This window comes from Peromyscus leucopus, chromosome 2 (genome assembly GCF_004664715.2).
Source record: "Peromyscus leucopus breed LL Stock chromosome 2, UCI_PerLeu_2.1, whole genome shotgun sequence".
NCBI lineage: Eukaryota > Metazoa > Chordata > Mammalia > Rodentia > Cricetidae > Peromyscus > Peromyscus leucopus.
Window position 1 is genome coordinate 115,752,148 of NC_051064.1, and position 144,179 is coordinate 115,896,326.

General features: G+C 37.5%; 2 protein-coding genes and 1 long non-coding RNA gene across 4 annotated transcripts; 2 read left to right on the forward strand and 1 right to left on the reverse strand.

Annotated features, from left to right (window-relative positions):
• The first annotated feature begins 30,044 nt into the window (after nucleotides 1-30,044).
• LOC114707444 (putative selection and upkeep of intraepithelial T-cells protein 1 homolog) lies at nucleotides 30,045-44,426 on the forward strand. The gene is made up of 5 exons (XM_028890181.2): nucleotides 30,045-30,122; nucleotides 35,375-35,722; nucleotides 36,176-36,457; nucleotides 39,643-39,750; nucleotides 44,392-44,426. Exons 1-5 carry the CDS (start codon nucleotides 30,089-30,091, stop codon nucleotides 44,424-44,426), a joined length of 807 nt encoding a protein of 268 aa, XP_028746014.2. The 5' UTR covers nucleotides 30,045-30,088.
• Nucleotides 44,427-44,801: 375 nt separating this feature from the next.
• On the forward strand, nucleotides 44,802-52,200 carry LOC119087438. The gene is made up of 3 exons (XR_005090889.1): nucleotides 44,802-44,996; nucleotides 48,460-48,570; nucleotides 51,889-52,200. It is a non-coding gene; the product is annotated as an uncharacterized LOC119087438 (long non-coding RNA).
• A 7,202-nt stretch (nucleotides 52,201-59,402) lies between these two features.
• LOC114707452 (selection and upkeep of intraepithelial T-cells protein 10-like) lies at nucleotides 59,403-116,055 on the reverse strand. 2 transcript variants are annotated; one of them, XM_037202828.1, is made up of 8 exons: nucleotides 115,892-116,055; nucleotides 99,902-99,982; nucleotides 96,874-97,149; nucleotides 93,325-93,471; nucleotides 85,680-85,781; nucleotides 82,038-82,160; nucleotides 80,714-80,811; nucleotides 59,403-59,708 (listed from the first exon to the last, which is right to left on the reverse strand). In XM_037202828.1, the coding sequence occupies exons 1-8, from the start codon at nucleotides 115,962-115,964 to the stop codon at nucleotides 59,559-59,561; spliced, it is 1,050 nt and encodes a 349-aa protein (XP_037058723.1). In that variant the 5' UTR covers nucleotides 115,965-116,055; the 3' UTR covers nucleotides 59,403-59,558. The 2 variants fall into 2 exon arrangements, with proteins under 2 accessions (XP_037058723.1, XP_028746018.2); XM_028890185.2 differs by having other exon boundaries at nucleotides 80,714-80,814.
• Between the last annotated feature and the right edge of the window lie 28,124 nt (nucleotides 116,056-144,179).

The window sequence follows — 144,179 nt, forward strand, 5'->3', positions numbered from 1 at the left end:
GACATTCTGCAGGACACTTGTTGAAGTGACTAAGAAACTCTAAAAGATGAATGGCCCAACATTGCAGAGGAAGTTTGGATGACTGTTCAGACAGGCAACTGTCTCTATCATTCCTGATTTTTGGAAGTTGCTTACAATGCTCTTTATGTTTACTTAGGTAATATTATATCCTTCTTGGGTCTTCGATGTAGTTGAAGACCATATAGTTATAATTATAATTTTCCTTGGTTATGATAAAAGATAAATTAGATATGAAATTTTATATTCAGAGAAATAAGATACATGATAGAACATTGTCTTTAATTTTGCCAAATACAAATAGACCAGATATTATAACTGTAATTCCTGCTTGATAATTGTTCTATTATATGTAATTTTACTATGTTAAAGTTAAAACTTTCTTTTTGATTAGACAGAAAAGTGGAAATGCTTTGGGTTAATGCTCTTGTACACTGATTTGATAAAACACCAACTGGCTAGTAGCCAGGTAGGAAGTATAAGTGGGGAAAGCAGATTAGGAGAATGATAGGAAGAGGAAGGGCAGAGTGAGGTGTGTATTAGAGTATACAAAATATTATAAATTTATTTTATTTATTTATTTATTTATTTATTTATTTATTGTGTACTCTAATAAATTTATTAGAGTACACAATATTTTGGCGAACACAATACCACCACATTTCCTCTCTTTTTGTCTAAAATTTAAAAAGCTTATAACTAATACAAGAAAAACTATCTAATAAGTATATACAATATATACAGTCAAAAATTACATTAATGATGTCTAGTCCATTAACATTTGACAGATTCAGATAAAAACTCCATTATATATATTAACAATGTCCAGTCCAGTAACATCTGAAAAACTCAGACCAAAAAATTTTCATTACTTATCTTATTTAAAACAAGTAGTTCCTTTTAAAAAGTAGATTCCATAATCTCCCTTTTTATCTTATCATATCCATATTCTCTTTTTTCTTACCAGCTAGACACAGAGGAAGCAAGATGACAAGGCAGAACTGAGAAAAAGTACCAAGCTATGTGGCTAAACAAAAATAAGAATTAGGGGTTAAATTAAGTGTAAGAGCTAGTCAGTATTAAGCCTGAGCTAGTGGCTAAGCAGTTATAATTAATATAAGCTTCTGAGTGATAATTTTACAAGCAGCTTTGGGGCCGTGGAACTGGGAAGGACAGGAGAAAAACTTATGGCTACATTAGTGTCTTCATAAGATCTCCAGAATGTTCTGAATTTCAAAGTCTCCGTTGAGAAGTTGGGTATTATTTTGATGGGTCTGCCTTTATATATTATTTGGCCTTTTTCCTTTGCAGTTTCTAATATTTTGTATTTATTGTGTATGTTTAGGGCTTGATTATTACATGATGAGGAGACTTTTTGGTGGGTCCAGTCTATTTGGTCTACTATAAGCTTTTTGTATGTTCATAGCCTTTTTCTTCTTTAGGGTGGGAAAATCTTCATCTATGATTTTGTTGAACATATTTTCTGTGCCTTTGAGCTGATATTCTTCTCATTCTTCTATCTATATTATTCTTAGGTTTGGTCTTCTCATGGTGTCCCATATCTCCTGGACTTTTTATGTTATGACTTTGTTAGTTTTAATGTTTTCTTTGACTGATGAAGCTATTTCTTCTATCATATTTTCAATGACAGGGATACTTTCTTCCATCTCTTCTATTATGTTGATTATGTTTGCATCTGTAGTTCCTGTTTGTTTGCTTAGATTTTCTACTTCCAGCATTCCCTCAATTTGTGTCTTCTTTATTGACTCTATTTCAGTTTTCAAGTTTTGAACTGTTTCCTTCACCTGTTTGATTGCTTTTTCTTGGTTTTCTTGACTTTCTTTAAGGGATTTATTGATTTCCTCCAATTTTTGTTTGTCTTTTTCTCTATTTCTTTATGGGAGTTTTTTTCATTTCCTCTTTGAAGGCCCCTATCATCTTCATAAACACATTTTTAAGGTCATTTTATTGCTTCTTCTACATTGGGATGCTCAGGTCTTGCTATTGTAGAACCACTAGGTTCTGGTGATATCATATTGTTCTATATGTTGTTGAATATATTCTTGCACTGGCATCTACTAATCTCTTCATCCAGCTGTTGTAGAATGACTAGGTTCTGGTGGTGTCATATTGTTCTTTATTTGTTGAATGTATTTTTGCACTGGCATCTACTCATCTCTTCATCCAATCAGTGCAAGTGGTGTCTGTGTCTCAGGAAGCTATTCTTGGTCAAATCAGCACTGTAGGAGTCTCTGTCTCAGGAAGCCACTGAGGTCTCAGGAGATGAGTAAGTTTGGGGTATAGAGTGGGGCTTGTAGACTACAGGGTCCAATGGAGGCAGTGGGCAGGCCTGCCTGAAGGAGTCTTGCCTGCTTACCTGAAACTGGGACTGTAATAGGTGAGGGTAGGGATACTTGTGCTCCTGGGCCTAGGGAATAGAGGCTGGGGTAACTGGCTGGGAGAATAGTCACTCAACTCCTAGTCCAATTGGAGCTGGCAAAGTTTGTGTCTCAGGGAGGAGCTGAGGTTCCAGGGAATCAGTGGGTTTGGGGAACGACAGAGTGGGGCTTGTAGATTACAGGGTCTGATGGAGGGGTGCTGTGGGATGTTCTGTATGTCCTGTGGGAGCCCATTCTTGGTTTCCTCGTGGCTTTACCCAGCAGGTCCGAATAGAGGATGATTAGGACCATGGGCCTGAATGCGGGTGTCTGAGATGATCTGCACTTGGTTGTGCTGTGGGATGGTCTGTATGTCAAGCTGCTCTGATTGGTCAATGAATAAAACCTGATTGGCTGTGGCTAGGCAGGAAGTATAGGCAGGACTAACAGAGAGGAGAAATAAAAGAACAGGAAGGCAGGAGTCACTGCCTGCAGCAGCCATTAGGACAAGGAAGATGTAAAGTACCAGTAAGCCATGAGCCATGTGACAAGGTATAGATTTATAGAAATGGACTAATTTAAGATATAAGAACAGTTAGCAAGAAGCCTGCCACGGCCATACAGTTTGTAAGCAATATAAGTCTCTGTGTTTACTTGGTTGGGTCTGAGCAACTGTGGGACTGGTGGGAGACAAAGATTTGTCCTGACTATGGGCAAGGCAGGAAAACTCCAGCTACAGAGGGGTGGTCAGGCATGCCTGCAGGAGTTTTGCCTGCTGCCCTACAACTGGGGCCACAATGGGTGGCATGGGGGACACAGGTTGAACTAGCTCTTAAGATCTCCCTCACCCACTACCTTCTGATATGCCTCTAGCTACTAGTTTTACTAGATCAAAACCAGAGTATGTCTCAATTTTTTTCCAACCATAGCTTTAATATATCCCTGTGAGCTGAATAATTATGGACAGTCCCTATTTGTGTTCTTCTATATCCTTTAGTGGGGAATAAGCTGGCATTGCATTTTTATTGAATTTTTGTTAGATTCATGCCAGGATCAGGAATATTCCTTGTGTTCTATTTTAAGCTCAAATTTAGTCCTCTCTGCCTAAAATCAAGTGTGAGACTGTCTTAATCATATTGGACTTATGCTTTGAGTGATGCCTTTAACACTCCAAATACAGTTTGTTTTGTTGTTGTTGTTGTTGTTGACTTACTTTAAGAAGAATTCTTATTTGTATCTAACAGCAATTCTTCATTTACTTACTGAAGTAATAGTGTCCACTTCTTTCTCCCACTATAGTAATAGTTGTCCCATAAAGGAAAGATCTTCTAGTTGTTTTGCCCCTCTTACAGAGGAGACTTCTGTTCATTTCCATAGAACATTTTTTGAAGTTTCTCACCCTGTCTCTATCCATTTTCATGGATTCTCAGTGTGAGTCACAATAAAATTTCTACAACAGAATGTAAGCTTTCTTTGTATTTTTCTAGGGATTTATTCACTAAGATAACACACACTTGGTTTTATCTAGTTGAATGGGGCTAGAGAGATGGGTCAGAAGTTAAGTGCACTGACTGATCTCCCAGAGGACCTGAGTTCTATTCCTAGCACCCACATCTAGCTCACAACCATCTGTAACTCCACAATCTTGGGATTCAACACTCTCTTCTAGCATCTGAGTGCACTGTGCACATGTGGTGCCTAGATGTGTATGCAGGCCAAATATCCATGTACAAAATAAAATAAAATAAAATAAAATAAAATATTTAAATTTTAGCTGAAGCCTTCATACAAGTTTGTGTGGTGACGCTTACTCTTTGAATGCTCTGCCCCAGAGAATGTCATGATTTTGTCTCAACTATTTAGAATCTTAAGTCTTTTTCCCTAAAAAGCTGCAAAAATCAAGAAAAATTATGATTTTGTTGAATATCCAGCTTCTATTTGTTTTTAATTTTGGGATGACACTTCAAACTTTATGAAAAAAATTAATAATCTTTAACATTGTCTGAGGATGGGTGGGTATTTAAAGTTTGTATAAGATTATATTAAAAATCAATTAGGATTATTCTTAAGTGAGCTACAGACTTTCAAAGTGATATGATCATTGCACTCTAATTAGAACAGGGTTTTCTTATCTCTGATTCTAATTAGAATCTGACTGATTATCAGAATAATGAGAAACTCAGTCAAAGTATTCTCATTAATCTATTCAACACATAGGGATAACAAGGCATGAAGCTATCTCTTGTTTACAACATTAAGGAAGTTTTTTACCAGAATTCTCACATACATAAATACAGAACAAGAAAAATCATGTAGCATTAGATCTAGTAAATTTAGATTTGATTTCTAACATTCAAATTAGTAAAGATATCGTTATTATGCATTTTTATTATTCTTCCTACTAAAAAAAAATCTCAAAAATTTTCAAGGCAAATTATCTATAGATGGAACACTCTCAATATAAGTTGCACAATACAATGCCCTAGAGGCCTTTTACAGATTAGGATGGCACACCCTATGCCACTGTAGTTCTCAAGTTCTCCAGATGAATTTTAAAAGAGGAGGGCCACTAATAAAGTCAGATATACAACCATGCCAAAAGAACAAGATTAACTGGTCAGGTTGGGAAAGGACTATGAGGCATAAACATTTCATAAGAAAAGCAATCTTAATCATTTTGAAACCTTTTGTTATTTTCTTAGAGAAAACGTCTTCTAACAGTGCCCAGTGATAGGTCCAAAGCCCCCAACCAAAATGACAGTGCCAGTGATATTGTTGTAAACAGAAGGATTATTGAGAAGTAAACAGAAGGATTTTTAACATGTAAAGAAGCCTAAAAGAAGGTTTCTATTTACCACAAAAGCACATCTCCTAAAGAAGTTTCCTTTTTTGCCAGGAACAACCCTTAATCATCCAGGAACCTTTAGTTGTTTTATTTTTATTTTTTTACACTTTGGAGACCTACCACCCAGCTCCCAAATATATACATGAAGACTTATTCTTATTTATGAATACCTGGCCTTAGTTTGGCTTGTTTCTGACCAGCTTTACTAAGCTAAATTATCCCATTTCTCTTTATATTTTGTGTTGGTTATGTTGGTTATGCTGCGGCACTGCCCCTCGTGGCTGGTTGGTGCCCTCAGTGGCCATGCCGGTGGAGGAATGTGCTGATTAAAAGAATCATAGTCATGGTTACCTTTTCAGAGCTTTATTGGGGGGAGGGGAGAGAGAGAGACAGACAGACAGAGACAGAGAGACACAGAAGGGGAGAGGGAGGGAGGGGGGCGACGGGAGGAAGGAGTGGAGAGGAGAGGGGACAGAGAGCCCACAGAAGGCCCACCCGCTTTTTAGGCTGGGAAGTCGGCGAAGGCTGATGATGTAATTAAGGACGTAATTAAGGACCAAATCCTTACATTTTGCCTCTTGACAATTTACCTTTATATATCAAATATATCAATGTTTCATTCTTACTCCATGACTGACTGCATGGCTAAGTGCCTGGCCCCTGGCTTCCTCCTCTCCTTCTCCTTTTCTTGCTCTTCCTTCTTCTTTAGATCTCTTTTCCTAGATTTCTTTTACTCTCTCTGCCTACCAGTCCCACCTGTTTCTCTCTCCTGCCTAGCTAATGGCCATTCAGCTTCTTATTAGACCATCAGGTGTTTTAGACAGGCAAAGTAACACAGCTTTATAGAATTAAACAAATGTACCATTGAAGAATTCAAGACATCTTCGCATCATTAAACAAATATTCCACAGCATAAATCAATGTAACAAATCTTAAGCTAATATTACACATTTCCTCCACTTGTCTAAATAAAATGAAAGATTTAACTTTAACATAGTCAAACTATGTATAGCAAAAGCAGTTTCAAGTAAGTATTACATTTACAATATTCAGTCCATTTGTATTTAGCAAATTCAGAGAAAATACTCTATTATCTATATTACCTTAGTGAATTCAAACTTTTACATCTAATTTACTTTTTATCATAACTAAGGAAACTATAACTCTAACTATTTAGTCTTTGACTCCATCAAAGACCCCAGAAGGATCTAATAATACCTAACAACAGAGATATATGGTTGCCTGTACTGTAACCCAAAGTTCCTCTGCAAAGTTGGGGCATCCATCTTCAGCCTATAGGCCAAGAAAATCTGGTAGACTTTACTGTGAAGCAGGAAATTTGAATGACTATCCCACCTTGCATTGGCTGCCAGGAGCAGATGTGTCTCATTGTCATGAAAATCTTAGGTTATTAAAAATCTTAAATACTATATTTTCTAGGTCCTTGATGTGTTTGAAAATTATCTGTCTAAAATATACCTGTTTAACTTTGAAAGCATACCTAATGTGACTACAAATTAGATTACTATAAGTTAACTACTAACCTCATTTCTTAATTCTACATTGCATCTTTAAATGAGTTACATAAGCATAGTACCCCAAACAAGAATAGAAACATTTATGCAGTTTAATAAAAATAAAAATAACTTTAAATTTGTATCAATATACCAAAATCCATGCAATGCAAAATATCTGAGATTAATAGTTGCCTTTTTATCCTATATTCCTGTATTCTCCTAAATGACAACAAATGTCCATAATTCAACAAATAACCAACAACCACCCATCCACTTCTTGGAAATGTGGGTGTCATTTTCTCTAGGGTGCTTCCTGCTGTCTATGGGCATAGGCATCTTAGGGTCCCTGAGAAAACTGAGATAATGGCCAAGTCCTGTGAAGACCAGCTGTAACCTTTGTTGATACATACATATGTATTAACTGTCATAATACAAGACTCAGGAGGTTCTCCCCTAATCAATTCTGATCTGCATTAGCCTGGATGGAATCCACAGCCTCTTTTTTCCTGTGGAAACAAAAGCAAAACCTTTTCTCTAAAGCAATGCATTTATTAGTTCCATTTTAAAGTTAAAGCATCCTTAAAATATCTAAGCTGGTTTATTTCATCAGTCCCTCTTTCAATCCCATGTCTCTAAATAGCTGTCATTTGCTTATCTTCCAGTTGCTTATCTTCCAGTATATATACACACATATGCTTTTAAAATTGTCCTTTTCATAAGGGTCAATAAGGTCCCACAGACTTCCCAACATTATAGACTGTAGCCAATGCTATTGGTTATCCTTTAGAGCTTGACAGTAATCCCTATTGCTGAAGACATCTTGTATTTGTGGCATAGAACATGGGAAAATCTAACTGATATACAACTAGAAGTTTTATCCCTACCAGCTAGCATTCATAGGGTTGAAAGGTCCTCTACATGCTACCAGAAGAGAAGAATAATCTTCGATTTCATCCAGCTATGAACTCTGTGAACTATAATAGCTGTGGTGGTTTGAATATGAATGGCCCTTACAGGCTCACATATTTGAATGCTTAGTCACCAGGAAGTGGAACTGTTTGAAATAATTGGAGATTAGGAGATATGGCCTTGTTGGAGGAAGTGTATCATGGGGTTAGGCTTTGAGTTTTCAAAAGCCCATGCCAAGCCCAGTGTCTCTTCTCTGCCTGCACGGACAGGAGTGACAGATTGATAGCTCTTTCTTGAATCCGTTACTTTTCCAGCAACATGCTTGCCATGCCTTCTGCCATGTTCCCCACCATGATGACAATGGACTAAACCTCTGAAACTGTAAGCAAGCCCCTAATTAAATGCTTTCCTTTATAAGTGTTGCCTTGGGCATGGTGTCTCTTTATAGCAGTAGAACAGTGACTAAGACAATGACCTTCCTGCAAGTTATGCATATTTAATGTAACGGGAAAAATCAACTATTTTTAATAGATTTAAAGCCAATTTGATGAGATTGAACCCATATATGAATTGTCAGTGAGGTCAAAAACTTAAAGATACATAGGTCAAGAGCCTTAGAGTAAAGCCTACTATTATTTATCTGCTAAATGAAAAAGAAACAAAATGACTCCTCTTGGCATATAGATCAGCGCAAAGCTTAACCTTTGTCAGAGTAACTTCTTGCAATAGATAGTAATTAACACAGAAAACACAAACTGGTCAACATGCAGAGAATAAGCAATTTTGGAATACTCAGCCCTAAAAGAGATATCTATCATACCTCCCTCATCATTGCTCAGGAATCTATGCAGAAAAGGAGAAAAGAAGACTGTAAGAGACAGAAAGGATAGGTGACTTCAAAGAAACAGAGTTTTCTAGGCAAAGCAGGGCAGAAGTACATATGAAGTCACAGAGACTCTTATGTATGTGTAAATCCTGCACAAACTCAAACCAGACAAAATTCCAGCATGAAAGAGTGGGCATGAAATTCCACCCAAACACAAGAATATATTAGCAATAGATAGCTGCAGGGAGAGGGTAAGTCAGTTTTCTTTAGTGGAATGACACTAAGTACATCAAACATACTCCAGGGCAGGCCTTGAACCAAGGCTTAGTCAGTCAACACAAACTGGACTCTGTTTTTGCTTTGTTTTCCTTTTTTCAACAAGAGAGCATCAAGTTGGGTGGGAGAAAGGAAAATATGAGTTGATCAGGAGGAGTTGAGGGAGGGGAATGAATATGAGCAAAATACAGTATATGCAGTTCTCAAAGACTAAATAAAAATGTAATTTTAAAAAGATTTTTAAAAAATTAAAAAGAAGAAAAAAGCACTGAGTACCAGCATTCACTCAACTTTGCTTGATGACTTTGATCACAATGTGACCAGCAGGATACCTCCACACCATGATGCACTTTATTTGGAACTGTAAGCCAAAATAAATCATTTCTTCCAGATGGCTTTGGTTGGGTATTTGGTCACATCAACCTGAATAATAACTAATACATGCATATTAGGTAAAGATACTACATTTGTTTACACAAAAGTATATACATATGCACATATCATCACTAACATATATATGAAGTTTATAGTTATAATTATATATGTATATATAAAGACATTCATTTTCTTATACTTACATATAAGTGAATATACATGTATAAATATATGTGATTATTTTTATAAATATATTCAAATGTGTACATAATTATTTTTAAAAGTGCATTTATAAAATTACATGCAATAAATCCTCACTCTCTTAAGTTTCTTCTTATCAGATATTTTGTCAGAGCAATGAGAAAAGTAACTATTACAGTATATATACACACATATGCTTTTAAAATTGTCCTTTTCATAAGTTTATCCTTTTACTTTCAGCAGTTCATCTCTTATTATGGCTCCCCAACCTCTACCCTGTACCAGCCATCTTAAACTATCAGATGTGTTCTGGATCCTTCACATTTTATTCTTATTTCAAGGTCAGATTTTTCTGTTACCCTGGAAAAATTGCTGGGCTCCTTTGCTTCATGGGATAACTGGTTATTTTGTTTCAAGAATCTTGCTGGCCATTGTGTGCTCTCTGAAAGTTGAATTGAGAGTCTTTTGCTTGTACTTTCATAAATTGAGTCTTCTGCCATGCCAAATAAATTAATCATATTTTTTTGGGGCAGTACTCAGTGCATGACAGGTATGAGTCAGATTTTGTTTTGCTCCTTCACTGGGTGACAGAAGCTTTGTTAGTGCTTAAGCAATATGAAGTGAAAGCTGCACAAAGGTTTCACTTGTCTGTTGATGAAACCAGCCCACTAGAAATTTCTCTGCAAAAGAGAACAAATTTTCAGGTGGGCAGGATCATACAGCCAGAATTTGAGAAAAGAAGAAGCTTGATGGTCAGCTTTACCTAGGATTTGACTCTGGATCATCTTTCCCTGGATACAGAAAAACACCTGACCATTATCAGAAACCCAGATGACTCAACTGAGTTTGTCTGTTGGAATAGTGGAGAGCTGACTTGCAACCATCAGTTTCAAGTAAGTATCAGAGCTTACAAAGGTTGTGTACCTAGTAGTCTACTCATGAAAGGTCTCTTCTATCATTTTCTGTTGCCTGTGCCTCTGGAAAATTCTTATTAATAGCTAGTTCTTACATCATAAATAAACCCATTTCTATGAATCTATGCATTGCCATGAGGCCGGTGCCTTACCAGTACTTTCACTTCTTGCTTCTTGAGCAACTTGGCTTTTCTTTGACTGTGCATTCTCCCTGTATCTCTGCTTGGATTTCCTTCCTGGCTATATCTTGCCTTGCTATAGACCAAAACAGCTTCTTTATTAAACAATGGTAATAAAATATATTCACAGTATATAGAAAGACATCCCATAGCACAGGCTTATTTAATTCAACAATTTTTTCTATTATCCAATGTCTCTTTACAGCTCTCATTCCTTTTTCACTGGAATTAAAAAACTTTAAAGTTAATAAAGCATTGTGAAATATATCTCATCTCTGTGGTTGTTTATTACACCTTTCTGTTTATTAAGCATATATTTTAAAGTACAATTAGAACTTTCTATAACTAGTTGTCGTGTAGGATTCTGTGATATACCTATAAAATATTTTATATTGTAATATGCAAAAAACTGTTTCATTTTACTAGAGACATATGCTGGAGCATTGTCAGTCTTAATTTGTACAGGTACCCCCATGATGTCCATATCTTCTAATAAATATGTGATTACAGAATTAGCCTTTGCTGGACTAAAGCAGTTGTCAGTTGAAATCCTGAATGAGTATCTATGGTATAATGCACATACTTTAATTTTTCAAATTCTGCAAAATGAAACACATCCATTTGTCAAATTCATTTCTTTGTGTACCCTTTGGGTTGCTTCCTTCAGGTAGTGGAGTTTGGTTAGAGAAAGGACAAGTAGGATATTTGCTTATAATTTCCTTAGCTTGTTGCCAGGTGATAGAAAAATCTTTCTTCAAACCCTTGATACTAACATGGTGTTTCTTATAAAATTCTGATGCTTCTAGCACATTTCCTACCAAATAGCTCATCAATTTCACCATTACCTTGTGTTAGAGGGCCTGGTAGCCCCATATGGGATCTGATATATGTTATATATAAGGGATGATTTCTATTTCTGATTATTTCTTGTAATTGAATAAGCAATAAAGTTAATTATGAATCATCTGAAATAATTTCAGTGGTTTCAATATGTAAAACAACTCTTTCTGCATATTAAGAGTCTAACTATTTTAAGAGGTTCTGGAAATCTAATAATACAATGAGAATAGCATAAAATTCTGATTTTTAACTGAATTATAAGAGCTTTGAGCCACTTTACTTATTTTTACTGACTTATAACCTGCCTTTCCTGATTTATTTGCATTAGTATAGACTCTAGGGACGCTAGAAATTAGTGTTCTCTGTGTGATGTGAAGAAGGATCTAATTAGTTCTCTTTATAAACTCAAGTCTCTTTCTTTGGGGATATATTTGCTAATCTTTCCCCCAACCAAAAAAAACCACTGAAAGCTCTTTGCAATGTTTATTTTCCATCCAAAATGAGGCAATTTCAGCATTAATAAAAGGTACCACAATTTCTGCTTGGTCTATTCTTGCTAATTGATGAAGTCACAAATTTCTTTAAGAATCACTCCAGAAACATTTTCTATATAGGTCTTTAATTTTTTACTTTGTTTGTATGGTAAAAATATCCATTCTAAGATCTCATATTTTCTCTCCATAAGAATTTCTGTGGTCGAATTTATAGAATGTAAAATAATCAGAATACCATCAAGCTCTGGATCTAAATGATCTATATGTACATCTTGTGATTTCTTTTCTACCAAAGCCAGTTCTCTCCCAGCCACAACTGATAATTCTCATGGTCTATTTAAGTCCTTATCACCTTGAAAGGTTTGAAATAAATTGCTTCATTCTTGAGTTGTTAATCCAGTTGTGGGACATAGTTATCAAATATTTCCCAGCAGTTTTTTTGTTGTTGTTTTTGTTTTTGTTCTTGTTTTTTGAGACAGGGTTTCTCTGTGTAGCTTTGAGCCTTTCCTGGAACTCACTTGGTAGCCCAGGCTGGCCTCAAACTCACAGAGATCCACCTGCCTCTGCCTCCTGAGTGCTGGGATTAAAGGCGTGCGCCACCACCTCCCGGCTTCCCCGCAGTTTTGAAAATCATTAAAAGTTCATAATTAATCTCTCCTGAATGGTACATTCTGTGGCTGAATTTTTGTAAACCTCTCTTATATCCCAGGCAATTAATAGAATTTCCTCTTTGTGTTTTCTTCCAGAGCAATTTGTAATCCCCAGAAAGGTAAAATTTTCTTTACCTCTTCAAACATTTTTTCCTAAGATATTTGAGTCTGAATAAGCTAGTAAGATATCATTCATACAATGGTAAATTATGTATTTAGGAAACTGATTATGAATTATTAACAATGGCTGCTATACAAACTATTGATAGAGGGTGGGACTGTTTAAGATCCCTTATAGAAGAACTTTTCACTGATACCTTTTTACAGACTCAGAATTATTTTAAGTAGGCACTGTAAAGGCAATGTTTTATCCATCCTCTTCTTGCAAAAGCAAAGTTAAAAAATCCAGTCTTTTAAATCAATCACTATAATAAACCATCATTTAGATAATAAAGAAGGCAATGGAATTCCAGGTTCTAAAGAGAATTTTGGCTGAATCACCTTATTTATGGTTCTTAAATCTGTTAACTTTTTCCATTTTTCAGATATATTTTAAATGACAAATATAGGAGAATTTCAAAGGCTGGTTGATTCTTCAATGTGTTAAACGTCTAACTGCTCCTGTACCAGCTGTTCTAGTGCCTGTAATTTTTTTATGTCAACGGCCATTTTCCCACCAACACAGGTTTTTCTATTAACCACATTGTAAAAGTAGGGTTGTTGATACCCTTGAAAGAACACCAGCTGTTGTGCCCTGCTTATGTACAATCTGAATGGTCTGTCACTGTTCTTGATAATACTTTTTAATATTTCTCTCATAATTATTATTTATTTTATGGTTTATTTCTGAGACTGGAGGAATGTTAATATGTGGTTTTTATTACTGCAACAAATCACATTCCCATAAATTCATTGCCATGTTAGCCACATGTGTTTTTAATTTTCCTATCTGTACCTCTGTCCCTATACAGTCCATCAGTCTTGCACTTTGTTTTACCTGAGATAAAATTCCAGTCCCAAGAAGCTGAAACATTTGCCTCCTAAAGAGACCAATCTTGATGCCAAGATTTTGGTGAAAGCATTATTACATCTTTACCTTACCAAACCCTTAATTTCAATGCCATTTGTTTCTATTTTTAGTTTTTGTCACTGATCATTTATAGAAGTTTGCCTAAATACCTGTTTTCTGGTCTCTCCTGAACTTTTTGTTGTAGCTATAGAAGTTTTTATGTCTTTCGTCATAACCAGAGCTGTGTGGTTTTTAACAACATGTATTAAGTCTTTTAATTGATCTGTGGATGAGTTTCTCCAATGCTTACTGAGAATGATTGAGCCAAATTTGATATTAGAGCCTGTGCGAGGCCCCTCAGGATGTTTCCTGATGGCAAAGGGTTACCTTGCCTGTCCCTTATTGATCTGCTTTCATTAGTCCAATGCCAACCTTTGGCATGCCTTCTGTTTACTAGAGAAGGCTGGGTCTTTCTGTTTGAATTATCTCTAGAAAAAAAGTTATTTCTAAGGACATCTTGCCTACACTCCCTTTTCAAATGACCTTATTTACCATTAAATCATCTGACATTCTCTTTTTCTTAAATTTCTAGAAATTACTTCTACCCAAGCAGCATCATAAGTGTGATATACAATATCAGGCATATTTCTAACTTATTCATCTATTGGTGCCAATCATGCCTTTAAAGAACTAATCACCCTTTTGCATTCTGAATTAACATTTTCAAAAGCCAAAGATTCGATTAATATTTGTCTAACTTCTGGATAGACAGCTGAAATCAATATTTGTAAAAATTAATCAGTGAAGCCACGTAGTGGTGGTGCACACCTTTAATCCCAGCACTCGGAAGGTGGAGCCAGGTGGACCTCTGTGATTTTGAAGCCAGCCTGGTCTACAGAGTGAGATCCAGGACAGTCACCAAAACTACACAGAGAAACCCTGTCTCGAAAAACCAATAGATAGATAGATAGATAGATAGATAGATAGATAGATAGATAGATAGACAGATACATACATACATACATACATACATACATACATACATATATACATACATAAATATCAGTGAAGACTTCTATGGGGCCTTGCATAGTTTTCGTAAAGGATTTAAACCTCTATCCTGATTCTTTAACCTGTCCCAAGCATTGAAAGCTGCTAAACAACATAGCACCCAAGTATGGTCACAAAATCTATACTGTCTTTTCAAGTCAGCATACTGACCCTCATTGAATAGCTAATCTTGGGAAATTTCCATACCTTGAGCCTTACCTCATTGTTCTATGACCCTAGGTCCCTTTTTCCAACATGTTCTCCATTGTTACTGAGGGCCAGGTTCCAACATAGTTGTAGTTGAATCTTTCTAGTCTTAGAGTATAATTCTATCGAGTTGCCCAAGAATTTAACATCTGCTTCACACAGGATGAATGCATAGCATATGAAACAACTATCTCTTTAAATCTCTTCAAATCAAAAACTTCTACAGGATTCCAGCCAACTTCTGCATAGCCTTGGAGGTGCATATCATCTGTTAGTTGTTCTTGAATGGTAAATGGATAAACTGAGGTTGGTTATCTAATAATCTTTGGCTGCTCCTCTTCAATTTCATAATTCAGTGGTTCAGCACATTGTGCTCTAAATTCCTCTGTGTCTGAATATTTTTCCTATTTTCATTAGTAGGTCTTTCTAAGGCTTGTATCTTATCTGTCAAATTTTTATTATTTTTATTGAAAAGCCTTAATAAGGCTTGTATATTATCAGTAATAAGTCTTTCTAAAGCTTATATCTTATCAATATCATATTTGACAGCTATTAAACCACTTTGTTAAGAATAAAATAGGAATTACCAAACTAATAGTAATTACAATCAGTATTATGTCAATCCTAGCTAAGTGGTTTATTGTAGGATATTTGTACACTGTGTGAATATGTATTGCTGTGATTGGTGTAATAAAAAGCTGAACAGCCAATAGCTAGGCAGGAGGTATAATGGAGACTTTAGGGTGGAGAGAAAGAGAGAACTCTGGGAAGAAGGCAAAGTCACCAACCAGACACAGAGGAAGCAGCATGAACAGTATGGAGAGATGAGGTAATGAGCCATGAGACAAAATGTAGATTAAAATAAATGGGTTTATTTAAGTTATAAGAGCTGGGGTGACAAGTATAAGCTAAGATGAAGCTTTCACAATTAATAATAAGTCTCTGTGTCATTATTTGTGAGCTGGTGGTCCAAAGGAAAGTCCAATTGTAGTCATTTATCACGGTTTTTTTTTCCATTTGCAAGCCATACATAGTAGCACTATTGAGGGTCCTAACTCCCTGCATTGTGATATTTCTCATTCTTAATGTGGCAAACATTTTTCTCTTTTATTTTTAACCCTAATTGCCCCTTTAAGAATTCCCAGGTATCTCACCAGATCTGCTAAAGATGACAGAAAAGGAGGAACTGTGTGCGGGTAACCAGCTGTGTCTGTTCCGGAGGGAAAGGTATCCTTACTTGTTGGGAAGTCAGGCTAAACCTGCAAGTGTGAAGGGAAGGTATCATGGATACCTATAACTGTAACGAGAAAAGTGTCCTGACTTATCAGGATGTCAGGATATATCTGAAGCTGGGGTCTGATGGAGGATGTTCTCCCCACAGGATGTGGCAATCCTGATGCTCTCTGAGAGAGAACTGCTACAGATGAGCTCTGCTCTGCTCCCAAGGTAGTTTCCCAGCAGATGTATCCATTTCTTCTCTGCTCCGGCCCAAGTTGTTACTTCTGCTTTACTCTGGTAAGCAGAACTCCCTGCAGAAATGTAGCAACCCATTCCAACTCCAGTGAAGTTGTTACTTCTGCTCTGCTCCCTTAAGGGAACTTCCCAGCAGACATTCTGCTCCATGCCAGCAAGAGAAGATCTTCACCCAAAACTCTTTCAAGAAATTTATTTGGGAAGGAGGAATCCAGGAGAGTGGCTGCTTCTGCCAGAGTGGAGAGGGACAGTTGCCAAGTGTACAGGCAGAGGGGATTATACAGGGCTTCTTATGGGTAGACTTTTTCCAGGGGGAAGATTTTCAGGGAGATAATTGATCAGATTTCTTCTATCTCCTTGAGCTTGGATAAGCTCAGAATGGAATGGCTATATTTCTTGCTCAGGGACTGGTTGTTTTCTGCTCAGGGATTGGTTGGTTTTCATGCTCAAGGATTGGTTGGTTTCATGTTCAGTTGGTCAGAGGCAGATTTGGCTCTGGTTTCAGTGCCAAAGTGTATTTCTTTCACTGGCCCTTTTTAGCCTTTTGGGTCTAGTTTCAGGGCCAGGGTATATTTCTTTCACTGGCTCTGATTCCAGTACCAAAGTCTGGTTTCTGGGTCAGGGTATATTTCTTTGGTCATGCTTTCAGGGCCAGGGTATGTTTCTTTCACAGGCTCTTGTTTCAGGGCCACGGTGGGTTTTTTTGGCTGGCCCTTTTACCCTACAGGTGGCCGAGCTTGTCTGTTAGCTCTACCCTCTGACTTAAGGTAAACTTTATTGTCAGTCTCAGGTGTGTCAGAGTGTGATCAAAATATCCCACAATAAATCAAATTTTGATTAAAACTTTATATAAAGGATTTTTTAAAACTAAATCATAATTACAGTTTCCTCTCTCCCTGTTCCACCTTCTAATCCCTGCTTTGTCCCACCTCTTACTTCTTCTCAAATTCATGACGTGTGTGTGTGTGTGTGTGTGTGTGTGTGTGTGTGTGTGTGTGTGAATAGATATAAAAATATGATCCGTTGAGCTCATTCCCAAAGAAGACTAATTCTTTTCTCGGTAGTCATTAGTTACCTGTAGTTCTCTGTCTAGAGGTGGGGTCTTGTGAGATTTCCCCTTCCATGACAGCATGTCTATTAGTGTTGTCATTGCTCTGGTCTTGCTTAGGTAGTCATATTGTCGTGGGTTCAATGGTATAGCTTCTCTATCGTTTCTAGGAGACACAATTTTACAACAACAAATCCTCTGGCTCTTACAATCTTCCCACCCTGTGTTCTACAACGTACATTGATCCTTGTGTACAGAGATTGTGTCGTAGATGTATCCCATGATCAGTTGTTCTATGTATTTTGACCAGTTGTGGTTTACTGTATTGGTTTCCCTAGGCAATAAAGAAAAGATTCTCTGATGAATGGTGAGTGCTACACTTATTTCTACAGTTAGGAATTATGTTGGTCTAGTAAATTGGCAGTGGTAATTTCTCCTCTAAGATCCATAACTGCACTAGCCCTGGGCAATTGGCTCCATTTCCAGTACCAGGTATGATATTCCTCTTGGTGTGTGGGTCAGAAATCCAATTAGAGAGCTGTTGATTGCTGCTAAGATATGAATACTGCTATTGCACATTTTGAAATATTTTTCCATGCTGGTCATGATTATAATCCACTGATATCATGGCTGGATGGGAATATTGATTGTTTTCTCCTTTGGCACCTTGCATGGCATCTTCTGCCACTCTCAAAGGTAGTCCTCAGGGAGGAGGCTTTCAAGTTGGACCCAGCTCAAATCTTCTGAATCACATGTTCATAAGTACACAATATCTTCAGCAATAGGGACTTTCCTTCACTTCTGGGAGACAACCGTGGGAAACAGCAGTAGCCTGTATTGTTTTGGGAGTCTCCTAGGTTCCCCCTGACTAACAACTCAAAATGAGGTTTCTCAACCCTGGTGCTGGGGTTTTCTTAGCTGCCCAATGGCTCTCTGGGAAAGCATTGTCAATTCATGTGGCATATCTTCATTAAAATATAGATATACATACACAAATATATTGTTTGTAATTTTTAGGTAAATATAAAGTAGTATAATTCCTCAAGGCTTTTTCAAATATCTTTATTGTTATTAATTCTTTCTCCCCATTCTTCTTTATTGACCACTCTCTCCCCTATTTTAAATGCCCATCCCCATATCCCCATTTTCCCATTTTCCCCTTCATATCACTTGTGTACTTCTATTCCCCTTCCACGCTCATTTTTTCCTGGTTTTTGTTACTCAAGGATATATACTTACATCTAAAGACTTGCAGCTAGGAACCACACATGATTGAGTGCATGTGGCATTTGTCTTTCTGTGTCTGTATAACCTCCCTCGGTATAATACTTTCTAGTTCCATCCATCTACTTGAAAGTCATGATTTAACTTTTCTTTACATCTGAATAACATTCTGTAGTGTATATACACCATATTTTCATTATCCATTAATAGGTTGAAGGACATTGAGATTGTTTCCATTTCCTAGATATTGTGAATAGGGTGGAAATGAATATTGCCTGTGCTATACATTGTCAAGTTCTTTGAGCATATGCCAACGACTGGTAAAGCTTGGTCATATGTTAGATTTATTTTTAGTTTTTTTATATTTTTTTTATTTTACAGTTCCATTCTGTTCTACATATCAGCCATGGGTTCCCCTATTCTCCCCCTCCCACCCCCTCCCCTTACCCCCAGCCTTCCCTCTTCCAGGACAAGTCTTCCCCCGAGGACTGCGATCAACCTGGTAGACTCAGTCCAGGGAGGTCCAGTCCCTTCCTCCCAGACTGAGCCAAGTGTCCCTGCATAAGCTCCAGGTTTCAAACAGCCAACTCATGCAATGAGCACAGGACTTGGTCCCACTGCCTAGTTGCCTCCCAAACTGATCAAGCCAATCAACTGTCTCATCTATTCAGAGGACCTGTGTAGCTGGAGGGCTTCTCTCCAGGTTCCCCAAGCCCCGCAGTCCCACAATCCACTTATAAAATAATCACTCAGACGCTTATATCACTTATAAACTGTATGGCCGTGGCAGGCTTCTTGCTAACTGTTCTTTTATCTTAAATTAACCCATTTCTATAAATCTATACCTTGCCACGTGGCTGGTGGCTTACCAGAGTCTCTACATGCTGCTTCTCCTGGCGGTGGCTGCAGTGTCTCTCCCCTTGCCTTCTGCTTCCCAGAATTCTCCTCTCTCCTTGTCCCACCTACCTCCTGCCTGGTCATTGGCCATCAGTGTTTTATTTATATAGAGTGATATCCACAGCACTTCCCCTTTCTTCTTTTTTTAAAAAGGAAGGTTTTAACTTTAACATGGTAAAATTACATATAACAAAACAATTACCGAGCAAGAATTATAGTTACAATATTAAAGAAGATGTCTTATCTATCTTATATTTGTGAGTTTAAGGTTTTATAGCTAACTTATCTTTTATCACAACTGAGGAAATTACGACTATCTAGTCTTCAACCACATCAAAGACCTGAGAAGGAACATAATGGTACCTGAGAAATGGTAGATGGATGCAAGCAACTTTCGGGAATCTTGCAAGAGTAGACCAAGACAGCTGGCAGCCTGGACAGTCACCTAATGTTTCTCAGCATTGTTGGTGCATTCAAATTGGCTACAGGCCTAGAGTATCTGACAGACCATTTTTAGAAGCAGGAATTTTAAGAGACCATCTTACCCTGTCTTGGCAGAGTACAGTAGTCACTTTCCTTGTGTCCCGCTTGTCCAGAAAGGACAGCATTGCATTTGTACTGTCAGCCATCAAGGCAAGGGCAATTCTTTGCCCAGTAGGCCATTTTGTGCCAAAAAGACAAACTTCCAAATGGAAATGTCTTAGAAGCCCAACATTCTCTCGGGATCAATTGGTGCAGCCAGGAGCAATTGTGTCTCACGTCAACAGAATTCTAAGTTATTTAAATGCCATATTCTCCAGGTCTATGAAGTGTTTGAAGATTACCTATCTATCTGAAATATATCTATGTATACCTAGAAGACTTAACTAACATGGCTACAGATATGATTATCATAGATGACTAATTATTAATCTATTTTTTAATTATCCATTACAATTTTAAATGAGTTATATAAACACAATACCTCAAACAAGAATAGAAACATATATATATATATATATATATATATATATATATATATATATATATATACAGTATAACAAAATCAACCTCAAGTCTGTATCAATGAACCAAAATCTATACCAATGTAAAACATTTTAAGCATAAACTAAAATCTATACCAATGTAAAACATTTTAAACAAGTTGTTCTTTAAAAGTAGGTTCATTAATCTACCCTTTTATCTTATCATCTCCATATCCTCCTATATATCATATCCCCTTTTCTTTTTCAGAAAGAGATCACATTTATAATCAACCTGTTTTAAATAAAAATATTGGTTTTTCTCTGTCCCACACCAGAGGGCTCTTCTGATTTGGGACACAAGAATCACTTAACCATTTTTTTTTTTAAAGCAATATGTCTGGGTTTAGAGGGGAGTGAGCCAATTCCACCTCTAAAGCCAGTTTGGTATATTTGGGAATTTGGGCGTAGCATCTCTTACTACTTCCTGCTGGAGGGGGGCGCTGTATCTTATGGGGACGCAAAGAAAATTTTAGACCTATGGGGTAGTCCGTGAGGCTGTATTGTGTGAACCAGTTGCCTTGAAACCGCTCTGGATGTTGGATCATCTGGGCCATGGTGTCATCGGAGTCCTTTCAGGGGTCTTGACTGGTGAAACCTGATGTATCTTAATCTGGAACAAGTCCACAGCCTCTGGCTTTCTGTGAAAACAAAAGCAGAACCTCTTTTCCAAAGTAACATATCCTTATATCCAAATTTTGAAGTCAAGGTACCTTTAAAATATACATTTTGGCATAACTCAACAGCTTTTGTAATCAAATGTTTTTGTTTAGTTATGAATATCAAAGAGAACATAATCCAGATTCTCTGTGTGGTAGCCATCTTTATGTGGCTTATGTTTTATATTACCTTGAGCCTTGAGCCTATTGCTTTAAACTGCACCATTGTAAGCCTGAAACGGCGCTGTGGCTGCTGGCTCCGCCCACTTCAGCTTCCCAACATGGCAGTGGTACGTTTTCCGCCAGCTCTGGGAGTCATCAAGTCTCAGAATTAGTGGGTCTAAGCTTTTATCAAAGCAGCATGTAGCCCAGAAACCTTTTTTTAAAAAAATACTAGTAAAGACTAAATCTACTACGCAGCATAATGTGCCTCTGGCAGACTCCTCATTCCCGCCATACTGCCGGTCAAACCACTCGCCAGGAACCCGCCAGTGTTCAAACCTGCATTTTGCGGCGTCTAGCTGCTCATATGAGACAAGAAGCAGGAACCTGGTTTTGGCTCTGTTTAGAATTGGTTATTAAATATTCTCAGGTTTAAGGTGGAAACTTGAGCCGTTGGGCGCCATTTGTAGCTGGAGGGCTTCTCTCTAGGTTCCCCAAGCCCCGCAGTCCCACAATCCACTTATAAAATAATCACTCAGACGCTTATATCACTTATAAACTGTATGGCCGTGGCAGGCTTCTTGCTAACTGTTCTTTTATCTTAAATTAACCCATTTCTATAAATCTATACCTTGCCACGTGGCTGGTGGCTTACCAGAGTCTCTACATGCTGCTTCTCCTGGCGGTGGCTGCAGTGTCTCTCCCCTTGCCTTCTGCTTCCCAGAATTCTCCTCTCTCCTTGTCCCACCTACCTCCTGCCTGGTCATTGGCCATCAGTGTTTTATTTATATAGAGTGATATCCACAGCAGACCTGATCCAGCTGGGGGCCCCTCAGCCTTTGGTTCATAGTTCATGTGTTTCCATTCATTTGGCTATTTTTTTCAATAATTGAGTAAAACTGAAATTTATTATAAGCCACAGTCGTCCTAGGGACCTCCATGCTATATATATAGCCTCTATGGTTCTATGGGTTGTGGTCTGATTGTTCTTTATTTTATATCTAGAATCCACCTATGAGTGAGTACATACCATAACTGTCTTTCTGGGTTTGGGTTACCTCACTCAGGATGATTTTTTCTAGTTCCATCCATTAGTTTTTTAAGAATTCTCCACACTGATTTCCAGACTGCACCAGTTTTCAGTTCCACCAAGAGTGAATGAGGGTTCCAGTTTCCTCACCAGCATTTGTTATAGCTTATTTTCTTGATCTTAGCTACTCTAACTGGTGTGAGATGAAATCTCAAAGCTGTTTCAATTTGCATTTCCCTAATTTCTAAAGAGGAACACTCTTTGAGGCACATCTTACCCATTTTGATTTTTCTTTTGAAAACTCTCTCTTCAGATATAGAGCCTGCTTTTCAGTTGGATTGTTTCTTGACTCTTGTTTTTTTCAGTTCTTTAAACATTCAGAGTATTAGTCCTCCGAAAGATATATAGTTAGCAAAGATTCTCTCCTACTATGTAAGTTTCCCCTTGACTTGAGTGATTGCTCCCTTAGCTGTACAGAAGAGTTTTAGTTTTCTGAGTTCCCACTTGTTAATTGTTGGCCTTAATTACTTGGCAAACAGAGTCCTATTTAGAAAGCCCTTTCCTACACCTACATCTTGTATGATGCTGACCATGTTGTCTTTGGACAGTTTCAGCATTCCAGGTTTCAAATTGTGGTCACTGATCTTCTGGATTTAATTTTGATGGAAAGTGGTACATATGAATACTCATTCTTTTACTTGAGGACATCCAGTTTTCTCAGCACCATTTGTTAGAGATGCTATCATTCCTCAAGTATATAATTTTGGCAACTTTGTCAATTACCAGTTGGCTACAGTTAGGTGTATTTATGTTGGTGTCTTCTTTTGTGTTTCTATAAGTTGTGTGTGTGTGTGTGTGTGTGTGTGTGCCAGTATCATACTGTTTTTATTGCAATACCTCTATAATCTATTTAGAAATTTCAAGTGATAATCTCTCCAGTATTGTTGGTTTTTTCCAAGATTGCTTTGGCTATCATTGGTATTTTGTGGTTCCATACAAATTGTAGGATATTTCTATGAAAAAACTCATGAGAATTTTAGTTGGGATTGTGTTAAATCTACCAACTTCTTTTAGTATAATGGTCATTTTCATAATATTAAATCTACCAATCTATGAGTGTGGGAGGTCTTTTCATTTTCTGATGTCTTCCTTAATCTCTTTCCTCAGAAATCTTCAAATAGCTCTGTATTTCCTTGGTTACATTTATTCCAGGATATTGTTTTGAGGTGATTGTAAATGAGTGTGCTTATGATCTCTTTCCTAGCATGCTTGTTATTTGTATATAGGAAGGCTAATTTTTGTAAGTTGATTTTTGTATCCTGCCACTTTGTTGAATTTTGAGAAGTTTTCTGGTAGAATTCTGGGTGCCTCTTACATATAATATCATATAATCTGCAAATAGGGATAATTTGACTTCTCCTTTACTATTTGTATCCCCTCAATTTCCTCCTCTTGCCATATTGTTTCAAGCACTATATTAGAAAGGAATGGGGATAGTGAGCAGCCCTGTCTCATTTTTGCTTTCAATGGGATTGCTTTAAGTTTTCTCCTTTTAGATTCATGTTGGTTGTGTATGGTGATAATTCGTTTGTTTTAACAATTTAATCTTCCCTAGAGATCAGAGTGCAGAGCTGAGTCACTAGTTAGTCATAGAGGTCAGGCAGTGGTGGCACACACCTTTAATCCCAGCACTCAGGAGGCAGAAGCAGATCTCTGTGAGTTCAAGGCCACCATGGGCTATAAAAGATTGATCCAATCTAAAAGAGAAACAGAGCCAGGCAGTGTGGAACACATGCCTTTAATCCCAGCACTAGGGAGGTTGAGACCAGAAGTGATATGGTTGGGCAGAGAAAGAAATATAAGTTAGAAGGAGACAGGAACCCAGGCCCTTTCAGACTGAACATTCGGTACAGGAAAGAAGTCTAGCTGGCTGCTCTGCTTCTCTGATATCTGACTCTGGGTTTTTATCAAGACCAATTAGGACTCATGCTGCAGCTGTGGCTTTGTCATATATAGCCCTTATCATTTTAAGATATGTTTCTTCTAGTCCTACTTTTTCTAAAGCTTTTATCATGAAATCATGTTAGATTTTGTCAAAGCCTTTTTATGTATTCATTAAGATGATGACATGACTCCTGTCTTCTGCACATGTAAGTTGCTGTGTAAATAGCTCTATATGCTGTTAAAGTGTTGCTCTGATTGGTTAATAGATAAAGTGCTAATTGCCCAGTAGCCAGGCAGGAAGTATAGGTGGGATAAAGAGAGAAGAGGATTCTGGGAACAGGAAGGCTGAGTATTGGTGAAATTATTGAGGCCACTCCACGTAGTTAAAAGGGAGGTTTATTTTGTGGGGTAAATTACAAATGATTGGATAGTTTACAGAGTCTGGGAAAGGCATGGTGCAGTCCAGCGGTGTTCTCTGGAGAACTCTGCTTGGTCTACCTCCAGCAACCAGGGTCCAGGAACTAAGAGAGCGTGTGCATCTGGAACCCGGGTCTTCAGCATCCTCTCTCAGCCCCACCTTGTAGGCGTGACCGTTACCGAAGACACAATGGGGGTTGGAGCTTCCAGGTCAAAGCTGGAATGGCTACCCACTACAACTGAGTCAGGAGTTGCCAGCCAAACACAGAGGAAGCAAGATGTAAAGATACCAGTAAGCAATGAGCCACATGGTAAAGTATAGATTTATAGAAATGGGTTAATTTAAGATGTAAGATCTGGGTAGCAAGAAGCCTGAGCCATTAGGCCATACAGTTTTAATTAATACAAGCCTCTATGTGTTTATTTGGGTCTGAGAGGCTGCGGGCCTGGTCGGGACTAGAGACAACTCCAGCTACAGTAAGTCAATAAGTGTACTGACAAAAGTAAAATTTTAATGTTATATTCTAAAAGCCATTTTTGTTTTTTAAAATAATTTGTGGTTCTGTTGCTTTATAAGCATTCATATTATTGTGCAACTATCACTCTCATCCATATCCAGTCATTTTTCACCCTCCTGAGCTGAAACTCTGTTCATTATATACTATACTATTTTGTTTGCATTGGTACCTGCCCTCCATAGGTTCTGGATTTATTTCCTTAGTTCATTCATCTATGTATTTGAGTTCTCTATGTGGTCATTCATCTTTCTCACAAATAGGACACTGAAATTTTTCTCTGCCATTTCAGCCTTCTTAGTTACTTTTATTTCCACTGTCCAGGAGTTGTGAGGTTGTGAATATGTCACGTTGAGTTGTTTAATATTCTTTGTTGTATTTTAAACATATGTTGAGGTGGATATATCTTCATTTTTAATTTTCACCTTTCCCGTGCTCTTTTTATTGTTTGATTTGTTTTCTATGAACCCTCCCATAGGGCTCTATCTTAGTTAGGATTTCTATTTCTGTGAAGAGACACTGGGACCATGAACACTCTTATAAAGGAACACATTTAATTAGGGCTTGCTTATAATTCAGAGGTTTATTCCATTATTGTCATATCAGGAAACACAGTGCAGTGCAGGCAGACATGGTACTAGAGAAGGAACTGAGAGTTGTACATCTTGATATGCAGGCAGCAGAAGTGACTGTGACACACTAGCCAGGCTTGAGCTTCTGAGACCTCAAAGCCTACCTCCTAGTGACCCACCTCCTCTAATAAGGCCACACATCTTCCAAAAGGCCATATCTCCTAATAGTGCCAATCCCTATGGGCCTATAGAGGCCATTTTTATTCAAACCACTACATTCCAGTTCCTGGCTCCCAAAGGCTCATAGCCTTATCATAATGCAAAATGTATTAGTCCAACTTCAAAAGTCACCATAGTCTACAACAGTCTCAAACTTGTTTAAATGTCGAAGTCTGAAGACTCTACAGAGACTCATGGCAATCTCCCAAGTGTAAATCTTCATAAAATCAAAATGAAAAGTAGATCACATACTTCCAACATACAATGGCAAAGGATGTATATTACTGTTCCAAAATGGAGCATAATGAGGAAATACTGGACCAAAGCAAGACAGAAAGCCAGCTGGGCAAACTTCAAACTCTGCATCTTTATGTCTGATATCAAAGCACTCTTCAGCTTTCCAACTCCATACAGATTTGTTGATTATAACACACTTCTTTCTCTTGGGCTGGCTCTGCTCCCTGTTAGAAGCTCTTCTTGACAGGTATCCCAAAGCTCTGACTTCTCCACCATTTTGGGGTCTCCAAGGTAAACCAGACTTCATCTTAACAGCTTTACACAATGACATCTCTAGACCTCCATGCAGGGATACCACTGTCACACATCTGGCCTCAGTGGTTTTCCTTGATGGTGGAAGGAGAGTTTATTACCCTGTTCTTCTATCCTTGATTCTAAAGTCAGAACCATGTTGCCAAATCTGCCAAGTTTTACTGCTTGCTGGGGCTGGAACATGTCCCACTCATTCAATTACATCTTCACCAGCTTTCTGTTTTCAATGGTTTCCTTCACTACTTAAGCTTGGCTATCCTGAAACATTCTCCACAGACCAGGCTGGCCTCAAACTCAGAGATCCAACAGCCTCTGCCTCTGGAGTGCTGGGATTAAAGGTATGTACCACCACACCTAACTCTAAGCTTTTCCTTAATTCCTTTTCACAAGTTGGAAACTTAGGTGAGTGGGATCTTCCTCTGAGGATATAACTCCTTTTATTACATTTCTTAATCTGTTTATCTCCTTAAACACAAGGCTTAGCTCCATTCCATTTCCTGGTTTTTGTTTTCTCCTAAGCTTGCTCCTTTTAATTATAAATCTTTATAAACATAAACATTGGTAACCACATGACAGTGTCTATGGTTTTGAGACTGCTTTGAGATTTTTGTCTTCCCATGGAATTCCAAATCACTTCACTTTAGCATCAGTCAGACTCTTTGGACAAGGGCACAAGGCAGTGACATTTTTCACCAAAATACCACAAGAACTATCTCTAGGCAACATACTAAAATTATTCTCCTCTGAAACCTCTTAAGCAAGCCCCCTACAGTTAAAATCATTCTCAGCACCATTGTCTTCCATGATTGTACAAGTATAGTCCATTAAGCAATACTTGAAGCATTCCACTGCTTTCCTAACCCAAAGTACCAAAGTTCAAATTCCTCTAAACAAAAAAACATAGTCAGGCCTATGACAGCAATATCCCAATCCCTGGTACTAATTCCTGTCTTAGTTACTGTTTCTATTTCTGTGAAGAAACAAAACTATGACCACAGCAGCTCTTATAGAGGAAAAACATTTAATTGGGGTGGTTTACATTTTCAGAGGTTTAGTCCATTATCATCATAGTGCAACATGATGAAGTGCAGGTAGACATGATGCAGTGGAAGTAGCTGAGTGTCCTACATCTTGATTTGCAGGCAACAGGAAGTGGTCTGAGACAGTCGGTGTGGCTTGAGCATATGTGAGACTTCAAAGCCCACCTCCATAGTGACATACTTCCTCCAACAAGGCCATACTTCCTCCAACAAAGCCTCACCTCCTAATTATGCCATTCTCTGTGAACTAATAGGGAACAATTACATTCAAACTACCACACTTTGCTAATGCAAATAATGCAAAACTCTTCACTTTAGCCTCAGGCAGACATTTTGGGCAAGGACAAAAAGTAGCCACATTCTTTGTCAAAGTATCACAAGAACAGTCTCTAGGTCACATACGGAAATTCTTTTCCTCTGAACTCTCTTAAGCCAGGTCCCCACAGTTCAAATCACCTTCAGCACCACTGTCATCCATGGTTCTACTAATATAGCCATTAATCCCCACTTACAGCATTCAGCTGTTTTTCAAATGCAAAGTCCACACCTCCAAACAAAAGCATGGTCAGTCCTATCAGAGCAATTCCTCGGTCCCTTGTACCAACTTCTGTCTTAGTTATGATGTCTATTGCTATGAAGAGACACCATGACCATGGCAACACTTATAAAGGAAAACATTTTGTTGGGGATAGCTTATAATTCAGAGGTTTAAGAGCATTATCATCATGATGGGAAGCATGGTGACATGAAGACAAACTTGGTACTGTAAAAGCAGCTGAATCTTGATCTGCAAGCAGCAGAAGTGACCATGACATGTTAGCCAGGCTTGAGTTTCTGAGCCCTTGAAGCCCACCCCCTAGTGGAACACCTCCTCCCAAAAGGCCATATGTTTTTCAACCAGGCCATACCTCCTACAGTGCCACTCCCTATGAGCCTATGGGAGCCATTTTTATTCAAACAACCACTAATTCTAATAATAAATACAATGATGAAGAAAATATCTCCTGTAGCTGAAAAACCTGAAGTGATAGAGTTCTCATAACTTGCCTAGGCTTTTCAGCTAAATGGTAAAGCCAGGATTTCAACTTACGTGGCATTAATATGGGATCCTGAGTTAGCTACAATGCATGCTATCACTTATTCTCTTTATAGTTTGCCCATCTTAAGATTTATGTTAATACAGCATATGAAGGCTTTATTAATTTCCCTCTGCTTCACTCCTTAGTATTACTATGTTTTCCTCAACTTACCATTGCTCAATAGCAATTCTACATTTGGCATCTGATAAATGTCTTTATTGCCTTTATGATTTTTAAGAAATACAGGTCATTATTCACAATGTAGATATACCATTTTAGTAATGTGAGAACCTAGGTAAGTCCAGGATTACTACTAAATTTGTCTGTTTAAACAAGGTATTATAGTATTTTTATATTGTTGCTACTATTTAACTCTTTGTTTTTCTATAATACCAGTACTTGGTAAGTGTCTCTTGGAGTACAGAAATAGGAAAGTCCTACATCTGTTTCCAGAGCTACATATCAAGTAGAACTTTTTAAATAATCCTTTGTATTTATCTGAAAAATATAACTTCATCTTCCCTTGACCTTGAACTTTAGAGTAAGGACCACAAATATGTTTGTGGTGGTTTAAATAAGCATGCCCCCATAGACTCACGTGTTTGAATGCTTGAACCATAGGGAGTGGCATTATTAGGAGGTGTGCCCTTGTTGGAGTACATGTGGCCTTGTTGGGGGAAGTGTGTCACTGTGGGGTGCACTTTGAGGTCTCAGATGCTCAAGCCAGGCCTAGTGTGGCTAGACTTCCACTGCCTGCAGATGAAGATGTAGAAATCTCAGCTCCCTCTCCAAAACCTTCTGCCTGCATGTCACCATGTTTCCCACTACAACAATAATTGACTAGACCTTTGAAACTGTAAACCAGGCCTAATTAAATGTTTTCCTTTATAAGAGTTGCTGTGGTCATGGTGTCTCTTCACAGCAACTGAAACTCTAACAAGTTAGGCAATGTCTCAATTAACAGAAAAATTAATGGGGTTCTTAAAGTGTCATAGAAGAAAGTTATTTCCTCTATATAAAATGATTAATTACTTTCTACCATAAATTAAGATAAATATGACTTTACTTTTTTCTGTGTAGCAATTAATAAATATATCAAATGATTCCATTAGTTTTGGAAATCTGGACATGTTCCCCATTTCCATCAACTTTGGGGAAGAAAGCAGGCTCATGGAGTTTTCAAAAACAAAACAAACAGAAAATAATATCCATTCAAGCCTTGGAGAAGACAATCCTGTAAAAATAAATAAATTTCTGGGAAGATATAGTCATTTTATTGAGCCTTCTTATCATAAGTGTCATATTTGCTAATAAAATTTCAGAATGCTAAATAACACAAAGAAAATGATTCTCCTGACATGAATTTGTTGTTTACCTGGGATTAAAAGGTGATGACAGCCACAGCTGGAAGACAGTGCTTTAGGCAGTTGAGGATTTATCTGATTTCTGCAACTTCTTTCTCATGTTTTCACTGGTTATGAATTTGCTTTCTTTTTGCAGGTGTGATGGATGATGGAAAACCACTTGTTTACAGACTCAGTATTGTTGCCATGTGCCTCCTTCATATGGTAACATTGAGGGCAGGTATGAATTTCTCACTTTCCCTCATGAACTTTGTCCATAAAAAGTTTGCAAAGAAAGAAAATGTCAATGGCTCTGTTGCCAACTTGAGGAAATCTAGAATTATCTGGGCAACAAGCATCTGGGCACACCCATAGGAGACCATATTAAATAGGTAAACTGAGATAGGAAGACCCATCAACTGTGGATGGCTCAATTCCCCAGGATGAGACCCTGGACTGTATGAAAAGAAGAAAGTGGTCTGAGTACAAGTAGTCACTCCTCTCTACTTGCTTGTGAATACAATGCAAAAGCCAGCATGTGGATCAATGGAATAGACTATAAAGATAAATTCTCACAAATAAAGACAAGTGACTTTTTACAAGATGGAGGAAAAAATGGCCTTTCAACAAATGGTGCTGAGAAAACCAATATACATGTGTAAGATGTTAAAACTATAGCCCATCCTGGTCATGTATAAAACCAGTTCAATATATAGAAAGATTTTAATTTAAAATCTTAATTTCTGAAACAGAGGGAAAATATGAGAAAACATTTTAAGATATACACATAGGAAAGGACTTTCTGAATAGAACTCCAAACATTCAAAAAATAATGCCAAAAACAGAAAAATGGGATTGTATGATATTAAAATATCTCTGTACAGGAAAGAAAGCAGATATTTGAATGAATGACATACAGTATAAGAGAAAAATATTTATTAACACTACCTCTGACAGAGGACTAATATGTAGAATATATAAAGAACTCATAAAACTAAATACCAAAAAATCCAACAATCTGATCAATAAACAGTCTAGTTAAATAAAGAGTTCTTAAAGATGAAGTACAAGCAACAAATAAACATGAAAAAAGTTTGACATGATTAATTATCAGAGAAAATAAAATTACATTATGATTTCATCTACCATGGTTAGAATGACAATCATTAAGAAAATAAATGAATGTTGGCAAGTGTGCTGAAAGAAGTGTGTTGTACACTATTGGTCACAATCTGGATTAGTTTAGCCACCACTGATATCAATATGTAGGATCCAAAACAAGCAAAACAAAACAAAACTAAAGTTCATCATATTATCCAGCTATACCACCCTTGGTTATTTACTGAAGGATTCTAAGCCAACATACCACACTGTTACTTGTACATACATGTTTATTGCACCATAACCCACAGTAGCTATGGAGTGAACCTTTGTATCCATCAATAGAGAAATACATGAGTAAAATAATATTCAACTCTATAGTAGAACAAAATTTCACTTGAAAGAAAGTGGATTCAATACATTAATGCAGATTAATACATTAAGCAAATTAGTTAGACAAAGAAAGACAAATACTGCATGTCTTCTTTAATTTGTGAGTCCTGTATTTTAGATAAATGCATAAAAGTGTGCTTGTGTATATAGCATGAAAGTAGGAGTCAAACTAATGGATTAAAGATGACAGCAGGAAAAGGAGAAGAGAAAGGAAAGTATTAATGGCCTGTTGGGGGCGTGGGACTTATCGAAAGTATATTATACACTTAAAAGAAAATGTCCCTAAGATACCACCACCCACCACCTATATGTAATGGATGTATACAAATTAAAAAAAAAAAAAACAAAAACAAAAACAAAAAAACAAAAAAAAAAACAGAAATGAAACTACCATACAGTGATTTTTAAAGTGAGCTGCTGATGCCTTTTGCAAGTCTATGGCCCTGACACTCCCTATTTTGCTATGGAGTGGTTCCACTTAGATATATAAGAGCGCTGCCAATCTTGAGAGTTCCATGTCTACCATCCTTTTCTAAATGATGGTCCTCTGTGTCTCTGCAAAGTCTTTCTCTGTGGCTTCCTACTTTGCAACCCTGAAATGGTTACTCAAATAGAAGGCTGTTGTGTGCTACTGCCACCTGGTGGTTTTAGGTTGTTCCAGCTATCAGATCCTGAAATTCTTAAACTCAGAAATCCTCATGGCTGCACCTGGTGTCATACAGAATTTCACCACTCTTGAAATGTCATATGATCCACCTACTCCTCTCTTTTCTCTCCCCTTAAGAACCCCATCAACCATCTTTTGTACTCTACAGCTTTGCTTTTTCTAGAAGGCCACACACTTGAAACCATACAAGCTTTAATAATAGACAATATTCCATTGTATAAATGTGCCACATTTTGTTTGTTCAGAATGTTGAACAAACATTCTGTTGAAGAATATTCAAATTCATCCAAATTTGAACAAGTATTAGTAGTGATGCTATAAACATTTTGCATGGACCTATTTTTCAAATCCTTTATATCATATCTAGGCATATGAAGTATGGAGGCTCAATACTATGGTAAGTCTATGGTTAATTTGGTTAAAAAAAGAGAAAGAGAGAGAGAAAAAGAGAAAGAGAGGGAGAAGGGGAAGGAAGGAAGGACGAAGATGTGTCTCTGCTCTTCCTCAACTGCATAAGGCACCTTCTGATTGGTTTAATAAAAAGCTGAACAGCCAATAGCCAGGCAGGAGAGAATTGGTGGAACTTACAGGCAGAGATAGGAACTCTGGGAAAAAAATCTGAGATGTGGGAGATTCACCAGCTAGACAGAGTTAGAGGTAAGGTGCTGAGGAGAGGTAACAAGCCATGTGGCAGAACATAGATTAATATAAATGGGTTAATTTAAGTTTTAAGAGCTATTTGAGAAGGCCAAGCTTTCATGATTAATTAAAAGTCTCCATGCCATTATTCGACAGCTAGTGATATAAAGAAAGAGCCTCTATACAGGTGTGTTAACATCCATTAGAACAAGGGTAGCCTTTGAGGGACTGCATCCATGAGGGAATCTTACTCTTCTTCCTGTACCAGCCATCAGATGCCAATAGCTTCTCAGCTAGAGGTGGGATCTCCTCCATTCATCTTGGGATTTGGGTAAGCTTAAACTTGTGCATGCAGCCACAGCTACTGTGAATTTATGTGTGTGAAAGTTTAAACCAGACAGAATTGTCTTTTCTCCACAGACCCCAGAAGTCATCCTTGTCACAAGCAAAATTTCCCTAAGTATTTGCATCTCTAAACTGTCCCATTGAGATCTCTTCTTATGGACTAATTTGAGATTATAAGAACATTCATTGAATATATGCAGTGAATTTTAAAATCTTGTAGAGATATGCTAAACACAGTGGGGTGGGGGATTAAAGAAGAAATTTCTCTAAAAAGTTCATTGATATGCCGTGTGTGTGTATGTTTCTTCACATTGATGCATTGATATGTGGTTTTGCCATATGGTTTAAAATTTCCAGTGCACCTTTGAGAAGGTTTCTTTCTTTCTTTCCTTTAAGATTTTTATAAACTCAAATATGTGTTAAGCCAAGTACTGGTCAACTGTAAGAAAATCTAGAATAGCATTTGAAAGTTTTGACTCTAAACTCCACATGATCATCTGCAGTGGTCTAGTTATATTCAAAGGAAAAACAAAACAAATAACTTGTCTTAGCATGAGGACATTTGGAAGAGTAGGTTTTAGTACTTTATTCTGTCTTTCTGGTAAAACTAAAAAGAAATAAAATAGAGTTCCATAATAAAAAAAATAGAGGATAAAGGAAACAAAAAATTTAAATTTTTTGTATATACATACTATATTTACATCACTTCCACCACTCCCTCTTCCCATCCAGCTTCTCCCACACACACAATCCTTCTCAAACCCACAGCTTATTCTATATTACACACACACACACACACACACACACACACACACACACACACACACCCTACCGAGTCCATTTAGTGTTGCTCATAGGTATGAGTATTTAAGACTGACCACTTGTGAATGAATAATTTATGAGGGGGCTGATTCATGGAGAAGACTGATTCTCCTCTTTCTTGGCCACCATTAATTGCTGTACTTCTTCATCTAAGGGTGATTGAAACCTAGTGAAATTTCCCCCTCCCACATCAGCATGTCAACCTGTGTTGACAGGGCCTGTTTAAATGACCACATTGTTGAGGCTTCATGGGTGCAGCTGCCTTCTCATATGGGAAATATTATCTCACACAGGTGAATCCTGGTTCTCTGGTTCCTACAGTTATACCACCTATTTTCTGTGATGTTCCTTAATCTGCTATTTTGTAGATATATTAGTTGCGGCTGTGCACCCCACAGTTAATTGTTCTCTGCATTTTGACAAATTGAGAATTTCTGTAGTCATTTCCACATGCTTCAAAAAGAAGTTTTGTTTTTTCATACAATATATTTTGATCATATTATTTCCCCTCTCCCTACTCCTCCCAAATCCCCATACATCCTTTACCTGCCTACATCATTCTCTTGTTCCCCCGCCCCTTCTTCTCTCTCTCTCTAAAAAGTCAAGCAGAGATGGCTCAGTTAGTAAAATTCTTGCCACAAAAAGAAGTTTTTGGTAATGGGGAAAGCTACATTTATATGTAGATATGAGGATATATCTTAGAATGCAGTTAGAAATTACATTAGTTTAGGAGAATGGCAGTAATAGGTTCTTGAAGACAAATTTAAACATGCAATGAATAAAAGTGTTTCAAATTAAAGAAAGTTAAGAGTAATCCAAGAAGCTTAAGCATAAAAGCAAATATATACAACAGCTCATTACAATTAACTGGATCAGGCCCTCTGGATAAGTGAGACAGTCGATTAGAACTGTTTGGGAGGCCCCCAGGCAGTGGGATGGGTACCTGTCCTTAGTGCATGAGCTGGGCTTTTGGAGCTTGGGACCTATGCTGGGACACCTTGCTCACTCTGGGTGATGGGAGGAGGGGACTGGACCTGCCTCAACTGAATCTACCAGCCTGAACTGAATGCCCTTGCCCTGGAGGAAATGGGAAGGGGGGGGAGGTTGGGGCTGGGGGCAGGAGGATGGAGGATAGGGCAATCCGTGTCTGATATGTAAAATTAAATTAAATTATAAAATTAAAAAATAATAATAATAACTAAAAATAATAAATAAAAAAGAATAATGAATAGTAGAATCATTCAGAGAAAGAATGAAATAGAATGAAAAAAAGAGACAACTACTGGGCTGATAGCAATTATCTTAGGAAGCCATTTAGCAACAATGGAAATTATACACATTTCATAAGGGGAATATTTTGGTGAGCCACCATTGAACTCATGTAAAATTAAGATTTTTTTCTTAACAGTATGCTGGGGGAAAAATGACCCACAGTAAAAATGTGTTTGTGTGTTTTGAGGAAGGGGTGACTTAGTGGGTTTCCTTGATTAAGGCATTCACATTTTGGTTCTTGTTTCTCTTCCCAGAACGATTTACAGTGACTGGATTAGAGAAGCCAGTCTTGGCTCCATTTGGTGCAGTACTTGAGCTCAGTTGTCAGCTGTCTCCACCACAAAATGCCCAGCACATGGAGATCCGCTGGTTCAGGACCCACTATACACAACCTATTAACCTATACGAGGATGGCAAAGACCTGTTTGGGAAAATTATCCCCAAGTATGTGGAGAGAACAGAGCTCCTGAAAGATGCCATTGGAGAAGGGAAAGTGACCCTCAGGATCTTTAATGTCAATCCTGATGATGACGGGCACTACCACTGCATCTTCAAAGATGGCAAGTTCTATGAAGAGCACATCACAGAAGTCAAGGTCATAGGTAAGCATGGATTCCTCTGAAACTAATACAGTGATTCACATATAAGAAAAATGTCCACTTATAAATTCTAAAAAGAATTGAATCTTGCATGGTTTTGTTGCTTTTTATAATCTAAAACTTAACTCAGTTGTTTTGATTTATTAAACAGTAAATATTTTACTGAAAGAAAAACTAAATGAAACAAAGAGGCCTTTCATCACCAGACTTATTTAGAACATTAAGTCTGCTTAATAGTATAATAGATGCTAATTGTGTGTTATGTCTTCTCCAACTTTCCATCTGGTGCCATCTCTTTTAATTGATTTACTATGTCAGATAGATCCCCATAGAGTTTTGACTATCCTTATATGTACAGACAGTGGAGTTAATATAGAGGAGGAGTGGTTTTCTTTTTGTGGTCTTTTCTTCTTTCCATCCACTATACACTACTAATTTCCCCTTGTTTATAACCAGCTGGGAGCTCCCGGGTTCAGATTCTTGTTCATCCTCCTACTACCAAAGGTGTGATAGTGGAATGTCACTCCAGAGGTTGGTTCCCACAACCTCACTTGGAATGGAGAGACAGCAGAGGAGGGGTCATTCCAGCTGCATCAAAATCCCATTCACGGAATGAAGACAAATTGTTTGATATGAAGATGACACTTCTCCTTAGAGACAGCTCCCTCAGGAATGTCACTTGTTGCATTTGGAACCGTCTAACAGGCCAAGAGGAAAGCACAAGCATTGTTCTACCAGGTGAAATTCGTGTATTCACTCTTGAAATAAGTTTTATATAATTTATACTTGACACAAAACTCATGTGCCTTTTTCACTTGGCTACGGGCCATTACTTTCCCTTCATTTTATTCATCATCTCATCTGTTTTCTGATTGATTCCCTTTGCTAGATTCATTTCTTTCATCATTTTCCTAATACTGGAAATTTTTGTACATAAGATGCTGTTTTGTTTTGTTTTTCCTAGAGTAAAGTGTTGTTTAATGTTTGGCTAAATTGCTACTCATTTCTTAAAATGTTTTATCAACATTATTCATTGTAAAGAATAGAAAAAGCTGAGAAATCCTTAAGAAAATACTCAACATCCTTAGCCACCAAGTAAATGTATACTATAACTTTAAGATCTCATCCCAGTCAGAATGCTAAGGTTAAAAAAAAAGAATGACAAATGCTAGCAAGGGTATGGGAAAAGGGTTGCTTAATTACTGGTAGTAGGAATGGACCTGGTAAAGCAACTATGGAAATCAGTGGAGAGATTCCTCAAGACCTAAAACTAGATTTACCCAATGATCCACTCATGGGCATATACCCTCAATACTCTACGTCTTATTATAGAGATACTTCATTGCCCATATTCATTGCTGTTATCTACAATAATAGCTAGGAATGGAAACAACCAAGATTTCTATCAAGTGATAAATGGATATTGAAAATATAGTGCATTTACACAATGAAACATTCAGCTATTAATAAAAATGAAACAAAGCTGCTTTTGTTACTAAGGTTCTATAGTAAAATTTGAGGTCATATACTGTAATACATTGAGCATATACAACCAACCACAAATCCTGATGTGAAGAAAAAGCCACACTTAATGGTGATGGTGGGAATGTAAACTGTTCTAACCACTATGGGAATAGTGGTTGAGGTTTTAAAAAAGCTGCAATAGGTTGCTAGAGTGATGGATCAGTGGTTAAGAGCACTTGTTGCTCCAGAAAGGGACCCATATTCAGTTCCTAGCATCCACATTGTACCTCACAACTATCTTTAACTCCTTTTCCAAGGATTCTGGTATCCTCTTCTTACCTTCAGGAGTACCACACATGCACATGGTTCATATACATACATGTAAGCAAAGCACTCATAAAATTAAATAAATAAGTCTTTTTAAAAGTCATTTAAAAACTCTGCAAATAGAAATATCATATATGATTTATAATCCAGATGTACCATTTATACATACACAACAAAGGACTCTAGAAGTACTCACACATCTATGTTTATTCCATCATTTATCATAATAGCCAAGCTGTAAACACATAAGTCTGTAAGCAAATGTGGCATGTAATTTTATTCAGCCATAAAGAAGAATGAAGCTGCATCATTTGCTGGAAAATGTGTGCAGTTAGTGATAACATAAAGTGGAATAAGGCCAATTCAGAAGGACAAATATCACGTTTGCTGTCATTTGTGGACACACACACACACACACACACACACACACACACACACATACACACAAAAGCAGAAAGGAGGATAGGGAAAGGACTAAGACTATTGAAAGGAATGGTGAGAAAAAAAGGAAGAGAAGGGAAATAAAAAGCATGTGATTATGAAATTGTCAAATTATGAAACCTGAATCTATGAATGCCAAGAACATATACCAATTTTAAAAAGAAATTAAATACATAAATATATTGTGCACATACATCTGTTACTGATGGAAGTATTACGGCAACTCCATGTAGTTAAAAGGGAGGTTTATTTGGGGGTTTTACTTACAACTAGTAAAGGAATAAGTTACAGAGTCTGGGAGAGGTGAAGTACGGCCCAGCAGTGTTCTCTGGAGAACTCTGCTTGGTCTACCATCCAACATCCAGGATTAACAGGAACCAATATAGCTGGCACATCCAGATCTTGGGTCTTAAGGGCTCCAGTCTTGGCCCGCCTTAGGGGCAGGCCATAGGTAGGCGTGACAGTTACCAGAAACCTCAGTGGGGGTAGTTCTTCCAGGTCAAAGCTGGAACAGCTACCCACTACAATCTGTAACAGTTATATCTTCTTGATTCACAGTTCCCTTTATCAATATATAATAAAATATATTTTAATAGCGATAAAGAGGTGTTCTTAATGCTCATAAGTTTTGCTTGAATCTCCCTGGTCAAATATAAGCATCCATGCTGTCTTAGCTTTCTATGACTGTGATAAACACCATGACCAAAAGCAACTTGGGATGAAAGTTTGATTTGGCTTACACTTCCAGTTCACAGTCCATCAATAAGGGAAGTCAGGACAAGTAGGAATAGAGGCAGGAATCATATAGGAAACCTGATCACTGGATTGATCTTCATGGCTTGATCAGTTTGTCTTCTTTTTTCTTTCTTTCTTTTTTCTTTCTTTCTTCTTTCTTTCTTTCTTTCTTCATTTCTTTTTTGAGATAGGGTTTCTCTGTGTAGCCCTATCTGTCCTGGAACTCACTCCATAGACCAGACTGTCCTCTACTCACAGAAATCCACCTGCCTCTGCTTCTGCCTCTGCTTCCTGAGTGCTGGGCAGATATTTTTTTTCTTTATTCAAACCAGGACTAGCTGCCCAGAGTTGGCACTGCCTAAAAGTGGGACGGGTCCTCCCACATCAATCATTTTCTCTCTCCAGCATCAATCATTAAGAAAAGGTCCCAGAGATAGGCCCATGGGCCGATCTGATGAAGGCAATTCCTCAAACAATATTCTTCCTTCCAAGATCAGTGTAGTTGATGTCAAACTGACACAAAACTAACTAGCACACTTGCCTTTTTATTGCTTCTACTCTCTGGGTCCGTAGTTTTACCATCATTCAGTAAGAATATTTGGCATTGCATGTGCCCTAACAGTTTAGACAGAACTGAAGCACTGATTTGGAACTGGCAGAAACCTGTGTTTCTTGACAGGGGAGATGACAAATTGGCTTTTCATCTTCTGTTACAGTCAGGGAGTTCATGAGACAGAAATGGTGGAAAGAGTGGCCTTTATTCTTTGCACCAACCACATACTAATTTACACCTATGCTACTTTTCACACAGTTCGTATCAGCCTCTCTAAAACTGGCCTAAAGTTACCATCAAGGGTGGTAGAAATGGAGAAAGAAGAATTGGATATGCCATGCCACTCCTAATTGGGTTGGTCCAAACATTTCTAGGTGGTAAAATTTGTGGCTTTCTATTTCAGTCGAAATGTTTTCTTGGAATTTTATTTGGACGATGATTGTGGCTGTGATTCTGACTATGATGGCACTCTTCATAATAATACCCAGTATTAAACTACATATTCTAGAAGGTAAGTACATTTTCAGGATGGAAGAAGCAAAGTGGGAGAGGGAGAGGGACCTTATACTGCCTTACACTTCATCTGGAAGCCTGTCTGCAAGGATATTATTATGGGTCATACATTAGACATGTAACTTTATCCACAAAAGTCTCTCTCTTGCTGATGGAGCTGCTGGCATTGTTCTTTGTGAAAGCCTTGCTTTGTTTGCATTAGTCAAAATGAAAGTTCCTTTTCCTGAGGTGATAAATAAAAAAAAATTGGAAAGCTTCTTAACATCTAACATTTGTACACCCCTCTCTCAGCTTCAAGGATCCAATAGGCTCATTGTGGCCAGAAAGTAAAGTTCTAAACTGCACATTGCAGTAATGACTGCATAGTATCCATTCAGTGTAATACCAGGAAAACTGAGCCTACTGGGAGAGGTATACCAAGTTGGACTATCAGAAGGTTTAATTTCCTAGGAGGAAAAAGGCATTCCTTTTTAACATTGCTATATTGGGAGGAAGTGAACTTGAAGGGTCACAAGAAAAACTAAAAGACAAATATATATCTGTTCAGGTTTTAAGGGTGTGCTAATTTTAATAACCTTGAACTAACAGATTCCATCATATGAAACTCTATCTTTCCAGTACGTATTCAAGGCCATTGAAAATTCTTCCATGTGCAGCTTAGTTGTTGGGTAAGGATTTGGGTATCAGAACTTATGTGTTTCTCTCTTATTCTTGACTCCCCCTTTCATTCCCAGCTGAACTCCTTGCCTGAGTTCTATTATCTGAATTAAAACAGGTGCCGTTCTCAAAAACTGCATCTAAACCACACAGCAGAAAGCCCCAGACTCACTACATTTATTCTTGTTTATTGCTCTTTTGCAAAAGTAAACTCATATTTACCTTGTTCACTTCTTGTTACAACCTAGTTTGTTTGTTTGTTTGTTTGTTTGTTTTATAAGAAGTGGATCTTTGTTGCTGTTTCTCTTTATCGCTGAATCATTGAATGCATTTCCTTCTTCAGACTCTCAGATCCTTCCTGAGAGACTTGTAGTTAGAGATTTTTCTAAGTAGAACTTTGTCACCCAAATCCCCTCCAATTATTAAGTCTTTATCTATGGTGCACTTTGAGTTGGTAACATTTTACTCATCTTGTCTTCAAAGTACTTCTATGTTGCTGGAGGGCTTCTCTCCAGGTTCCACCAAGCCCTGCAGTCCCACAATCCACGTATAAAATAATCGCTCAGACGCTTATATTACTTATAAACTGTATGGCCGTGACAGGCTTCTTGCTAACTGTTCTTATATCTTAAATTAACTCATTTCTATAAATCTATACCTTGCCATGTGGTTCATGGCTTACCGGCATCTTTACATGCTGCTTGTCTTGGTGGTGGCTGGCAGTGTCTCTACCTCCTTCTTCCTGTTTCCCCAATTCTCCTCTCTCCTTGTCCCGCCTATACTTCCTGCCTGGTCACTGGCCATCAGTGTTTTATTTATATAGAGTGATATCCACAGCACTTCTAGATCATTCTAAAAGAAGCAGAGTTGATCTTATAGTAGGAATTATCATATCATCTTAAGATGCTAGCACTTACTGAGGCTTTGCTACTGGCAAACCTTATTTGAAAAGTCTTATAGTTAGTAAGGCTCATAACATGTGTTGTATATATTTAATTAAATAAGTAAATACTTATCTATTCAAATTATGTAAAAATTTTATATTTGCTCATATTAAATATTAAAATAGCAAGATTAAATATTGAACCTAAATCACATAGACACTAGTGGTAGGAGAAAAGACAATACAAGCCACACAAATACTCATATCTTATGCTATACCTATTAAGTTTGACTGTGCCTATAATTCCCTAGCAGAGGAATGAATAATACTTAAGGTAGAAAATACATTATGGAGCACTTTCATGGAGAGAAGACACAGCCAAATTCTTCCACTATGTTATGCACTAAAAAATATTTTAAAGGTCCTTTCATCAATAAAAATTCTTCTTTATTTAAATTTACCTTTGACAAGATACTAGATTATATATTGTAATTTTTGGACATTTTCACTCTCTCATTAACTCTTTTAATATCCCTCACAATCCTACAGATTATCTTCTTCACAGGAAATACCCCAGCTACTTTTATGTTACTTGTTTGTTTTGTTTTATTGGGTTTTGTAATCCATTAACTTTAACTGTATGAGAGGTTATTTACTGAAGCATGGGAAACTTAACAGTTGCTACATCACTGAAGAAAATAATTTACCCTTCTCTGGCAACTACCAACTGACAGTAGCTCCTGGGGGGAGGGGCGAGGTCTCATAAATCCCTCATACATCAGTGATAGAATAAATAAATACAAGTCCACCTTGCACAGGAAAACACAGCTGCAATGAGTTCATAAACATAACAGCCATACTATGTCTAAAAATCATAATCTGGTCTTCTGCCATAATCATAAACCTGCTTCTGCCATGCTTCTTGAAACCTGGGTGGGATTGTAGGTATTCTATTTATGGCTGAGCATCCAACAGTCACTTATTATCCACACTTTAACAAGTTATGAGTCTCTACATTAACCATCACCCACTGCAAACAGAATTCTCTTTCTCTAACCAAGGATGAGATCAACACTACCCTATGAGTTTAAATACAAATATTACTTTGACAATATCCACATTTACAAAAACTACAGTAGTATGTTCCCAACTTGGGTCTGTGAATTTCCAAATCTTGGGCTTTTGGTCAGGTTTACATTACCAAGCCTGAGTTCCTTCCTGTGGAACAGACCAGAATCCAATCAGAAAGTAGTTGGTTGCCACCATAAGAGTCATGCCACTATTTCACTGGTGACCCCAACCTACCTGGAAGGCTGGTATTGTAGCCCATAGGATTCTCAGGTAAGTAAGACCACCAATGGCTTTTCCCTCCCAGCAGCCTGAAAAGCAATTTCCATCACTAGGAAAGCTATCCAATGTTTAAGAAGCTTCCAGATCAATTTCAGCTTGCTTTCTCTGTGTCTTGCAATGAAAATGCGTGGTATCCTCAGTAGTGGTGTCTTATTATTATTATTATTGGTGAAGAACCAAGAGCAATGGCTATAAGCATGTATAATTTTGAGGAGTTCTGGGACCTCCCTAACCAGCAACACATAGGGAGATATCCCATATGGGCATAAGGATTTTAATTTAATAACCTATGGACTGTGGGAACAGCATTATTTATCTATGAAGAATACCTTCATTCAAACTATATAAATATATTTACCAGTCATTTATATACTTCTTTTGAGAACTGTCTATTCAATCCCACAATTTACTTTTTAAAAATTTTAGACATTTTATTTATATTATATGCATGAGTATTTTGCCTGCATGGATGTATGTGCACCATGTACATACCTGGTGGCCATGGAGGTCAGGAGAGGATATCAGATCCCCTTTGGAACTAGAGTGACAGGTAGTTGTGGTTGACTATATAGGTGCTAGGAACCAACCCTGGCTCCTCTGCAGGAGTCACAAATGTTCTTAACAACTGAGTCATTTCTCCATAACCCATTTTTACTAGATTGTTAGTTTTCTTGGTGTTTGTGGGTTTTTTGTTATTTATGTATTCCAAATACTAGTTTTCTGTCAGGTTTATAGATGGTGAAGACTTTCTCCCATTCTCTAGGCTGCCTCTTCATATGATTGAAAGGTTTCTTTGCTATACAGAAGCTTTTTAATTTCCTAGGTCCATTTGTTGATTGATTATATTCTGAGTGGCTAATGTAATGAAGAGACAGAGTTAAAATATGCTGTCAGACCACATAAAACAACCTTATCTTTCAATAAGATGAGACACCGAGACAATGCAAAGCACACTATATTGTGTTTTTAGGAGAAGAAAAAACAAACAAAAATAATAAAGTACTAAAAATGGGAAAGAGAAAAAAATTAATATTGACAAGAGCAGAGCAGAACAAGGCTGAGAAGTCCTGCTCAAAGGACCCTGATGTATTAAACAAAAACAAGCAGAATCTGAAAATTGATTGACCTGATGCTGGCTTTCATCCAGACTTGCTCATGGTCTTTCCCCACTGCTGGGAATTCCTCTGCTATGGGCAGTCCTATTCTCATTGCTGCCTCTTTATTTGGTTGATTGGATTACTAACACTTTCCTAGGACTATGTTCAGAATGCTTCATAGGTAGAATTTCAGATCTGGTCACACCTGTGCAAATTTCTTCTGAATTCAATTGTGAACATTAGCCTCATCTTTATGCTATGGTTCTTGCCAATGTCCTTAACTTTGCATGGAATCTGTGTAAAGATTTCCTCTCACCAGGTTTTCAGCTTAATGAATACTACTCAGGGCTGATTTATGGTTTGTTTGTTTGTTTTTATAATTTCATGGTGTTCTGTTTATGGGTTTTAGTGTATAGTTCTATATCAATTAGACTAGTTCACCTAGGGCCATGAGCTACTGAGCTACCATGATAAACAAAAGTCTTTTTGAAGTGGCTTCTTACTTCTGCTTTATTGATTGTCAGTGGCAAGCATCCTGTGCCAAGTGGAGAACGTTTTCTCACTTCTCTGTTGCTGTTGTCTCCATGGGTGTGGCCTTATTGTCCAAATGTATCCAGCACCCTTCAGATCGCAGTTTTTCTGTTTTCCCCAGATTATCTCCTGGAAAGCCTGGCTGACTGTGCCTGAATGGCATCAATCATCTAAAGTCCTCCTGATTAAATTCTTATATCCAAAGAGCATAGAGTCTCAAGCAGTTCAGACGTCATCAGAATTAATCTATTCCCAGCATCTTTCAGGCACTGATAAAATGACAATGACAATCATGAGCATTATATCCTGATATCTAATTACCCCACTGATTGATGGGTGAGAGAAAGACCAACATCTGTCTTTTCTAAATATGTTTGTCCTCAACCTCAGACCATTCCCATCCTAAAATCAGCTGGGTTTTTTTGCTTTGTTTTTGTTTTTGTTTCTTTTGTTTGTTTGTTTTTGTTCTTGTGTCCAACAGTTCTCTGATCTTTTACTTTTTGCCTTAGCACTGTTTGAAATGCAGAGAGATGACATTAAAATGTAGACCTTACCCTTTTCTGTTAATTCAATGATTCTACCAACAAATAACCAGTGATTTTAACACCTTTTCTTTAGGTCACCCCTGCATATATAGATCTCCTTTGCTTGTGGCCTTGATGATAACCATTATTTCTATTGTTATACTCATATTACTCATCTTCTGTTTGTACAGAAAAAATAGAGGTATGTGATGTAAAGAAGATGCTATATTTCTATAAAATTTCTATAAATCTCTCTTTTTCCAAATACTCAGTCACAGCTTAGCCAATAGGGAGTGTTATCAGTTTGCATTTCAGGAACAATAAGCTTTGGAACATACAGTGTTTGGATTCCAGCCTCTGGGATTTTATGGGTTTAAAGATATAAAGTGATGATATATCTGCTCCTAAACAGTTTTCTTCAGTTTGGTAATGTTATTTTTTACATTATCACTTAATCAGTTAATTCACTTATCTTTAAGTGAATTAACTTATCCTCTAGCCATATCTTTAGGCTAGAGGAGATAATAATCAGATAGACCTTACACATCTTAAGTGACAGATTTCTTGCAATTGATGTCCAAAAGATGACCTGCTTCTCAAAATTATCCACACCACAGAATTTTTTCCTCAATTTTATGATGGATATAAACATCCGCAATGCATTCTTCTTCTCTTTGAGAAAAAAATTGAAATGGTAATTGTGAAAGTTCAGGGTTAACTGAATGTAGCATATTTAAAATGTGCCCTCTACTTTACCTTTAATCTACAAGATAAAGTAATTAATTAAAATAAGTACAACTATGAATTAAAATTCACAATGCAGAATTCTTAAATTAGAAGACTTTTTATATTGATTAGTTGGATGGAAGACACAAATGGCCTTAAGTTGAAAGAAAGGATTTTGAAATTATCCTACACTATGGTCTGCTATGTCCACACATAGGCAGACATTTAAGACATCATGATAAACTAGTTAGTCATAAAAAGACAAATGCTCTCCCATTCCATTTGTATCAGGCACTTCTAGGAGTGAACACCATGCAGGCCTAAAATAGAGTTATGACTTCTGGAGTTGCAAGTAGGGGAAATTGTTTGATGAATTAAAATTTCAGCTTGGAAGATAAAAAAGCCATTCGGGAAATTGATGGTACTAGTGGTTACACAAAAGTGTAAACACATTCACTATTCAAATGGGGAAATTAAAAATAACTAGCACAATAAAAAGTATGCATATTCATTTTACCATAATAACAAAAAAATTAGAGTTAATATCATTTAAAAACATTAAAAGAAGTTATTGAATGCTAGAAAAGATTTTCAGAACAAATATTAACAAATGATTTAAATGTGAAACATTTCTTTCATTTTTCATAAGAAAGCTAATATTAAGCACCTGATATCTTTTCTACTATTTTTGTGAAAGAATTGTGTATTTATATTAATGGAACACGGCCCTGAGAGGTTGTAGTGCATGTTTCACACTAACATTATGCATAATGCTACTGTGACCATAAGAATACAAGTATTTCTTCCAGACTCTGATTTTAATTCTTCAAACGTGTACACTAAAAAGAGGAACTTCAGCATCCTATAATACCTCTATTTGCACGTGTTTAATGGTTCTTAACCTATTTATGTATCAGATGTCCAAATGAACAGTAGCTCATTATAGGGTTTTTTTTCCTGGTGATATTGGGCATTTTTGTGTGCATATTGTCCATTCATATATCTTTTTTGAAGAAATGTTTATTCAAGTCATTTGCTCATAATTAGTTAGTGTTGATTGGTTTGACTGGTGAGTTTCAGAAATTCTGTTTTATCAATAGCTATTAATCCTTGTTACCCATTCCATAGGTTGCCTTTTTATTTTGTCAGTTATGCCTTTAGATACACAATTTAAAAGAATACAGTCCGGTTTTTCTCCTGTTTCTTTTGTTGTCTATGTCCTTGATGTTAAATCCAAGAAATCAATGCCAAAATAAATGCAAAATGTTCCCCCTATGTTTGCCTCCAAGTCTTATAATAATCAAACCATTTGGGCACTGTGTTATGTATGGACATGTATGGGTATTCAATTTTCCTGCACTGTTTCTTGAAAATATTTTTCATTACTTGTTGAAAGATATTAATACCCTTAAAAATTATTTTTGTTCTGTGATATATAGGTTCTCTGAGCCATTCATCTGGACCCTATGTCTATCTTCATGTCAGTATCACATACTTTTGTGTGATGAAGAGAGAAAAAAGGGTAGCAGCTTCCATCCATTGTGATCATTTCAATGGGGAGGTGGTACGAGTTTTTTTTAACAGAAGGTCATGAGTCTGTCTGTTTGTACCTCTGTGATAAGAAGTGGTCAGAGCACACATTCTTATATTTGTAGGGCAGAATCAAATCATATGTCAACATACATTTTATAAATAATTTTCCATTCTTTGGAAGCTGTTGAATTTTCATAACAATTAGTCTTGAAGAGAAAAAAACCTATTTTATTCAAATTAAATATACACAACATAAAATTTACCATCTTAATAATTTTAACATTATCTTTCCATGACATTTAGTATATTTTTATTTCTGCTCAAACATCATCACTATCTATTTTTCAAAATACTTTGGTCTCCCCAAACCTTTAGTAACTCCCTGATAGTAACTATGCCTACCTCCAGTCCCTGGAAACTACCATCCTATTTTCTGCCTGTATACTCTTAATTAGACTAAGTGATTTATATAGGTGGACTCTTATAATAGTTGTATTTTTGGAACTAATTTCTTTAATTCAATATGATGATTTCAAAAGTTTATTCATGATATAACCTGTTGCAGAATTTCTTTCCTACACAAGTTTGAAAAAAAAAACCACTGTATTGATATTAGACATTTTGCTTATCCATGCATCCAGTGACGGGCACTTGTGATACCTATATTTTTTAGGTGCTACATATAATGCTACTATGAACATAGACATACAAATATCTATTCTAGATCCCACTTTCAACTCTTTGGTGGATTTATTAATTATTAATTATTAAAAATGTAAAATTTGAATCTTCTGAATACTTTTATTTTGAGTAACTATCATGCCATTAGATATCTTAATAACTACAGTTAATTTAGGAAAGTAGTTTCTAATCAGCATAATTATGTAGTACTGAAACAAGTACCCCTATTATGTTGACTATGAAGATCTGAAAATGTTTTCTACTTCACCTAGGAAATACACTTTTAATGGCTGTTTATGCTATACATTAGCATACTACTTTTGAAACATGTAAGATATCAAGTTCAGAGAGTCTATTTATCCTAAGAGCACTCTATTTCACCATACCCCTTAGAAAGAAACCCTGGATCCTTGAGGCCTCTCATCACTTCATAAAGGAGATAAAGGTGTAATATATACACATGAGTCCTTTAGAGCATGTGTCATGCTCCTTTGAATAGGACAATGTATATCTGTTTTCTCACAGCTTCTTCCAAGCTTATGCCAAACGTACTCATTTTTAGATTCATCCATATGACCCAAACTATTACTTCCCCAACCTCATATATCCAGAAATATGGAACAATTGGAAGCAGAAAGGTGAATCTATCAGAAATCTTAATGAAGCCTTCCTTTCCATGCTTTGAATACCCTAATTTTTGTATCTTTGCCCAATCTTTGTTTCAGATGCACAATTAGACTTGGATGGTATGTGGCTGAATGACATGACTATGATCCTGAGCATGCTGATGGTGTTCGTGGTCATGCTCATTACTTTTATTTTCTTCATACTAAGAGGTAAACCGTATGGGGAAGGTGGAAACTCAAATGATGGATGTGCAGACATCCAGAAAGTTGACTTTCTGTTCCTTGTGTTTTAATACCTGGGTTAAGAAAGAAAACAGTTATCTAAAGACTTCTAACACATAACCTTCTTGGGATTCCTAGAGCCTCTATTGGCACCAGTGTTAATACTTTCAATGTCAATGACAGCCTCAGATCTGACTGCACCTTCTGACAACTGTCCTAGTCAACATGGGAAGCCCACTATGTTTCATCTAGAAATTCTCTAAAGCTTCTAAATACTGGCCTATTTGCCATATTTATATAATTTCTCCATATTTGATTTCAAAGTTTGAGCTACTCTACCAGAAGCACATATGTATTCACAGGAGTTTCAACTAGAAATACTTCTGAATCTTTATTCAATGGAATATCACTGAAGCATCTGCTAGCATTGTACTCAAGGTTAAAAGTTCTTGTTTTGTTTAACAAATGTAAATTCCATGTGAAAAAAATGAAGGGATTATAGAGTAGTAACCCAGGAAAGAAAATTTAATGCTTGGTTATTATACTTTACCAATATTCTATAATCTGACAAACCTTAAGACCTATCTAAAACTGTTTATGATAAACCCAATATATACCTTTTTATTAACAGTACATTTTCTCCCTAACATACAAATTTCTGGTGAGTTACTATGGACAATCTATTTTATTTTACTTTATGTGTATGGGTGTTTTGCATACATGTATGTCTATATATGATGTGTATATAGATAGTGTCCACAGGGGCTAGAAGAGGGCACTGTATTCCCTAAGATTATAGTTATAGTTGGCTGCATGCTGTCATGAAGGTGCTAAGAATCTAACTCAGATCCTCTAGAAAAGCAACCAGTGCTCCTAACCATTGAGCAATCTCTCCAGACTGGTGATTTTTTTCTTAAGCAAAACAGTATATAACCTAGACTCAGAAAAGAACAGTGTATATTGCGCCTTCATCAGTGTACTTTCTCTTGGCTTTCCCTAGACCTTCTATTGAAAACTGCTAAGTATCGAGTGATTCTGTAAGACAAACCCATACACAAGCACCTATCAAGCTTTTATTCACTTACTGCAGTAGTTAACAAGAGCCAAGAGAAAAATTGTGTCTAGCTTCACACTGTTGCAATTTTGTTATGGAACAATACTTGAGAAATGATCAGATGAAATGAGGCTCAAGTTAGGGAAATTATCTCATCACCCAAAGTTCTGTCAGTTTATGGAGTAAAAAGGAACAAGGACACAGGGAAGGCATAGGATTAGAAATGCACTGATTCTGCTTGTAGAAGAACACTATAGTTGGAGGCTCCCTCACATTAAAAAATACAGCAGAAGTAATGGGATCTTTCAGATTACTAGCTGAGGCACTAAAGAAAGAGGTCCCAAAAGGAGGCTCTTGAACCAGATACGCAAAGGAACATTGCTGCCTGAGCATCTGAACTTTTTTACTCAAGATAGGTTAAGGCAATATCTTTACATCAAGAATGGCATGGAGAGTATAACTTTCCCAACATATGGGCAAAACCTTTGGAATTTCCTGATGGGACATAAACGTCACATCTAGAATACTGGTCAGAATCCAGACTTCTCTCATCTCATCACAGTGTTTGTATCTTGCTTGATACTTGTGCTATCTGTGCTTAGTTTCTGCCACCACGAAAAACAACCTAGTAATTTTTTACAGTCATCAGGATGGGTTAATTATAGATAAAAAGTAGTTCAGTGCCTGAGCAAATATTTTTTAGTGCAAGTGCCATTTACCTGTTAACCTGACGGTATTAACAACAGGGTTGAAGGCAGAAAGTATTACTGTCTCTCAGTGAAGCAAACATGAACTCTCCTTTCAGCTACATGGAACTGAAGATTGCTTATTGCTATTGCTTCTCTGTGTCCCATGAAGAAAAACCACAGAGCTGATTCAGCTGTTTAAATATTTTATTAATTTATATTTTTCATTTTCCTAAAACTCTGTGAAAATAATGTTAACTGATTTGACCAACAGATTACACAATGTATCAAAGAACAAACCATTCTACTTGTCACCAAATGTGCTCTGTTATGTCTCATATTATGAATTTCATCCCATGCCTAGTTTGTCCATACTTCGCACAATGACATGCTTTATCCCACTTGAGTTCATTCTTTTTGTTATTGCTAGACTTTGAAGTTCTTCATTTGACATTTCAACTATTTCAGTATATTTTCACCTTATGATTAGGCAGTTGACACTGAAATGTCACCTTTTTTTCTATTTCTTGTGTTACTCTGTTATGACTTGCATATCTGTTGGATAGCTCTCACCATTTACTTCAGGATTTTCTTACGAGGGGCTTCTCTTGAAGGCTCAATCCCTAGTATCACTCAGTGAGGAGAAAAAAATTCCTGTAACAACAACAATGGCCAAACTAAACCAAATAAAGGGAATACAATATGTATTTAACTATGTTTAAATCAACTACTGAATCACCAGTGATCACGGAAAATAAAATACAAAGACATATAAAGGAAGCAATAAACCTCTCCCTTGAGATGCTGCTTGTCTGTAACTCTCCAAGATCTGGAGAATAATGCAATGGATTTCTTCTCCAATTCTAAGGCATTACACAGATTCACTGTCAAATTAAATGTCCCCACTGGAATTAAGACTTTGAGAAAGGTTGGCTTGGTTTGTGAGTTTGATTGGCAGTTTTGATTGGCATATATCCCCAGGAATGTATGACTTAACCTGTGGGTGTGGCTTTGTCTTTCACTGATGTAAGAGAGTTGAGTCTAGAGTTTTGGACTATTTCTTGTTTCCTCTCTTTTTTTTTTTTTGGATTCCCTTTTTTGTGTCTCTGTGCTTTTCCTCTGTCCTATCAACTCTTTATTTATTCCTCCTCTTTTTCTTCAGAACATCCTGGCATTTCTTATTTATAAGGTCATTCATAGATAACTTAAAATCCATCATTTTATTCAGAAGTCAAAAAATACCTTTTATTACAATTACAGTCCATATTTCAGTTATAAAGATGCTCTGTGTAGAGTAATTTTGTCTATCTCCTGGGGTGATTTATTCCTTGAAAGATTCCTCCCAGCAGACTTTATACTCTCATTAATTTAAACTGGATAATTCAAGTTAACCAATTTGTAAATTAATGTTTTTCTTCATAATGCTTTTCAAAAGTATCACAGCATCTCAAAGGAAATTAATATATTCTCAATAGTGTTTCCATCTCAACTAAACCTCTTGCCTTTAGTAAGAGGTGAAATCACAATAACCAAGAAATTGTATTTCTTTAACTGTCCATCTTACAGGAGCACAGAACCACACACAGCACCAAGGATAGAGAATCTACAGTGCAACTATGTGCTGTTTTATCACAGAAGAAAATAACTATGTGATCACAGAATTTTGAATATGACCAAGTATTTGACATTATGGGTGTGAAGATGTATCTGGCTATTCAAGTTCAAATATTTGTGGCTCCTGTGAACAGTAACCTTCTAAAAGCTGTAAATAAATCAGAGCAGGTGGTAGAGTAATAACAAGGATAAAAACCAATAATCCACATGGTGGAAATGGTAATAATTTTAAGAAAATAAAAGGAATTTTTATTAACAGTTAAATGTTGCATTTGTGTTTAATTACCCTAAGTAATCATAAATATTTGTAGTGATTAAGCATCTTAATTCATGGATCATAATTATTAAGCTGAAAAAAGGCACATACTATATGTTCTCACTTATTTCTGAAAATTTGCCGCCAATCTGATAGAATAGAATGAATTAATAGTCACGGGAGATAGGGAAGATCCTGGAGAGGATTTATGAACAAAGGCATAATGGAATGTCTCAAGATATAAAGTAAAATTACTTCTGGTTCTTCTAGAACATAGTAGAGTAGCTACATTAAAAAAAAAAACTATGACAGTTCAAAAAATTTCTAGATACTATTCAAATACCCCAACACATCCAAATGATGAAAGATTGGAGGATAGAGGTGCTTATTACCCTGAGTCAATTATTAGAATTTGAATTTTACATTGAATGGTTTGGCATATGATGTCTCCTAAAAGCTGCTGCAGTACAGGATTGCTCCTTGTCTTGTGGTTTTAGGGTGTGGTAGAAATATCAGGTGGTGGAGCCTAGATGAAGGAAATAGATCACTGAAGGAATTGTCATATGTGCTATGCATTTACCACTGACCTCTGCATCTTCCTTCTCTTCCTCTTTTCCTCTTCCTTCTTTGTTTTCCTCCTCCTTCTTTCTTTCTCTATCTCCCTCACTCACTCTATACCTTTCTCTCTCTCCCTAGGCAGGATGTGAAAACCCTCACCTCACCCAAACAACACATCCAGACAACAATGATTTAAACTCTCTGAAATTATTATTGTCGAGGGAACCAGCCCTCAGCAGGTCAGGTACTGAAGGGGAGGTGTGGAGTCAAGGAACTGTGGACAAAATGCAGAGACACACATGGGAACTTTATCTGAGGATCAAACCTTAGATGTTCATTTTATTTTTCATTTTCTGCTGCTCCTTCTGTTCTTTCTCCATTCTGTTCTTCTACCCCATTGTTTTCCTTCTTCTTCCCAGTTGTTTCCCTCCTCCATCTTCCCTGATGTCCTCCTCCTCCATCTTCCCTGATGTCTCCTCCTCCATCTTTCCCGATGTTCTCCTTCAACTTCTCTTATTTTTTCTTATCCCTTTTATACCTCCTAAGACAAAAATTTCTACACAAGAAAAGATTACCTCTCAACCACAAGTTATGTATTTTCCAGAAACAAATTGAAATCACATTATGATCACAAGTTACGTGGGTTTTTTTAGAAGCCCATAAGTAGTTAAGTATTTTTCTTTGTATTAATTTTCCCACCATAAAATTTTCACCCCAAAGCAATGATTCTTTTATAAATTGATTAAAAAAAATTTAAGAAAGTGAAGGATATTTCAGCCAGTTACTTTGTACTGACAGGCAGCTGTTTGTGATTACAAAGAAAGGATCAATCATTTTATTATTTATCTCAAAAAGTAATCTTACAAGAGATCTTAAAAGAATCCCAAGTCTAAACTTTTAAATATACAAACAATCAGTTATTTCTACTTTAGATCCTCAGAGTACACATCCACTCACCAACATTTTTTATTAAATCACACCAGGAAGCCAAGGGTAAAAATGGCTACAAGAAATTAATCATCATCTTTGGTCACCAACCCATCTTTAGCAAGAAAGGCACATCAGCTAGTAATAACTAGGCTGCCTTTGTTCTTGTTCCTTGATCTCAAAGAATTACTTGTTCAATAATTAACAATGTGCCTTCCGAACTTTAAATTGTTCCCTAAGATTGTCTACATCAAAGCCATTAACAAAGACATCTTAACCTAACTTTACTAATAATCTACATCTCTACATTCTTTCAAGGGGTGGTGGTTGAATCAATCTGCTCAAGCAGCAATGCTTAGAAAAAGTCAATCACTATTATTGTGAATACCAGTGACACTGCCCTGTGAGGGGCTAGAAACCCCCTTAGAGTTTTCATCCAACTCATAGAGTGCTGTGGGATGATCTGTATGTCCTGTGGGAGCCCTTCTTGGGTTCTTTGTGGCATTACCCAGCAGGTCTGTATAGAGGATGATTAGGACCATGGGCCTGAGTGCAGGTGTTTGAGATGGTCTGCACTTGGCTGTGCTGGGGGATGGTCTGTATGTCAAGTTGTTCTGATTGATCAATAAATAAAACCTGATCGGCTGTGGCTAGGCAGGAAGGATAGGCGGGACTAACAGAGAGGAGAAATAAAAGGACAGGAAGGCAGAAGGACTGGCAGCCAGATGCCACCAGCACAAGAAGCATGTGAAGATGCTGGTAAGCCACGAGCCACGTGGCAAGGTATAGATTTGTAGAAATGGGTTACTTAAAGATATAAGAACAGTTAACAAGAAGCCTGCCACAGCCATACAGTTTGTAAGCAATATAAGTCTCTGTGTTTACTTGGTTGGGTCTGAGCGGCTGTGGGACTGGCGGGTGACAAAGATTTGTCCTGACTGTGGGCAAGGCGGAAAACTCTAGCAACAATAGATTGTGAGAAATGTGGTGACCTCAAGGACAACAAGCAGAGGTATGCTCAATAACAGCATGAGATCCTCACAAAACTAGTCTTCTGTGCTCTGTCTCTCCAAGGCTCACCCTACATGGTTATGCTAACTGCTGGGCTGTTTTCCATGAGTTCCAAAGCTGCTTTCTGTTCCTCTAGCATGGCCCTCAACAATGTATAAAAAGTATTTCTCCTTTAACTTGATTAACTTGGGTATTTTTTTACAGTGATGAAAAGCCCACTAACCGAAAATTTAAACAGAAAAGCAAGATCATTGTTGTGTCAACAATGTCTATGAGTTGTGTGGCATTCTTTGGACGTGATTTGTGAGTACAACCTGGAAAAGTTTGGAGGTACAGGTTCAAGAATCTTTAAAACATTTCTAGGGTGATTCAGGTGGGACATTGGAATAAAAGAACAAATTCTTATTGCAATGGTGGTAGTAAAACTTGCTCAAATGGACAAGAGAGAATTCATGTTACATCCTGACAAAGAATTTGTTGACATTTTATCAATTGACTACTGGTGAACTAATTACTTTTGCAGAGGAAATGTCACCGCAGCATTTAGCTATAGTAGGGATAGATACCTGGTTTGTTTTTGTTTTTGTTTTTTGTATTTGGTTTTGGTTTTAGTTTTTTTTGTCATTTACAAGTATAACTGTGAACACGAAGCAGAGCAATAGTTTTGAGAAATTGCCATTTGTCCAAAAAGGAAAAGGAACCTGTAAAGTTTTGGCCAAAGAAACCATGACCCTGAAGATGTAGGGGTCATTAGACAATGGGGAATTGCCTTGAATGAATCTCAATAAATGGCCAGATCCCACACATCACAAGCTGAGGTTATTAACTTTTGGAAGTTTTTAAAAGCCTGTGAACACAGGGTCACCAAGAGAAACATCCTTACACTCTTTATTCCAGGCACACAGAGACAACTGCAGCCATGGTCCAAGAGGATGTACTAATCATTTGAGCTGGCAACATTCTTTGGTGTCATACATATGATGCTGTTCGGGGCACGGTTACATTAAGTTTTTCTGGGGAGATATGAACATCTATTCACACTATATTGAGCACTAGGAACAGGTCAAATAAACATTCCACCAAAGTCCAACTTGGTGAGCCACTGAGATTATTGGGCTTACTTGGGGAATGTCAGTGATGGGCTACACACAGGAGTATGAGTAGTTCCTAAACAGCTTCATCATAGCAAATTATTTCCATCATTAATGACAACCTCATAAGCATTTCATCAAGTAGCTGCTGTTCAGTTAACTTTCCCCTTCTTATATATTCTAGAATCTTCCAAGATTATTTGTAGCAAGGGTGTGGTAGGAAAGAAGGAGTCATGGCTACAATCTAAGTCTCAGACCCTCCTCTTCCTGCTTCAACAACATCATTACCAGTACCACAGATTTTGTTACCTCTGTATTATCCTGATGGGATCTCTCAGTTTCCTGACACAGCCACCTGCTGTCATACGTCTCTCTCTCTAGCCATCAGGGACCCCATCTACCCCTGAAACCATAGTCAAAGACAAACTTTCTTTGACAAGTCAATTTTATGTGGCATTTTATCACAGCAACCAAAAGTAATTAATAAAGGTGTGGATTAGCAAAGAATGGGGTGTTGCTAAGAAGGATCCTATCCTGCTGGGTTTTGGAGAAAATGTAGATGACTTTGGAACTTTGGACTAGAAAATCAGTCAAAGTCTATACAAATAACTTAACAGGTCATTCTACTAGGAGCCTGGAAGACAGTGCTGAGAATAGTGTGGACTAGATAGACCCAGCTCAAGAGCTTCCAAGGGAAATAAAATCTCTGTAAACAACTGGACCAAAAGTCATTCAAAGGATATTTTGGCAAAAAAAAAATCTGGCTATCTTCTGTCTGCATATTGCCAATTTGCTGAACTTAAAAGTAATGGACTCATTTCGTTGGTGTAGGAAAGTTTAAGAGTATATAATTTTAGAAAATTGTCTCTCCCTCTCCCAAAAGCTAACAATTGCCAATAACTCTAAAGCTAGGGATGAAATTTCATGTTCAATTTATATTACTTGCTGTGGTTTGGTCTGGTTTAGGCTTGCATAAGTCTTTTGCATGCTGTTACAATTATTGTGAGCTAATGTATAGCTTCTCCATTGTATCAGAATATACTGCTCCCTTATACGTGAAGCCTTAGTCCTTAGGTTATTTTGGTAGATAAGACTTATAGATTTATACTCACCTATGCCTGTCATCTCTATAGTTACGTTGGTTAGGTTATCCAGATTTACAGATACATAGGTCAGATGGAAAGGTAATCTTCAAACACTTCATAGATCTAGAGAATATGGTATTTAAATAACTTAGAATTCTGTTGATGTGAGAGACACAATTGCTCCTGGCTGCACCAATTTGATGCCGAGAGAATGTTGGGCTTCTAAGACATTTCCATTTGGAAGTTTGTCTTTTGGGCACAAAATGTCCTACTGGGCAAAGAACTGCCCTTGCCTTGACGGCTGACAGTACAAATGCAATGCTGTCCTTTCTGGACAAGCGGGACACAAGGAAAGCGACCACTGTACTCTGCCAAGACAGGGTAAGATGGTCTTTCATAATTCCTGCTTCTGAAAATGGTCTGTCAGATACTCTAGGTAGGCCTGTAGCCAATTTGAATGCACCAACAATGCTGAAAAACATTAAGTGACTGTCCAGGCTGCCAGCTGTCTTGGTCTACTTTTGCAAGATTCCTGAAAGTTGCTTGCATCCATCTACCATTTCTCAGGTACCATTATGTTCCTTCTCAGGTCTTTGATGGGATTGAAGACTAACAGTTTTTGAGAGTTACAACTTAGTATATATAATATCTTAGATAGAACATATTAAGTATTAGATTCAGGTTCTTTAGGATAGGACACCTTTTGGAATGATCTTTATAACATGCCATTTACCTATGCTCTATACTTCTCTGGATTTTAGTATGTGTTTCTTGCTTGATATTGTTTGCATTGGTTGTAGTTCCATCTTATCTAGGTCATTATCCCTCATTATTCCTGGATAATATTCGATAACCATTCCTTTGTATATAGTCTTATATTAGTTTAGAACCTTCTTATTTAGACAAAAAGGGGGAGATGTAGTGGGTAGCCATTCCAGCTTGGATCTGGAAGTTCCAACCCCCATTGAGACTCTGGAAACTATCACGCCTACGAGGCGGGGCCAGGGGAGGTGCCTGGAGACCTGAGATCTGGATGGGCGAGCGCTCTCTCGGTGCCGGGACCCTGAACGGTGGAGGTGGACCAAGCAGAGCTCCACAGAACACTGTTGGACTGAGATACACCTTCCCCAGACCCTGCGACCTACTTTTCCCTTTTTGTAAGTTACACACTAAATAAATCTTCCTTTTAACTAAGTGGAGTGGCCTTAATAATTTCACCAATAATTCATCTTGTGGATTGGAACTTAAATCCAATGAAAAAGTGGTTGGTTGATCTTTTGATGTCTGTGCCACTATTACAGCAGCAGGCTGGCAGGGTTCACAGCTGTGTATAATTTATGATTACTTTTATCCCCTGGTAGCATACATAGTACCTTCCTGAACTATGAAAGCTAGCTAATATTGATGGAGCTTTCAGATATGAGCTGGATAAATGGCTTGGTCTTTAAAGACTAAGGCTTACCTTCAGTGATTTCTTTTTCTATTTCTTTACATTGAAACTATTTTTATCATTGTTTAAGAATATATTCTAAAAAATCCAAACACCCATTTTTTTGTTGTTGTTGTTTAGTTTCAGCATCATCTTGAAAAACCAGATATTTGGGTCCATTTATACTTCTGATCAGTGTATTTTGAGGATTTTTTTCACTTTTAATCATGTTTGTCTGTGACTGTGTGTGGGTATGTACACAAGAGTACATATGCGAAACTTAAGCTTAGAAAGTGTTTTTGGATTCTCTGGAATTGGAGTTACATGTGACTATAAGCCATCTAATAAGGGTACTGGGATCCAAACTCTGGTCCTCTGGAAGAGCAACAAATACTCTTAATCACTGAGCCATCTCTCCAGCCACTCTCACTGATATATTTTAATTCTTTCAGGAAATATTTAGACTTTTTTAATTCATTTTATGTTTATTAGTTTCTATAAGTGTAGATATTCTCATACCCAGGAGTTATTATTCACAATACTATTATATTTATTTTGATACTACTATATGAAAATTGCAAAGATAATACATAGGTGATATATTTTTAGAATTTTTGAAAACTAGAAAAATATTTCATCTTGCTGCTAAACTTTGGCTTTACACAAAAGTGTATTATTTGGTTTAAAATACATTTCCCTAAAGTTTTGTATTATTGTTTTCACTGCCTTAGTCATCCTTTCTTGAAAAGTGAAATCCTATGTTCACATTTGAAGAATATTTGTCAAAGAATCATTTTAAACAAATCCATATTGATTCAGTCCTTACTGAGTTTAAGATGTGGAGGAGAGTATGAATCACAGGCCACATGGACACTCATTGGCATCTATATATAAAGCTCAAAATAAAAATGTCATTTTTTTGCCCTGAAAATACATATACAAACAAAAACAGTCTTAGCATGTTGTATTTATATATCTGTGCATACATATACATATATGTGTGTGTTTAACAAAAATAATCAAAGAAAAAGAGACTATCATTTTGATGGGGCATGGGAAGGCTTTGAAGGAGGTTATCTTAAAGGAACTAGAGAAGAAAGAGAAGGGAGAAGCAATGAATTCGTATTTTAATTTAAATTTTTTTTTAAAAAATCTACACTTTTTAGACAGAACAAAATTTGATCAAAGAACCTTTCAATTGTATATTTTGCAGATATAAATTTTATAGTTCAAATCAGAATCCTTTTCTCTCTTTCTTTACTGTCTCAGGTTCCCCAGTTGAGACTGCAATCCAATTTTAAGGGCTGAAGAGGATTGAAGATCTCCTCTCCACAACTTCCTTGGGGCTGATGGAAGATCTCTTCTACAATACTTCCTTGGAGCTGGACCATTTCCTCTCTGCAATCTCTGAGGAACTGAGCAAATACATAGATATTTTAGTTTGAGAGGGACCTGCTAAATTCCATGTTCATGGAAGGTTGTGGGGTCATCTGATAGTATTATGTGACATATCAAAACACATACACTGTATCATTTAGCAACTTGTTATTTACAATCTTCATATTAATGTTAAAAACAAGGTCTTCTTCTACCATAAGGTACTCAAGAACCACAGTGTTAGGAAGTCATTAGACTTAAGGCAGAATCTGACAATGTAAATCATGGCAGATGATGACATTTTTGTCTCAGTTGTTAGGTGCTTATACACAGAACTATTTTAATAAAGGCATGGAATCCCCTTGTGTTGTTGTGATAATATCAGGGTCTCTCAGATTCCTTAAGATGGCTGTCCTCAACATCTTAACTTTTGAGTTTAGTAATGAGATCTCTGGAACTGTTGTCTTTATAGATTATTTAAAGCAGAAGAGACTAGAACAGTTCATTTTTATAAAGGAACATGAACTGTAAAGTCTCTCTTTATTATATTTTATTTGGTCTTCTCTCACACAATACATCCTGACTATAGTTTTCCCTCCCCTCTCTCCTCCCATTTCCCTCCACCACCTCTCCTCTCCCACAGATCCACTCCTCCTCTGTTTCAGAAAAGAGCAGGCCTCACAGGGATATCAGATAAATGTGGCATAACAAGGTGAAATAAAACTAGGCACATACCCTCATATCAAGGCTGGACAAGGCAACCCAGTAGGAGGGAAAAAATGCGAAGAGCAGGTGAAAGAGTCAGAAATATCCCCTCTCCCACCATTAGGAGTCCCACAAAAATGCCAAGCTAACAACCATGACATTTGCAGAGGATCTCACACAGACCCATGCAGGCTCTGCAATTACCACTTCATTCTCTGTGAGCCCCTATGAGCCCCACTTAGTAGATTCTGTGGGTCATGTTCTTGTGGTGTCCTTGATCCCTCTGGCTCTTATAATTCTCATCTATCTCCACCCCCACTTTCTGTGGGATTCCCCAAACTCTAAGGGGAAAGACCTGAGGAATATCTCCAATTTGGGCTTTCACTCTACCTAATGTTTGGCTATGGGTCTCTGTATCTGATCCCATAAGCTGTCAGAGGATGCCTCTCTGGTGACAGTTGGGCTAGGCACTGATCTATGAGTTTAACAGAATTAGGAATCATTTTGTTGATTTTTTTTTCTATCTTAGGTCTCTGGGTTGTCTAGTCTCCAGTTCCTGGTCATCTAAACAATGTCAGGCATGGGCTCCCTCTCCTGGTGTGGGCCTCAAATTAGACCAGTCATTGAATGGCCACTCCCATAAGTTCTGCCCCTCTGTTGCTCCAGCATTCCTCACAGGTAGGATAGATTGTAGGTCAAAGGTTTTGTGTCTGAGTTGGTCCAGTCCCACCACTGGAAGACTTACTTGCCTGGTTAGAGAAGATGGCCAGTCCATGATCTGTATCCTCCATTACTAGGAGTCCTTGATACGGTCACTCTCATAGAATCCTGGGAGTTTCTAGTAAGCTAGGTTTCCACATGACCCCCAAACACTAATTCCACTTGTCCTTCCCAGTGCTATTTCCCTCCATCCCTCTACTTAACTGTCCCCTTCTGTTCCTATTGTCACTTGCCCCCAGAACACTCACAAAAATCTATTCAATTTCCCCTTCCCATGGAGATCCATGTGTCCTCCTTAGAGCCCTCCTTAATACTTAGTCTTCCTGGGTCTGTGGAATTGTACCATGATTATCATTTACTTAACAGCTAATATCCCCTTATAAGTGAGTACACACTATGTTCATCTTTCTGGGTCTGTGTTACCTCACTCAGAATGATTTTTTCCTAGATCCATCCATTTGCATGCAAATTTCATGATGTCATTTTTTTAACAGCTGAGTAATACTCCCCTGTATAAGTGTACCATAGTTCCTTTATTCATTCTTTGGATGAGGGACATATAGATTGTTTCCAGTTTCAGATTATTATGAATAAAGTCACTACAAAGTTAGCTGAGCAAATGTCTTTGTGGTAGGATGGAGCATCCTTCAGGTATATGTCCAGTAGTGGTATAGCTGGGTCTTAAGGTAGGTCAATTCCCAGTTTTCTGTGGAACTGCCATATGGATTTCCATAGTGGTTGTATAAGTTTGCAATCCCACCAGCATTGGAAGGGGGTTCCCCTTGCTCCATATCCTCTTCAGCTAGAGCTGTTGCTTGTGCTCTTGATCTTAGCCATTCTGACAGGCATAAGATGTAATTTCAGAGTTGTCTTGATTTGCATTTCCCTGATGGCTAAGGATAGTGAACATTTCTTTAACTGTTTCTCAGCAATTTGAGATTTCTTTATTGAGAATTCTCTGTTTAGCTCTGTATACCATTTTTATTGGATTATTTGGTTTGTTGATGTCTAGTTTATTTAGTTTTTTATATAATTTGGATATTAGTTCCCTGTTAGATGTATAGTTGATGAAAATCTTTTCCTGTTTCATAGGCTATCATTTTGTTCTATTGACAGTGTCCTTTGCCTTACAGAAGCTTTTCAGTTTCATGAGATTCCATTTATTAATTGTTGACCTTAGTGCCTGTGCTATTCATTTTCTGTTCAGGAAGCTGTCTCCTGTGACAATGTGTTCAAGTCTATTCCCCACTTTCTCTTCTATCAGGTTCAGTATATCTGATTTTATGTTGAGGTCTTTGATCCACTTGGATTTGAGTTTTGTGTAGGGTGATAAGTATGGATCTATTTACATTCTTCTACATGCAGGCATCCAGTTAGACTAACACTACTTGTAGATGCTTTCTTTTTTCCATTGTGCACTTTTGGCTTCCTTGTCAAATATGAGGCATCCATAGGTGTGTGAAGTTATGTCTAGGTCTTCAGTTAAATTCCATTAATCACCTTTCTGTTTTTATGCCAATGCCATGTGGGTTTTATTTCTCTTGCTCTGTAGTACAGTAGAAATCAGGACTGGTGACATCCCTAGAATTTCTTTTACTGATTTTGATCCTACTGATCCTTGAACATGGGAGATCTTTATATCTTTTGATATCCTCTTCAATTTTTTTCTTCAATCAAAAACTTGAAGTTTTTTATCATACAAATCTTTTGCTTGCTTAGTTAGTGTTACCTCAGAATAATTTATATTATTCGAGGATATTGTGAGGATATTGTTTCTCTGACTTCTTCCTCACTCCATTTGTTATTTGTATGTAAGAGGGCTACTGGTTATTATTTTTTAGAGTTAATCTTGTATCCAGCCACTTTGCTAAAGGTGTAGTGACTTTATCAGCTGTAGCAGTTCCCTGCTAGAATTTTGGGGATTGTTTATGTATAATAACATATCATTTGTGAATAGCAATGGTTTGACTTCTTTCTTTCTTTGTGTCCTCTTGATCTCCTTCAGCTTTCTTACCACTTTAACTAGAATTTCAAGAACTCTATTGAGTAGATATGGAAAGAATGGACATCCTTGTTGTATTTCTGATTTTAGTGAAATTTCTTTGTGCTTCTCTCCATTTAATTTGATGTTGGCTCTTGGCTTGCTGTACATTGCATTTTTATGTTGAGGTATGTTTCTTGTATCCCTGATCTCTACAAGAGTTTACATCTATGCCTCAAATGCAAGCATACCCACCCTTGTAAAAGAAACATTACTAAAATTTAAATTACCCATTGACCCTCACACATTGATAGTAAGAGACTTTAGTACCCCGTGCTCACCAATGAACAGGTCATCTAGACAAAACTCAATCTGGAGCTAACAGATGTTATAAACCAAATGGATATAACAGATATCTACAGAACATTTTCCCCAAACACAAAAGAATATACCTTTTTTTCAGTGCCTCTCCAAACTTTCTCCAAAATTGACCATATACTCAGTCACCAAACAAATTTCTACTAGAAACATCTACTAGAAAATTTGAAATAATAATCTGCATCCTATCAGACTGCCATGGATTGAAGCTGGACTACAACAACAGAAAGCCTACACACTCATGGAAACTGATAAACTCTCTACTAAATGAAAAGTGAGTCAGGACAGAAATAAAGAAATTAAAGACTTTCTAGAATTCAATGAAAATGAATATACAACATAGCAAAGCTTATGGGACACAATGAAAATAGTGCTAAGAGGAAAGTTTATACCACTAAGTGGTACATTAAAAAGAAATTTTGTGAGATATCATATTAACAAATTAACAGCACACCTGAGAGCTCTAGATAAAAAAGAAGTAGGCATACCTAAGAGGAGTAGATGCCAGGAAATAACTAAGGAAACTGAGGGCTGAAAACTATAAGATATAAACAAAGAGAACAATACAAAGAATAAGTGAAACAAAGAATTGGTTCTGTGAGAAAAATCAGCAAGACAGACAAATCTTTATCCAAACTAACTAAAAGACACAGAGATGATATCCAAATTTATAAAATCAGAAACAATAAAGGGACATAAAAACAGATTCTGAATAAATCCAAATAATCATTAGGTTATACTTTAAAAACCTGTATTCCACAAAACTGGAAAGCCTTAAAAGCAGTGGATTTCTTGATAGATGCCACTTACCAAAGTTAAATCAAGGACAGATAAACACTTTAAACAGACCTATAACCCCTAAGAATATAAAAGAAGTCATTAAAAGTCTCCCAATAGCTCAAGGCTTTAGGCCCAAGGGCACAACCTGTACCACCATACCACCACCCATTGCAGCCCCAATTACTGGCCAGTAGGCAGGACTCCTGCAGGCAGGCTTGACTACCACTTCCCCATTAGAACCTGTAACTTAAAAGCCTCACTCTACCTCCTCAAAACCTCCCATCCTCGAGACCGAAGCCTCTCCCTGAGACACAGACTCCACCAGCTCCAATTGACAAAGAATTTTGATTGGACCAAGAGTGTCAATTGGATCAAGAGAGGTTCCCTAAGACACAGACACCATTAACACCAACTGGAGGAAGAGATGGATAAATGCCAGTGCAAGAATATATCCAATAGCATAAAGAGCAATATAGCACCACCAGAACCTAGTGGGTCTACATCAGCAAGACCTGAACTTCCCAATGTAGAAGAAGCAGAGGAAAATGACCTTAAAATGACTTTAAGAAGATGATAGAGGTCTTTAAAGAGGAAATGAAAAATCCCCTTAAAGAAACTGAGGAAAAGACAAACAAAAACCTGGAAGAAATCAATAAATCCTTTAAAGAAAGTCAAGAAAAACAAGAAAAAGCAATCAAACAGATGAAGGAAACAGTTCAAGACTTGAAAACTGAAATAGAGGCAATAAAGAAGACACAAATGGATGGAATACTGGAAATGGAAAGCCTGAGTAAATGAACAGGAACTCCACATGCAGGCATAACCAATAGAATGCAAGAGATGGAGGAGAGAATCTCCAGTATTAAAGGTACAATAGAGGAAATAGATTCATCAAAGAAAACATTAAAGACTAAAAAATCATAACACAAAACATCCAGGATATCTGGGGCACCATAAAAAAGCAAACCTAAGTATAACAGGGATAGAAGAAAGAGAAGAATACCAGCTCAAAGGCACACAAAATATATTCAACAAAATCATATAAGAAAACTTTTCCAACCTAAAGAAGGAAATATCTATGAAGATACAAGAAGCTTACAGAACACCAAATAGACTGGACCAAAATAAACTCTCCTTGCCACATAATAATCAAACAACTAAACATACAGAATAAAGAAAAAATACTAAGAAGTACAAAGGAAAAAGGTCAAGTAACATAAAGGCTGACCCATCAGAATAACTCCTGACTTCTCAATGGAGATTCTGAAAGACAGAAGGTTCTGAAAAGACATATGAAGACACTAAGAGACCATAGATGCCAGTCCAGCATATTATACCCAGTAAAATTCTCAATTGCCATAGATAGAGTAAATAAAATATTCCGTGATAAAACCAGATTTAAACTGCTGTGGATATTGCTATGTATAAATAAAATGCTGATTGGCCAGTAGCCAGGCAAGAAGTATAGGCGGGACAAGCAGAGAAGAGAATTCTTGGAACAGGAAAGCTGAGTCAGGACACACTGCCAGCTGCCGCCATGAGTACCAACATGTAAGATACTGGTAAGCCACGAGCCATGTGGCAAAGTATAGATTTATAGAAATGGGTTTATTTAAGATGTAAGAACTAGATAGCTAGAAGCCTGAGCCATTAGGCCAAACAGTTTAAATAATATAGGAGTCTTTGTGTGTTTTATAAGTGGGCTGCAGGACTGCTGGGTTTTGGAGGGACCTGGAGAGAAACTCTCCAGTTACAGTCCACAAAGCCAGCACAACAGAAAGCACTAGAAGGAAAAATCCAACCTAAGTAAGTTAGATGCACCCATGAAAATACAGGGAATAGATAATCCCACACCAATACATCCCAAAGAAGGGAAACACACAACACTACCACCAAAAAATAACAGGAATTCACAATTACTGGGCATTAATATCCCTTCGTATCAATGGACTCATTTCGCCTATAAAAAGACACAGACTAACAGAATGGATACGAAAACAGGATCCATCCTTCCGCTGCATACAAGAAACACACCTAAGCCTAAAAGACAGACACCAACTCAGAGTAAAGGGCTGGCAAAAGTCTTTCCAGTCAAATGGGCTTAATAAGCAAGCTGGTGTAGCTATTCTAATATCTAACAAAATAGACTTCCAACTAAAATTAATCAAAAGAGATCGAAAAGGACATTACTTATTCTTCACAGGAAAAATCCATGAAGACAAAGTCTCAATTCTGAACGTTTATGCCCCCAAATACAATGGCAACCACATATGTAAAAGAAACATTACTAAAGGTTAAATCAATATCAAACCAACACTAATAGTAGGAGACTTCAACATCCTACTCTCACCAGTGAACAGGGGTGGTTGACATATTGTGCACCCCAATAAACTTATCTGATGGTCAGAGAACAGAACAGCCACTATATTAAACATAGTTTTAGGCAGTGGTAGCACACACCTTTAATCCTAGCATTCAGGAGGCAGAGATCTGCCTGGATCTCTATGAGTTCAAAGCCACACTAGAAACAGTCAGGCATGGTAACACACGCCTTTAATCCCAGAAAGTGATGTCAGGAAGCAGAAAGGTATAAAGGTGTGAGGACCAGGAACTAGAGCCTTTTTTTTAGCTTTTAGCTTTTAGCAGCAGTTCATCTGAGATCTATTCTGATGAGGATTCAGAGACTTTCAGTCTGAGGGAAAAAGATCGGCTGAGGAATTGGCAAGGTGAGGTTGGATGTGGCTTGTTCTGTTTCTCTGACCTTTCAGTGTTCACCCCAATACCTGGCTCTGGTGATTTCATTTATAAGACCATTTAACATTTCATCTTACAAACAGGGCTGTCAGACAGTAACTAAACTTAACAGAATATAAGGGAATAGTCATTATGATTCAAATGGACTTCATACACATCTACAGAACATTCCACCGAGAAACAAGAGAATATACCTTCTCAGCACCCCATAGAACCTTTTCCAAAGCAAATCACAACAAATACAAAAAAAATGGAATAACCTCTTATGGTGGTATTTTATTTGTACTGAAATGTGATTTTAATTGTATGTTAATAAATAAAGTTCCCCGGGAGTCAGAGCTATTAGAGCCATAGCAAGAGCATGGTGGTGGTGGTGCACACGTTTAATCCCAGCACTTTGTAGGCAGAGCTAGGTAGATCTCTGTGTGTTCAAGGATATAGCCAACATTGGAGACACACACCTTTAATCTCAATACCATAGAAGACCTGGAGGACTGTACATACAGGCAGTGATGAGGTAGTCATGTGTTTGGGTTTACAACCAATGAGAAGGCAGAACAAAAAGTTTATATAAAGACAAACAGACAGGAAGTTGCTCTCTTTTGGAGAGGTCTCTTGGCTAAAGAGGCTAGCTTCAGAGTAAGGCTCTTAGCTCTGATCTCTTGGCTTTCTTCTTTGCGTTGGTTCTGTGTTTCTTATTTAATAAGATGGTTGGTTACATCTACATTTGGCACCCAGCATGATAAGAATCCACTAAAAACCGCTTGACTTGGCTTGGTGGCAGGTCCGGTTTCCCTCTGGGCAGCCAGCTCCCAAGCCCGGGAGGTTGGCTTGGCCTCAGGCTGGACTAACCATGAGCTACTTGCTTAAAGCCAGTGCTACAAACAACTCAGGCCTGACCTGCCAAACAGGGCCCCTGCCCGTAAAGCCAATGTATGTGGTTGGAACTTAAGGAATCCAGAGCCAAGCCTTGACTCGGCTCAAGAGGAAACACGTGGCTGGATTTAAGCTTTAGTGGGCTACGCTTTCTTGCGTTCTCTCTCTCTCTCTCTCTCTCTCTCTCTCTCTCTCTCTCTCTCTCTCTCTGGATTCACACCTCGGACACTAGGTGGCTGTTTTGAAATTCACTCGGATTTCTACTGTTCTACACAGACTTGGTAAGTCACTTAACATATCAGATATTTTAAAGGAAACTTTTTAAAAGAGAACTTTTTTCCACATTTAAAAAAATCAGTTTTATGTTTACATTAGAAGAAAATTGGGCTTTGTTTGAAATTTTAGGCAGTCAGACAATGGAACAACTATATGAGAAGATTAATGTTGATGGAATTATGCAGTTTATTGCCATGCTTATCCTCATTTTACTATTTACAAAGATAGTCTATTTAAGTGCCAGGATGATAGCTTTAGAAAAACTTGTTAAACTTGTAAAAATTCAGACAGAAGAAATTAACAGTGAAATTGTTTCAAGATTAGATCATAAGGTTACAGAAAGAAAGCCTGTTTTCTAACAGTCACCCTTAATTTATCCTGTAACTGTACAGCAGTTGCCTAATCAAATGACTACACAAAATATTTGGGCTCCAATTGAAATGTTGGATTTATGAAGGTTTAAGGAGGCAATAGTATCTTATGGCATGCATTCCCTGTATGTAAAACAAATGGTAAATTCTTGGTCAACATACAATAGGTTTACACCACAGGACTGGCATGAGCTGGCACAGGCTGTTCTAGAACCCAGTCAAAGGCTTCAGTGGCTAACTTGGTTCAAGGATTAAGCTAAAAACATAGAAAAACAATGGAGGGATAAAGAAATAAAAGTTTGCCAGGATCAGCTGATTGGAGAAGGCCAATATGCTTCAGTACAAACACAATGTTTATATGATGTCCAAACCCTAATTTTATTTTGAATGGCAGCCTTGAATGCATGGGACAGAGTTGAGGAACCAGGAAAAAAAAACAGAGTCATTTACAAAGATTATACAAGGCCCAAAAGAAACTTTCACAGATTTTTTTACAAAGACTGGATTCAGCAGTAAAGAGAATGGTCCCAGATTCAGAAGCGAGTCAGAAAATAATTGAATCTTTGGCCTTTGAGAATGCGAATGCAGCATGCAAAAGAATAATCAGGCCATTAAAGGCAAGATATGCACCTTTGGAAGATTGGATTAGAGACACGGTTAATATTGAGGCTCATGACCATGATGATATATCATGTGGGTAGGAGAAGCAATTTCAAAAGGTTTGAGGAATGTTAGATGTTTTGGATGTGGAAAGCAAGGACATTTGAAAAGGGACTGTAAACAGGTCATTCCTAGATACAATGTTTCTTCAAGGAACAATGGCAACAGAATGCCCCTTCCTTCTGGAATATGCAGAAGGTGTGGTAAGGGAAAACATTGGACCAATGAATGTAGATTAACAAGGGACAGGCAAGGTAATCCTTTGCCTCAGTCTTTGGGAAACTCCCAGAGGGGCATCATGAAGGCCCCCATAGCAAATCCAGTTCAAACCTTTCCTGCAGCCGTAGAGGAAACCCCTACTCAGAGCAATTAAATAACCAAATGCCTGTTGGAATAAATCATGCTGGTCAGGATGATGAAACAGAGAGAATAGAAAATTCAGGAGAAAACATAAAGAAAAAATTTTGGCAAACTTTTATTAATGAACAAAGACCAAAATTAACGATAAAAATAAATGGTGTTTTGTTGTCTGGTCTGGTAGACACAGGTGCGGATGTTACCATAATTGCATCCACTTGGCCTCTTCAGGAGGTAAATGTTCAACTGTTAGGAATTGGGACATTATCTCAAGTGAAACAGAGTGTAAGATGGCTCGAACGTATAGGTCCAGAAGGACAGAGAGGAAAATTAAAACCATATGTGGCTAACATAGCTATGAACCTGTGGGGTCGAGACTTGTTGCAACAATGGAATACTCAGATTAACATCCCTCCAATCTCAGAAACAAATCATAAACTAGCACATGTTTCTGAGAGAAATATTAGAAGATATTGTTCTAATGAGTGGTCACTAGCCATCCATATTATACAAGAACAGGGCACAACAACTGATGATCTTCCAAAGACACCAACAGCTCTACCTTTAATATGGTTAACAGACAAGCCTGTATGGGTTCAGCAATAGCCTTTAACAACAGAGAAACTTCAGGCTTTAGAAGAGCTGGTAGAAGAACAGTTAAATGCTCAGCATATTGAAGAATCAACCAGCCCTTGGAATTCTCCTGTATTTGTTATTAAAAAGAAATCTGGTAAATGGAGAATGGTAACAGACCATAGAACAATTAACAAAGTAATTCAGCCAATGGGCTCTCTACAATCTGGGATTCTTTTGCCTAGTCTGTTACCAAAAGGATGGCCTCTCATAGTTATTGATTTAAAAGACTGTTTCTTTTCAATACCCTTACAAGAAAAAGACAGAGAAAGATTTGCTTTCACAGTGCCTACTTATAATAATTCTCAACCAGTTAAAAGATTTCAATGGAGGGTCCTCCCACAGGGAATGTTGAATAGCCCAACTCTGTGCCAATATTTTGTACAACATCCATTGGAAGTGATACGTAAAAAATTTCCTAAATCTACAATTTATCATTATATGGATGATAATTTACTAGCTGACTCACATGCAGATACTTTAGAAAGAATGTTTGAAGAAGTAAAGAAAATTTTGACTTGCTGAGGATTACAAATTGCCCCTGAAGACATACAAAGAGGAGATTCTATTAATTATTTAGGATATAAAATAGAGCTACAAAAAATTAGACCCCAAAAGGTGCAAATTCGGAGAGAGAGACTACAGACTCTTAATGACTTTCAAAGATTATTTGGAGACATTTCTCATCTATGAACTATTGTTGGGGTAAAAAATGATGAACTGACTAATTTGTTCAAAACCTTAGAAGGTGACAAGGACTTAAATAGTCCAAGAGAATTATCACCTGAAGCTGATAAAGAATTGGCCTTGGTAGAAAAGAAAGTACATGAATGGCACGTGGAACGTATTGATCCAAAGCTGGATTGCATTTTGGTTATTTTACCTTCCAGGCATTCTCCTACAGGAATACTAATGCAGAGGGAAGATATTATATTGGAATGGATATTTTTACCAAATGAAACAAATAAAAATTAAAAACTTATGTGGAAAAAATCTCTGACTTGATTTGAAAAAGAAAATTGAGACTTCATAAATTAGCAGGAATAGACCAGGCAGAAATTGTCATACCTTTAACTAAGGAGGACATTGAAAAATTATGGACAGAAAGTGAACCTTGGCAAAGAGCTTGCAGTAATTTTTTGGGAGAAATTAACAGCAAATATCCCAAAAGCAATAGAATTGATCTTGTAAAGAGAGCTGATTGGATCTTGTCTCGAATTGTACAGGAAAAACCCATATCTGGAGTTCATACATTTTATACAGATGCCAACAAAGAAGGAAAGGCAGGTTACAAATCAGAAAATTTAAGTAAAGTGGTGCAAAGTCCTTATAATTCAGTTCAAAAATCGGAACTGTATGCTATTCTGTTGGTATTAATGGATTTTTTAGAACCTCTCAACAAAGTAACTGACTCTCAGTATGCTGAAAGAGTGGTATTACATATTGAGACTGCAGAATTTATCCTTGATGCTACAGAATTTATCCCTGATGCTTCAGAATTAACTTCACTATTTATTCATTTACAAGATACAATCAGGAAAAGGAGTCATCATTTATATATAACTCACATTCGAGCCCATACTGGTCTGCCAGGCCCTCTAGCACAAGGCAATGATGAGAATGATAAATTATTGATAGGAAATGTGCTGGAGGCCTCAGAATTTCATTAAAAAACATGTCAATAGTAAAGGTTTAAAAAAAGGATTTTTCCATAACCTGGCAACAAGCCAAGGAAATAGTAAAGAAATGTCCTACTTGTTCCTTCTACAATCAAATGCCATTACCAGCAGGATGTAACCCAAAGGATACTCAGAAGAATGAAATCTGGCAGATAGATGTGTTTCACTTTGCAGAATTTGGAAAATTGAAATATGTACACCATACCATTGATACTTATTCAGGATTTCAATGGGCAACTGCTTTGAGTTCTGAAAAAGCTGATTCTGTAATCACTCATTTACTAGAAGTTATGGCCATCATGGGTATACCTGAACAAATCAAAACTGATAATGCTCCATCATATGTCTCTGTTAAAATTAAACAGTTTTTTGCTTATTACAATATAAAGCATATTACAGGTATACCACATAATCCTACAGGTCAAGCAGTTATAGAAAGATAAAACAGAACTCTAAAGGATATGCTAAATAAACAGAAAGGGGTAACAAAAAAAAAACCAGAAAGACTACACAATGCTCTATTTACTTTGAATTTTCTCAATGCCAATGAGAAAGGAACAACAGCTCCAGAGAGACATTGGATAATAGAAAAAACTCCAGAATTAAATCAGCCTATATACTTTAAGGATGTACTGACCTCAAAATGGAAACCAGGATATGTGTTACATTGGGGATGAGGTTTTGCTTTTGTTTCTACAGGAGAAGATAAGCTGTGGGTACCATAAAAAATGATACTGGTTCGATTTGAACAAGAGAAACCTCTTAATTAGAGGTGATAGTTCATCAACCAGCATGAACATCCAATTTAAACTAACTTATACCAGTAAGACATGCCTTTACATTTAATCAGATAATAACTTGCCAAAAAGGAACATCCCCAAAATTAGTCTTGGGGAAAGGTTTTTGTTTTTGTCTTTTAGGAGAATGAAGTTTAAGGAATCTGAAGAACACTGGACAAATGAGACAACTGAAGAAAAGGGACAAATCATCTATCCCAGGAAACAGAGTGAAATGGCGTATGGGTATATCATCTAAAAATTTTTTATAAGTTTTCCTAAATGTTTGTTTCTGCTCTTCTATAAAGAAATTTAACACTATTGGTCTTCTAATAGTCCCAGTTCAATCAAATTTTAAAGCTGACTTTGGAGTTGGAGAAAGACTCTCTCCTCCTTTAAACTCAAGCATGTTTTTAAAAGGAAAATGCAAACTCCTGTATCATGCCAGAACTAAAGAGCCATCTTCTGCAATGGGACAGGACAAAAGCCAAATTAATTAAGGGACTATTCTATTACTAATCTCAACTCTTTGATTCTATTCTGATTTTTTAAACTTTTCTTAAAGCATAAATTTTATATCAAAATTTACAAGATTAATATATATATTAAACTTTGTTAAGATATGAATGGTCATATAGAGTACTAACTAATTCTACAAAAAAGGCTTCAATTAGCTGCATATGTATGTCTTTGTGTTCGAGTCTCTTATCATTTTTCTGCAGGAAATCATGGCCAGGCCTGAAATCTCCAGAAAGAAGATGGAGCCCCACAACAACAACAATTCCACGTGGACAATAATAATATCACTAAGCTGACAAACATCATCTACAGATCAGTTTTGAACTACAAAGTGTTCAGAGCAATTTTGAGATGACTAGCTGAGATGATCCAGTCTCAAAGACTACTTGAATAAGGACTTGAGATAAACCCTGAACTTGGGCATTATACACAGACTGCATAACGAAGGATATAGTTACCTTTCCTAGAATCTGACAATTAACCTAAAATTTTTCTTTCAGGATAAAGATAACTTTGCCCATACCCAGCAAGAAGCAATTTTAAGAATGTGATGCCCACATTCCCAAAGAGGTGGTGTGGGGCGGGTGGTTTTTTGGTCTTTTTAAGGGATTTGCATCTAGGATAATTTTCATTGTTTAGGGGGGTTGGTTACAAGTTGTTGTCAAGGGTTAGGAAAAAGCCTAAGCAAAGGAGATTAGATTTAAGGTTCTTGTTTAAAAAAAAAAGAAAAAGAAAAGAAAAGAAGAAAAAGACCATTACTAGTTTTAAATACTTTACATTGGATTGGATTGTTTTATATTGTATACAAATTTGAAATTGATATTGTTAGAAAATGCTATATGTATATTTCTAATTGTACTTCTACCGTTCATTTAACAATGCAATTTTCTGATCCTTGAATGTTATTATTACCAACTATTAGGATATAAAGAAATGAAAGTTATTAGTTAGACATTACAATAGAACTTGTAGTCATATTAAATATGTTTTATAAATTGAGCAGATATATTTTAGATAGACGGGTCATCTCCAAACCCTTCAGAGATCTACAGAATATGGCATTTAAAATGTTTTAATAACTTAGAGACATGTCGGCTCCTGGAAGTACCAATCTACTTCAGAGAAACTATGGGCATTGAAGAAACTGCATATGGAGTTAACTTTCATTGTGGCAAAAGTTAGCCACTGGACAACAAAGTATCCTCAAATCAACTGCTGACAAACAGGACAGACACCTGAATTCCACTAGTGTTATGTCATGATTCAGGATTTTAAATTCCAGAAATTGTTGACGGTTTTTGAATTCAAATATTCATTCTTCTTTGTTGTGTATATATGGCTTCATCTCAGCATCCCGTTCTTATCCACATCCCTCTATCAATTGCCATTCTACTATTGAGAGGCGTGAGCTTAGTTACTCTTCAAGAATAACTGTTTTAGCTGCTGTTCCATTGCACATCAGAAGCCATTGGCCCACTGCCTGTTCAGGTGCCTTCAAAGAAAAGGGAACTGTACCTTTTCTGGATTGCAAAGGCCACTTCAGGAGTGGTGCCATATTGTCCTGGCCTCAGAAGATGCCTTTTGATAAAGCCATAACCACACTTGTTTTGGCGAGAGTAGTATAATTAAAGTCTTCCTAAAATTCAATGAAAATGAATGTACAACATACCCAAATTAATAGGACACTATGAAAGCAATACTAAGAGGAAAGTTCATAGCTCTAAATGCCTTGATAAAGAAGTTGGAGAACTCTCACACTAGCAACTTAACAGCACACCTGAAAGCTCTAGAAGAAAAAGAAGCAAACTCACCCGGAGGGAGTAGACACCAAGAAATAATCAAATTGAAGGCTGGAATGAATAAAATAGAAACAAAGAGAACAGTACAAAGAAGCAACAAAACAAATAGTTGTTTCTTTGAGAAAATAAACAAGATAGACAAACTCTTATCCAAACTAACTAAAAGACAGAGAGAGTGCATCCAAATTAACAAAATCAGAAATGAAAAGGGAGATATAACAACTGACAATGAGGAAATACAGTGAATCATCAGGTCATACTTCAAAAACCTGTACTCTACAAAATTTGAAAATCTAAAAGTAATGGACAATTTTCTAGATAGATACCATATACCCAAATTAAATCAAGACCAGATAAACAATTTAAATAGACCAATAACTCCTATGGAAGTAAAAGCAGTCATTAAAAGTCTCCCAACTAAAGGCCCATGACCAGATGGTTTCAGTGCAGAATTCTACCAGAATTTCAAAGGAGAGCTAATATCAATATTCCTCAAATTGTTCCCCACAATAGAAACAGAAGGAATATTGCCAAACTCTTTCCATGAGGCTATATTTAACAAACATGTAACAAAGAAAGAGAATTACAGACAGATCAATCTCCCTCATGAACATTGATGCAAAAATACTCAAAAAAAATACTGGCAAACCAAATCCAAGAACACATCAAAAAACTTATACACCATGATCAAGTAGGCTTCATCCCAGAGATGCAGGGATGGTTCAGCATACAAAAATCTGTCAATGTAATCCATTATATAAACAAACTGAAAAAAAACACATGATCATCTCATTAGATGCTGAAAAAGCCTTTGACAAAATCCAGCACCCTTTCATGATAAAGGTCCTGGGGAGATCAGGAATACAAGGAACATACCTAAACATAATAAAGGCTATTTACAGCAAGCCAACAGCCAATATCAAACTAAATGGAGAGAAACTCAAAGCAATTCCACTAAAACCATACAAGGCTATCCACTCTCACCACATCTATTCAATATAGTACTCAAAGTTCTAGCTGGAGCAATAAGACAACAGAAGGAGATCAATGGGATACAAATTGGAAAGGAAGAAGTTAAAAACTTTTGCTATTTGCAGAAGATTTAATAGTCTACTTAAGTGAACCCAAAAATTCTACCAGAGAACTCCTACAACTGACAAACACCTTCAGTACTGTGGCAGGATACAAGATTAACTCAAAAAAACTCAGTAGCCCTCCTATATACAAATGACAGATGGGCCAAAAAAGAAATCGGAGAAACATCACCCTTTACAATAGCCACAAATAATATAAAATACCTTGGGGTAACTCTAACCAAACATGGGAAAGACCTATATGACAAGAACTTGAAGAAAGAAATTGAAGAAGATATCAGAAAATAGAAAGCTCTCCCATCCATGCTCAAAGGTAGGTAGAACCAACATAATAAAAATGACAATCTTACCAAAAGCAATCTACAGATTCAATGCAATCCCCATCAAACTCCCATCACAATTTTTCACAGACCTCAAAAGAACAATACTCAACTTCATATGGGCAAACAAAAAACCTAGGATATCTAAAACAATTCTTTACAATAAAGCAACTTCTGGAGACATCACCATCCCTGACTTCAAGCTCTACTCTAGAGCTATATTAATGAAAATGGTTTGGTCTTGGAATAAAAACTGACATGTCCAATAATGGAGTCAAATGGAAGATCCTGACATTAATCTACACACCTATGAACACCTGATTTTTTGACAAAGAAGCCAAAACTGTGCAATTGAAAAAAGAAGGCATCTTAAACAAATATTGCTGGCATAACTGGATGTCAACATGTAGAATATTGCAAATAGATCCATATCTATTACGATGCACAAAACTAAAGTCCAAGTGGATCAAAGACCTCAACATAAATCCAGATACACTGAACCTGATAGAGGAGAAAGTAGGAAATAGTCTAGAACCCATTGGAACAGAAGACCGCTTCCTAAATATAACACCAGTAGCACAGACATTGAGAACAACAATTAATAAATGGGACTTCCTGAAACTGAGAAGCTTCTGTAAGGCAAAAGCCACAGTAATGAAGACAAAACAACAGCCTACAGAATGGGAAAAGATCTTCACCAACCTCACATCTGACAGAGGGACATTGTCCAAAACATGTGGTCGATTTTAGAGGTTTCATGGGGTGCTAAGAAGAAGGTATATTCTTTTTTGTTAGGATTCAATGTTCTGTAGATATCGATTAAGTCCATTTGAGTCATAATATCAGTTAAGATCTTTATTTCTCTGTTAAGTCTCGATTTGGCAGATCTGTCCAGTGGTGAAAGTGGGGTGTTGAAGTCTCCCACTATTAATGTGTGGGATTTTATATGTGGTTTAAGCTTTAGTAATGTTTCTTTTACATATGTGGGTGCCCTTGTGTTTGGAGCATAAATGTTCAGAATTGAAACTTCATCTTGGTGGATCTTTCCTGTGATGAGTATGTAATGCCCTTCTTGATCTCTTTGATTTTAGTTTGAAGTGTATTTTGCTGGATATTAGGATGGCTACACCCGCTTGCTTCTTAAGACAATTTGATTGAAAAGTCACAAGACACAAACAGAGGGAATTCTGGAAATAAAAAATCTGAGTAAATGAACAGGAACTTCTGATGCAAGTATAACCAACATAATGCAAGAGATGGAAGAGAGAATCTCTGGCGTTGAAGATACGGTAGAAGAAATAAATTCATCAGTCAAAGAAAACACCAAAGCCAACAAAGTCATGACCCAAAATGTCCAAGAAATTTGGGACACCATGAAAAGAATAACCTACAAATAATAGGGATAGAGGAAGGAGAAGAATACCAACTCAAAGGCACACAAAATATATAAAGACTCAAGAAACTAGACAGCAAAATATCAAACAATCCAATTTTAAAAAATGGACTACAGATCTAAACAGAGAATTCTCAAAAGAATCCCAAATGGCTGAAAGACATTTAAGGAATTGCTCAACATCCTTAGTCATCAGGGAAATGCAAATCAAAACAACTCTGAGATACCATCTTACACCTGCCAGAATGGCTAAGATCAAAAGCATTGCAGACAGCTTCTGTTGGAGAGGATGTGGAACAAGGGGAACACTCCTCCACTGTTGGTAGGAGTGTGAACTTGTACAGCCACTCTGGAAATCAGTATTGTGACTTCTCAGGAAAATGAGAATCAATCTACCTCAAGACCCAATGATACCACTCTTGGGCATATACCCAAGGGAGGCTCAATTATACCACAAGGACACTTGTTCAACTATGTTCATAGCACCACTATTCATAATAGCCAGAACCTGGAAGCAACCTAGATTCCCCTCAACCAAAGAATGGATAAAAATAAAAGTGGTACATATACACAATGGAGTATTACTCGGGTGTAAAAAAAAAAATGACATCATGAAATTTGCAGGCAAACGGATGGAACTAGAAAATATCATGCTGAGTGAGGTAACCCAGACTCAGAAAGACAAACATGGTATGTACTCACTCATAAATGGATAGTAGATATAAAGCAAATGATAACCAGACTACAACCCAAAGTTCGAGAGAAGCTAGGAAACAAGGAGGACCCTAAGAAGGATGTGTGGATCACCTTGGGAAGGGGAAACAGAGATCTCCATGAGTAAACTGTGAATGGGGGGGAATAGAGAGGAGAGGATAGAGGATTAGAACATGAGGGAATAGAACAATAGGGAATAGGAGAGGGACAAGTGGGAGAGCAATGAAAGAGATGCCATGATAGAGTTGTATAATTTTCATGAATAAAAATGAATTCAAGGGTAGCCTACACAATCAGGGCCCATTAGTTCTCCCTAAGGATCTGCTTCTGATCACAGCTCAAATTAATGATTGATGTGAGCCAGAATGGCTGAAATTTCTTTAATTTTATTGCTGAGCACCACTATCTGATACAAAGCTTCAAAATAGATTTAGATTAGACCACATGCCTTGCTAATGGTTTTTAAGATAAACATTTTCAGAAAAACTATCTATAGTTCACAAGGGCATGGAAATGCAAACCAAAATGACTCTGACATGCCATCTTACACCTGTCAGAATGGCTAAAATCAAAACCACAAGTGACAGCTCATGATGGATAGAATGTGAATCAAGGGCAACACTCCTCCATTGCTGGTGGGAGTGCAAACTTGTACAGCCACTTTGGAGGTCAGTGGTAGTTTTTCAGAAAACTGGGAATCAACCTACCACAAGATCCACTAATATTGCTCTTGGGCATATACCCAAAGATACTCAATCATACCACAAGACACTTACTCAAATATGTTCATATCAGCTTTATTTGTAATAAACAGAACTTAGAAACAACTTAGATGTCCCTCAGCAGAGGGATGGATAAAGAAAATGTGGTATATTTACACAATGGAGTATTACTCAACTTTTGTTTTGTTTTGGAGACAGCATTTCTCCGTGTAGCTTTGTGCCTTTCCTGGAACTCACTCTGTAGCCCAGGCTGGCCTCGAGCTCATCGAGACCCTCCTGCCTCTGCCTCCTGAATGCTGGGATTAGAGGCGTGTGCCACCACTGCCAGGCATATTACTCAACTTTTAAAAACAAGGACACCAGGAAATTTTAAGGCAAATGGGTGTAACTAGAAAAAAATCACCCTGCATGGACTAACCCAGATCAGGAAAGACAAACATAGTATGTACTCACTAATAAGTAGACATTGCTGTAAAATAAAGAACTATGCTACAATCCACAGACCCAGAGAGACTAGATAGCAAAGAGGGTTCATGGGGGGAACACCCAGATCTCCCTTGGAAGGGGAAATAGAAGAGATTTCATGAGTGGACAGAGGGCAGGTGAGGACGGGAACATAAATGATCAGGATGTAGGGGGTGGGGAGATGAAGGAGAGTAATGAAAAAGACTACTGGAAAGGGAGGAGTATTTTGAGATCAGTTAAAAAACCTTGCGAAAGGGAATCTCCCAGGAATGTACAAGGAAGACCCCAGCTTATAGTAATAGCATATACATATGCAAATTGGCCATCTCCTGTGACCAGATTGGTGCCTAGCCCAATTGTCATCAGAGAAGCATTATCCAGTAACTGATGGAAACAGGACAGACCCACAGCTAAACATTAGGCAGAGTTTCAGGAATCTTGCAGAAGAAGAGGAGAAGAGTGAAAGAGCCAGAGGGGTCAAGGGCACCACAAGAAAACTCAGAGAATCAACTAACCTAGGTTCATAGGGGCTCACAGATATTGAACCAACAGCCAGGGAGCCTACATGGGACTGACCTAGGCACTCAGCGTATATGTTACAGTTGTGTGTTGTGGTCCTCCTGTGGGATTCCTAATGGTGGGAAGAGGGGCTGTCTCCAATCCTTTTACAGGCTTTGGAGTACCTACTCCTCATGCTGGGTCACCTCATCCAGCCTTAATACACAGGGAGGCACTTAGTCTTACTGCAGCTTGGTATGCCATGTTTTGTTGATATTAATGGGAGACCTGCCCTTTCCTAAACAGAAATGTAGGAGTGGATTGGGTGTGGGGTAGAAGCAGAGGTGGGATGGGGCAGAGGAACTAGAAGGAGAGGAGGGAAAGGAAACTGTGGCCAAGATGTAAAATGAATGAATGAATAGATGGATGGAGAGAGAGAGGAGAGAGAGAGAGAGAGAGAGAGAGAGAGAGAGAGAGAGAGAGAGAGAGAGAGAGAGAAAGAGAGAGAGAGAGAGAGAGAGAGAGAGAGAGAGAGAGAGAGAGAGAGAGAGAGAGAGAGAGAGAGTTACCTACCGGAGATGGTGACCTTTGTTCTATGTACTCCTGTGAAAGCTGGTATAAGGGTAGAATTTCATCCTCCAATGGCTGGCACTGTGCTTTCTGTTCTTTGGCTACTGGAAAGGAAACAGTGGAATAAATCATATTTGGGGATTGCATTAAACCAAAAGGAAAGAATATTCCTGAAAAAAGAAATCCATAGCAATCAATCAATAAAAGAATATCAAGTATACATTGTTTCGCTTTAGAATATGTGTTGGAAGAAAACCTTTATTAAAATTTATGTAGCCATTATAAAATGTTGTGATGACAAAAATTTTTACCTTATGATGCCAAACAATATTGTTTTAAGAAAAGAAAAAAACTACTTTTATTAGTGTTTTAGGTGTTTATACCGTTTTCCCTTTTTTTCTGTCTTTTTCTTTTTGATACTGGCTAAATGTCTAAACATGATTTCACACACACTGGGCTTTCTCATTCACTCTGTGAAACAAGTCTTCCCTTCTGGGTGTGGGTACTTGCCAGTCTCCAAAACATATGACTGTCTCTCTTTCTCTTCCTCATTTCCTCATGCCAGCAGATGCTAAGATTTACAGTTTGAGGGTCCTAATGATTTTCTCTTACACTAATAAAACTGTACCACAGTTTTCCTTCATGTCTGTCTTTAAATTATTTTATTAATGAAACTAAGAACTCAAAGAAGAAAAGCAAGATTCTCTCTATTTTAATAGGTTTAAATAGCTCTGGGGAGGTCTGTTTTCTCTCTGGGTGCCCCTGGAGACCTTTTCTGAGTCTGCTTTATTGAATGGCTTTGTAAGAGTTCAAAGAGACTTTGATACAGGAGCTGGATAAATGAAAATCGTGGAGTTAGTTTAGTCTTGGTAAGTTATAGAAGATGCTTCCTTAAAACAGCATTTGGTGAGAATCCAGTATTAAAGATGGGAAATTAGACTTTCTCAGTGGACAAAGCTCAACATGGTAACAGTACTGTGGAGGAGATGGCTGATAGAGCTCCCCATAGTTGAGGTTAGCATCACAGAAAGTACTTAAAGGAAGAACAGTAAGTGTTATAAGAAAGTCCTCAGTTAAAGTCTCAATTTCCCCATCTCACCTAACCTAATAAAGATAGTTTTCCACAGGTAAGCCTACATGAACACTTAGCAAGGCCTAAATGAATCCCACAATATCTCCCAATCTGCTTATGAAAGTAAAGAAAGATAGCAATAGCCCAGGCCTCCATTTTCCTCCAGTTTTACCAAGTGAAGATTAGATTCATGGGATTCAGTTAGATAGACAGGAGACTCATCCTTGGAGTTCCCACTCCCGCTGCATCACTTACTGTTTAGAGTCACAAGTAGAAGCAAAATGAGTCCAGTGAAAAATAACATCATTACAACCAAGATTATGCATACATCCCACAGCCAATTACTGTACAGTGGGTATGCATTGTCCAAAATAGAAGCTGGAAAAAAACAGAAAGAAATGTTAAGCATATTTTAAAATAATTAAAATAGAGACAGACAAATATGCATAAATTAAGAAGCCAAATCACAGAACCCCAGTCAACAAGAAAAAGGAGGGGGTTTTGAGTAGCCTTCATTTGAAGGGCAAAGGTTAGGCCACCAATCCAAAGTTTCATGACATAACTTTACAGTTTGAGGAAGTCAAAGAGTTTGTGCAGTTCAGCTTGAACCATGCATATAATTGTAAGATGTTGTTATTTTTACTCATTTATCCACAGGTAGTTGAGAGCATCCTCTTGTTTAATTTTATTCTCTGGTTTAGGAGTTGCCAAAGCAAGATGTTGCAGGAAAAGCACAGAGGAAATGCACTGGTCCATTGAGCAGTTGAATAAGCCAACTTGGTCTGCCATTGCAGCACTGTAGAACAGCAGAATCTAATATGCAACATACTAAGAATGTGATTGTAACATTTGAGAGCTCAAAGTCAGTCCATGAAGCAGTAAGTGTATAGGCATATTGAAATGTGATACATGAAATTAAGAATACAAAGGATAGGTTATTATAATTGTAGTTACTACATTTGAGTTTGAGTTCAAAATTGTTAACAAACCAAGGTGAAAAATATAGTAAGAAATAGAATCAAGCAGATGGCTGAGATCAGTAGTCATTTAAAGATATAAAAGAAGAGTTAAACAAAGGAGAGAAGGAAACAGTCGATGCAATGGTAAGAATCTTTCAGGCCTTAAGGAACATTCTAATAGAGGAAACTGTGGTGCCCAACAGATACTTATTATGAAAAACAAAAGTACTCTCACAGAGAGATGCATGTGCGCATGTGAATGCACACACACACTCACCAAGTAGTTTGTGCTGTCTTTGTAATACTGGATGTGTGTCCTTCACTGGAGGGCAATCAGCACACCAGCAGCCACACCCTCAAAGAAAACTGACTCTCCCTTTCCCAGCAGTTATCATCTGCCAGTACCTCTATAGCTAGGGGTGTGACTTCATGCCCTACCTGTCTCTCCATGCTGGAGTTGTCTGGCCCAAGTCTGCACAGTTCTTGTGCATGTCATCTCAATTGCTATGAGTTCATATGTGTAATTGCCCTGCTGCATATGGAAAACACTATTTCCACCACCTTTTTTCTTGTCTTCTGCAATGATCCATGAGCCTTCAGAGGAAGGCGGGATGTAAATAACCTCATTAGGAATGACCATCCAGATGTCTTTTATGCTCTGCACCTTGATCTCTGTGTCGATTGTCATCTACTAAAAATAGGAGCTTCTCTGATGAGGGCTAACTGATATATAATCTGGGGTCCATGTCTTATGTGGTAGCTATGTACACACTGCATCTTACCTAATATCTGAAGTCCAGTTCTTTTTCCATTATGTTTGATCTCCTATTTAATGTTTCGATTGAGTTGTTTTCAATTTCAGTTGCTGTAATTGAATCTATATAGACGTTCTACTTTTGAAATATTATCATATTTTCATTAAAGTTTTTCATTGCTAATATTTTAATGAATACTTTTCATTTTTAAATACAAAAATACTCTTCATTTTTATACAAAAGATATATTTCATATGCTTAATATATAGGAAGTCCAGACTATCATTGCTAATTTTGAAAATCTAAACCTCTTTGACAACTACCCCTCAATATGCCATTGGAGAGCCCATCAACTGTCTTTGTCTTCAAATTTTACAAGGAATTCACACAAGTTAATAGCTGCAATCTTGCTAAGGAAAAAATAATATCTAAATTCTATTGCTTCTTGCAAAAAAATTACCTATTTATTATTTTATGTGTATGAATGTTAGAGGCCAGAAGAGATCTTCAGAACACATAAAATTGTAATAGTGAGTTGTGGGCTGCCACATATATGCTAGAGCAGAATCCAGATCCTCTTCAAGAGCATCAAGTGCTGTTAACCAGTGAGCCATCTCTCCAGCCTCTAAATTCTATTCTCCTTAGTATTCCATGAGATGTACTGTTTTTCTTGGTAAATTTTTTTACAGACTATTTCAGTGTTCATTACTTTGGGCTCCTTAGATAAATGTAGATATTTCTATTATACTCCTCCTTATGAGGGTTCTGAGAATTAGAATTAGTCCATTTAATCATGATATGGATTTTAATACCAGGGTATAAGGATTCCAATAAAAACATAAAAATGAATGGAAGAGGGGAGACAGGTAGAAAAGATTCATATATATTCATATTTTCTATTGTATAAAATATTGTTCTTGTTTTCTTGGTGGCCAAAATAACTTTAAAAATACATAGTTGTATAAGTGTTAGGTGGATAGGAAGCTGTATTGTAATCAGAAAGGCTGGTTTAGTACATCTAATGTATTCCATTGTGATAGATTAATTAATCTTATCAATAAAAACCAGGAGTCAGATATTTGGGGTAAAAACCAAAAAGATCAGAGAATCAAGGGAGCAGCCATCAGTGACTTCCTATCTCTTCTGTTCCTCTGAGCAAAAGGGCCGAGATCCAGTCTCAGCCCTGCCTTACCACTTCCTGTACCTATCTCTACAGTCCTCCAAATCTCTATAGTTAACTAGTGGCTAACTCCACCCTCCGACTCCAAGCAAGCTTTATTTGTCAGAACACAAACAAAATATCACACAACACCATAGTGCTGAAAGTTATACCTTCCATATCTTTACACACTTTTACTATTTTTCCATTGACTCTAAGAAATTTTCTTTTAGTTCATTTTTTTAGGATTTGAGGCTTGTTTTTATGATTTGTAGTGAAATAGATGAAATGAGTTTTATTGACAGCCATTCTGAAATATATGTTAAATCAGAAGAGGGTATATCTGTATCTAACATCTGGTATAATTTTGTCTTATGGATGAGTACAAACACCTTACAAATAGTAATTTGATCTTTTGGTTTATTTTGATAGTTATTTTTTATAAAATACTTCCTCCTAATATCCACAATGAAATGAAAAGTTTTTCTAAATTCTCAGATACTATCCTATAAATAGTATACATTGTAGTATGACCATAATTCTAAGTACCCTGCAAATATACCCCAAGAGGATCAAACATCAGCTTTCAGCTTTCTCAGGAAATGAAAATAAAATCAAATAAGAAAAATTGTATTTTTTTCATTAATTAGCATAGGGGACCTCTAACCTAAAAGTTTTTTTTTTTAATATTTATAAATTCTTGGCTTAGGATAAATGTTGGTGACATAAAAATTGTACTTTGTAGAAGAAGGCCTACACATGTGGCATTAAATGGAGGCCAGACCTGAAGAAATAAATAAAGCTGTAACTGTGAGTATGAAAGTACAAACAGCCATGATAGAAGCCTAAAACTTTAGAAAACATATAGTTCCAAGGAAGCACAGGAAGCCACTGGGATGTCATTGAAACTATGCCTGCTACTTCTGCAACAAAGACTACTCAGCTTTGTCTACATAGTGCCAAGATGAGAAGGCACTGGGCAAAGGCAAGGTGAAATGACAGATCCCAGTCTAGTTGCACTCACCTCTGCTCCTGAAATTCAAATAGAGGGGGAGGAATCCAATACACAAAAATAATGGTAGACATTCCCACATAAGCTCATAGCAAAGCCTCGTTTTATTTGAACCTGGAAAAGAGTAAGTAAGAAGATTTAGGAGGACCCCTCCTCCCCCATTGGAAAGGTTCCCCCTCTCCAAGACAACCCACCCCACCCCACCCCCCGCAGACCCTGCAATCTCCACACCCTGCCCCCACACCCATCTGCCCAAGACCTCAGCCACTCCCTGAGACTCAGACCAGCCCCAGCTCCCTTCTAGTCCAGAGCTTCCATCTGGACCAGAGAGAAGTTTCCTGATTCTGTCTGCTCTGTCTGGACCAAGAGTGCTGATAAGAGCAAAAATGAATCCACGAGGAGATGGGCAGATGTCAAGACAGAAGTACATATGAAAAAAACAAAGAGCAACACAGCATCACCAGAACCTAGCCCTCTTCTAACAACTAGACCTGAACATCACAAAATGGAAGAAGCAGAAGAAAGCAGCCTTATGAATAACATCATGAAGATGCTAGAGGCTTATAAAGAAGAAATCAAAAATGAAATGGAGGAACAGACAAACAAAAAATGGGAAGAATGCTATAAAAAACTAGAGGAAAGGACAAATAAAGCAGAAGAAAACAATAAATCCCTGAAAGGAAATCATGAAAAAGCAAAGAAACAGATGAGGGAAATAGTCCAAGACCTGAAAATAGAAAAAAGGAAGAAGACACAAACAGAGAGAATACTGGAAATAAAAAATCTGAGTAAATGAACAGGAATTTCAGATGCAAGTATAACCAACAGAATGCAAGAGACGGAAGAGAGGATCTCTGGCATTGAAGATACGGTAGAAGAAAAAGAAACATCAGTCAAAGAAAACACTAAAGCCAACAAAGTCATGACCCAAAATGTCCAAGAAATTTAGGACACCATGAAAAGACCAAACCTACGAATACTAGGGATAGAGGAAGGAAAAGAATACCAATTCAAAGGCACAGAAAATATATTCAACAAGATCATAGAAGGAAACTTTCCCAACCTAAAGAAGGAAATGCCTATGAAGATACAAGAAGCCTATAGAACACCAAACAGACTAACCCCCCAAAAAAGTCCCCTTGCCACATAATAATTAAACAACTAAACATACAGAATAAGAAAGAATATTAAGAGTAGCCAAGGAAAAAGGCCAAGTGACTTATAAAGGCAAACCAATCAGAATAACACTCGATTTCTCAACGGAGACACTGAGCCAGAAGGACTTGGACAGATGTTATGCAGACACTAAGAGACCATGGATGCCAGCCTAGACTAATATACCCAGCAAAACTTTCAATCATCATAGATGAACAAGATATTCCAAGACAAAGCCAGATTTAAACAATACTTATCCACAAACCCAGACCTACAGAAAGCACGAGAAGGAAAATTCCAACTTAAGGAAGTCAGCTACACCCTTGAAAACACAGGCAATAGATAAAACCACAGCAGTAAACCCCAAAGAAGAGAAGTACACACACACACTACCACCAAAAAAAATAACAGGAATGAACAATCACTGGTCATTAATATCCTTTAATATTAATGGACTTAATTCACCTATAAAAAGACACAGGCTAACAGAATGGATATGAAAGCAGGACCCATCTTTCTGCTGCATACAAGAAACACACCTCAAATTCAAAGATAGACATTACCTAAGAATAAAAGGCTGGGAAAAGACTTTCCAATCAAATGGTGTTAAGTGAGACAGTTGATTAGCTTGATCTGTTTGGGAGGCATCCAGGCAGTGAGACTAGGACCTGTCCTCAGTGCATGTGCTGGCTGTTTGGAATCTGGGGCTTATATAGGAAGACGGCTCATCCTGGGAGGAGGGGACTGGGCCTGCCTGGACTGAATCTACCAAGTTGAACTCAATCCTCTGGAGAGTCTTTGCCAAGGAGGAGATGGGAATGGGGGTGTTGGACTGGGGAGAAGGCAAGGCGGTTGGGAAGGGAAAGAACAAGGGAATCTGTGGCTGATATGTAAAATTAAATTATAAAATAAAATTTAAAAAAAGAAGCAAGCAGGTGTAGCCATCCTAATATCCAGCAAAATAAACTTCAAACTAAAACCAATCAAAAAAGATAAAGAAGGGCATTACATACTCATCACAGGAAAGATCCACCAAGACGAAGTTTCAATTCTGAACATTTATGCCATAAACACAAGGGAACCCACATATGTAAAAGAAACATTACTAAAGCTTAAATCACATATAAAACCCCACACATTAATAGTGAGAGACTTTAACACCCCACTTTCACCACTGGACAGATCTCCCAAATTGAAACTTAACAGAGAAATAAGGAACTTAACTGATGTTATAACACAAATGGACTTAATTGATATCTACAGAACACTCCATCCTAACGAAAAAGAATAGACCTTCTTCTCAGCACCCCATGGAACCTTCTCTAATATTGACCACATACTTGGCCACAAAAGCAAATCTCAACAGATACAAAAAAAAATGGAATAACCTCCTGTGTTCTATCAGACCACCATGGTTTAAAGTTAGATTTCAACAAAAACAAAAATTACAGAAAACCTACATTCTCATGGAAACTGAATAATGTTCAACTGAATCAACAATGAGTTAAGGAAGAAGTAAAGAAAGAAGTTAAAGACTTCCTAGAGATCAATGAAACTAAATACACCACATACCCAAAATTATGGGACACTATGAAAGCAGTGCTAAGAGGGAAATTCATAGCACTAAATGCCCACATAAAGAAGATGAAGAAATCTCACACTAGTGACTTAACAGCACACCTGAAAGCTCTAGAACAAGAAGCCAAGTCTCCCAGGAAGAATAGACGCCAGGAAATTATCAAATTGAGAGCTGAAATCAATAAAATAGAAACAAAGAGAACAATACAAAAAAAAAATAATGAAACAAAGAGTTGGTTCTTTGAGAAAATCAACAAGATAGACAAGCCCTTATCCAAACTGACCAAAAGACACAGAGAATCCAAATCAACAAAATCAGAAATGAAAAGGGGACATAAGAGACAATGAGGAAATCCAGAGAATCATCAAGTCATAGTTCAAAAACTTCTACTCCACAAAACTGGTAAATCTAAAAGAAATGGATAATTTTCTGGATAGGTACCACATACCTAAGTTTAATCAAGACGAGATAAACTATTTAAATAGTCAAATAACCCCTATAGAAATAGAAGCAGTCATTAAAAGTCTCCTAACCAAAAAAGGCCCAGGACCAGATGGTTTTAGTGCAGAATTCCACCAGATCTTCAAAGAAGAGTTAATACCAATACTCTTTAAATTGTTCCACACAATAGAAACAGAAGGAACATTATCAAACTTCTTTTATGAGGCTACAATTACCCTGATTCCTAAACCAAACAAAGATGCAACAAAAAAAGAGAACTACAGACCGATCTCCCTGATGAACATTGATGCAAAAATACCCAATAAAATACTGGTAAACAGACTCCAAGAACACATCAAAACAATTATCCACCATGATCAAGTAGGCTTCATCCCAGGGATGCAAGGGTGGTTCAACATATGAAAGTCTGTCAATGTAATACACCATATAAACAAACTCAAAGAAAAAAACCACATGATCATCTCACTAGATGCAGAAAAGACATTTGACAAAATCCAACACCCCTTAATGATAAAGGTCTTGGAGCTATCAGGAATACAGGGAACATACATAAACATAATAATGGCAATTTACAGCAAGCCAAAAGCCAACATCAAATTAAATGGAGAGAAACTCAAAGCGATCCCACTAAAATCAGGAACAAGGCAAGGCTGTCTGCTCTCTCCATGCTTATTCAAGATAGTACTTCAAGTTCTAGCCAGAGCAATAAGACAACATAAGGAGATTAAGGGGATACAAATTGGAAAAGAAGAAGTCAAGCTTTCCCTATTTGCAGATGACAGGATAGTATACATAAGTGACCCCAAAAATTCAACCAAGGAATTGATACAGCTTATAAACACCTTCAGCAACATAGCAGGATACAAGATCAACTCAAAAAAAATCAGTAGCCCTCCTATATACAATTGACAAACAGGCTGAGAAGGAAATCAGAGATACATTACCGTTTACAATAGCCACAAATGATCTAAAATACCTTGTGGTAACTCTAACTAAGCAAGTATAGGACTTATATGACAAGAACTTTAAGTCCTTGAAAAAAGAATTTGAAGATGTCAGAAAATGGAAAGATCTCCCATGCTCATGGATAGGCAGAATTAACATAGTAAAAATGCCTATCTTACCAAAAGCAATCTACAGATTCAATACAATCCCCATCAAAATACCAACACAATTCTTCACAGACCTGGAAAAAATAATACTCAACTTAATATGGAAAAACAAAAAACCCAGGATAGCCAAAAGAATCCTGTACAATAAAGCAACCTCTGGAGGATCAAGAACAGAGAGGGAGAACAAGGAATGAGAGAACATGATAAATGAAGACCCCATGGGAGTAGGAAAAGCAAAGTGCTAGAGAGGTCCCCAGAAATCCACAAAGTTACCTCCACAATAGACTACTGGCAATGGTCGAGAGAAAGCCCGAACTGACCTACTCTGCTGTTAGGATGGCCAAACACCCTAAAGGTCCTGCTAGAAATCTCATCCAGTGACTGATAGAAGCGGATGCAGAGATCCACGGCCAGGCCCCAGGTGGAGCCCCAGGAGTCCAATTGGCAAGAAAGAGGAGGGATTGTAGGAGAGAGAATTGTGGAGACCATGATTGGAAAAAGCACAGGGACAAATAGCCAAACTAATGGAAACACATGAACTATGAACCAATAGCTGAGGAGCCACCAACTGTATCAGTCCCCCTGGGTAAGTGACACAGTTGATTAGCTTGATCTGTTTGGAAGGCCCCCAGGTAGTGGGACCAGGACCTGTCCTTAGTGCATGAGCTGGCTGTTTGGAACCTGGAGCCTATGCTGGGATGCTTTGCTCAGCCTGGGAGGAGGGGACTTGACCTGCCTGGACTGAATCTACCAGGCTGAGCTGAATCCCCAGGGGAGTCCTTGCCCTGGAGGAGATGGGAATAGGGAGTAGGCTCAGGGGAAGGCGAGTGGGGGGGGAGAGGGGAGGACAGGGGAATCCGTGGCTGATATGTAAAATTAAATTAAATTATAAAATTTAAAAAAAAGATTTAGGAGGCTAGGACTTTGGGAATGCACTGGAATAGCAATAGAAATAGCTGAATATAGGTAGTTTCTTGAAGGTCTCAGTGCTGTATCCATTTGTTTATTTAACCTATATTAGGGCTAAAGCCTCATAAGCAAGACTTTTAGGGTTAGGGTTAGGGTTAGGGTTACAATTAGGAATTTTTAGTGGAGATAGAACTTAGAATTGGGTGACGCTAAGATTAATGGCCACTTAGCATGAAAACAGAGCAGGCTTAAAAATAAAATTAAACAATAAATATCTTCCTGCTTTTCTTGTGAGTGTACAGCATGTAATTAGCCTGAAAATATAATTTGGATGTTGTGGGACCCTGTTCACTATAGCCTTGTCTCAATGCTTAAGTGCACAAAGGTTGTAGGATTGGTAGAGTAGGGTTTCTGTGAAACTCAAAACTAGCTAAAAGGGGGAGAAGCTGCCTTGGAAGCCAAGACTTCTGCCATTGTAATGACTTCCATGCACCCAATAATATCTCTATAGCATCCTTGCTACTTAGCCATTCATTCCTTCTTAGTTTGAGCTTCTGTATATGTTCTAGGAAGCTTACCACAGCGTGAGAAAGATTGCTTCACAGCAGATTGCTGCTGCTTACCAAACCATATAGTGAGCTAGATGTTAGAAAAATGATTGATCGGCTGAACATTTAGAGAAGAAAGTAAATAGCAAGATAGCTGAGTTATTCTGAACCATACCATGAAATAAACCAATAACTATGAACAGTAATGGTGAAAAGATCTAAAAAATTTATGTTTTGTTGGTGCCTGTTTGTTTTGGTTTGTGTTGAATAGTGTCTTTGTTCACTTTATGTGTATATGTGTTTTCTTGTTTTATTTTTTGGTTGGTGTTTTTTTAAACTATATTTTACCATAAATATCAGAAATTATCAACAAGAACATTAAGGAAAAAAGTAGTTTTCTTATTCAAAATAAGCTCTTGTTCACTCTTTTATTTTATTATCAATATCTATAACAGTTCTTGATATTTAAGAACTATCCAATATACTAATGTTGAATAAATGAATGAATAAGTTAATTTCACTAGTGAAGAAGTAGCCACTCCACCATTGAAAGTATGCAAGGAAAGTTTTGCTAGTCCACATCTTAATAAAGAGTATCATGGTTGGAGCAAAGTGTCTAGGATTTGAAATACTTTCATTTCAATTTATGATCTACATTTATGGATTTATTTAGCTTAAAAAATTTACCTAAAACTTGGGTCCTTAATAACTTGTTCATCTAGAAATAATAAGTAGAACTTCATGAGGTTGTTTGGAAAAATTAGTAAGATATTGATTACAAGCTATTGATTCTATTCCCCGTCATATTATGAATATACATTCAGGATTAGATGTCTTTATGCATTGTGTACATGACTGCCCACATTGTATCATGTGCATTCATGCTTTTCTTAATGAAGCTAAGTCCCATTTTCACAGAAACTCTCAAATGAACTTCATCCTTTGAGTTAGATGAAATTATCTCTAAACTCCCCTAGTTAATATCATCCTTCATCCATAATAACCTAGGATATACAAAAGTTCTTTTCTCTTATGAAGTGTAAAGTTTCTGAAGCTAAAATTTTATGGTCGTTTGGACTTTGGGCAAATAAAGGCTAGAATGAAGAACTCCTTCCTATTCTCCTCCACATTGTGTAGAATGTAACCTCCCTGGTGACAGACCTAGAGCATGCTGGCTTATCTGAATGTTTTATGGGTATAACATGTAAAAGATTGATAAAATGGTAATGTGAGGACACTGTCAGTTAGATAAATGAAAGGAAACCTTTCCGTTCTTTCCTGTCATTAGCCTGTGTCTTCTCTTACTCATTTTGAATCTTACTCATCATGTCCTGATGTCCAGCACTGCAAGAGGCTGTTCAAAACATATCCTGTACCTTCTATACCATCTGTCTTAGCTCCCTTTAATTAAGATCACCCCTAATGTATATAGTGTTCAGGCTAGTCTCATGAGAACAAAGGAACACTTGGGAAAATATTGGGAAAGATGAATAACCCAGTTATTTGTTGCTGTATGTTTCTCTTTCTCTTTCTAACAATGTAAGAAAGCCTAGAAATTTTCAGCAATAACTCTGAAATCTGACAAGTACCTATGAAAGAGAAAAAGTCTATTATGATACAGATTCCACAAACACCAAAAGTGAACAGAAATTAGTAATGATAGCTCTGAAGGAATCCTGAGACCTTGCAAGCAATTGTGATGATAGCTGCATGCTATCCCTTAAAACCACACAAGGAGGAAGGGTGGCAGCTTAGCCTGAGGATCTCTGGAGATTTTGAGACCCTCTTTGACAAAGAGTATTGGGATACATTACAGTTCTGGGGTAAATAATTTTGTATGTATCACATTTGAGTATTGTGCTTGAAGAAGAAATAGTTTTGAAACATTTTACCTCTCATGAATTCACATGTTTTCCATTTGAGATAAAAAACAAGTATTCCTCTGAGACAATATAAAACAAGTATAATAATCAAATATATTACAGGACATGAAGGTCTGTTTGACATCAATGACATATACTCTGGTTTGAAGAGGACATCTGAAAGAGAATAGAAGGACTTGGTGTTATGAATTGGATATACATTTCCAATGAAAAGATTCACAACTGAGGCTTAGTCCTCAGTTGGCAGATCCAATCACTGGGAAGTGTCTGGATAACGAGGGCTCTGACTTTGTCAGTGGATTAATCCGTTGATGGATTCATAATTTGATGGGATTTTTTGAAAATGGCAAAAATGTTACTAAATGGGATTGAGTAGATAAAATAGTTAAAAGGAGACATGCTTTTGAAGGATATATCTTGCCCATGTCCCACTTCCAATTGTTCTTTCTTGGCCATCTTAAGAGTAGGTTATTATTTGAAAGTGAGATAATCTAAACACCTGAAGAGAAGGATGATTAAATACTCAGGAAGTCTAGGGACACTTGCCACAGTGCCTGGAAGGAAGAGGGCCACTGAGGCAGCTGTGAAGAGGAGGGGGGTCAGATATGGAAACACTGAGAAGTTTTGGCAGAAGGGAATTCTGACTGTGAACATCATGATGGTCAGAGCTCCATTCATGGTGGCCAAGAGTAGGACCTGAGGATTGTAATAAGTTAATTTCTAAGTATCTGGACCTATCTTTCCTTCACATGTGGTTTATTGCTGGAAAGGAGGAAGAGAGAGAAATCCCTGAGACATAGTGTAGTGGATTGCTTGTTTTCTGCAGCCCCTTTTCTGCAAAGTGGGTTACTTGAGCAGGGCCTGAGAGTACCAGGACCAGCATGCAGAGTGCTAGGTTCACTCTTTTCTCCCTGTCTAGTTCAGATTCCAGTGCACTGTTTATGTCTACCAATCCTCAAATATTTGAGTAACACTATTTGACTTGGATGCACCATTTGTGGTTGAGCACTCCAAAAACACCTATTCTTTACATTTTGACCAATTGTGAGTTCCTGTGGTTAACCAATATCCAATGCACAAAAACTTCCCTGAAATGATCTCAAAGCTTCACTAATCTCTGGGTAGAAAGATTCCAAATTAAAAAGCAATTTGACACTCTATTCATTTAGCAAAATAATAGTAGTTTTAATCCTGGGGCCTATAAGATTTACAAATACCAGGTATATGTTTCTTCCTGTGGAGCAAGCTTTAAATCCAATTAGAAAGTGGTTGATTTTCCCCATAATATTCATGCTACTATTATACCCATGGCATATTATGCCCTGCTGGTCTTTATTGAAGTTCACAGGATTCACTTGTGGTTAAGACAGTCAATCACCTTTTTCTCCCAAATATCCTTATATTCTGGAGACATTTGTGTCTCTCAATCTGACTCTCAGACTATTGAAACAATGTGCCCCCAAAGAAATGAGAATTTTCACAGGGATCTCATACTGGGAGAAGGAAAAGGCTATAGTACAAGGGGAAACTTGTCTCTCCTGAATAGATATTTCACACAGACCTAGCAACTCATCAGACTCCCTTGTAGGATAAAACTGAAACCCAAAAAATAATGTGTCAGTTGTGGTGGTACCATACCTTGACCAGGATTCTTAGATTTTACCTGGGGCTTATTTTAGCCAGAAGGGTCTGCTCTTATTTGCAGGGTTCTTATTAGCATGGAAGAAATTGCGCAACTGGAAATTTTGTGCACAGTAGCTCATATTAAAATCCAAACACTGTACATGGGACAATCTGCAAGCTATTCATTTTGCAGGGTACAAATTACATACCAGGAACCCTCACACAAAGAGACTCACCAAAACTGAACATATCCTTAGTTATCTCCTTAAACCTTAATCTCACTTAGGGTTCCTGAAGATGGACTTGGGAAATCACTGGATCTCTTTGCCCCTTTCCCCAAAGTAGCCCCATTGAATAAATCTATCTTTTCTATTTTTCCTATTAACTTAGCTATTTTAAGTGGTTCCTTGGCACAGACTTTGGAAACAATTTTAGTATCAGGTTCTCTCCTTCCACCATATGGGTCCCAAGAACTGAACTAATGTCCAAAGGTTTTCGAACTGCTTATCCATCTTGCCTTCCCTTGCTAACAAAAACCTTCTTTAATCTATTCCTGTCCTATTATGGGACTAACAACTTCCAAATCTTGTTTTTTTTCTCTGAGTCTAGTTTCATTAACTAACAGCCTTCATCTACATATACAGTAAAAAGTACAGAATCAAGTGGGGCTATTAAGCATACATTTCCTTCTTCAACAGCACTCTTGCATGGATAATTGAGTTTTATAATCCTGCCTCTTTATTTACATGTTGTATTAGAAACTTTTATCACTCTAACAAAATGTTTTTCAAAAGGTTTAGGAGGAATGTGTTCTTTTGGCTGATGATTTCAGATGGTTTATTCCAATGTTGCCTTGTTCCTTGGTTTCTGGTCCACTGATAAGGCAAACACCATGGAGGCTAACACAGGAAGGGTAGAACTGCTAACTCAGACTCCATGTACACTGCTCTGAGACAGAGAGCAGAAAATGGATTTTTTTCACCAATACTGTCTTGTCATGCAAGAGGAGTCACTATACATCAAATGCCCTGCAATTGGACTCATGAGAACTACAGGCATATTCTATGGCAAGGATCACCAGGCTGTCATAAGGCTGCCAGGCTTGATTGTGGTTGAAGCTTTGTCTTTACTTCTCCCTCTAGAATCTGGAATAGGACTGAGGACTGGAGGCCATTTCCTGGTTCGCTCTGTGTAATCTTCTTGTTCCTAGCCTTTCAGCCCCCCTGCCATCTCTTTCATGCTTCCTGGTGCATTATTTTTGTATTTATAATATGTCCTTTCCCCTGTTGCCTTGACTCCTATTATCTACAAAGGCACATACAGAAAGATTCTAATCTTCCTTTTACCTCAGAAGTTATATATGCTATTTTCAAGATGAGACAAAATGATAATTTTAAAGGATAAACAATATTCAAGGGCCCAAACTAGAAATAGGAATCTAGAAATTTATGTGGAAGTCACAGCTTTTGAATCCTTAACATACAACAGAGAATGAGAGATTATTGTCCAATTATTTCAATAGCTTCTCTAAGATTTATTTTCTATGTATGAGTGAGAGTGGATGTCTGTGAGTGTGCATGTGCACATGCCTGCAGGAGCATGTGGTGTCCAGAAGAGGGCACTGGATCCCCTTGATCTAGAGTTACAGATGATTGTGAGCCATCCAGTATGAGTGCTAGGAACCAAACAGGCCCTCATAGGGAACAAGTTCTCTTAATCTCTGAGACTTCTCTCCAGCCCCAATATCTTTCTTTAAAACATTGTTCATAGCATCCAGGATTTTTCTGATTTCCAGCAACTCAAATAGCGCAGCTCTACAGCACTTTGTAACTTGTAATATAACTTCACATTTATTATTTCACTTAATTCTCTCCTTAATTTGAATCCTTGATTAAAACAATTCATCTTTGATAGAACCAAGGCATAAGAACATACCTGGTAGGACAATGCTTCTTTTTTTCTCTTGATTAGTAGTTACATTGTAAATGGAACAAGTAACAGGACCATGTGTTCTGTTCTTCAGAAGAATGCTGCTCTTCAAGTACAATAACCCATCCTGAGAGTCAAGTTTTGATGAATGTGGAATTATATTCCCCTTGCTGTCTCTCCATGTCATCTCAACAGGTGGGATCAACCTTCCTGAAGTACACTCCACCAGTATCCCTTCTGCATCTGGAACCTGAATGTTAATCTGTATATCCAAGCTCATAGCTAGGAAGAGGAGAAAGATGGTGTTATGATTGGGTGTGGATTCAAGAGATGAAAAGTTTGTGGAAGTGCTCATTCTCAAATGGATGCTACCTGTGTCCCATATGTGGGTAGACACAATTAGGGCAAAAGCAATACTTCTATGTAAACACAAGCTGATAAGAGACAAAAACACAGCCAGGCGGTGGTGGTGCACGCCTTTAATCCCAGCACTCGGGAGGCAGAGCCAGGTGGATCTCTGTGAGTTCGAGGCCAGCCTGGGCTACCAAGTGAGCTCCAGGAAAGGCGCAAAGCTACACAGAGAAACCCTGTCTCGAAAAACCAAAAAAAGAGAGAGAGAGAGAGAGAGACAAAAACACAATCAGAGAAAAGCTGATGAATCAGACTTCATGAAATTTAGTAATTTCTGTACATCAGAATATGAATAAAAAGAAAAAGCCACAGACTAGAAGATAGCTATACTATATCTGAGAAAGGAAATGTGTTTAAAATAGATAGCATGTGCTGATTTTATAAAAACTCAAACTAATTTTCTAAAATAGGAAAACAGTAGGGATGTATTTAATTTAAAGAGATGCCCTAGTGACCAAAAAAGTATGTTAAAGGATGTCCAACATCATCAGCAATCAGAGAAATGCAAAGCAAATCCTCATTGAAATATAATTAATCCCTATTACAATGTTGAAGAAGCAGGACAAGGACTGACATTGCCACAGATCATAAGACAGAGGACTCTATTTATATGGAAAAGTGTCAGTATCAACTAAAGTTATACATATACCTTTGTTCACAACCCAGAAATTTTTAGTAGATGTTTACATTGTTTTAAGAATTATTAATGACAGTATTAATCCTAATAACCCTAAAACACAAAGCAACAAAAATAATACAAACAAATCCAAATGCTAATACTGAAAACATATCCAAAAGAACAAACTCCTGTCATCATAAATGATTAATGGTGAATAATGTTGGCTGTTATAGAGATTGTTATAAATGAAATAATACAGTAACATTTGTGATTAATGGCAATGGAAGTTAGAACAATGGTCACTTTGGCAAGAAGAGCATGGTATTGACTAGGAAAGGTTAAGACAACATTTTGGGATGCTACAAATGTTCAGTATCTAGAGCTGAAGAATGAATTCATGAATGTCCCTATAAGCAAAACTTCACTGAGTTGTACACTTAATGTACTTTACTGCGTGTACATATATCTCAATACAAATAGATAAACAATAAATCCAAGACAAAACCAAATTCAACTAGGTATTCCCATCTCTACACTAGCTACTTTGGCATTTACATCACCATATTTTGAGCATAGACACTGAATCAAATTCTTCAGAAAGTTAGACCTCTATGCAAATAGCAAATAAACATAGTTTTTAAAACAAATTTTAAAAATTAATATATTAATACATTTAGAGTTCTTGCTGTCAAAACTCTAAGTAATGTGGTAAGGGAGAATTATGTGAAAACTGAAACAACTTCCCTGATGAAGACAAACTCAAAAAGTTGATAAACTGAAAAACTATTTCCCATAATTAATTAAAACCCTTACAAAATAAGCATCCACTGGAGGATCAAAATTGGGAAACAGCTAGGTGCAGAGAGATGCTCAATATATCTGCTTCTGTAACAATTACTGGGGGAAGGAATTAAATAATTTAAGGTGATGATTGATGATCAGAATTCTCAACCCAAGAAGGTAAAGATGATGTTGGGTCAATCCATCACATCTAGAAGAATACAAGAAGAGAGAAAAGAAACAGTGAGCATTTTGGAGGCATGTAGGAGCTATGGAAGCTCTTCATGAACTGAGTGTATCACCTGCCCGTTTAGAAACCTCACTACAGAAGGGAATGCTGTGTATTGTGCTCCTGTAAGGGCCACACCAAAGTAGAAGGATCTATTCTATGTACACACAGAGGTGTCAGCACTCTCTAAAAAGCTCAGTCATTCAAGAAAGTATAACTAAATTACAAGGGATGATGCAGAATTGCATGTGACTTGATAGATCAATACTAAAATTTTCATACACATATTTATACATATGTGAAGTTTTATATGTCATAATTTAAATTGGTAACATTGAATTTGTATATAATATCTTGAAATAATAATAAATCTTCCATTCTTATTTTAATGGTGTATGTTTCTTTAACATATCTTTCATTATTCTTTAATGGTGCAGTATAATAGTTCAGTAGATCTATATAGTAGAACACAAGTAAAGTGGTTTTAAGTGATCACAAGATGAAATTCTCCAAAACTGTAAAAAGAATAGCAAAACATTCATACAAAATTACTTTAAACTCATATTTTAAAAGCAATTTGCAAAACTTGTACATAGTTCATTTGAAATTTTCAAAAAGAATACATGGATATATAAGTATTTCATGTATAAGTATTTTCATTCCCAAGAGTAATGGTTCTACTCCTCCATGCTGAACTATTGGCTACTGATGGATTTTAAGGCAGAAACAGTCATTGTCTTCTGTTATGTGATCCCACCATAACACAACAGATAGTCCCAAACTTGTGGCCACACAAACAATCCTTATTAAAATCAGTGGGTTACAAAACAAAGCAAAAAGCACGATTCTGAGGAGGGGACATGTCAGGAAAAGAGGAGATGACAAGAGTGAAAGAGGAATAAGAGAGGGTTGGGGAGGAGTATGCAGAATGCCTTGTAAGCATGTATGGAATTGTCAAAGAACAAATTTAAATAAAATAAGGAGGGTGTCTCTACCTTCGGTGAGTACGGTGATCTGTAAGAGAAGAAAGGCCATGAAGAATCCAGCTAAACACGAAGCTGCAGGCTCCATCACACCTGGAAAATGAAATTGTGATCATGGTATCAATTTTGGGGCACTAAGAATCATGACAACACAGAGAAACACAACAAGAGACCATTCTGAAATTCTGTCTTGTGAGAAAATTCCCCTTGCAAGGAAGTCTTAATGACTGCTGCCAACCTCTGAGGCAATCTCTCCTAGCATACTATCTTGTTTTGCACTTGGCTCCATGCCTTCGGGAGATTAACTTCACTGAAGGGAGCATTATTCATCCATAAAGAAGAATGAAATCCTGTCATTTGTAGCTAAATGGATAGAACTGGAAGACATTATATTTCACAAAACAAGTCAGACACAGAAACCTAATTACACTGTGCATGTGTGGAACCAAAACCAACCTAGACAATTACTTCAGAATAAAGTCAGTCTAAGTAATTCCCTCAGAAGACCGGAGACACACAATCATCACTTCACATCATATGTAAATATGACCCATATAAATCAATAATATGAATGTGAATGATAAGTCTATAGAGACATTAGATTATTTTATAATGACACATTTTATGAAATTAGGACAAGAACAAATGTATTAGGTTATGAGTAAAATAGCAAAAGAAAATGTTCGGTACAACTCCATTAATGTATTCATTTTTCATTTTTATTTATTGAGGAGTTACTTACTATATATATATATATATATAGTAATGGTATGCAATACAGTGTTCTGATACATCCTGATGTTATGAAGTGATTTCTATAGCCAAATTATTAAGATATCTATCAGCTAAAATATTTACCTTTGTGTGGGTGATAAGAATATTTAAAATCTATTGTCTTAGAAACTGTCAAGTACTCTATACACTGTTATTAAGTATAGTCACCATGCTATGCAACAGATTCCAGAACTTACTCATCCTGACTGAAACTTTGTTTCTACTTTGCCCAGTATGGTCCAGCCCACATGACTAGAATCTAGCAAACACTATTAGATATTCTGTCTATATAAGTTCAACTTTTATACATTATATGTATAAGAAATATCATGTATGTTGCTCTGTGTTTGAATTATTTCACTTAATATGTCATCCAGGTTCATGAGAGTCATCACAAATGCTGGGATTTCCTGCTTTTAAAAAGGATGGAATCTATTTCAGTACATATATATGCCATATTTCCTCATTTATCAACCCTCAGTGGATGTATAGGTGGTTTCCATTTTTGTCAACTTGTGAACAGTGATGCCTGAACATTGAATGGAGGTGTCTCTTCAACATATTGATTTTTCTTCCTCTGGATCATATAATCTTTTGATTTTCAAGCATACACATTCATGTGTTTAGAACCAGCAAAGTTATATGTCATGATCTTTTAAAATTATCCTTGTTACTGAGGACAATCTTGGCTTCTACTCCCTGTGAAATGCAGCAATTAGCTTACATTTATGTTAGCTATACTTTAAAATAAAATAATTACATTCTTCATTATTATCATAATAACATTCTTCATTATTATCAGCCGCTCAAAATGATGAATAGTGTGCATTTGCCATGGTGTTCCTCAGTACTCTTCTATTTGTTTCTCTTTACTAATTTTCAGCTAATTAAAGTTAAAAGAAATATACTGTCTGATGTAATAAAGATCTACAATGTATATTTCTTTGCTTAAATACTTAAAAATAGCAAAAGAATTAAAGGGAAGTAAAAACAAAAATATCTTGACAGAATAAAATGACTCTGAAGTCAAGAATAAAGAGAAGTATACTGCGCAGAACATATGACCAAGCAAATGAGCAATGACCACGATGGTCCATTTTAAAGCTACTTTAAAGTTTCCCACATCCTTCACTAAAGAAAGTAGAGGACATATAAATAAAGACAGCCAGTGTAGAAAGAATATCATCTGATTACATGGAGTATCTGAGTATCAATCAGCTGTGTCCCTTTTATTAAAACAGTCACTATGAGATGTGCTATGGACAGATGACAGTCAGTAGGGCTTTCTGTGAGAACTCTGGGGAACGGATGCACCCAGCAGCTTATTTTTCCACTCTGACATGTACATTCCATTTCAAGAGAAAGCTGAAGGCGGCACCCTACCCCTGTGTAGGATTGTTTGTTTAAGCTCATCTTTAATATTAGGGTTCCACCAATAATGTTCAAGTAAGCATGGGTTTTAGGTTGACTTGACTCTCCCTGACAATAAAACATGAAGCAATATTGTCATTTATTATATGATCTGGGTAATTTAAAATGGCTATGGTGAAGAAATCCCCAAAGGTGTCATAATGATGTAACATAGGGAAATGCTGTGGACTATGTTCTGAGTCTTTGAAAGTAGAAACTATGGGACCTTCCTTTTCTTGATAAAGTTTTTAAAGCATGTCTTAAAAATATTATAAACATCATTTGTATAAAAAAAATCTTTGAAATCTTAGTCTGTAATTCTGGAGAACTAAATATTTTATCTGGCACCATGAGAAATAAAGGTATCAATGTCACATAAATACTGTAAAAGAAAGAAGGAATTAAATAAATATAGAGAATATGACAGTGTACATAGAAGGCAATAAGAAAACTGCTTAATATTAATGAGCATAATCTAGTATTCTTCCACCTTCAATAAAATTAAAAATGCATTAGATCTTTTCAGAGTTTAAAGATATTATGTTGGTATCACTGAGTGTGGTATATAGTAGTTACAGATAGCATAATACTATTCAGTTTACAGATACAAATTATCTTTGTATTAAATTATATATTCAATAAAATTCTTACATAATGCTATCAAAATATTTTAACCTTCATTTTTATTTTATATGTATGAGTGTTTTGCTTGTATGTGTGTCTGTGTACCTCATGATTACAGTGCCTTTTGGGGCCAGAAGAGGGGGTTACATCCACTGGGACTGTAGCTACAGACAGTTGTGATCCACCGTGTGTGCTGGGAATTGAACATGGGTCCTCTGGAAGAACAGCAAGTGCTCTTAAGCACTGAGCTCTCTCTTCAGTCCCATGCTATCAGAATATTAAGAGCAATAGAGCAGCTTAATCTCAGAATTATTTGAAAGAAAAGGAAATAAATCTTAACACATATAACACAGATGAAATCAAAGATAACTGTGGAATCACGCCTGCCTCTAATTCCCCATTTACTGAAGAGGAAAAAAAAAACAGAATCTAATCAGAAAGTTACACCATATTAAATATTTAAATAAATTTAAAAAAATGATAAAAAATAAAACTCAGCAAACAAGCCTTCAACTGATCTCTAATTCTGATACTGTGGAAGATTTTGGGACTCTATACAACCTTATCTAGCTGTCTAGTAATTAAATGCCTATGTTGGAAAATGAGAAACAAACACAGAGATGAAGTGAGTTTGGTCACTTGAGGCTAGACTATGTGCCTTATTAGAGAATCTTCTGATGACTCTAGTGATGATGTATGTGATGCTCTTGTTAATGTCAGAGGTAATGGTGATAAAATACCACTATGGAGTCCTGAGTGTGAAAACAGAGAAGCAGTCACACACATACAAAGGGTATACAAGGAAAGGTTAAGACTTTCTCCAAAGATAGCCGTTAGTTATCAATCCCAAGAAGACACTATAAAGAGTAGCTCCATCACTAAAAATAGATTTGCTGTTCAAGAAGAGACCTTCTAAGTATCCTCCCAGGAGACTGGTCAAGCAGTTGAGGTCAGGAGCTGAAGCAAAGCTTCATCAAAGCAGAGTGACTGCACTGAAATTTGATTCCATGTAAATGTTTCTAACATATAAGAGAAGATTTATTCACTTTTGTCTTGTACTTCTGTGTTCACTTTTTTCTAGAGTGTCCACTATCCCAATCAAAGAACTACAGTGTATATCATCTCCAAAATCCACAAATGTGTTCCTGAATCACTCTGTAGAAACTGATTAGAATTACCATTACAGACACATTTGCCTTTCCACAACACTCAAAAAGAATGTGTGTTTCTAGTACCTTAGCAGGAAAAAGATCTGCTTCTGTTCCACTCCATGAAGGAGTATTTTGCTGATATAAGAGCTTCAACATAGTTTTTTAGGAATCTTCAGTTTCTTTTCACTTTTTTTTTTGGCTGTACTCTTGCTGATGGCTCTTGATTTTAATTTGTTTCCCTCCTTGATAACATTTAGTGATTCTGATTTCAGTTTTTCATTTGTTTTGCTTTTGTTTCTTCCTCATGGAACATTGTTGAAGGATCCAGTATTTGACAGAAAGGTGGCATAAAAGCTGAATTTGTGAGAAAAAAAAGTACAAGAGAATGAACAAGTTTAAAATTGCTGACATTTACTTAGCTGACTTTATATTTCAAGCCAGAAGTATGAACCAGATCATGGAACATACGTGAAATATGCACAGAGAGGGAAGATGAGAGCAGAGGAGGGGGAGGGTGTTGAGCTGTAAGCTGAATAGGGTGGCTCACACATGCAATCCTAGAGTGGAAGATTGAGGAAGGAGAATTGCTATGAGTATGAGCTCGTCCTGGGCTACATAGTGAATTCCAAAGCAGCCTGGGCTATGTAGTGAATACCTGTCTCAAACAATAACAACAAACTAATTCAATTTCTTCAAAGAATAAAAATGAAGTCATTCCATACCTGACCAGCACGGTTAGATGCCAATATATTAAGAGTTTATAAAAAGTACCCCATTCCCTTTTAATTTCCTCACATGTTCTAGCATTATACAATTGGAGCTGTTTATCTAGTAGAAAAGGCAGTCTTCAGTAAACACTGGTTTCAAGGAAGTAGTTACAATGACCTTCTGGGGCTGAAGAGATAACCCGGTGGTTAAGAGCATTTGCTGCTCTTCCAGAAGATGGGAGTTCACTTCCTATAATCCATATCTAGTGCTCATAACCACCTGCTCACAACTCCAGCTCAGGGAACCCAACTCCCTCTTCTGGCTTATGAAAGTATTGGCATCAGCATAGCATACACAAACACAGACACATATGCACATAAATAAATCAATCTTTTTTTATTATTTAAAAATTGCTTCCTGCTCCATGGTGAGCTCTTTTCTCTCATTACTCCCACACTGGGTCATATCTGTATCCTAATCTCTTAACAAATAGTTTCCATGAGTAGAGCGTGCTTTATGTCATAATATAGTTATCTTGTACTTCACTAATTAATTCTGGTCAAGACTTCATGGGAAAAGAAAAACGTGTATTCTTTCCTTTTGAAACAAGTTATAATCCATCTACTTAAATGAAAGATTTGTTTGCAAAAGTGACTTTAATACTAAATGTTTATTTTACCACTGTGTTGAATTTAAACGTGAACACTTCTGCTCAGACTGTGAGTTGTGTTCTGACTTAATGAGAAATTTTGCATATATTTGAAATTAAAATATGCTCTCCCAGAGGAAACTCATTTTAGCTTCAGAATAATTATCATGACCATAATTATTACTTCAGTATTTAAGTATAGACTGAAATAGAGAGCAATAGATCTTCCAAAAAAATCAAAAGTGTGAAATTTGAAAAATATACAGGACAAATGAGCACATCTTCAAAAAATAGAAGAAGAGGGAATTCTTGGCTTGCAGATATACTCTACCAAAAGCTTAAAATACAGATCACAAAATAAAACAATAGCAGTAAATCCAAATCTAGATTAAAGGAGTGAATTTCTATAAATAATATATTTGTAGTCAGGCATGGTGCTGCACACCTTTAATCCCAGAACTCAGGAAAGTCAGGGATGTACATATATCTCCAAGTATATTTAAAGGGCAGTTTACTTTTGATCACCTAAAGGAAGGTAACAGGCAGGGATAGACATCACATGCAAAAGTAAAATTTATCTTTACAGTAACTTCAAGAATGGGGTGGAAAACTATCACTATGTACTTCATCTTATATGTTACACAATGAATCATATGATTTTAAGTTAGAAATTGACAAAGTTGAATATGGTAAATCTACAGATAGTTCTTACAATAAATATATGGGCAAAATGAGAAAGCTTAGAGGGTAAAGTTGATCAGCAAAGCCTGATGACAAAAATTCAATCCCAGGGATCCACATGGAAGAAGGAGAGAACAGACTCCCTCAAGTTGTTCTCTGACCTCCACACACATAGCATGGCATGAACATGCGTAGGGGAATGTGTGTGTACATGCACACAAGTATGCACACATAAATAAATAAATGTAAAGAATAATGTAAATTAAATACACTACTAAAATGAAATAGACTACGAAGATACTCAACAAGCACAAAACAAGGCACAAAGTAAGACACCAAGACAAAAATTACCAACTAAGCCTGGTATGATGATACATGTCCATGAGTTCAGCACTCAGAGGGCTGAGGAAGGAGGCTAGAGATTTTCAGCCCAGCCAGGGACACATGCTGGGCTACAGACTTGCCTTGGCTGCATAACTAAACCCCGTCAATCAGAGAGACACAAACTAAAACTAAAACTTCATTGAGATTCCATCTCACCCTAGTCAGAATGGCAGTCACTAAGAAAAAAGTATGAGCAAATGTTGGTAAGAACATGGGGATAAAAATCATTTATCCACTACAGGTGGGGATGGAAAACACTCTGGCTATGTGGAATAAATATACAAGTTTCTCAGAAGGCTAGAAGTAGTTCTATCATATGACCTAGTTATACACTCATAGGAATTTACTGGTAGGACTCAGCCTCAACATAACACAAAGGTAACTATATATTAACATTGATTGCAACACTATTCACAATACCTAAATTATGGAAACAGCCAGGGATATACAACAGCACAAGACTGGATAAAAAAAATGTACTGTGTATAGAGAATAGGGTTTCTCAGCCACAAAGAAGAATAAAGCTGTATTCTTTGTAGAAAAAATGGATGTAACTGGAGATAATCATATTAAGCAAATTTATGCCAGTCTCAAAAAGACAAACATTATATATTGTCTCCATTTGTGGTTCCTAAATTCCAGATAAATACATAAAATCATGTATGTATATATGACATGAAAATAGATGTAAAATTCCCTAAGGGAACAAAACAGACTAATGGGATAGAAGGAGGAAAGGGGGAAGAAATGGAAAGTGGAGAAAATGCCCAGTGTACAATATATTCTTTTATGAAAATGTATTCATGTAATATAGTGCCATATAAAATGTATACACATGATAACATTTAAGAAAATAAGTAAAATTGAAATGAGATAAGAATTAAAAATATTAATTATACACAGAAAAGTTTAAAGAAAAAAATGGAAACTTTTTATGTAAATGGAAAATGTGAGCTGCCATGTGGGTGCCGGGAATTGAACCCAGGACCTCTGGAAGAGCAGCCAGTGCTCTTAACTGCTGAGCCATCTCTCCAGTATTGCTACATTATTATGTTAATGTCAATAAAGACTTTAATACAAACAATATCAACTGAAATTGAGAAAAATTGAACAATGATAAAAATCCAGCATAATATAATAAATGTGTCTGCTCCTATTCAGATTCAAAAGATGTGGAGCAAGAAACTACCCAGACTAAAAAAAATAGACTAATCCACAATTATGGTTGCAGATTATAATGTTCATCTTCTATAAATTCATGAAAACAATAAACTAAATTTTGTGAAGCTTAAGAAGAATTTAAGGTACTAAAAATGATAATTTTTCACTAATAAACATTCAAAATACTATAAGTAGTAGAAAACAAAATGCAAAAAAACTTAAAATGAAAAATTAACTTTAACCTTGATAATATAGAAATAAAACTAATTTTATATGTGTTACAATTATAAAATATAAAATGAATAACTATACAGTCTTTAAGAAAACAATTAGAAAATAAGACATTAACAAAGATGAAAATAATAAAATAAAAATTATCAATGAAAATTAATGCCAAGATAAATTCACATGATTTCCTATGTATATTTAAGAAATAGATTTTATTCAATGTTTTAAAAAGTATAGGCGCAGATGCAGAGAATGGTGGAGCTCCAGGAGTCCAATCGACGAGAAAGAGGAGGGATTATATGAGCAAGAGACCATGAATGGAAAAAATATAGAGACAACTAGTCAAACTAGTGGAAACACATGAACTGTTAACCAATAGCTGAGGAGCCCCCATGGAACTGTACTAGGCCCTTTGGATAAGTGAGACAGTTGTTTAGCTTGAACTGTTTAGGGGGCCCCCAGGCAATGAGACTGGGACCTGTCCTTAGTGCATGAGCTGGCTTTTTGGAACCTAGTGTCTATGCTGAAACACTTTGTTCAGCCTTGGTGCAGAGAGGAGGGGATTGGACCTGCCTCAACTGAATGTACCAGGCTGGGCTGACTCCCCAGGGGAGACCTTGCCTTGGAGGAGGTTTGAATGAGGAGTGGGTTGTGGGGGGGGGTGCTGGGGGGAGGAGGAAGGACAGGGGAATTTGTGGTTGATATGTAAAACGAATAGAAAATCTCTTAATAAAAAGAGAAAAAAGAAGAAGCATGTGGAAGAGAATATTAACAATATGTATGTGGCCATAGGGTTTTTATAGACATATATATTATATGTATGTACACATATATATGTAGCTTACAATTTAATAAGAGACAAAATATTAATCATTATTATGGGATATCTGTACATTGTGTGAAGATGTGTCATTGCGATTGGTTTAATAACAAAAAAAAAAAAAAACTGAATGCCCGATAGCTAGGTAGGAGAGGATAGGAATGACTTCCAGGCAGAGGGAGGAAATAGTGTGGTGGGGAAGAACATTAGAGGCAGGGATTAAGTGGAGCAAGTCAGACATAGAGGATAAAGGAGAGGTAAAAAGACATGGAGCAGAACAGAAATTAATAGAAATGGATTAATTTAAGTTATAAGAGCTAGTTGGGAACAAGCCTAAGCTAAAGGTCAAGATTTCATAATTAATAATTTAATAATAAGTCTCCATGTCATTGTTTGAGAGTTGATGGTCCAAAGAAAGCCTGACAAGAAAGTCCAGCTACAAATCACTGGTAAAATTTTTTAATATTAACTTTATGATTGAAGAATTGTCAGTGAAAAATGAGACATATAAATATGACTGTCAGTCACCAATGAAATACAAAGAAAAACTACAGAATGTATATATAATCATACACTAAAGAGCTAATATTTTTAATTTTATTTTGAAATTACAACATAATTAAATCATTTCTCTCTTCTCTTTCCTCCCTCCAGATACTTCTGCATACCTCTCTTTTCCCTCTTCCAAATCCATGGCCTCTATTTTCATTACTTGTTGTTACAGACAGACAGACAGACAGATAGACAGATAATAGACAAATAGAAAGAGAAAAATATAGATCAATAGATATATGTATGTATGCATGTGTATGTACATATACATTCTGATGGATAAGACTATTTCTCCTCCTTTCAACATTCCTTTGATGCCTATCAGTTTTGTATAGAGTTAAGGCCTCATCGTCTTTTCTCCGACTACTTTGGCACGTCTAATGTTGTCCAGTTCATGCTTAGACAGTCATATTGATGAAATTCAATGGGTGTGGCTTCTGACAATACTAGAAGACACAGTCTCACAGCAAACTCCTTGGACCTCTGGCTCTTGCAATCTTTCTGTCCTTTGGCCCCGTCATCTTTGTCAAGTGCATGATACACAACTTGACAAAGATGACGGGGCCAAAGGAAGAGACAAGCACTTGGTGACCTGAGGATTGGTTCTCAAAATACCCTTACACTCAATGGCCCACATGTTTTTGGGAAAACAACTAATGCCAGGACCCGAGTATGAAAAGAAGAGTTGGGGTTCACTCTGTCTAAATTAGGGTACAATTTGAGTTTTGAAATAAATGTCAAAACAATGGATTATATCTGTTAAATAAAGTAGTCATGAGTTCAAATTGATATAAACAAATAGATTTAAATAAACAGAAGAAAAATAAGTGGGAAAAGAAAATTATTTCCTTAGAGTAGAATGTCAACTTATAAATAAATAAAAATGTTGAAATTAGTGAACAGGACAATCCACCTAACAAATATCCACTTAGGTTTCTAAGCCTCCTGTAATCATCTGTGCATTTTCTTATGAAAGTTTTAGAAAAAGAAATCTTCCAGGCCAGTCTAGCAGGAATTTCCCTCTTTGATACTTCAATATCTACTCTGTCCCCTCTTATGTCATCCACCATGATGTCTGATAGCAAGAATTAATCCTGTTAGTACAGTTCAGCCAGAATTCTCCTCATGCCTGCTCACTCCGAGAAATTCTTCATCCACCTACATCAATCTGTCCTTGGCTATAAGCTTGTTATATTCAACTGAGTGTATGCTCACCTCCCTCAAACCCCCACTATATTGGTTGTCTTTTTATCATGAGGGTCCTGAATAAAGTTTTCCATGACATTGATTAACAAATATCCTTAAATTATTGTTTTATAATATTAGAAATCTCCATTTTACCCTATGATGCTAATACTTAATTTAGCAAGAAACATAATAGGCACAAAACTATTAGATAAAACTAAAAAGTGAAATGAGACATTATGTGGTAACAATGGAGTACCCCAAAAAAAACATAGTTACAAATAAAAGTAGTAGGGAGGTAGTAATGGAGATATATGGTAGACACTATTTTAGTCAAACATTCAAAAGTTTCTAAATAATATACTAATATCTTGTGGGTAAGAACATGGGATAATCATATCTGATGGCCCAGGCTAAAATAATTATTGTTCATCTAATCAAAAAAACATCATACAAACCAAACTGGTAGGTATTCTATAATATGTTTGCCCTATAATCCTTTAAGGAAAGATTTAGAAACTTTCCCAGATTTAAGAAGACTTGAAAAATCTGCATCACGGGTGCCTTGCATAATCCTTGATTGATATATTTCACTATAAAGAGCATTGCATGAATAAGTAGTAAGACTGGAATGGATTCTCTGGATAGATTGGACTTTTTGTACCATTTTTGTGTGAATTGAAATTCCCGGGGGTGGGGGGTGGAACTCACCTGTGTTAAACATCTACAAGGTGGATTGCTTAAAATTTCTGTGATTATAGAGAGCTGGAATGCTGCAGGTCCAGAACCAATTATCTTGAGCTTCCTTTAGCCATCTAAATAGGCATTTATTGCCCAGACTGTGTTTGACTTAACACTGTTGTGGCTATCAGTAAACTCCTTTTTTAAAAAATATGTTGACAGTGAGATTACAAAGATGGTTCAGTGGCTGAGAGCACATACCTCCTAGCAAAGGACTCAAATTCAACTCCCAGCAACCACATCAGGCATCTCACAACCACCTGCAATTCCAGTTCCACTTCTGCAGGCACTTGCATTCACGTGCACATACCCACACAGAGATACAACAAAATGAAATAAAATTTTAAGAATATACAAACAGACCTCTAGCTACCACCAACTCAATGGCTAAGAATTTCATCAGGCAGCATCTGAGGGCTAGAGAAGTTTCCTCAGTTTGCTTGTAGCTCACTTATCTGATAGTCCCACTAATGTATTTTTAAAGTATCTTGATTTATGATTTTCTTTGTCCTCTTACTTCATGAAACTGTTCCCAGCAGTTTCACCTAAATTTTTATTCCTGGGCCATGACCACTCATATTTGGCTGCAGAATAAATTGTGTCTTATTCTCTGAGATTAGATAGTTTTGCATTAATACTTGAAGCAACATTGAATGATTGGAAGTTGTTCCAAAGTTCAACTTGTGAGAGGTAGTTGCTCCCATACTAAAAGTGAGAATTTGGTAAACCAAAGGATTATGGACTGGCAATACCCATGAAAGAACTAAAACCATAAAGAACTAATGAACTGGATTCTGGAAAGAGAGAGGTTTTTTTTGTTTTTTGTTTTTTGTTTTTTAATGAGAAAAACCCTGTGGCTGTTTTCACTTCTGATAAAAATCTTGGGAGGAGAAATCTATCATAAAAAAATGAGGAAAAATGCTAACAGTCATATGTGGGCTGTCATAATATATTAGAGGAGCCTTCACAACAGAGTGGTCTGTGCATATCCCCAGAATGCAAATGAAAGGCAGGGTGTGGATCCAAAAACCTGTAATCCCAGCGTTAGGAGTGGGAGTGGAGATAGGGGGATCTCAGAATCTTGCTGGCCAGCCAGGCTAGCCAAATCAGTGAATTCGGGATTCAGTGAGAAAAAGCTGCTCCCAAAATAAAGTGGAAAGTAATTGAGATAGATAGTTGATTTTGGCTTCTGAACACACACACACACACACACACACACACACACACAAAAGAAGCAAAACAAATTTCATATTGGGTACTATACTTAGAACATTACATCTAAAAACGTAATTGTTAAATATTATATCAAAATATAATTTATGAATATAACATCCAAGTTAAATATAATTGTGCAAATATAATTTGTACAATGAAAACTATAAAATATTCTTTAGAGAAATTAAAGATCCACATGAATGCAAAGCTGTAACAAGTTCATAGATTGACAAATATTGTTCATAAGTTTACTGCTAAATTTTACCTATACTTTAAACTTAATATTAAAATATAAGCAGGTTTTTTAGGAATTTGACATAATGCATATATGATTATGTGGGGAAAGCCCAGAATCTTATCCATAAATATTTATTTAAAATATTATATTATTTACTTATTTCCCTGAGGCAAGATCATTCTATGTTGCACAGGATGTCTTTAAACTCCTTGGCTCAAGCAAACATCCAACATCAGAGATGATTAAATCTTAAAAATACATATTTATGGTATACATAGTTGTAATAGGGCCCAAGACCTTAGTGGTCCCTGAGACCTTAGGACAACTGGCTCCATGGTGGAAGTACCATTCAGGCTAATGAAACTCAGCATATAGACAGCACCACCTGCCAAAACTAAAACAAAGGCCAAATACATCAAAGCCCACAGTTCTAGGAAAGTTTCTAAATGTACTACTTTTGCTTTTGGCTTCTCTAGTCCTGCTTCTGGCTAACTGTTCTTGTCAATGCAGAACATGGTTTTGTGCTTAAAAACTCAACCTTAGAAAGGTTCAGTGCTACACTGGGATCCCAAATACCCAGTGTAGTCACAGGCTGACTTATAAAGGACTTTCTATTGGCTTAAACCCATGTCTGGGCAGTCTTCTCTGGCAAATAACCCACAACACTGTGATATTTGGACAAATTTACACAACTGTAAAGATGCATAGGCTAATCTGTACAGTGAACATTTTGTTTAGTGTTGTAACTGTTTGTTGCAGCCCTTTATAGCAGAAATATTTGGACAGGCAATATGTAAACGTTTATGGGCATTTAACAAAGGAATCAATCCATAATTTAGACAAATCAGACTCCTCCAGCGGTGTCAAAAAGACCATGCCATGACCATAGCCTGACAGGAACAGAGCAGCCCCAGATCTACCCATAATAAACACTGGGTATGATTCCCAACCCCAAGATATGCTGGGCATCTACATGTTACCTATAGGACCTCCATGGGCCTCTGAGGGATCTAGCATTTGCATAGAAGCTGCCTCCCAATCCTTCCTCTCAGACTCCATGGAACTATCCAGACCATAGTTTTAGAGGGCCCTATAACCAGGTGCAATATGTCCATGACTACATTTGAGCAGACTACCAGCAAGTCATCCAGCCTGTTCTGTGAGTGGCCCACACCCAGTGCAGAGTAAATTACACCCAGAATTACCCCAGCCCCGAAGATCAAGAGAGAGGCCTGCACACAGAAACTGCTCCCTACCAAAGCTCCTAGGAGACCAGCTCTATCACACACCACCTAACAAAGCTGGAGCTTCTGAGGAATCCTTGGAACATCTTGCAGAGTTGAGATGTTCAGCGTCTGCAGGCTCCATCCACAGCTACTGTGTTTAGACTCCCTAGCAACCACCTAGGAACCTCCAAACCCAAGGAACTCTAAAAACTAGCAATTTGCCAGAGGAATTACACAATGTCTTCATCACTCATCCTACAAACAGCTATGGAGGTGGTGAAATCTGTGAACTTTTTGTTGGTGAATGGCTTCAAACTGCAACTTACATATATGAGATAGAATCTGAGGTACTGATAGCATTAAATATTTGGAACACTGCCTTAAAGATAAGACAGTAATGATAGTCATAGCAATCGGCCCCAAAGCAACAGCCCCAAATGCAAACAGGATGTGGAAGGCATTGCCTCTCATCTGGACAAGGATGAGCATGGCTTATTTACTGAGTACATTTATGGAATGGTGCAAATTGATTTCATAAAACAAGGAACTATGAATTTCAAATTCATCCCTATGCTCTTCCCAAATGCCAAGAAGGAGCATATGCCCACTTGACTTCAGAACACTCATGTTTCCAGCTCATCCAAGAAGGAAAATCCTGCTGCAGCTGCTCCAAAAGGAAAAGCATGTAGCTCCTTCCTGAGGTCCTCTGCTCACCCTTCAGGTAATAACCTTGTGGCATCAGTAATCTCCAGATCAGTAGGACCCGATTTTCACAGTGTTCTTCTAGCTAAGTCTGGGTTATGGCATTCAAGGCTATTTCTCAATGTCTCCTGGGGGCATTCAGGGCCCAGAACACCTCTTCTGCAGAGTTCCCTGTCTCCTAACTCTTTGAATGCTCTGTATTTCCTGCCTTTGGAAAGCACACAAGGTACCATGTCCTCATGAGTCTGAGTTGTCCACAATGGGCTTCCAGGACTTAGTGAGTAGATACTACAGGGGATGGCAGCAAACACATATGACCACAAACTCTGTTATCACCTCAACTACTTTATGTGTTTGACAGATACTTGTGTGTCCTCAGATTAAACTGATTCATGTTCAAATAATAAAATGGAATTTAAAGCAATTTTACTTAGAGTAATTGAATCTCTGATACAGACACTAAGCAACCATGAAGACTTGCACTGATTTATGAAAACTATCATATAGACCAGCTTGTTACTTAAAATGTGAAATGAATTGAGTTAGACTAAGGTGATAGTTGGTCCAGGAAATGTATGGCTGTATTTGACAACATGGACAAGAATTCTAATCATAATCACGTATAATTAGCATGCTTTGCCAAGGTTTGCTACTGGAAAGGAAGCCTCAGTAATCAAGTGAACAAGATGTTTCATCCAATGAATGTCAATCAGCCTTTATTCAGATCAACTATAGTGTTTGTTTAATAAGCCAGCCATGATGAAGACATGAAAGTTTATGAGATAAAAAATTGGTTTTTCCTTCTCTCCTTCTCTTAAGCCACTGATTGAACAGCTGCCATTAGTGAGGACTAAACATCCACAGATTTTCCACTATTACTTATTATTTTAGATCACTTCTTCCACACAGAGAAAAGCAATTCATCTTCACTGAGTTACGTAATTAACATAAAACCATATCTTGTTGAGGAAATATTATAGGCATGTTTCCCATGATCTCTTCTTGGGGCACAAAATTAAAAATCTGTAGTTAAAACTATCACAGCTGATCAAAAAGCATGCTGTTTTAAGAAACATATTCCTCTTTATAATACAGATGGACATCTACATGTAAGGTTGGAATGTTTCCATTCTGTAATCATCAGATTGGTCCACCACTGACTCCAGCACCTTAGGTTTCTAACAAGGTAGCACACTGAATCTGAAGGAGACTGGTTTAAACAGTTTGGACCATGTGGGAAAATAAGGATAAATCATTGTCTTAAAGAAGAGCAAACATCTGAGTTTTCTGTTTTCATTAGTGCTGTAACAACCTAAAGAAGAGAAGGCAACATATGTTCTGAAATTTTGTCAGCATCCATTTGCCTCTGAATTGTGAAACACAAACTATTGATCTTTTCAAGCACTCTACAAACTAGCCAGTTCAAAACTTCTCTTATTGAACAATACACAGTAAGAGCCAATGTACTAGGAAAATTAGAAATTAAAAAATTTACATACTATAGCCTACAAATGGCCACTATCACGATGTAAGCAAAGTATTAGATTACTCACCCAAATGTGATTTAATCAATGCAAAAATGTCAGCATGTCCTTGCTTCTTCCAGGTTCTCAGAAACAATACCATGGAAGTCAATGATGCTGTGTGATAAGAAATGAGAAGGGCAGAGCTAAACTAGCAGCCAGTTCAGTCACAGTGCATAATTCAAATTAGTAAACCTGAGCCAAGCCAAGGCAAGTCAGCACCAGAAACTGGAAGCCTTTATGAGGTCAGTCTAGTAGCTCTACTCCCTCATAAAGGAAATCCCCTCACTTAACATTGCACAAGACCAACTTGATTTAGCTTTATTGAAGTATAAATAGCAAACTAAAACTGTCTATATTTAAGGTGTGCAAATTAATATTTGACATACAAAACCTGAATTGCCACAATCAAACTAGTTTGCATATGTATTACCTTGTTTATAACATTTTTGTGGTAAGTACTCATGAGAACTATCTACTAAGCACATTTAAGAGAGAATGTTAATGTGGCTACCTTGTATATTTCATCTATAAAATTTAGTCATCTTGCACAGCTAAAATGTTGATTAGTTATCACCTCATTTCTTCCTTGTCCTGGTTCATTGCAAACAGGGCAAACACTGTTCTACTCTCTATTTTTACTATGCATGTGTGAATGAGATGCAATATTCATCTTTCTATGTCTGACATTTACATCCCATGAGATACATTAGATGCCAGATGTGGAACTACAGGATTTAAAATCTTCCCCTCTGTTTTGTCTTTCTTCAGTCCCATCACGCCTTGTTATTCTGGAATTTTCTTTCAGAATGAGAATGTTTATTCTGTGCTGTATTTGCACAATCACAGCTCAGAGTGGCTTTGGGTCTTAGAAGAGGCTGAACTCCGAATTTTTAAAGAATATTAGTACCGGTAAGGACTTGGAGAGTCTGGAGATGGACTAAATGCATTCTGCATTATGGATGCTCCTGAACCTGTGAAGGCCAAGGGTGCAGTGCTGTGGTTTGAATATGAAATGCCTCTCACAGAATCATGTGTTGGACACATGATCATCAGGTGATGGCTCTGTCTTGGAAACCTCTGGAAACTTTAGGAGCTGAAGGAAATATACCATAGGGATCTTCTTGTTCCTGACTCCTTCCTGTCCCACCCACGGCATCCCAGACAAGGTGAGGTAAAGAAGGTCCTCAGTCACTGTGATGTTCTGTCTCATTATGGCCAGAAACAGAGACTGGAAGCCACTACCTGACTCCACTGAAACTATCAGCTAAAATAAATATTATCTTCTTTAAGCTATTCAGTTAAGTATTTTGGTCATAGCAATAATAAGTAACTGGAGATAATTAATGAAAATTGATAAGATATACCTTCTATCAGGATAAAAAATCAAAACCATGTCATTATCTTGATAGATTCAAAAATAAACATTTTGTAAAATTCAACAATTTATTAATGATAAAGATTACTACTGGAAATGCTATACAAGGAATTTATCATGAATGTCATATGCAAAGTTATTTATTTGTTTTGCCTCTCACACACACAAAAAAAAAAGGTTTCCTCTGGGGTAGAAAGTTTATAGATCAGTTATCACTGTATCCCGAAATACATTCATCCTTTAGTTTCCATAAGATGTTGGTCCTTGGAACCCCATATCTACTCATAGATGCCCAAATAATACATTATTTGCATCTAACTTATTAAAATCTTCTCAGTTCTTTAACTTATACTTAGATTAGCTGTGGTAGCCAATACAATGTAAATCTATAAAACAGTTGCTATACCATATTGTGAGGATTAATATAGTTCTCATGAGACCCCAGTAAGCTTCCCTTAGAAATAGATTGCTACCAAAAGAAGAAGAATGGTTCCATTATGACCCATGCTGCCACATTTTGTCTTCTAGAGTCAAGAAAATAAGACCAGCACATGTTTGTATGGGCACCACAATTTTGTAATAATATTTGGCTAAATGCTGTTTGCACCCACAGATGCACAAGTATAGAGCCCATGGTCTAAAGAGCTGCCTTTATTGATGAGTTTGAACAGTCCCTATATCTTAGATAAAGAGAGGGATCTACTCAGCAAAGGGGGAGATTCTGACTCCCCAGCCACTACAGTGGAAAGAGTGGGAGAGATTAGGTATTTCACAAATTAGATACCAGAGTGAGGATGTAATGTCTTATCAACCATTGAGAATGGGTACTTTACCAGCAGGGACTCACGGGACTCATGCATAGATGGTATCTCAGTTCATAAATATAGTCACACCCAAACTGAGGACTTATTGATTTATGAACCAATTTGTGAACCATTTGTAGTATGAATCAATATCTTGTTCATGCTCCTCAAGAACCTCCCAGGCTAACCAGTAATTACTTAAGACACTTCTAATAGACAAATCTTCAAACCCTAAGCCACAGTCCCCTCAGTCCCAGCCCCAAATGACCAGAACCCTGGAGGGACTGAGACCAATTCAGCTTTGGTATTATTTGGAAAAGCACAAAAATAGTTAAGTCTTTAAAGTCTTGTTGAATGGAGGAGTGGCTATGCAGGAAACTATGTGGTAAAACCTATGAGTATAAAATTATGATTGAAAATTGATATTTTCCTGAAAATTTCAGATTGGTATTGTGGTTTCTGTTGATGACAACTGAGGCTAAGTTATAGATTGTCATCAGTTTTCTTTACTGTGCATATAAATATTGATTGATTGTAAAACCAAATAGAATCCTTCACTCTCCCTTCTCACCCACCCTACTTAACTAATCAATCACCCTGTGATACCTCCAAGTCAATTTCTGTTAGAACCAGTATGCATGACATCTGGAATTTTAAACAGATTTCCAGTAATTTGAATAGGAACTGAATCTCCACAGCAGCTGACTTTTGATAAAGTATTCCCAAACAATTTGAGAAATATACCTAATAATATCAACACACCATAATGCCTTTCCCCTTTTGATGGTGCTATGGTTTGGCTATAGTATAAGTGTCCCTTCAAAGTCAGCGTGCCAGAGGCTGTTGAGGCAGAGACTCCTTATGAGTTGGGGCATGGTAGAAGATAATTAGGTCATTCAGTGTGCCACCCACAGAAAGGTTGAATTCCCACGGAAGTGGGTTGTTTTGAAAAGCAAGCTGGCCTCATCCCAGTCTCACCACTTGATCTCTCACAAGTACTCCCTTACTGGTGATGACACACCTCGTGGAGCCCTTGCCAGAACTGAATAGATAGAGATGCAGATCACTGATTTATAATTACCAGTTCCCAAAACTGTGAATTAAATAAACCCCTTTGCAAAGTACCTAGACTCACTCATGCATTCTTCTCTATCAACAGAAAATAGACTAGGAAGACAGGAAAAGCACAGTGATGTATCAAGAGGCTCATAGTACCTGGGGAAATTTTCTTCTCTTGGCAACAACAGGGATTTTCTTAAGTAAGCCATTTCTCCTCATGAAAAAAGAAAAGTGGTTTCATAGTAAATAAGTATGGTTTTAAGGAGAGTGCACCACTCTTAAAATGACAAGTTGGAAAACATTGCTGCAGCCATGGATGGCCAAAGAGGAGCTCCCATGAAAGTTTTGTAGGTTGGGTGTGTCCTTCAGTCATTTAATTATAATTATACAGTAATTGTGTTGAATAGGATCATAATGATCACCAATAACGCCTGTATACTGTGTCTACTACTCATCATCTAACAGTGCCAAGTACTGTACATGCATTGGCTCTAATTGGAGGGCTGTCCTGTGATATATTACACTGTCCTAACAGCTAACCCAGATGTTGTTATAGAGGGAACACAAGTGTTAGGAGTATATGTAAATAACAAAAGCAACAATTATAAAAATAATATTATGTTGGCTAGGTAGTGTCAATGACAAAGAAAAATGAGGGTTTTTTTTTTTCTTAGTCTGACTTCTGAGAAAGTATATGAGTTTCAAAATGTTGACCCTGCTTCCTGGCTCTTTGGTCTAGTACCGGAGAGGAAAAGCAGTAGTAGTTAGTGACGCCCACAAAGGAGGTGATTTCCAACTGAGTCAAATTCTCTTTAAGGGAGTGTATCAGACAGGTTTCCCAGAGAAATGAAATCATGATTGTGGGCCACGGTACCCAAGATAAAGTATGTGGAGGAATAATTAGAATCAAGGCATGGCCCAGCTCAGAGAAAATAGAATTCCATTTTAAAAGTTTCCATCTTTAGATGGTCTACTGATTTCTTCAAATTACACCCCTACCTGTCCCTGCTACTTTCCCTGGACTGCCACTACCTAGTTCTAATTGTTTCTGATGAGATATGGAGGGCAGGAAGGGAAAGCGAATGGACAGATTAAAAGGAAGTCTGATTTCTTATGGTACTCTTCATTCAGATTAACTTTGCTTCCCTAAAGAAGATATGTTTAGCACGATTTTAAGGAAGTTTCTAGCACTTTCTAAATCTTCATTTACTTTTTAATTTGGAGAAATTTTAAAAATATCACAAACTCTTTTCTTATCATCATAACAGTTCCCCAAATAGGTTGCTCCAGGAAATGTTGAAAAGATTTTTTTAAATGAAACAATGGACACATAATGAGTTACTAAATAAGTGGAGCTACAGCCCAAAACTAGCCCCTTCATCCCAGAGACTGGGATGCTTCACAGAATCAGGCAGTTTCTGAGATCTCACTAACCAACAGAGAGACCGACACATCTTGTTGAGATTTTCTTTCACAAAGTGAAGGACAAACTGTGTGTTATTTACTTTTCATATTGCTGTGGCAAAAACTTTACAAGAGGCAACTTAAGGAAGGAAGGATTTTACTTTAGCTTGTGGATAGATGCAGTACATTGTGGTGGGAGGACACAGCGGCGGGAGCATGTGGCTGGTTCTCCTCACCTCCACACATCTTGAAAGAAGAGGAAGAAAAGATGGGGTAAGATATAGGGGTTGGTTATTAAACACCCTCACCCAGCAAACTCACCTCCTCCCAATACAGCTGCCACCAGCTAAGAATTAAGTATTCCACTGTAAGGGCCTAGAGAGAATGTTTTACCTAATTCATCTCAAACTTGAATTCCTCAATTTTTAAAAATTGGAGCAATCTCAACAGAAGCAGGAATATTTATTCCTTGATTTTTAAAAATGCAACATTTGAGTAAAGAAAAGTTAACTGCTCTTGTAGAGAACCAAGGTCAGTCCCCAGCACCACTTGCAGCCATTCACAACCACTTCTAACTCCAGCTCCAGGGGATTCAGTACACACACACACACACACACACACACACACACACACACACACACTAAAATAAGTTAAAGAAATATTATGTATGATGATGTAGTCAGAAGTTTTCCTGTCCTTACTACCCACTCCCTGTCCCAGTAGCTGCTTCTAAATTACCACACAGAGGCCGGGTGGTGGTGGCGTGGCGGCGGCGGCGGCGGCGGCGGCGGCGGCGGCGGCGGCGGCGGCGGCGCACGCCTTTAATCCCAGCACTCGGGAGGCAGAGCCAGGCGGATCTCTGTGAGTTTGAGGCCAGCCTGGGCTACCAAGTGAGTTCCAGGAAAGGCGCAAAGCTACACAGAGAAACCCTGCCTCGAAAAACCAAAAAAAAAAAAAAATTACCACACAGAGACTTAATATTATTTATAAATGCTTGGCCACTAGCTCAGGCTTGTAGTAGCTAACTCTTACATTTAAATGAACCCATATTTCTATTTATGCTTTGCCACATGACCCATGGCTTGTTACTTCATTTTCTACATGTCCCGCTTGCTCAGCAACTGACTGGACTCTCCCTGCTTCTCTGATCTTTTAGGTTCTTAACCCAATATTTGACTCCTGATTTTTTATTGTTAAAGGTTAATTAGATTAACACTTCATGTGGCATCCAACTTTTGGGGCATGAATTCATGAGATAGCTGCTTTCCTGTGGTTTTGCAGCCACCAGCAGCCACCAGAGCTGCATGCAGGAACTGCACCCACCATAGCTGGCTTTTCCATTTCTGGCTCAAGCCCTCCGAGCAAGTCTGGGATTTTCCTCTTGCAGCCTATCTACAGTAGAATCCACAAGCCCCAAACTCCACGGGTGTGTGGGCTCCAAACACCACTGAAGTTAGCTCCTCATCACTGGCCAGCTCTGCCTTCAGGCAGCTCTATGCTCACTTCCTGTCTGTCACACCTGCTGCTTTTCCACATTCTCCTCTGAATGCCTTTCAGATGGCTGGCTCTTTGGCTCCTTTTCTCCGTGGATTGTGGTCTTTCCCTGGACTCCCTCCTCACGCTGCTAACAGCAGCTGTCCTCAGCCAGGCTGTGTACCACCTGTGTTCTCCACCCAGATGTGCTATGCAGTGACAGTCAGCCTTACATTTCATTGTTATCATCAGCAGATTTGGCGACTCTTAACAACTTGGAATTCTTAAAAGAGGGAATGAGTTTAAAAAGGAGGAAAAAGTGTTTTTTCCCACATTAAAAATGGGAAACAATATTGTGATGGAAGGAGTTAGGTCTCTGTATGATTCCTCAATGGGTGATTTGAAAGTGGAACAATTAAATGAGGGGATAATTAACTTAGCTGGGATTTACATAATGTCAATTATAATCATTATTGGTTTGATAATTCTTGTTTTATCCTTTAAAAGTTTGGTTGATATCAGTGCCCAGATACAGACACAGGCCTTAGGAAAGATTCCTAAAGAAAATAATGTAATTTTGACTGATAAGTTACAAGCCTTAGGAAAACTCATCAAAACAGATGATAAAGACACCTAGACAAAGACAGAAGAATTTAAAGGAGAACCAATTACATTACAAAATTAGACACGAACAGCCCAAAGTTATCAAAAAAAAAAACTTAATTTATCCAGTTGCTGTACAGGAACAACCGCCAAATGAAAGGTGTGTCCAAGGCTATGGATTCCTGTGGAAATGTTAGATTTGAGGAGATTTAAGGAAATGATAGTCTCATATGGCATGCATTCACATTTTTTGATGCAGATGATGTTAAATTCATGCTCAATTAGTAACAGAATTATCCCACAAGACTGGGAAGACTTGGTTACAGCAGTATTGGAACCTAATCCTCTATTACAGTGGAGGACCTGGTGGAGAGATAAGGCTGGAACCATTGAACAATGAAGTACAGCTAGAGGTATTGAAATTTCCCAGGACTGTTTTCTTGGAGAGGGTGAGTATGTTGATGTACAAAGACAGTCTGTATATGATGGCCACACCTTGGCTCTATGCTGTGCAGCAGCTTTGAATGCTTGGGACAGAGTTGAGGAAGTCAGAAAGAAAACTAAGTCATTTTTCTAAAGTTATACAGGGCCCAAAAGAAACCTTCACTGATTTATTTTTTACAAAGATTGACTTCAGCTGTAAATAGATGGATACCAAACCCAGAATCAAGACAAATACTAAATGAATCTTTTACTTTTGAAAAATGCTAATTCACAATGCAAAAAGGTAAGTGGGCTTTTTATGGCAAGATCAATACCCACAGAGGAATGAATACCAGATACAATCAATATTGAATCTCATAACCATGATGATAATTTGATAGGAGATGTGATTTCCAAAGACTTGAAGAAAAATCAAAACGTCAGATGTTTTAATTGTGGTAAACAAGGTCACACCTAAGAAAGTTTGTAGGCAGGGCTTTCCTAGAAACAATGTTTTTTTCTAGGAATAATCAAAACAGAAGGCCCCTGCCTTCTGGAGCATGCAGAAGGTGTAGCAAAGGCTGACATTGGACCGATGGATGCAGATCAACAAGAGACAGACAGACAAGACAATCCTTAGGATAAAATTTCATAAATCTTCCCAAATGTTTGTTTCTGTTGTTCTTTTCTGACATATAATACAAATGGTCTTTTTGTAGTCCCAGTTCAATTAAAAGTAAAGCTGGCTTTGGAGTTGGAGCATGGCCCTCTCCTTCTCTAAACCAAAGCATGCTTTGTTAAAGGAAAATCCAATATCTCTGCCTCATGACAGAAGAGCCACCTGATATGGGACAAAAGAAAAACCAAAATTAGGGAATATTCCATTGCCACATAATATCATAATATCATAAAATTTTTTATTTTGACTCTTTAAACCTTTTTCTTAAGGTATAAATATTATCTCAAAATTTATATGATTAATTTGCATATATATTTAAATGATGTATCATAATATTAATGCTCATAAATAGTACTAACTAATTCTAGAAAAAGGCTTCATTGAGCTTCCTATACATGATTTCAGGTTTGAGTCTCTATCAGGTAACTAGGAGTTAAGTTTTTGTACTCTGGATGTACATAACAAATTATGGTCCTTTAACCTCTTTGAGATCTTCCTGCATATGACATTTAAAATGTTAAAGTTTTCTGCAGTAAACCATGTCCATGCCTAACAGTGACCTTTGAAGTCTCCAAAAGGATGATGGGACTCCACAATGACAATTCCACCTGCATTGTGGTAATGCCACTAAGCTGACAAATACCACCTCAAGACTGGCTTTGACTACAAACTGCTCAGGACAATTTCAAGGTGGCTAGCTGAGATGGTGCAGCCTCACAGACTACTCTAGCCAGGACTTGAGATAAGGCCTGCACTTTCCCATTACACAAAGACTGGACAACACATAATATAGCTAGTTCTCCCAGGACTTGACAATTATCCCAATTTTTTTCATGGTCCCCTACAGATGCTATCACCCCCAGACAACAGGAAATAATTTTAAGAACATGATGCTTACATTCCAAAGAGGTGGGGTGGACAGTTTTTTGTTGTCCAGTGGGTTGTGGAAATTTCTTATTGTTTAGGAGGGTTGGGTACAAATTGCTATTGGTAATAGTCAGGAAAAAAAGCTGAACAAAGGAGATTAGATTCAGGCATCTTGTTTTGAAAAGAAAATGGGTGGATGTAGAAATGATAGGATAATATGATAGATTATTGAATCTACTTTTAAACCAAAAAAGCAACTACTAGTCTTAAATATTTTACATTGATATGGATTTTTGTATGTTGATACAAATTTGAGGTTATTTTTGTTATACTGTATATATGTTTCTACTCTTGTTCAAGGTATTATACTTATATAGTTCATTTAACAATGGAATGCAAATTTCTGGTCCCTGAAGTTATTGTTATAGAATATTTAGGATAATAAAGAAATGCAGGTTAGTAGTTAGTTACCTATTACAATCAAATTTGTAGTCAGGTTAGGTATATTTTCAATGTCAAACAGAGATATATTTTAGATAGATGGTCTTCAAACACTTCAGAGATCTACAGAATATGGCATTTAATATGTTTTAATAACATAAGGCTTTTTTTATGACAATGTGACATGTCTGCTCCTGGCAGCACCAATCTACTTCAGAGAAGATGATGGGCATTGAAGAAACTCCATTTGGAGTTTACTTTCTCTGTGGCAAAAGTTAGCCACTAGGTAACCTTGCCCTTATCTTGACTACTGACAGTATGCTGTCCAAATTGGACAAGCAGGACACAAAAGAAAGTGACTGCTGAAATTTTCCAAGACAAGGTGGGACAGTCCTTCAAAAATCCTGCTTCACAGAAAAGTCTGTCAGATATCTTAAGCCTGGTGCCTCAACATTACAGCGGAACCTTGGGTGACAATCCAGACAGCCAGCTGTTTCTGTCATTTCATAGTTTTGGAAGTTTTTTGCTCTGTACTTCCTGTTTACTCAGGTAATACGACTTCCTTCTCAGGTCTCTGATGGAGTTGAAGACTAGATAGTTATGGTTTTCCTTGTTATCAAACTCAGAAAAGAAACTCACAAAAGAGGTGTATAAGGTTGAGAGACAAATAAAGATAGTTTGGGTTGCTAATACAAGTTAGGATAGAAAGTGAATTAGGTACAACACTCTGTACTCACCAAGATAGGGTAAATAGTGGAGTATTTTCTCTGATTTTGTTAAATACAAATATACTGGACCTTGTAATTATAATCTTGCCTTATATATTTATACATAGTTTTTATACTTATTATATATAGCTTTACTATGTTAGTTAAACCCTTCCCATTTTATTTAGACAAAAAGAGGGAAATGTTGTTTGATATTTTGATTGTGTTCTGACAAATAAAGCTTGCTTGGAGTCAGAAGGTGGAGCTAGCCACTAGCTGACCACAGAGGTTTGGAGGACTGTAGACAGAGAGAAGACAGGAAGTAGTAAGGAGGGGCTGGTAGAGGATCTCAGTCTTTTAGATAGAGGAACAATAGAGGTAGGAAACAACTGGAGGCTGCTCTCTGCTTCTCTGATGGCCCATGTTTCTTATCCTGATATCTGACTACCAATTTTTTATTGTTAAAACTTAATTAGATTACACTTCATGATGAGGAAAGTTCATACATTGAATTAAAATCTAAACTGTGAACCAAAAGTTTGAGGGGAATCTTTTCTCTGGGAATCATGGAGAACCTTGTTTACCGCTGAACACAAAGCAGAATGCAAGTAACCATCTTCCATGGTAATCCTAGATTGCAGAGCACTGCCAATTTTGGAGCTCCTGAAAGATTGTAAGTTAGAATCTGGGAACGTAAAATGTTTACAACAGCTTGAGTCATAAGAGCTGAGCATTACATAATTGCACACAAAACTGATTATTGGTATGTTTAGCTGGGGGTTGGATGTTTCCTCTTCCTCAGTGTCCTAGATGAAGTGTGCTGAACTCTAACTGTTTCTGTATTTGGAAGAAGTATAAAAACCTTCAAATTTCTTTGCAGGATACACAAAGAGAGACCTAGACACCAACCCAGCCACAAAACCTTCAACCTACAATCTGTCTTGCCTGCAAGATGTGCTGGGGCAACTGTGGCACAGGACTTGTGGGAGTGGCTAAGCAATGACTGCTTTAACTTGAAGCCCACACCACCAGAGGGAATCCATGCGTTATACTGCCTGGATGACCAGCAACCAGAGACTGGATAGTCCAGAGACCTAGGGTAGAACCAAACACAACTGGCAAAAAAAAAAAAATCAATGAAGTGATTCCTAATGATGTCCTGCTATACTCGTAGGATCAGTGCCTTGTCCAGTTGTCACCAGAGAGACTTCCTCTGGCAGCACATGGGAGCAGGTACAGAGACCCACAGTCAGACATTAAGGGGAGAAAGAGTCTAAATTGGAGGGACTCCATTGGAAGCCTCCTCTAGGAGCTTGGGGAACCCTGTGGATGAAGGGTAGGAAAGATTGTAGGAGTGAGAGGGGATGGAGAATACCAGGAGAACATGGCCCATTTAATCAGCTAAGCAGGACTCACATAGACTGAAGCAGTAAGCATGGGGCCTGCAAGGGTCTACACCAGGCCCTCTGCATATACGTTATGTTTGTTAGCTTTGTATTTTTATGAGACTTCTAACAAACAGTAGGAATGGGTGTGTCTCTGACTCTTTTGCCTGCTTTTGGGACTCTTTTCCTCCTACTGGGTTGCTTGTCAAGCCTCCATATGGGGGCTTTTGCCTTGTTTTATTGTATCTTGTTGGTTGTTGTCTCTTGGAGGCCTTATCTTCTGAAGGGAAATAGAGAGAGAGTGGATCTGGAGTAGAGGGTAGATGGTTGGGACTGGGAAGAGTGAAGGGTTGGGAAACTGTGGTTGGAATGTAATGTATGAGAGAAGAATCTATTTTCAACTAAAAAAAAAATACCAAGGTCACTCCTGTCTTCAGTTCTGTACACAGGCATTCCTTCTTTGTTTAGTTTCCTCATCAACTCAAAAGCATACCACAGGGATATTAATAATTTCCATAAGAAATCAAATATACTAAATACTCTGTGTACTTTACTAATGACTTGAAGTGCATCCAAAAAGTCATGTGATCCAAGCATGATGGCACATGCCTGTAATTGCAGCACTCAGGGGAGCCTGCAGGGCTACAGAAGAAGCTTGTAAAAGTCACGTGGCTCTTAAACGGAAAAAGGTACAACATTTGTTTGAGAATTTCACAATTTATACAGGCATGTAGTGTACTTAGATCAAATCTACCACATTCCCTGTCTTCCAACCCCTGCTCAATCCCCCCAGAACCACTCTTTCCTTCCAACTTCATGTGCCGTTCTTTAAAAACACAGAGTCCATTTAATGCTGCCTCTATGAGCATGAGTGTGTGTAGGGCCATCGACTGGAATGTGGGCAGCCTCCTAGGGACCACATCCCTGAAGAAAACAAAATGTAATGATCTCCTTTCTCTTCTTCTTTTCTGACTCTGTCCTATTCAACAAAAACAAAAAGCATTTCCATTTTATTTTCCCACCTTTCCTCAAAAGTCTTGACATGCTGAAGTTAAAACTTGTCTGTACTTGCCTATCTCTAGATCATTTAGAAAAGCAGTTTCCAATAATAATGCTATGGAAGACAGGAGAATGTAACAGCTCACCACAAGAAAAAGAGAAAAAAATTATTTTATTATTCTTTTCTAAAAATGTACCATATAATCTATACACAATCCAAGCTGAATTTGACTAAACTGCATTTAAGAAGCCTGGAGAACCAAACCTGGGGGAAAAGGGAACTTTAACAAAGAGACGATGAATCACACACATTTGCCCAAATAGATCTTCATCTCTAAAATACATGACATTGACATTCAAAATTATTTCTGGAAAAGGAGATCTCTAAGACACTCCTCCCTACCTAAAAATATGTCTACTTAGGAATGTGTTTGCATCATTGTAATCAAAACAGTTAAAGGCACAAAGATGGTCAACTCCAAGCAGCTCTTAACAAGAGCAGGGGTGCAAAAGTCAAACAATGGACCCCAAAGAAAACTTTGAGGAAATCTGGCTTGGCCTCATGAAAGAAGAATAAGAATTGTAAACAGAAGAAACAAACACCAAGGCAGAAGAACATGCGATTTAACCACGGTTGTGTCCCTGATGTACCTGACTGTGAGCTGGAGAGTTGCTGTATATGTCAGTATGTACTGTAAATGTGACGTCTCATGCTCAACAGACAACCATGTTATGATGTGTCACTATGAAGTCTTTCTTGCATCCATATGAATGCTTTTGCTATACAATCCATTTTGCCTGATTATTAAAATTGTGGTTTTAGTTTTCTTTTGTTTATATACAGACGTGTGTGTGTGTGTGTGTGTGTGTGTGTGTGTGTGTGTGTGTGTGATGCACTACAATCAAATCACAGGCATTTTGTATGCCAGGCAGATACTCTATCATTCTGTCACATCCCCAGTGTTGACATTGTTGAGACAAGGTCTCATTCTGTAGTTCAAGTTGGTCTTGAATTCAAGATCTTCCCTCTTTGGCTACCTGGGTGCTAAGATCACGGGAATATATTTCCACATGACCCAGTGACTACATTTCTCCATCATCTTACTTCTAACTAAATTTGTTAATTACAATGAGAGAATGTCTTGTGTAGGTGAGATTTTGAACTTGCTTTTAACCAGTACTCTGGTATGGGAAAGAGTTTGTCTAAATAACTGCTAGTTTCCATCCCTTAGGAAGCTGATGCAAAAAGTAGACAGGAAAGAAACCATTCCAACTAGGGAGTAGAGGGAAGAAATTGGTACAAGACAGTGCACATAATACCCAATGGACAGCCATTAAGTATTAGGAACAAGGTCAGAGACTGCAGTGGTAAGAAATTTACAATCATGGGCATATCTACTAAACACAGAACTTGAACTGAACAGATCTTGAAGAAACTAGGTGTTAGAAGAAACGAGATTTTAGCTGTACATGATGTATCCAAACTTACCCAACAAAGTTCTTTTTATAGGACAGCTTTGTTGTTTGAGTTTTGGGGGTTATGAGCAATGCTGATATGAAAAAATCTACACACACATCATTTTGCCTACAACAAATAATTACCTTAGGGGAAATTCCCAGAGCTTTCAATCTCTGACAACACTTGACTCTCTTAACTGAGGAAGTCAATAATGGAGTCAGTGATGGAGACATAGCATAGGCCAGAGGCATTGCTAAGTGAAACCACAACAGAAGCAACTCTGCCACATAAATGTGGGACAGCCTAGATGAATTTCCAAAATGTCATCAGTTAAACTCCAATTGAGCATTTCTCATATGTTTGTTATTGTCCTTTTATGGCAAGGGAAGGGGTTTGAGACAGCGTTTCTCTGTGTAGACTTGGCTGTCCTGGAACTTGCTCTGTAGACCAGGCTGGCCTCAAACTCATAGTGATCTGCCTGCCTCTACCTCCCAATATTATTGTCCTTTTGCTGTGGGGTTGCTCTGATTGATCAATAAATAAAACACTGATTGGCCAGTGGCCAGGCAGGAAGTAGGTGGGACAAGGAGAGAGGAGAATTCTGGGAAGCGGAAGGCTGAGGCAGAGAGTCACTGCCAGCCACCGCCAGGACAAGCCGCATGTGAAGATGCCCAGTAAGCCACAAGCCACATGGCAAAGCACAGATTTATAGAAATGGGTTAATTTAAGCTATAAGAACAGTTAGCAAGAAGCCTGCCATGGCCATACAGTTTATAAAGCAATATAAGTCTCTGTGTTTACTTGGTTGGGTCTGAGTGGCTATGGGACTGGTGGGTGACAAAGATTTGTCCTGAGTGTGGGGAAGTCAGGAAAACTAGCTACATCCTTTAATACTCCCTTTGGATTTTTCAAATTCCTGGCAAATACAGCAAGATCTCCAAGCTTAGACAATGAATAAATCACTCCTTCTCATGAAGAGCACATCACCATAAATTATAATTTCAGATTTTCCTATGATGCAGTATGCCAACTTCAGGCTTGCATCTGTGGACAGGTATCTAGGTTTGTGTTTCAGAACTCATCAACTTGGCAGAATCATGTCCATCTGTAGTACTCAAAAGTGGTTTGTTGGAGCTGTTGCTTATAGGGAGTGTAATACATAGTTATTGTATGATTGTTTGTGTTCTGACAAATAAAGCTTACCTGGAGATCCGAGGGCAGAGCTAGCCACTAGTTAACCATAGAGGCCAGGCAGTGGTGGCACACACTTTTAATCCCAGAACTTGGGAGGAAGATGCAGAAAGGTCAGGAGTTCAAGGCCACCCTGGGCTACATGAGATTGAAATAGTCTAAAAGAGAAACAGAGCTGGGTGGTGGTGGTGGTGGTGGTGGTGGTGGTGGTGGTGGTGGTGGTGGTGGTGGTGCATGCCTTTAATCCCAACACTTGAGAGGATCATGCCTTTGATCCACCCAGCACATGGGAGGCTCAAGTCTTTGACCTCAGCACATGGATGGCTCGCACCTTTAATCCCAGCACTAGGGAGGAGGAAACAGGAATATAAGGTGGGTGGAGACAGGATCTCAGACCTGCCCTTTAGTCTGAGGATTTGTAGAGACAGAATTGCGGACCCCGCCCCCCATCATTCAGACTGAGATTTCGTAGAGGTAAGAAGTCACTGGTGGCTGGCAGCTCTGCTTCTCTGATCTTTCAGCTTTTACCCAATATCTGACTCCAAGATTTTATTGTTAAGATTAATTAGAATCATGCTTCACATAGTCCTACACTGACAGTTTTAAATGGAGCAATAGGAATCCACATTTCACCATGTGTTAAATGAAGTAATTATTAATCAAATGGCACAATGTTTTGAATTTATTCTAGTATTTTCCTTTGTGGCATCTTACATAGGTTGATAACAAATAGTTGGCTTGTCTGGATCTTCACCTTGCTTTAAGCTCAAGAGCTTCTTGAGAGCCTACTCTAGCCAAAAGAAATTAAAACTACTTTATATGAAGTTAAAAATATTGTTTTAATCTTTGTGGAAGCAGGAAAATCATTAAAACTACAATACAATAGCTCAAAATAGAATTTTGTGTCAAGTTTATTATCCAAGGAACTCCCTTTCTCAATGGGCAACAGTAGTATAGACATCTTTTTCTGGGTGGTTCAATGCAAGGAGTAATAGTCTTTATGGTACAACTTCCTAACTGATATGCAATGACTAGACTTTAGGTGGACACACTGATATTTACCCCTCTAGTTGCATAGTATCCAGGCTAGATAAAGAAGTTATACTCCCTGGACCAGTCTTCTATTGTCAAAAGCTGATATGAAGCCTTCATATTGTAGCCAACTCATAGTGAGGTCTAATGGTAGCCTTAAAGGTCCCAATCCACTGAACAGGCTCACGAATACTCTGTCACTTCTATGATGGATCAGTTCCAATGATCAGCAGAGAACCTTGGAACTGCTAGCCAAGTTTACTTTTTCCTTCACTGAAAAAAAATGATTGCGCATTGAAAAAATGCTGGATAGGCTAGACAGGGGTCTGACCCAAAGCAGCAGAAATAAGGGTCCCAGTGCCAAGGTATGTAGTGGAATGAGAGGGATGAGAAATAAAGAAAACAAGAAATAAAGAAATCAGAAGCCATAGCTGAGTCCAGGAGGTCTTGCATAAGCTAGTGACTTATGCCAAGCAAAATTATTAAGAAGTACAGTAGCTTATATACTATTAGTAGGGACCCGGGTGGGGGGGGCACAGTCAAAGTCAGCAGAGGACTAAGTCAGACAATGTTGGCAAAGAGAACACAGGATCCCTCAGACACAGCTGCAGGACTGATAACCACAGCCCAAGGGCAAGACTCAGGTCCCCAGAAGCCTCAGCCTTGACTTTTTTGAGTCACCAATTCAGTCCTAGACCAGTCTGTCTAAATCCACTCCTGGACAGGGACACAGAACTAAAGTTCCTTTTTTCCTTTAATCAGGGCCTCTGAGAATTTAATGGTTCAGTCTGGCTCCTCACAGGCATCCTCAGAGGCAGTTTCATAAAGTACACACACAATTTATATACATATATAAATTTCACAATTTTGCTAAGAATTTTATACCTAAAATTCCATGGGAAAAAAACTACAGGTGTACCCAAAAGTGTCATCAATAATAGAAAAACTTTTTCATAGTAGGAAAAATAATTTCAGGAGTGTAATCTTATTTAAAGATGTCCTTTTCAGTAATAGCATGAGACCCCTCATCTGGCATACACTCATATAATCCCCTTCCTTTGAGTGTCTGCAAGACTCCAACTTACTTTTAACCATCTCACTTCTGTGGTGAATCTTGAAATATTTTTTACCTTCCTCTTACTAACACATGCTCTCTCTTTCGTGTTTGTGCGATGAAATAAATGATCATGTTGGAAAGGTGTGATAAATACCCTTGATTGAATGGCTGAAATAATCTCAATCTATTCATAACATATGGTTTTATTTCAAGGTGGTGAAAGGGAGGAGGTGATGATGTGTCTTTGGGGATTATGTCTTATGTTGAACCCTTCTTCTATCTCTCTGTCTCTATTTCCTGTCCACCATGATACAAACTGCTTTGTCTCACTATGCCCCCACTGACATAATAACCTGATATTTGGAAAGTGCAAAATAAGTAATCCCTTCTTTACATTCTTTATGCTAGATATTTTAGTCACAGAAATGGCAAGTATAACAGAAGATACATAAAAAATTGAAGGGGGATTCAGCCAACAGATAGATGAGAACTGAAATTGTTAGTCCAAAAGGCAGAAACATAGCTGCATCCTGTAAAGAACTATGAAAGTGATTTCAGAAACAGATCCACTCCATCAAACCTATTGATGAGATTTTGCATTCTAGATGACCTCATTTACAATCTTATGAGAGAACTTGAAACAAAAAACCTGCAAAAGACATGACCAAATTTCTGACTCATAGATACTATAAGACAGTGTGTAGTATTTTAAGCTGTTTGTAAAGTTAATTTGTTATGCAACAAAAGTTAATACACACAATATGTAAGAATGCTTGCAAATCAATAGGAAAATTTCACCTCTTAATAAAAAGAGAAAAAATATCAAAAAATGAAATTCCATGTTTATTGAGTATATATTTAATTTCCTTAGAATATGAATCAGGTTTTAGGGAGAAAGTTTTATTATGGTATATTAACTATAATCCTTTTCAAAGCAGAGGCTTAGAAACATCCAAAGATAGTCTATGCTCATAAAATAAGACATTTTTTTCCTTATGACATGTGTTTAAGAGGCAGAAAATGCAGGAGTAGTCTGGGGACTCCACTGAATCATCAAAAAGTAAAACAAAAATAAATAAATAAATAAATAAATAAATAAATAAATAAATAAATAAATACCTTTTCACCCTGCTTTGTTAACATAGAAGCATTTGCCTTTCTTCCTCAAGGTCATCTGATCTCTGATTGTTGTGTAAATGACCTCTAGAAGTCAAGCTATAATTCTTTCAGACCTAATGAGTAAGGAAGGATGGAGGAATCATCAAATGGCACTTAAATCAAGTCAGATCTCTTTGAAAAGCTTCCCACAAGCTAATCAGGATCTCCTTTGTCATCCTGACATGCCATGACAGATCAACCAGGCCAGCTTCAGAGACAGAAATCACTTCTCCCACCCAGAGAGTTCTGCCTCTAGGACCTAGATTCCACAGTCCATGCCCCCACCCCCATTGCTGCCTCAGTTGTAGGCCACAGGGAAAACTCCTGCGGACACATCTCCCTACCAACACCCCCCATCAGACCCTGCAATCTACAAGACTGACCCCTACCCCAAACCCACCCATCCTCCTGCAACCTCAGCAGCTCCCTGAGACACAGAATCCACCAGCTCTGATTGGACCAAGAGGTGAGTGACTCTTTTCCCACCCTGAGAGTACTGCCTGTAGGACCTAGGCCCTGGGGCACAATCTGTGCTGCTCCCCACCTCCACCCACCACTGCCCCAGTTGCAGGCCACCAGGGAAGACTCCTGCAGGCATGCCTCCCTACCAACATCCCCCATGGAACCTGTAATCTACAAGACTCCCACCCCCTACCCCAAACCCACCCATCCCCCTGCAACCTCAGTGGCTCCCTGAGACACAGATTCCACCAGCTCTGATTGGGCCAAGAGAGGCTCCCTGAGACACAGAATCCACCAGATCTGATTGAACCAAGAGTGGAGTGGTCCCCTGAGACACAGACACAGCAAACATAGATTGGACCAAGAGCAGCTCCCTCAGATACAGATAACTCTTGTACCTATTGAAGGAAGGGATGGGTAGATGCCAATGCAAAAATGCATACAACAGCATAAAAAGCAACATGGAACCACCAGAACCTTGCAGTTCTACAACAGCAAGACCTGAATATCACAATATAAATGAAACAGAAGAAAGTGACCTTAAAAACAACTTTATGAAGATGATAGAGGTCTTTAAAGAGGAAATGAAAATTTTCCTTAAAGAAATTGAGGAAAAGACAAAAAATTGGAAGAAATCAATAAATCCGCATACACTGGTAGAGGGAGACTTCAGCACCCCACTCTCACCAATGGACAGGTCTGTCAGACAGAAACTTAACAGAGAAATAAGGGATCTAACAGATGTTATGGCTCAAATGGACATAATAGATATCCACAGAACATTCTACCCTAACACAAAAGAATATGCCTTTTTCTCAGCACCCCATGGAATGTTCTCTAAAATTGACCACATACTCAGTCACAAAGCAAATCTCAACAGATATAAAAAAAATTGGAATAACCTCTAGTATTTTATCAGACTACCATGGCTTAAAGTTAGATTTCAACAACAACAAAAATTATTGAAAGCCAATAATCTCATGGAAACTGAATAATGCTCAACTGAATCACCACTGGGTCAAGTAAGAAATAAAGAAAGAAATTAAAGACTTCCTAGAATTCAATGAAAATAAATGTACAACCAATCCAAACTTATGGGACACTATGAAAGCAGTGCTAAGAGGAACATTTATAGCACTAAATGCCCCCATAAAGAAGTTAGAGAAATCTCATGCTAGCAACTTAGCACACCTGAAAGTTCTAGAATAAAAAGAAGCAAACTCATCCAGGAGGAATAGATGCCAGGAAATAGTCTAATTGAGGGCTAAAATGAATAAAACAGAAACAAGAGAATAATACATAGAATAAATGAAACAAAGAGTTGGTTCTTTGGGAAAATCAACAAGATAAATAAACCCCTATCCAAACTAACCAAAAGGCAGATAACATCCAAATTAACAAAATCAGAAATGAAAAGGAAGATATAACAAAAGACAATGATGAAATCCAGAGGATCATCAGGTCATACTTCAAAAACCTATACTCCACAAAATTGGAAAAATCTAAAAGAAATGGACAATTTTCTGGATAGGTATCACATATCAAAATTAAATCAAGACCATATAAATTATTTATATAGACTTATAACCCCTAAGGAAATCGAAACCATCATTAAAAGTCTCCCAACCAAAAAAAGCTCAGGATCAGATGGTTTCAGTGCAGAATTCTACTAGAACTTTAAATAAGAGCTAATAACAATACTCCTCAAATTGTCCCACACAATAGAAACAGAATATTGCCAAACCCTTTTTATGAGGCTACAGTTACCCTGATACCCAAACCACACAAAGATGTAACAAAGAAAGAGAATTACAGACAGATCAATCTCCCTCATGAACACTGATGCAAAAATACTCAAAAAAAAAAAATACTGGCAAACCAAATCCAAGAACACATCAAAAAACTTAAACACCATGATCAAGTAGGCTTCATCCCAGAGATGCAAGGATGGTTCAACATATGAAAATCTGTCAATGTAATCCACTATATAAATAAACTGAAATAAAAAAAAACACATGATCATCTCATTAGATGCTGAAAAAGCCTTTGACAAAATCCAACACCCCTTCATGATAAAGGTCTTTGAGAGATCAGAAATACAAAGAACATACCTAAACATAGTAAAGGTAATTTATAGCAAGCTGACAGCCAACATCAAATTAAAATAGAGATAAATTCAAAGCAATTCAATCAGGAACAAGACAATTATGAAGAGAAGGAAAAGGGATTATGTAAGCAAGGGGCATCATGATCATGATGGGGAAACCTACAGAGACAACCAAACCAAGCTAGTGGGAACTCTTGAACTTTAGACCAACGGTTGTGGAGCCTGCATGGGACTGGAATAAGTCCTCTTTATAAGTGAGACAGTTGTGCTGCTTGATCTGCTTAAAGAGTTCCCTGCCAGTAGGATTAGGATCCATCCCTAGTGCGTGAGGGGCTTTTTGGAGCCCATTATCTGAGGTGGGACACCTTGTACAGCCTGGATGCAAGGGGTGGGGCCTGGACCTGCCTCAACTGAATGTACCAGGCTCTGCTGACTCTCCAAGGGAGGTCTTAACTTTATGGAGGATGGGATGGAGGATGGGTTGAGAGGAAGACTGGGGTGAGGGGAAGGAGGGAACCGACATTGGTATATAAAATAAATTTAAAAAATTCTTAATAAAAAAGAAATCACTTGAGGTGTCCACAAAGGGAAATTTTCACATAAAAACATTCTCAAGCTAAAATTGTAGAAGATGGTTCATTACCCATTAGTTCTATGAGGTTTAAACATAGTGGGTAAGAAAGAGAAGCTGTTATTTCTCTGGGTTAAGAAATAACGGCAAATGAAAGAATCTGGGGAGTGATGCTGCCATGCCCAGAAGCTGAGACTTGAACTCCCCTGAAGAGAACATGGCTACCAGAAAACATTCTGCCAGATGAAGGAAAGTAACCAGCACTGATACTATTAAGGACACGGGAATGCTGAAGATGCACTTCAGAGGGTCTCCAGTATGGAAGAAGGATGGGACACTGACCCATAGGAATGGCCTTCCATTTCCAGAGAAGTTGAAAGGTGAACTTTCTCAGAAGTGGCTGCCAAAAAACAAATAATTTTAAAAAAAAAAAAAATAGGGATTTATCAATAGGGCTGCTACTGCCAAGCAAAGTATTCTATAAATGTCGATTAGATTGATAGCATTGTAAAAAAACCTACTGATTTCAAAATCAAATACAGGGTCATGGTTGGTGTAAGCAAGTGTTACAGCTCTCGAAGGAAAGGTATCTTGACTATTAGGAAGTTATCAGGCTACACCTGAAGCTGGGGTGTCGTGGCAGATGGTCTCCCTGCAGGATATAGCAATCCTGCTCCTCTCCCAGAAAGAACCATTACAGCTGAGCTTTGCTCTGCCCTCACTTAAGGGAGCTTCTCAGCAGAGCTCTGCTGCTGCTTCTCTCCAGCCTAAGATTTTGCTTCTTCAGCTTCACCCTGCTAAAGGGGAAAGCCCTGCAGAAATGTAGCAATCTCCTCCAATTCCCAAGAGAAGTTGTTACCTTTTTTCTGCTCCCCCTTGCTCAGTCCCCTAAGGGACAGCTCAGCAAGGTTCTTCTGTTCTTCTCCTCCTTGCTCAGCACCCCCCAAGGGAACATCTCAGCAAGGTTCTTCCATTCTGCCCTGATGAATGAAGATTTCACCCAAGACTCTTGAGAAAGAGATTTATTTGGGAAGGAGGAATGCAGGAGAGTGGCTGCCTCTGCTGGGATGGGAAAGCACAGCCAACAACTGAACAGGCAGAAGGGTTTATATAGGGCTTCTTATAGGTGGAGTTTCTCCAGGGAGAAGATTTTCCGCTAAGGGACTGGTTAGTTTTCCTGTTCAGGGACTGGTTAGTTTTGTTGGTCAGGGGCAGAGATGGCTATGACTTTCAAACTGAGTTTCTTTCACTGGTCCTTTTTAGTCTTTTGGCTCTACTCTTAGAGCCAGGGCGTATTTCTTTCACTATCTCTGATTCTAGGGACAAAGTGTGTTTCTTTGGCACTGGTTTCAGAGTCAGGGCATGATTCTTGGGCTCTGGGTTCAGGGATAAAGCGTTTCTTTCACTGGGTCGGGTCTCAGATCCAGGGTATGTTTCTTTCACTGGCTCTGGGTTCAGGGACAGCCTGGGTTTCTTTGGCTGGCCCATTTCCCCTACAGTTTAGCCTTGAAGTGGGAGAGCAATTAGGAAAAGAGGTGTACCATACCAGAGGGAGCGTTATTGAGCCTTAAAGACGAGAGAAAGTGGTGAAGGAAAATTTATGGCTGGTTAACAGTTTTAACCACAGTGTTTACTACAGTAGGTCCAGTAATGGACACCTTCTGATGAACTTTGTCTATGACTATGAGTGTCTGCCCTGTCCCCAGTTGTATGTAGTTCAAGGACTCCCAGTAAGCTCCAAGTCAAATGGTTTTGAGCCACTGAGACACAAGATGTTTAGTTTGCTCATAAGCCTTTTGAGCTCTTTTGTCCCAATCCCTTACACCCTGACTCATCTTCATTATATGAAGGATGGACAACTTATACAAGGTAGAATATGAAAGTATGTCAGTATTTACAGGAGTCCTGAAAGGTACAGTAACTGTGGTTTATATTAATAGTATAGGTTGTTGTAAAATGTTATCAATGCCTCAGTAGGGTACCATGTGTGTCTTCTTTGACCTTATGACACCCAACATTTTTATCCCTTCACCAGACCCTCACAGCTTATTGGAACTTATTTCCCATCCTCACTCTTTTAGCTATAAATGTTATACTTATACATCTCCCAGAACTTTTTCTATACCTGTAAGACCCTCCGAAGTTATCATGATTTCATCTATATTTGTAGTAAGTAGGTGGTCAGAATAATAAAACAAAGTCCTGAGCTACCATACCATACCATATGATGGTACACTGTAAGGAATACAAGGAGTTGATTCTCTCAAGGTCCATTGCTCTCTGATCCAGGAGAGTACAAACTGATACTGCTTCTCAGTGGCTAGTGGAATACTAGTGGCACAAATGTTATGGGAGTCATAAATTGCTCAGAAGGAAACTCATTTGTGATACTGTAAATCTAGGCCAGAACCAGTGGCCAGGAAGCTCAAAGGCCTGAAGGTGGAGTTTTTTACTAGTATTTTGCTAAATGAACACAGTCAAACTGTCTTTTAAATAAATATTTCTATACCCACAGATTAGTAAAGCTTTCAGACCTCATTAGAGAAGCGTCTTTGTGCATGTTGACTAATGCTGAAACTCACAACTGCTCTGAATACAGAGAATAAGTGCCCATGGCCTGCTCAGTCATAAATGGATCTTTTATATCATAACTCCTTCCCTCAGTGCTCAGGAACTATCACAGTGTTTTAAAATATTCATTGTATAGGTCTGTCACTTATTTGGTTGTTTATCCTAAGGCTTTTTAAAGGACGATTGTGAATGAGATTGTTTCCCTGACTTCATTCTCATTATGTCTGTCTTTGGTATTTAAGAAGGCTACTGATGTAGATGTATTAATTTTGTCAAAGACCTGTTATACAACAATTGAAATGATTGTGTGATTTCTGTCCTTGAGTCCATTATGTGGCTAGTTACATTTATTGATTTATGTATGTTGAGCTATCCCTGCATACCCATAATAAAGCCAACTTGATAAAAGTAAGTGATCTTTTAAATGTGTTCTGGAAAGTAGTGTTAATTCTGATATAGGAAGCATTAAAAACACCAAAGATACAAGACCAAGACAGAATTTTCCTATTACATATTAAGGCAGGCCTATCACATTACTACCCTGATACCTAAGCCAGACAAATACTCCACAAAAAAAATAAGGTAATTAAAATCTAATCTTCCTGATGAACATACTCTCAAACTATTCTCAATAAAATATTTGTAAACTGAATAAAAGCAGTCTTAAAGGGGAAGTTTGGTTCTGCAAACTCTTAGCCAAACTAACCAAATGAAAAAGAGAGAATAACAAAATTAATAAAATCCGAGATTAAAGAGTTATTCATTACAATAACTATTAATGAAATTCAGAAAATCTTTAAGGCATACTAAAAATATCTGTTCTAATAAACTGAAAAACCTAAAAGAAATTTATAAACTTATAGATTTATACAACCTATAAAAATTAAACCATCATGAAATAAAATTTTAACAGGTAACTAATGAGCAATAAACTTGAAATGTTTGTTTTTTATTTTTAAATTTCAGCCTAAAATAGTTCAGGCTCAAATGGATTCCCTGTTGAATTTTTCCATCCCTTTAAGAAAGAATTAATATCAGTGCTTTTCAAATAACTCTGTAGAATAGAACAGAAGAGAATATTATCAAATTCTTTTTATGGAGCTAGTATTATCTTGATAATAAACCCAGAAAAAAAACACAATGAAAAAAGAATTATTAACCAATTTGTCTGATATAGATACAAACATTCCCAATAAAACATTTGAAAATAACTATCAAAAACACATCAGGGCTGGAGAGATGGCTCAGAAGTTAAGAGCCCTGGCTGCTCTTCCAGAGGTCCTGAGTTCAATTCCCAGCACCCACGTGGTGGCTCACAACCATCTATAATGAGACCTGGTGCCCTCTTCTGAAGTTCAGGCATACATGCAGGCTGAACACTGTATATATAATAAATAAATAAATCTTAAAAAAAAAAAAAAAAAACATTTACCATGATGAACTTAGCTTCATTCCAGAGATGCAGGGATAGTTTAACACACATAAACCAATAGATGCAATCCACTACACAACGGATTCATGAACAGACACCATGATTATCCCAATGGATACAGAAAGGCCTTTAAAAAAAATCCAGTGTTCCTTCATTATAAAACTCACAAGGAGCTTATAAGGAAAGTGTTTTTGCATAATGAAAGCTATTATGACAAACTAATACCTAATGATATACAAAATAAGAAAAAGAAAAAACTCAAAGAATTTCCACTAAAATCAAGAACAAGAAAAGGTTGTGCACTTTTTCTACTCTTATTCAATATGGCACTTGAAATCCTAGCTAGACTAATAAGGAAAGAAAAGGCAATAACAGGCATATGAATAGCAAAGGAAGAAGTCAAAGTACCTTATTTACAGATATGATTCTATATATACTGGACATTAGAGGCTCTACAAAGAAACTATTTGATCTGAGAAACACTTTCAGAAAACTGGAAGAATACTAAATTAAAATACAAAAATAGCTACTCAATGTTCCAGTAATAAATATAATGAGAAAAATCATAAAAAAACGACTTCATTCACAACTGCCTCAAAGAAAAATATCTTAAAAAAGAAAATGTAACTGAAAAGGCAAAAATGAATGATACTTTGTATTTTGTTGGAATCTGTGGTAATCTCTCCTTTTCAAACTCTAATTTTATTAATTTGGGTAGGTCTCCCCTCTTTTCCACTTGGTTAGTTTTGCTTTTAAAGAAGCAACTCTGTATGACTGATCTCTTCCCTGGTCTTGATCTCATCATAGGTGTCTGCACAGTTCTGATGTGAGACCCACATAGTCCTGCAAAGACTGTTAAGCCTGAAGACACCAAGTAACCATTCTCCCAGTAGCTTCCCTGGAGAAGAAAATTGTGCCCATCATGGTACTTCACTGGCAGCTCCAATTGCCAGTGAGAAGCAGTCACAAGACCACCTGATCCTTCTCCCTCCAAAGGCATCTGATTGATGCAATCCCCATAGACCTATGCCAGACTCTAGTTGGGTGAATTCCAGGAACCAGCCTGATCCAATGTATCTACTAAGGGAAATGACATGCCCTTCCTCATCTAAGAGGATGGCATCTAGTTATCTGTCTACATAGTTGCCTGATGAGGAGTGGGAGACTCTCCATGATTGCAGAGAAATTACAAAAGAGATTTTTTTCTCCTCATAGCCAGACTTAAGGAATGAGCCACTTCTCAATTCAGATATGGAACTTTTTACTGATGGAAGCTGGAGCCTTCAACAGAGGGAATAGTCTCTCACATCAATAGACTCAAAGCTGCAATATATTGAGAAAAAGGACTGATTGACTGCACAAAGAAATTCAAAACAGATCCCAAATCCCATAGCTCCTAGAAGCCATTGGGGGCCCCAGGGTTGTGACAGTGGTACAGTGCCAGGCTCACACAAACCCAAGATCAAGTACACAAAGACAACCCCACAGTCCTCTCCCACTGCCCCCGAGAAGGTATATTTTCTGTGCTTTCTGAGCCCACTCCCCCATATAAGCCAAAAGAAAGAAAATTAACAATTGATTAGGTGGACTGGATGTTTACCACAGATATAAATAAGTAAATAATTCAGAAATGACAGCTTCCAGCCTAGTCTGGAAGACTCAGGAAGAGACCTATCTGGAGGAAATTTTCCTACAAGAATTGTTACAAAAAATATTTGGTTGTTCCAAGGCTGCCAACACTGACCCAACCAGCTACCAAAGCCTGTCTACAATGTGTTGGAACTTTCTCAAAGCAGGGACCCAAGACCCCACACTGACACAAAAGCAGGAGTCCTGAACAACTGAACATGTAGAAGTGGAATTTACTGACATTCAACCCAGCAGAAGGTATCAATGCTTGTTGGTTATGGTGTGCATATTTCAGGCTACATAGAAGTTTTTCCTTCTTGCACAATTAACTTGGAGCTTGCATACACAGTACCCTCCATAATCTTCATACATGATTGAAAAACTAAATAGGACTTTAAAATGGCACAAGCTAGTGCCTGGAATGGGTTACAACTAATTGAGTCATTGGCCCAGGGACCCCATGGAAATTCCCAAACAACCCAGGTTATTGCTAAGGTTATTGGTTGCTCTCCACAGCTGATAGGGCCTATTGCTGAAGACGGCAACAACAAGGTTAACTCCTTGAATAAAGAAAAGCAGAGCTGATACCTACCTAAAGCCTTCACCCCTACTGACTAGTGTTCATGATCCTCAAAGGTACTCTGCACACTAACAGAGAGAAAGGGTAAACACCCACCCAGCTTTAAACCCTGTGATCTACAATGATGACCTAACTGCACGATACACTAGTGCAATAGTGGTACAAAAGATGTGGGAGTAACCAACCACCATCTGATTGGATTTGAGGTCCATCCATGAGAGAAGAACTATGCCTGACATTTCTCAGGTGGCCAAGAACCTGAGACTAGATAGGCCATGGGCCAAGGGGAAAACCAAATACTGCTATTCTGATAAAGAAACAGCAATATAATGACTCCTAATGGCATTTGGTTATATGCATAGATCAGAATCTTGCTCAGCCATTATCAGAGAAGCTCCCTCATACAGTAGATGTGAAAAATACAAAGACACACAATTGGACAATGTGTAGAGAGTGGAAGACCTTGAAACACTCAGTCCTAAATAGGATGTTCCCTTCTCCTTGGGGCGCAGGAACATTTGTGGAAGAGGAGGCAAAAAGATTGTAAGAGCCAGTGGGGATGGAAAACAAGTCCTTCTAGAAAAAAAGAGGACTCCACACATATGAACTCACAGGTACTGTGGCAGCATGCACAGGGTCTGCACAGGACCAAGCCAGATTGGGATACCAAATTTCCTTTTCAAATTGTGTCTGGCCACCCACTTCCACTGCTCCCAAAAGAACTCCAGGGATCTCAGAGAGTATGGACACACCTACCCTCAGCAGTTCTTTAAAGACTGTGTTGACACTACACAGAAAATTTTCCCAAACCCTCACGACTCCCTCAGTTCCCAAAGTTGAAGGTATTA

Bases quoted from the DNA above. Each gene is read 5' to 3' on its own strand.
- LOC114707452 (XM_028890185.2), bottom strand. From the start codon at position 115,964: ATGGTATTGTTTCTGAGAACCTGGAAGAAGCAAGGACATGCTGACATT. The intron at 85,782-93,324 runs GTAAAATGTTTC...ACTCTTTTCCAG, and splicing joins AACATGTGAATTCATGAGAG to GTTCAAATAAAACGAGGCTT. The intron at 82,161-85,679 runs GTGAGTGCAACT...GTTTTTTTCCAG, and splicing joins TTTGAATTTCAGGAGCAGAG to CTTCTATTTTGGACAATGCA.
- LOC114707444 (XM_028890181.2), top strand. From the start codon at position 30,089: ATGTGCCTCCTTCATATGGTAACATTGAGGGCAG. The intron at 35,723-36,175 runs GTAAGCATGGAT...GTTTATAACCAG, and splicing joins CACAGAAGTCAAGGTCATAG to CTGGGAGCTCCCGGGTTCAG. The intron at 36,458-39,642 runs GTGAAATTCGTG...TTTCTATTTCAG, and splicing joins CACAAGCATTGTTCTACCAG to TCGAAATGTTTTCTTGGAAT.